Below are 143,634 nucleotides of genomic sequence, written 5' to 3'. Positions count from 1 at the left end.
ACTGGCATATTCAAAACTATTTTGATATGCTGGGTTACAGTGTATTAAAATTAATTTCACCCTTTATTTTTAATATGGCTAATAGAAGATTTGAAATTACATTATGTGGCTCACATATTTTTGTTGCATGGTACTGCTTTAACGTACACATCCACCCTCAACATCTCAGGATACCTTAACAGATTGTGCTACTTAATTACATATCTTCAAATGATGATGGTATTTCCATAGCTCTTTAAAGTATTTCAAAATGTTTTCATGGTAATACATGGCCAAGCTGACAGAATCAGAACTCCATTTGTATACGTGCAGAATGGATGCTTAGGAAGGCGTCAGTGACTTACATGCAATCAAACAATTGCTCAGTGGTGGAACCAGAAACTTAACATTCATACATTCTCTTGCCTAGTCAAATGAATATTTCTTTCATTGTATTAGCAGTTTGTAGTAAGAAATATAATTATATCTATTTACCACTCATAAAATTGCTATCAAGAAGTCTGTTTATAGAATTATTTTTAGAACATTTACCAAGAAAATTTTCAAGCATATCCTAGAGAGAATAGTATGAATTTCTGATTAAATAATTATGAACAGTCTTATTCTGTTTATATCCTATCAATTTCATATTTTTAAATATTCAGACATTTTATCCATAAATACTTACAAATGTATCTAAAAATAAAGTTTCTAACATGAGTTTATGTAAAATTATATATCAAAACCACCTTTGAACATCGCCACTTGGAGTGATAGATTTGGCGCTATTATTGGTTAATGCAGCAGGTTTCATTGAGTTACTAATGTTGGCTCTTTCTGTAAACTGCTTCATTTTATTCACACATATTGGATCAGCTTAGCCGTGTTCCTGCTGAGAAATTGACTTACTTTTAAATCATGTTAGAATTTTATCATAACTAGTGGCCGGGTGAATGGATTTGTGCACATTGAAAGGAAGTTAATTAGAAGAAATGTTTTAATATTGCTATTCACCCATTCTCTATAATCGAAGTATCAAAGATGAAAGAAAATTAGTAAAATATATATGAAAATAATATATAATTTTATTAATAAAATAACAGACATATAAAGACAAAAACATGATATAAAAACATTATAAAAAACGACTGATAAATTTATCAAACTTACTCTAATATCTCCCTGTATACCATATTAAGAGTAAGAACACTTCCCAGAGTGCTTGACTAATTTCCCTTATAATGAAGTATTTACAACTTTAATTTTAATGTCACATTTTGAGAAAACAACATATAACTGGCCATGTCCAAAATGGATTCAGGCAGGAATATTCCTACTCTGTCTAGAGTTTGTCTCTGTGATTTACTAATAGTCATTGCAAATGCTGGCATCACGGGAAACTGTCTTCGAATTAATTTAAATGGGAGGCCAGTGTCAGGTGGGACAAATCAATTCTTAGAGTCAGAACAACTACTTTTTCTGCAGATCCTGTTAATACTTCAGCTTCAATTATGTTAAGAGTCAATCTTTTGATAATCTAGTACCATTACAAAGACCCCATTTACTATTAAGATTTCTCAGTAGCATGCTGATTGCACCTACTTTCCATTTTAATTTATGACATGGCATTCTCTGAGTACTATTAAGAAATTCAATGGGAAAATTTTTGATTTTCAGCATCATCTGTTGAATCAATGAAATCATTGCTCAAAATAGGTGTGAAAATCTCCATTGAGTATATCCAAAATTTCATTTAATTTATGAACATGCTCATTTTTAGGACAAAAAAAATCACATGTTTAGATATTATCCATAGATATACTATTTCCAAAGGTAGTTTAAATAATAGATCATTACAAGTCATATTCAACAATATCCATTCCGAGAGTTTTATCTGTATTGTGCATGCACAAGTCAATGTTTATTTTTTAAATTGCCAATGCATGTCATATGTCCTGGCTGGTAGGAGGAACGTATGGCCAGTCACTTAGCCTTTTATATATAGAGATAAAAATCCCCCCAAAAAGTGAAATTGAAATGGTACTCATTTAAATGAAGGTCACTATAAATTTTTTGTAAAATGTTCCTTAGCCCCAGGTGGTACACTGGCAGATGACATGATGCGTACAGATGTCTGTGTGTTTGCAGCACAAGAAGACCTGGAGACCATGCAAGCATTTGCTCAGGTAGGTGAAACTTTACATAATAATTTTGGTTACCTACCATTTTCTATATGACTAATGTTTAAGGAAACATCTACTTTTAAGAGGTTGCAGTAGAAGATTGAAGGAATTTGAGTTGAAGGTTTAAAGTGAATGTTCTTGTAAAATATGAATTAGAAACTTCAAAATATGTTGAAGCAAACAAGGAAAAGATTGAATTAGCCCTTCTTTTCACTGTTTGTCCCTCTGAAATGAACTCATTTAAGTCAAAATGAAACGGAAAATTAGTTCCTGTCATAATTTCTATCATTGAGTCATTCTGCAAATGAGTTTTTAAAAAGTGAATGAGGCAGATTAGCTTAACAATAAAAATCTCATTTAAATGTTTAATACATAGTTACGCTTTCATTACTATAAGCCAAGAATTCAAGTGTATATAACAGATTTTGTTATCTCTGTCATTAGGGAAGAAGAACTAGTTAGTATATCTTATAAATAGGTAAATGACTTGTATGTGAGCAACAGTCTTTGCTTTAATATTTGGCAATAAAGATTTATTGTGGGGTGCTATTCAAGTGTTAACAGCATTGCATTGGAACATTGCAGTGTTTGGAAGTTGACAAATTCTTTGCAAGCAGGTTTAAACAGCTTGTAAACATACCTAGGGGAAGGTGCACTTCTTTGCTGTTCAGAGAAACTATCACAGAGATCTCAGGGCCCTGACCTAGATCTTTTTAGAAATCTGAAATCTGTATATACGAATTTATCATTGGACTTAATTTATTTTATTTCTTTACTATTTATTCTTCATAGGTTTTTAACAAGTTAATCAGGCGCTACAAATACCTGGAGAAAGGTTTTGAAGATGAAGTGAAAAAGGTATGAAGAGCAATTGTTTTGTAGGAAATAGAAGGTTGAGGTCAAAGAGGGGAGTGTTAAGTTTCAGATCATTTTAAATGTAACTGTCATTTGTACTTGTTAATTCCCCTTTTTCACCAGTCCCCATTCCATCTGGTGACCATCAGTTTGTTCTCCTTGAGTTTGTTTCTATTTTGTTTGTTCATTTATTTTTCTATATTTCCCCATATAAGTGAAATCATGGCATTTTCCTTTCTTTGTCTGAGTTATTTCATTTAGCATAATATTCTCTAGATTCATCCATAGTAAAGTTTCGTTCTTTTTCATGGTCAAGTATATATGCACCACAGTTTTTTGTTGTTAATCCTTACTCGAGGACATTTTTCCATTGATTTTTTTTTTTTTTAGAGGGGGAGTGAAAGGTAGGAGGGAGAGAGTCTGTACTGAGGTACATGCCCTTGACCAGATCGAACCTGACCATGAGCCAATGCTCTATCCACAGCTTTTTTTTGTTCACTTGTCTGTTGATGGGCACTTGGGTTGGTTCCATACCTTAGCTATTGTAAATAAATGCTGCAGTGAACATAAGAATGCATATATCTTTTTGAATTAGTGTTTTGGGTTTCTTAAGATAAATATCAGAAATGGGATTGCTGGATCGTATGTTCTGCATTTATTTTTTTTTTTGAAACCTCTATACTGTTTAGATTTGAAATCTTTTTAGATATTTAAATAGGTTGTTTCTGAAATGTAGTTTTGGGGTAATCATTTAGTTTAATTAGTGATACACTGTTCCTTAGCTCTGTGTCCAAATAAGTATCAGAAGACTAAAAATCAAAGTGGGTTTTGTTCAAAAGATAGACAATAGAGGATTAGAACTAAATCCATTGAGAAAGGGAAATTTTAGCTTACTTGCTGTCTGAGTCTTATATATACTATATGTGTAGGTGCACAGAATATATGGTAATGTTTTTGGTAACATTTACTAAGTATCTGGCACTATTCTAATTAAACTCATTTAATATTTACAAAAACCCTATGATCAAGTTTAATCCACATTTTACACATGAAGAAACTGAGACACAAACATTAATTTGCCTACGATCACTCGGCTAATCCTATATCCTATATAATCCTATATAATAAAAGCATAATATGTAAATTGACCGAAAGGTGGACCCTACACACTGACCACCAGGGGGACAGACCTCAACACAGGAGCTGCCCTCTGGTGGCCAGTGCGCTTGCACAGGGGCAATACCACTCAGCCAGAAGCTGGGCTCATGGTTGGTGAGTGTAGTAGCGATGGCAGGAGCTTCTCCCGCCTCCACTGCAGGTGGACAGTACCCAGACTGCAGGATGTGTGACTGCTGGCTTGTGGACATCCCCCAAGGGGTTCTGGACTGCAAGAAGGCCAAGCTGAGGGGAATAAACCCCAGCCACAATGCATGAATTTCGTGTACCGGGCCTCTAGTATATATTATATCTGGCACACAAACATGGATGGTACTCCAGAGACCATAGTTGTAACCAGTATAGTATGCTTTACTGCTTCTCTTTATATAGTTGCTCTTTTAACCTATAACTATTTATTTTTATAGCTGCTGCTGTTCTTAAAGGGTTTTTCGGAGTCGGAGAGGAACAAGCTGGCTATGTTGACTGGTGTTCTTCTGGCTAATGGAACACTTAATGCATCCATTCTTAATAGCCTTTATAATGAGAATTTGGTTAAAGAAGGTAATTTATCTTTAGTAAAGGTTAGTTTTTAGTTGGCTGAGGGTAGGGTAGATAAGAGCATGAAAGATGGACTGCTATAAAACTTAAGAGTTTATTTAGATTTGACTTTTGTAATTGTCTTTTTCACTATCCTTAAATTTAATAGGTTGATTCAGATTCATTAGACATTATTATATACTTTTGGCTTCCAGGGTTAATGGCTTAATTTAGGTATATAGCAAATATCCAGGGTCCAGATACAATGTGATTATAAAGTAAAAGGATTTTAATTCCATGGTAACCCATAAGGAGATTAATTCCAATTGGGAGACTTGGGATCATCTTTAAGAGAAAAATGCCATTGTCAAGCTGAAAAGGAAAATAAGCCCCTTATATTGATCTCCATAGGTAAATTATTCTTTAAGTAACAAAGCTAACTTTTTTCTTTAAGAGTGCTATTTTTTATTTTTTTATAATTTTAATTTTTACCCAAGTATGTTTTTATCAATTTCTAGGGAGAGATGGAGAGAAAGAAACATTAGTTGTTTGCCTTTCATATGTGCCCTGATGGGGACATAAACCCACACCTTTTAGTGAATGGGATGATGCTAAAACCAACTGAGCCACATTGGCAAGAGTACTCAGTACTTAACGTGCTTTATTTTAATTTTCACAGCAGCCCTGACAATTGTAAGAACTGTTCACCCTCATTTTACACATTAGAAAACAGTTTAACTTGAGTAAGAATACACAACCAGCAATGGTAGACTAGAGAAATGGGGGTTAAATGGTCAGTAGTAGCAGAGGGAATTTCAGGAGTAAGGGGGGTAAAATGAGTAGTCCTGTGTGGTTTAACTGTGGAGGGGGAAATGGGAAGATTGAGTCCAGAAAGGCGGTTCTGCTAACTGTGCTCTTTTCTACAGGGGTTTCAGCAGCTTTTGCTGTAAAGCTCTTTAAATCATGGATAAATGAAAAAGACATCAATGCAGTAGCTTCAAGTCTTCGGAGAGTCAGCATGGATAACAGACTGATGGTTTGTAGCTTCTTTATTGATTTTAAGAGAGGAAGGGAGAGGGATAAAAGCGTTCATGATGAGAATCATTAATCGGGTGCCTTCTGCTTACCTCCTACTGGGGATCAGGCTCACAACCAGGACATGTGTTGCTCACAACCAGGACAGGGATTAAACCATGATCTTCTGGTTCATAGGTTGATGCTCAACCACTGAATCACAACAGCTGGAGTACCTTCTTTCATTCTTTTTTGCCATTCTTGCCAGGAGAGTGTAATAAGGAATTTTGTCATTTGTAATCTGTTAAGCGTTTTCTTAACCTGATTTAAAGATAATCTAACTAGACTAACTTCTTTCAGGAACTTTTTCCTGCCAACAAACAAAGCGTTGAACACTTCACAAAGTATTTCACTGAGGCAGGCTTAAAAGAGCTTTCAGAATATGTTCGGAATCAGCAAACCATAGGAGCTCGGAAAGAACTCCAGAAAGAGCTTCAAGAGCAGATGTCCCGTGGTGATCCATTTAAGGATGTAAGATATTTTTTGTTTAAGCTGTCTTTACATGGCTGAAGTGTTTCACTGGAGTGGGCTTTAATTAATGGCTATAGAATATGAAGATTACGTCGGGGCTTTGCCTTGGTCTTTTTTATGTTTAGTGCCTTCTTGGGCCCAGAAATTACAACACTTGGGAGTGTATTATGGAGTATGTACATATATGTCATTTATACTGACTAAATTTGGATTCTTTTGCAGATAATTTTGTATGTGAAGGAGGAGATGAAAAAAAACAACATCCCAGAACCGGTTGTCGTTGGATTAATCTGGTCCAGTGTAATGAGCACTGTGGAATGGAACAAAAAAGAGGAGCTTGTAGCAGAGCAAGCCATCAAGCACTTGAAGGTATTAGATCTGTGCCCGGACAAAACATTCTGCTGTTAAATTTGGAACAGTGAACTGTTGCTGTGCTTTTCTAAGTTTGTCACATCTGGTTCGTGGGGATAATTCAGCCAGTAAATAGACAACTAACATATTAATTATTGATGTGACTTTTTTTTAAAGCCTGGCCTGGATTTTGTTTGGTTCACAGGTTAAAAACGAGTATATGTTTAAAAGTAGCTTATGCCTGCAATTTGGTGTTTGGTTTTTATGGAATTTTGGAAATTTTTTTCTTTTTCCTTTAAAATAGTAAACATTGTTATTGACAGTTACCTGGAATCCCTGATGCAGTATTTGAAATAGATAATTTCCACTAAATAGAATATAATTCACAGTGATTGTAAAAGATAGTTCTGTGTTTTAGAAATTTTTATAATGGATGGTTAGCACAATGAGTAACTGAATCTTTTCTCACTTCCCTTCAAAAGCAATACAGCCCTCTCCTTGCTGCCTTTACTACTCAAGGTCAGTCTGAGCTGACTCTGTTACTGAAGATTCAGGAGTATTGCTATGATAACATTCATTTCATGAAAGCCTTCCAGAAAATAGTGGTGCTTTTTTACAAAGGTAATTTAAAAATTTTCAAAATTTTTAGTTTGTTTTTAATAAAGAATGTGGCTCTGGCTGGGTAGCTAAGTCTTTTATTTTTAATTTGTTGAATGTTTTGAATACAGTCCTTTCCTTTTCTTCCCTTCCCTCCCTTTCTTCCCTTTCTTCTTTCTTTCACCTTAGGTAGGTTCTAATGCTGCAATAGAGACATGTTTGAAAACTCCCCAAATGTAATGATCGCTCTTCTTTATAGCTGAAGTCCTGAGTGAGGAACCCATTCTGAAGTGGTACAAAGATGCACATGTTGCAAAGGGGAAAAGTGTCTTCCTTGAACAAATGAAAAAGTTTGTGGAGTGGCTCAAAAATGCTGAAGAAGGTAAGTCTTTTGTGGTAGAAGCCTAAGAGCTGGTTAAGGGTGGCCATAGAATGTGTCAACATGCTGCCTCTCTCGTTCAGATACTGTTTTGTACCTAAAGTAGAGATTTCTGTTGATTTATTGACTCAAAAGCAGCTGAGGAAAACTAGACTTTAATTATTAAAATATTCTAATGACCCTAGTACTGCTGTCTTAGGAGGAAATTGAAAATTTTGAGAATATCTAATAAATATGAAATCTGAGATTTATAAATGAATACTTCTTAATATCCCTTATATAAAAGACTTCACAGTTATAAAAGGGAACTTTTTGCTTTCTGGTGTATAATGCTTTACTCCATTTCCCCCCTTTTCTAGAATCTGAGTCTGAAGCTGAAGAAGGTGACTGAATTTTGAAACTACATCCTCAGTAAAGCAAACAGGAGTTGTAGATAAAATGTCATGTCTCATGTGTCCTGGTTCTTACATCTTCCTACCTCCCTATATCAAGCATGATATAAGGGCTTTCATGGCAAATTTTATTTTAACTGTTTCTATGGTTACTGGAAATGTTGGGTTTAGTTTCTAAAACCATGTTTTAAGTAGCTGCAGGAGCTGTAGATTTGAATCTAATGTTGCATTAGTCTTTTCAGTTACCTTCTACCTCCTGTATTTTCTACTGTAATGATGTAATTTAAGGCCTTCCGCAATGAACAGTTCACTTTTTTCCTGGGTTTTCTATATAAACAGTTTTCAAGATATGATTTGGTTAAAAATAATTTGTTATAAAAATTCTGTTTGCAAATTAAACTGTAAAAGTATCCAAAGTCTCAAAAAGCAATGATTTGTGTGATAATTTGGTATACCCAAAGCCCTCCTCATCTATAAAAATCTCATGTCCAGTAATTGAATTCATTAACATGAATCTTGAGTATTTGGACCATTGCTTACATGTTAATATTTTCTTGAATTTTAGCTCCATATATGTTTGAGCCCAGTTGTTTGCTCTAATTTTCATTCCTTAGTGAAGCCCCGTGGAGAACAAGCTTGAAAGTGAGGTCTTTGGGAAACTTATATGGCAGAAGTGGTGGGAAGAAGAAAGATGAGCTTTTTCCCACTGAGAAACTTCTGCATTCAGTTTCTATCTTTTCAAGCAGAACATATGGGTATTATTGTCATACCATTTACAACTGTACCTTAGAAGAGTCTTGTCGTTTAATAAATTTAACACTTTGTCATTTACTTCGAATGTTAGGAAAGGACTCATGAAATAGTGTGAGTAATGAAGCAATTGTACTAAACCCAGTAAGTTGTTGAAAATAAGTGCCAGCGTGTTGGGACTATACTTTAACTCATTTCCTATTGGTTTAGAGTATTTTATGTAAAGAATGGAGTGTAATGTTAGGACCACCCTCATTCTCCTAATTAATATTCACGAATTAATGACTCAAGCATTTGGCTATTAATATACCCTAGTTGCCTTTTTATATTTTTTTAATTGCCATGAGCCAAACATCTTTTCTATCCAATTCACTTTCATTTTCATCTAATGCCACCCATCTACATATGTAATCAGTAGAAAACAAAATGTGACCACACTTTTTGGTTGGAAAGACTTCACCTTGAAAGTGAAGATTTTGGAAGTTTTGATTGTTGAAAGAAACTAGCTTGGAATAATGCCACCAGAGACTGAGTGGAAATTGCCCCTTTCAAAGGTGCCATTTTTATGAGCCAAGAATTTGGTGTTTAACAATTCATCTGGAGGGAATATGTAGTATAATTTGAAATGAAGGTGTATAGTTACCTTAAGAAGAACATTATTATTGATACCATTGTGAAAGGGGTGAAATTGTTAAATGAGTAACTTTAATAAAATTTTCGTGCACAGGCAAAATGTATTCACTAGGTTTCTACGTAGTGATTTGCTTTTGCTTTGTAATTTGTAGTCCTTAAGACTTTTTAAAAAAAATAAAGTCAATCCTTAACCTTAGGTTATATAGGTCAGTCTTTATTTTTTCTCTTTTGTAAGTTCCATGCTAATGTCCAGTGGTAACTGTATGTTATACCTTCAGGCATTTCTACTATGTAAGCATTAAATAATTGCTCTTTCGCCCTTAATAGCTCCCAAACTATAAACATCTACAAAGAATTGTGATGTAGCAGAAACTACATAACATTTCTATAACCAAATTATTGCATGTTACTACCGTTCAAAGTGTACCCTGTTCTATTATATACTGTGTATAGTGAATGTGTAGTCTTAAAGAACTACATTATGATCTTTGATCAGTTTTCTTTCTTCATAATGACAAAGTAGTGTTTACTTACAATATTATAGTAAATGGGTATCACCTATAACAGTATAAAAAAAGGGAATGCTTTCTGAAAAGACTGCAGATATTCTTTTAGAATTCTAAATGGTAATTTTGGAACTCAATTGCCAGTGCCAACCTATGGCCTCAAATATGTAATTCTTAATATAGATGTTAAAACTGTACTTGTATGATTGGATAAATGTTGATTTTGCTAACTTGGTTTCCATTTCAGAGGATAAGTCTCTTAGATGCCATAATTAAATGTGTTTAGAGCTGATCATAAGTTTTTAAATCTTAATTATTCTGGAGTATTGTCCTAGAGATATTTATTATGCTGTTCTTGTGAAAATTCCAAATGCCCAAAACACCAAGGATACTTTGACACAGCATAATGATGGTGATAAGAGAAAATGCATGTGACTGAGACACGACTTCTAATTCAGTGTTTCTCAAAGCTCATCACCCTCCTCCGGGAAGCCTTTTTAGAGTTTTCTTATAGCACCCCAATAAATTTTATTACAGATAAGCTTGTATGTGTATTGTACCTGCTTTATACATTAAAAGAATACAGGTTTGTTTTTTTCATACTATTTAGGAATGACATGGCCCTCAATGAGAATCTGTACCCAATACATCTTATTTTAAAGAGAGGACCTAGAGATAGACATTTGCATTGGCAGACATATCTTCATGCAGATTCATATCCTGAAGCAATATTTTTTTTTCTCAAGGGTTATTAGAAAATAGAGAAAATTTGATTCCTACCAGTCACCATTTTTTTTAACAGTAGCCCACCATAGATATAAGACAAGTCATTTCCCATTGGCTTTGGTGGTCTTAAGATATTCTTCCTTGATTGTAAATGTATGGGAGAGCTATTTGGGTTCCTTCTAAACTAGGGGTGTCGAACTCAATCAGAGAAGGGGCCAAAATCTAAAATCCAGCCTAAATCACGGGCCGAATGGTTTACTGAACAGTCATAAACTGTCATTGTGATGGAAACGCAGCGGAGTGCAGTGATGACAGCGGCGGGCCACATTGCAAGGCCTGGCGGGACGGATTTGGCCCCGCGGGCCTTGTGTTTGACACATGTGCTCTAAACCATAAAAATCAAAATTCTAGAGTGATTTTAAGTTGTTGGGCAAGACACTGGTTGGTGAGTGGTATTTAAATATTAACATATTTAACATGCATCTGTCACTGAGGCTGCTTACAGTAACTGGCACAACTAACTACTGAGCTTTAAATGTAACATTATCAGAGTGTTAGTGTACATTATTGTTTAGGCTACTAAATTGCCTTGGTACAAATTTCCCTAGGATGCTGTTTACAGGTGCCATATAAAATAAGTTAATAATTTCTGTGAGAATTATGCTAAATGCCTCGCCATGATTTTTTTTAATATATAAGCTATTAGTTCCCTAGTATATGTAAGTTAACCTATTCATCCTGCTGAGTCCTGAAGTTTAAAGATCTAGTTGTTCAATAGGCTTTAATCAGTACTTTTGACTTCAAAATAATTTATAATTGGCTTCTGTCGAGAAAACGAATTTCGGGGAATTTGTACCTGAACACAATCCTATGCATAATTATATGAAACTTGGTTGAATCAGAAAGGCTTCTAAACTCCCTTTCTCCCCGACCCCTCTTCCCATTTAACTGGGTAATTAGGAGTCATATCAAGTCCAGTCATCTTAATTTTCCAGTGCAATTACAATGAATTTTAAAAAGGACGAGGACAGTTTACCAATGCACTCAATCACTGTCAATTTAGTAACTCTAAGAACCTTAGTTGACCTGGCCAGTGTGACTCTGGCATCATCCAGACACCAAAAGGTTGCCGGTTCAATTCCCAATCTGGGTATGTGCCAGTATTGTAGGTTTGATCTCCTTAGGGGGCATGCAGAAGCAGCAGTTTGATGTTTTGCTCACAATGTTTTCCTCCCTCTCAAAATCAAAAAAAAAAAAAACTTTTAGGCCCTGGTCGGTTTGGCTCAGTGGGTAGTGTTGGCCTGTGGACTGAAGGGTCCCAGGTCCGATTCCAATCAAGGGCACACACTAGGGTTGTGGGCTTGATCCCCAAGGGGGCATGCAGGAGGCAGCCTATCAATGATTATCATTGATATTTCTCCTTTCTATGAAATAAAAGTATTTTTTTAAAAAAAATTTTAAGGCCTGAGCCATGTAGCTGGGTGGTTAAATGTAGACCTATAAGCCAGGTAATGACTCAATTCCAGGTCAGGGCCCATGCCTGGTTGTAGGCCTCCGCTCCAGTGCCAGAGTAGGGGTATACAGAGGCAACCATCAATGGATCAGTGATCTCTCATCATTGGTGTGTGTTTCTCCTCTGAAATAAAATAACTTGGGTGCTTGTGGTGCCTTCTTTAATGTTCTAGAGGAGACTGGTTAAAAAAAAACAAAAAACACCTAATGAACCCTTTGCTATGCAGACCAGTATCTCCGTGAATATTAGAATGTTTATTGTATTGGTGCAGCTTTGGAAGTTGTGCATCAAATGTATAGAATGAATTTGGGTGCTACAGAGTTCTCATAATTGAGCTGGTCCATTCCAGGGAATTTCCAGTCAGTATAACCATTTAAAAAGAAAATTGTTTTAAACCATTTTTTTATAAATTGAAATCCTAAGACTTTGTTAACTTACGAGGTAATAAGTAATCCCATTTATAGACTGAAACCTCTACTTCAAAAAGATGATCTACATTCTCTGGCATCTTAAGAATAAAATACATTCTCTGTAAATACCACCTCATTTTCATTCTAGTTAGGAGCACCCGGATATTGGCATGGCAAAGTCTGAAGAATGGAGGAAACTATAGCTGATAATCCAGGTAGTTCTTGGCATTCTGAACCACCTCAAGTAGGCAATCCAGCTAGTCATCATATTGCTATGTTTTAACTAAAATAGCTTTTTGTCTATGAGATTGAATAAAATCTCATGAGACTGTCCATGTAGAGAAGCAGTAACTTGCATTGGTGATAATTGTATGCTAGTAATCCTTAAGTGCTTGAGTTTGTTAAAGCTAAATCCTTGTAGTACCATCAAAGGGTCCAGACTTTTTTTCTCCAGACCAGTTTTGCTTGGTTGGCTCACATGTACTTCAAACATAACCAAACGTACATGTTCAGAAAATGCCAGCATTTCAGTTCATAAAATAGTAATGCCATCTATCCTCCAGAGAGCTTCAGGTCCCTTTTCTTTCATCTTTCACATTTAACAGGTCAAGTCCTGCCCATTCTAAACTCCAAAATAACCCCTCCAGTATCACTACCCTAATTCAGGCGACCAGCACAAGCTAGAGTACAGGGGTAAGGCATGCCAATCAGCATGTAATGAAACACCCTCTAGCCAAAAGCTTTTTAAAAAGATTTATTGCAACAAAAAATTTTTTTTCATTGACCCATCACCCAGTTTCAACTGTTACCTTATGGCCAATATTTGTCTATCCCTGTCACCTCTGCTCCCTCCCACCTCCTGGAGGCTTTTGAAGCAAAACCAAGATACCCTAACTTCTAGAACCCTATAACTGAAAGGCAATTTCCTATTGAAACAAGGGGCTGCAAGCAACCATTCTTGTCACCATGTGGAAACTACTAGGAATTTACTCTCATGCAAAACAAAATCTATAATCTGCAAAACCCTACATAATCTAGATCCTGGCTCTCTAACCTCATCTAACACCCATGCAACTTCAACCACACTGGTCTTGCTGTTGAATACTGACTTTTGCCTCAGGGACAGTTAACTGCTTCCTCTGCCTATGCAATCTTTCCTGGGTTTTCTATATGGATCTCTCCTTAAGAGCTCTGCTCCAAAAAAGTGATCCACCACATTATTTACTGAGTACCAGAGTTGCATAAAAATAAGTTCTTATAGAAAAAGATGCATATGCATAGGGTTGTCAAGAGGGATTGTGGCAATTTTAAGTACCGTATTTTTCGGACCATAAGACGCACTTTTTTCCCCCCAGAAGTGGGGGGGAAAAGTCCCTGCATCTTATGGTCCAAATATAGCCTACACATATACTTTAAAAAAAAAGTTTTTTTACTTGCCCGGCTCTGTGTGGTCTCTGTGTGCTTGCCCGGCTCTAAAATGGTTCTAAATGCTGCTGTTTACTTTACAGGGTTGATTACATGTGTTTATGACTGTGATGTTGGGTTTTAATGCACATAAAATATTTTAGGACACTATTTGTTTCAGAATCTTTCTTTCTTCATTTCCCTTCTCTAAAAACTGGTGCGTCTTATGGTCCGAAAAATACAGTAATTGTAGCCAGAGGCCTTGCTGAAATTAGCAAACACCTGAAGGAGAAAAGTGAGATGTGTATTATCAAATACAAAACATGCAATACCCTTAGATTAAAAAACTGACAGCCAACACAATAGCTGTCTGGTGTAAATGAATCAATTATATCCTTTTTTCAGATAAGCAAAAAATATTTTTAGGTGTATCACAAAGTAATTTCAGTTATCTAGACATATAAAAGTTCATCAAAAAACAACCAACCAGTCACTATGATGCGCATTGACCACCAGGGGGCAGATGCTCAACGCAGGAGCTGCCCCCTGATGCTCAGTGCACTCCCAGTGGGGGCACTGCTTGGCTGCTGCTGTTGTGGGAACAGCCACTGGCAGGCCCAGGGTGAGGCTGAGTCTCTACACCTATCAAATACCTGAGAATCCAGACCCTAGAAAGAGCACAGGGAGCTGGCATAGGCAGATGGCAAGAGGGGACTTGACTGAACTTCCCAAATCCCCCCTCCCGCCAAGGAGGCTGTCCTGCTGGCTGAGGATCCTGGAGAACGGCTGCCCTGAACATCCCCAATGGTGTCACCGACCTGGCATCACACAGCAAGGACATTCACCGAGTGGCTTTGGGTGCAAAGCTCTCCGCCAGGTTCCTCCAGGACACAGAACATGTCTTTACCCAAGACATTACCCCAAAATAGCAGCTCAAACCAACTTCCTCATTCAGCAGCCATTTGGCTATGCAGGATCAGTGGGGGCTCCCACAGCTGGTAATTCCCTCCAGGCCACACCATTTGTGCACCTATGCCTCTAAGTTTTTATGTCATGAGATGAAAAGGGCTGAAAACTGCTGACTTAAAATAATGGGCATTTAAAATCCAACTCTTCATAGCTGTATAGTTTTTATTGGTAAGAATCATTGATTGGCTGTTTCCTCTGCACACCCACTCTTACTGGGGATCCAGCCTGCAACCTGGGCATAGGTCAAAGCTCAACCAGAGGCACACCAGCCAGGCAGGTATTGCATGTTTTAAAAATTCTTGCCACATGCACACTGGTTGAAAAATGCTGCTTTAAGTGAAAGCCCATCTGAAAAGGCTATGTACTTTGTGATTCCAACTACATGACGTTTTGGAAAAGGCAAAACTGGACAATAGTAAAAAAAGATTAGTTACTAGAAGTTGAGAGTTAGAGGAGAAACAGCTTATTGAGCAGTAAACATGCTGTTTTCTATGATGACGCATTATTATACATTACATTTCCTTGAAACTTATCTACGAGAACTATCCAAGCAAATATAATGAACAGCAGCAAAAATAAGCCAAAAGGTAATCTATAGGCTTAAGGTGACTTTATCAACACAGATTCATCTATTACAGCAATAAACCCTCTGGTGATGGATGGTGATAATGATTACCCATGAGTGGTGGAGCAGGAGGTATATCAGAAACCTCTGCACCTTAATTTTGCTATGAATCTAAATACCGTCTTAAAACCATGGACAAAAATCTGACTTACTATAATGACTTGACAATTCAGACTTGGCTGTAAAAGATTTGGAAACTTCTGTTATGTCCTGAAGGAGCACAGGACCTTAAACCATTTGCAAAACCCCATTCAGGGGAGATAGGAAAGCAGCAATATTAAATCTGAACAGGAATATAAGGGAGAACATAATCTTCTTGTCTTTAGATCTTTATATCCTTTTTACTTTTTTATTAAACTTATTGGGATGATCTTGGTTAAGCAAACTGTACAGCATCTATATTATATAGTATGTTCAACACCCCATGTAACTTGATTTAGAAAAGGTGTTAAGTCCCAGTGCTGGCATTCACTAAAATAAAAACGAAGCTAAATATTTCCAAAACTGAAGGAAACCTCCCATAGAAGAAACGTCCATTCTTTAAAGTGACAAGAAGCAGAAAAATGGCGCTAAAAACAATTTGTCCAGATTTATATAAACTTCATAAACACAAAAAATTTTATTCTGAATCATTTTATACAGAAATCATTGAAAAAGATGTTCATTACTTAACTATGCACTTAACAAATTGAACTATCCAAACAAAATAAACAAGGCAATACAAAAGTTTAAGAAATTTACAAAAGCTGTACAAAATAACTTAATTAGACTGATACAGTCTATAAAATCTCTTCTTTCACTGTGCAATTAGAGATCTATGTAGTTTTTTTTAGGGGATAAAAGAAAGGATGTTTTAAGGCTTCTTTGAGAGTAATCCTTTTAGTTGGCTCATACTCCAACATTTTCTGAATGAGGTCAAAGAGAAGCTCATGTTCAGCATCCTGAGAAAGCATAAATTCCTGCAAGGAAAAGAAATAGTCAACAGCTTTTCCTACTACCACTTATACTTTAGTTCTCCACCATAAAAAGGGGAAACTCAAGATCACTTAAGCAATGACCCAGACTTACCTTTAGAGGTTTACAACGCCTTGAAACGTATCTGCCGGCAGAACTGTGTTCATCCCAGTCCAATCGATCATGATGGAAATATTTACGTTTCCTAAGAGTAAATCAATATCCATGTTTATATTGACAATGAAAGTTTAAACTTCTATAATAGTGATTTGTTTAGTCATTAATAATGCATTTATAGATTAGACTAGCATTTTCCGCAGATTCCAAAAAACAGCCTAGAGATCATTACTAGCTTCCCAGCAAAGTAATCATCAGCTACTTAAGTGAAAAAGCATTACTGTTTTATAGTTCTAATTAGGACAGGTGACCAACTGGTACTAAGGAAGGGATTTAACTCTTAAAACATACCTGGTTTTCTGTATCATATGTTTTGGTAAAGGTCCAAGAATCCTTTCCATCATTGCTAGGTGCTCCTTACTATCATGTGTCTAAAATAATAAATAAAACTTGTTAATTACCTGAACTTGCATATTCTCATTTAACATAGCTGCTACATTTCTAGTCCCTCCATGATTTAGACATAAGGAAGAACTGAATCACCAAAAAAGGCCTACTTTTAGCAAGTTACAACTGGAAGAAAATAATAAAAAAAAAGACTTACAGAACAAGATCAACAAAGATTCCCCTAATTCAGCAAGTTTAATAAATTAAAAAGTATTTTAGCCGAAACCGGTTTGGCTCAGTGGTAGAGCGTCGGTCTGCGGACTGAAAGGTCCCAGGTTCGATTCCGGTCAGGGGCATGTACGTTGGTTGCGGGCACATCCCTGGTAGGGGGGGGTGTGCAAGAGGCAGCTGGTCCGTGTTTCTCTCTCATCGACGTTTCTAGCTCTCTATCTCTCTCCCTTCCTCTCTGTAAAAAATCAAAATATATTTTTTTTTAAAAAAAGTATTTTAAATAAAATCATAAATTATAAAATGCCCAACAGAATCAGAATACCATGTATATTTCTTTATATTTATCTATAACTAATAGACTATAATGGGGAGGGGGGGTTAAACCTACGGAAACAAATATATAAGTTAGTGTTCATTCATGTAAATAGGCACTTTTCTTATAGAAAGCACTTACTGGAAATACCGTAAAGCCAAGGTAATATTCAATAAGAATACATCCTATACTCCAGACATCACATGGTTGGGACCATCCTAAGGCTGTAAGACAAAGCAAACTGTTAGGGAAAAATATCTTCAATGCTACTTAAAAACTTTTTAAATGTGCACAAGTTGATGTTTGAGGTAGAAAAGTTCCTAAAGCAATGACTTAATCCAAGATTAATATAATAGGATAGTATGTAAGAAGACTGGAGATACTATTAATAGTTTCAAGCCTTAATTCAGGCTCTTGGAACTAGTGATTGGGGAGAGGGGGAATTTTTGTTCTTTTTTTTCTGAGCATCAATTTCTTAACCTGTAAAATGGGCACACTATGCCATATAAAGTCTGACTGGACATACAAAGTATCTGGGACATAACAGGCATTAAATATGTTTTTAAACTAGATGTAAAATTTAAAATCAGTTTCAGTATGATAAAGGTTCCAAAGCACAATTAAATGCTTACCTAAAATGACTTCAGGAGCCCTATAATGTCTGGTAGACACCAATGTACTGTGATGTTCATCATCATATGTTGCACTTCCAAAGTCTACAACTTTAATATCTGGATTTATTAAAGTACGTTCATCACGTTTCTAAAAACCATAAATAATGGTTAAGAAGACATAATATTAATAAGGCATAAAACATTCATTTAGAACTATGAAGTTTTAATACATTAGAGACTTACCATTTTGGGATTATATGCCTCCGTGTAGTCAGACTGCACAAATAAAATGTTTTCAGGCTTTAAGTCGGTATGAGTCAACTTATTACTGTGCAAAACTGAGAATGAAACACAAAGAGCAGCTGTACTCTACAAATCAAAACACAAAGCCCCTACCAACACAGAACACACCTCTCTGATGTCTTTGTCACATCCTGAAGAAGTGGCAACATTCAATAATCTGCTAGGCCACCACCCGGGACTAAAACCCACTACCCTCCTTAAAAAATTAGGGTACTTACAATTCACAGACTTGCATATCTGATATGCCATCTTCCTGATATGATCCATTCGAAATGGCAGAAAACCATTTTCTTTAATAAAATCATAAGTACTAAGTCCTAGTAATTCAAATACAATGCAAATGTGACCACGATGCTCAAACCATTCCAACATCTGGACACAGCGGCTACAAACACATGAAAAATAACTTAGTTATAATCGTCTTAAAATCTACCCAGGGCCATTTTCTAAGTTATATATTGATACTTACAATGTACTGTTGGGATCTGTTGTATTTAAGTGTTCCAGCACTTGTATTTCTGAGCGGGCAGCTTCACAGTATCTATCCACATTTTTAACTATTTTTACCGCTACGTGTCTACCTCCCCTGTTAAAGAGAAAAATCCAAGTTATAAATAAAAATAATAAATACTTTACTGTACTTTTTATCACTAACTGTACACTTCTATTTTATCTTTTAATTATAACAATGTAAGCAACTAGAAAAAAAAGATGGCCATAGTAGTGTCTTGTAAGACAAGAAAATACTATTTTCCTTAAAATCAGTCCTCAACTTAAAAATGAAATTAGAGGCTGCATATACTATTAATTACTACTAAAAAATAAAAACAGCCCTAGCTGGTTTGGCTCAGTGCATAAGAGCGTCAGCCTTCGGACTGAAAGGTCTCAGGTCAAGGGCACATGCCCAGGGTGTGGGCTCCATCCCAGAAGGCAGCCGATTGAAGATTCTCTGTCATCATTGATGTTTCTATCTCTCTCTCTCCCCTCCTTCCTCTCTGAAATCAATAAATATTTTAAAATATATAAAAATGAAAACAGCTACTATCTTTTACTGGGAGTTTCCTACAGACAAGTAGAAAACCCAAGGTAAAGAAAGGGTAAAGATCTATCTAACTCATATTATATATTCTCAAAATATATATTCTAAAACTATATATATTTTCTATATAACTCAAAATATATATTCTAAAGCTATATATATTTTCTTTTAAAAGACAAGTTGATTTTTTTTTCTTTCTTTTTTCGAGACACTTCATTCAGCTGCTTCCTCCATGCCCCCTACTGGGGACTGAACCCAAAACTTGGGCATGTGCCCTGACTGGGAACTGAATCCATGACCTCTTGATACATGGGCCAATGCTCAACCAACTGAGCAACACTGGCCAAGGCTAAATATATTTTCTATTCCATCGATTACTCCAAGTACAATCCAAGGATGGGAAACTTACACTTTATGATCAATGCACTCCACAACTTTTCCAAAAGCTCCTTCACCTAAAGTGTCAACAATTTCATCTAAAAGAGAAAAATAAATCTGTCACACCAAGAAGTGAAAACATTTTGCTTATCATAATAAATGCTATAAATGCAGATTATTCTAGTTGATGCTACACATTCCCTTATTACTATTTTATTGGTCAACACTGTCAAAAAACATGTAACTATTTTTAGGTCTAATTTCAGTCTTAAAGCTAATTTCATTTAACTTGATTTACTGTTTTGGAAGTTCTACATAACAAACATTAAATTTCTAAAGAAAGGAAAAATGCAATTCCCTCCCCCACCACCAAAAGAAATGGGAAAAAAAACAAACAAAACAAAACAAAAAACAGAAAGAGAGAAAAAAGATTTCCAAATCCCTGAAATCTTAATCTATATATAGATATGTTATCTGAAAAGTTAATAAGTGTTGAAAAATATTCTATACATCTTGCACTTAGTACGTCTCCACTCTGACAGATCAGGTGACCCTCCTCATCATCCTCTACACTCCTGGATCTTTTCCTTCGGTGACTCTTCTGGAAACGTCAAGTGGGCGGCACCAAGATCATCCAGCCAATCAATATACCCGAGTGAATTCAGGGCAGAATACGAAATTCATTCAGCGGGGAGATATTCAGGCATTCAGATACACGCCAGGCCACAAACGGTTGGCAGGAGCAATTTCAAATTCAGTCCCCAGAAATTCACAGGGCACATAGTTTATGTTAACAGGAGAAAAACATGGCAAGGAACAGATTTTCAGATAAGATACTCAAAGTGGCAAGGCAACAAAACATAACACAATTGTTTTCTTTAAAAAAAAATGCTTAGTTGTAGCATTCACTGAAACATAATTTTAAGTTTCTATAGTGTCCCAATTTACTGTTGCAAAATCGTAGAATGTAATTTTTACTTTTTAAAGTAGACTGTGGCCAAAATAAGAATTCTTTACTAATCTAAGAAAACAAACCATTAAGATAGAAAATAAAATTAAAAGTTCTAATTGTGGGGGGGAAAATTTTTTTTGGTATACAAGAATAACACCATGACACTTTAAACGCCATCTGAGCTGATCTCCAAATTAATACACATTCCATAATGTTCACATCTGTTAAATGGTGGGCTTAGTGAGGGGGGAAAAAATTAGAGAATGCTTTGCTAGAACAGTTACATCTAATTCTCATCAGACAAAAATAAAAAGCCTAGTCTACTTCTGTGGTAAGGCTTCAATTTATTAAAAATAAGATTTCTTGAAGTACCATGAAAAATCTGTCAGACTATCTATTGCAATCATTGAAATAAACTAACCTAAATTAAATCCCCTCCACTATTCTCAAAAATGACAGTTGCCAACTAGTTAACAAAACCTATTATGTAACTAAATATACACTGTACTTGGGGCATTTCCTATCCAATGCACAAATAGAAAGGATCCTGTAAGTTAAAAATTGAGATAACTTCATCTTAAACAGAACTTTCTCAAATGATCAAACACAAATTAAAGTTTTCTTGTTCCAAGGGGAAATAAAACTTCCAAACGTTTTAAAAAGCGCTCCTACCCCATGTGAACGGTGGCGTGTGGTGCTGTGGTGAATCCCGTGTTTGCTTTTATAGCTACTTCGTCCACTCCTACCAGAGGACTTGCTACTATGGTTCTGGTATCTGCTTTCATAGTCCCTATGGCGATGTCCAGATTCACATCCTTGACTGTAGTCATTTCTATATTCATCAATGTAGCGCCGACTGTAATAATCTCTCTCATTTATGGTCCTGCTTTCCAAATAATGACTGGAAAAATAAAAATAAGCACTTTTTTTTTCAATGCTTCAGGCTAATACCGAATATCCTCAAGTTCTCAGTAAATCCCTTAAGACAGTAAGATTTTGTTTGCTCCCACCAACCAAAGCATACCCTCACACATAATTTTATAAGCATTACAAGCCATCGGGGCAAACAGGAAATGGTAAGCATGATTATTACTTATTGAAGTGACACGGGCTCTAACTATGGAAATGTGTTTTCATCCTCGGGCACACACTCCGCCTTACCTATCCGAGGTTTTAGCGTGATCGTACTTGCAGCGCTTGCTCTCGCGGGCGCTGCTGTGGGACCGCCTCGCCCTCTTGCGGCTGTTGCTGCGGCTCCTCCATTTCGCACACTCCCAGTCTTTCTCCTCCCAATCCGGACAATAGCTCCTCTTCGAGTGCCTCATCTGCGTAAAGCACAGGTCCCCCCCGGTTTTTATAGGACACCGCAGGTCAACAGTGAACAACAGCTCAGTAAGCTTCTCCTCGGCACACTCACTCTAGCTGTGACCCTGTGTATCGATTTTGGCAAAATCGCACCCCCTTTCCTGCCAGCAGAAACGTCACCCATGTTCACGTTATGTAATTCTCCCCACAGACTAGCCCCAGCTCACCAGCAACCATACATGTTCTCGAAACAGAATCATTGATTATTGAAAACTTCTGTAAAGGAGGTAAAACTCGCCCAAACTAGGGAAAGGCCCAAGTCAACGACGGCACCGCAAAGCAAAAGGACAAAACCCCGTCTTCTGAGCGTCACTCCCCACAAAGCCATCTTACACCATCGCTTTTCTTACACAATCCGGTTCGGAGTGCGGGGAAGCCATCTTCCCTTCACAAATGTTTCCAATGAAAACCCCTCACTGGACTCCACCACGTCTCCGCCCTCCAAATGCTCCCAGCGGGGCGCAGAAACTCCCCACACAAAATGCCGGACCACACTCGCCCTCAAACCCTGGATTCGTTCTCCCTACTCGGGTTCCCCGACCACACTGAGGGGGCACCCCAGTCCCGTGAACAGCGACTGGACGTCAAAGGACATGGCCTCATCCCAGGCCGCCGCCCTCCGTCTTTGTCAGCACAGCTCCGCACAGAAGCATCGCTGACTTAGATCCAAGGTAAACGCCCGCCGCGACGGGCGCCCGCCGCCAGCCGCCGCCATCTTACAGCGCAGGAGGCGGCGGCCGCTGCAGACAAGATGGCGCCCGCGGTGTCAGGGCGCGGCCCGCCCTACCCCCGCCTGGCACACACGGTCACTATCCTCCGCCAGGGTCCGGGGCGTCGAGGTTACAGCAGACACTCGCGGCGACAGGCTGGACCGAGCCGGACGGGGCGAGGGGGAAAAGGCTCGCCGTGGAGGAGACCGCGGGCGGCGGCCTAGGGGCGCGGGTGGGACGGCATCGCCAGGCGCTCGCGGGGCACAGAACCAGGGCCCCGACGCCCAGCCCACTTCCCCCAGCGCTTACCGTCCCGGCCAGAGTCGACGCCGAAGGAGACAAAGCTTGTAACGCGACAGCGGAGAAGGCCCTGCGGACTGGACGGGCTCCGACAACAAAATGGAGCTGACAGCCGCCGCGTCAGGACTCTTCTGAAAAACACAGGTGACGCAACAGCGTGACCCGCCCCCACCGCCGGGCGGGGCGTGCGCGGGGGTGGGGCGCATGCGCAGGAGGGGAGGCGGGGGGGCGCACGCGGCCCCGTGTGCGCAGGCGCGAGAGGCGCTGCTGCAGGTGACGGGGGAGCTGTGGTGCCGGGGAAGCTGCGACGGCGGCCATGTTGGCCAGGGTCCTCTTCGGACAATGGAGGAGCACTGAAAGAATTAGTGAGAAGAGACTCGTCTGTGCTCACTAAAAATGGTATTTGTGAACGCTGGAGACGAGGAAAAGTGTGTTTAGTGCACATTATGTGTGGACTGAGTGGGGAGTGTGTTCCCAATTAATCATTTTCAGTCAGTCCTCACTATCTCAGAATGTGACTGTAAGTAGGACCTTGACAGAGGCAGTTAAGGTTCAGTGAGGTCCCTAGGGTGGGACCTAATCCAATAGGACTGTTGTGGGGTCGAACCCTGGGTTCAAAATAAGAGCACCGGAGGCTGATAATTTATTTAAAAAAAAACAAAAAAAAAAGCCAAGGATTTATTGAGCTGGCCAGGGCAGTTGCAAAAGTACCACACGCAGGGGCAGGTAGTTATTTTTAAAAGTTCTGAGAAGGAAAACTCCCATTCTTTAACAAACTGTTGTTTGGAATTTTCTGCTGTTCTTCCTAGATAAAATGTTGCTTTCTAGTTTGCTTTAGCCCGTTTGAAGAATGATGAAGATTAACTTAGCTGTCTGACCTTGCAGGCCAGAGACCAGATATACCCACAGTCTCAATACCATGCCAGGTGCATTTTTTTAATTGGATAGAACAGCATTGTTTTCGAGGCCGGCATCGAGATAATCACTAAGTGTACATAGGGCTGGCTCTGTAATGAAAAAGAAAGTTCTGCCTGTAACCTTGCCCAGAATTTGAACTCATCCTCCCTAAGCCCATTGCACGATGAATAAAGCAAGTAAGTGAAGGTCGAAGTCAGAATAGTAGGGTTAAAATTCAAACAGTAGTTTTTACCCAAGTATGATTGCTACTATATTTCAAGGACGGTTTCTTTCCTTATGGAGATTAGGACACAGGCACACAGGGAAGGCCACGTGAAGACAGATGGTTGCCTACAAGCCATAGGCCTCCCTGACAGCCTGGCACACACCCGGATCTCTCCATCCTGATGGTCTAGTCGAGGCTCTGGCCGATTTCCGAAAGGGCCAGCTGTGGTCTCTGTCACTACCAATCGGTATTGCTGTTGTAGCACAAACCATGCAGGATGGGACTGCTTCCAAGAACGCATTATTTGCAACAGAAGGGAAGTCTGTTTCACCAACCTCTGGTTTAGATGGGGAATCATATTCCTCTTCTTTTAAAGAAAATTTTGGTTGGTCAGCAATATGATAGTCGTCTTTGTAGTGCAACACATCCATCACCCAAACGCTAACGTGATCCGTGTGAAACAGAATCCAGTGGGAGTTGACAGAAATCCTTACTCTGGATCTTGCCCTCAAGGTGGAAGGTCAGGATACCAAACCTCCCTACCTAGGAGATCCTTTTGGTTATCACTGAGCTGACGTTATAAGAATGAGCCCAAAAGTGACCACACTGGCACTACTTTAAAAATTGGCAAAGTTTAAAATAAAAAATTGGCCCTAACCATTTTGGCTCAGTGGATAGAGCATCAGCCTGCAGACTGAAGGGTCCCAAGTTCGATTCCGGTAGGGGGTATGCAGGAGGCAGCTGATTGAAGTTTCTAACACACTATCCTTCTCCCTTCCTCTCTGTAAAATCAATAAAATATATACTTAAAAATAAATAAATGAGGGAATGCCATCCAATACCAAAACATCCTGACAGTAAAAGCATCTTAAAAGTGATGACAAAAATTCAATGACATATTTGAAGAATGAGATCAGGTATAAGAAGCGTAAAACAAACTCTGGCCAAAAAGGGCCTTTCATACTAATTTCAGAAACCGAAATGGTAAAAAAGCTGAAACAGGATGTGAGAACATTAGTATAGCTAGCACCTCACTTTAGTGGAAGGTATAGATGGTTCTAGAGGGCACCTACAAGCTTAATTCCCAAACTGTAATTAGAAAGAACCAAAACATTTCATCAATCATCTGCAAAAATATGCTTAGTTTTAGGAATACCCAAAATATAATCAAGGCAGTAAGTGGAAAACATTCTTGATAAAATCAACAGCAGAGTCTGATAAATGGCCTGATTAGGTAAGTGTGCTCTGGTGGAGATAAATAAAACAGCTTCCATTACGTAATACAGAACCTGACATGCCAGGAGCTTTACACATATAATTTCTTTTAATCCTCACCACTGTTTATGAGAGAATATTTATGAATGAGAAAACTAAAGCTTGGGAAGTTAATTTGCCTAGTTACTAGTAGGGAACCAAGCTGTGATTCAAATGCAGACAGGACTCTACAGCTGGTGTTCTTAACCAACTAATTGCATTTTTCAAATGGATCAGCTGTAGAACTTTATCATGCCATATTTTAAAAGATTTTTTTTTAAATGTCCCATGGGCAAATCAGTTGGGAAATTTTGAGTTTTTACTAGACTCTAGATATCTCTAAGCCCCTATTATAAATTTAAAGACCAAAGAAAAAAACAAATGTATTGACTGGCCTTCTTATACTACATCCTTATCTTTTTTCTTTTTAATGAAATTTTTTTTATATATATTTTATTGATTTTTTTACAGAGAGGAAGAGAGAGAGATAGCTAGAAACGTCAATAAGAGAGAAACATCGACCAGCTGCCTCTTGCACACCCCCTACCGGGGATGTGCCCGCAACCAATGTACATGCCCTTGACCGGAATCGAACCCGGGACCTTTCAGTTCGCAGACCGACGCTCTACTACTGAGCCAAACCGATTTCGGCTACATCCTTATCTTGTCTTTCTTCTTTGTAACCTCACAAAGGGAACAATTAATGGAAAATAATACTTCCAGGTTGTGGACTAGATATAGTAGAAGTTTATAATTAGGCTGCTCAAAAATGACTGATTTGAAACTCAGCATTTAAAAATAAATGTTTTTATGTAACAAAAGGTAAACAATTTTTAAAATTAAACTTAAATACATTTGATATGGTTATAGTAAAGAATATGCTCAATCATAGGAGTAAAAGTTATTTGGTTCCCCTTGGTACCATGGACTCAGAAATCTTAGTTGTAAACAAGCAGGATGATGCAATCTGTTGACATAATTAAAGCTGGGTAAACCAGAGTAAGTATGTTCCTCAAATAGTTTGCCAAGTATTTGTCCACCCCTATTATAACTATTGAGCAAATGGGTTGGCATGAATAGTTATATCCTTAATGTGTACATCATTAAGAGGTCGGTATGTCTTCTCATTTACTGGTAACTTCTCCAATTCATCTAGAGTCTCCAGACCATCTATTACCCTGAAAGAGAAATAATATAATGGATAAAAATTTTCTGATTAAAACAAAATATCCATATATGTATAGCAATCGTAGTATCATTAAGAGAAAAGGACCAGCCCAGTCCATCTTGTTTAAGCCACTGTTTTCTCAATGAAAAGACACATTACTGTTAATTTGCATAATGGGCCAGAAAAAAGTATTAGCCTGTCTGAGAAAATAAGGAAATAGACTCAGAGAGGTTATAATTTCCCAAGGTCACAGGGCAGGTAAGTGGTGGACTTACATTTCAGATACATTTAGCTCTTAGACTGCACTTTCCATATTAGTTACACTACTATCACAGCCACTCATATGTATCCTTTCAATAAAATTCCAAAGAAGAAAACCATGACCAGGATACTCACTTTCCAAACACTGTGTATTTCATGTCCAAATGTGGCTGCTTGCCATAGGTGATGAAAAACTGAGATCCATTGGTATTTGGGCCATTATTAGCCATAGATACAACACCTCTAACATTGTGCTGAAAAAGATAGACCAAAATATTAATTTATCTATGTTTTTAAATAAATATTAGGTCTAGTAATAATTAATGTCGTTTTCTAATACTTTTTTAAATCGAATTTATTTAAACAATACAACAAAATTTAATCAACAATATAGTTGCCGTTGTTTCCTACTACTTGTGCCCAACGCTCAGGAAGCATTTTAATCCCTCTGTTGTAAAATTCTTGTGATTTTGATGCAAAAAATTAGGTCAATGCATTTTTGAGGCATTCTTCATTATTAAATTTTTTTCCAAGAAGAAAGTTTTGCAAAGAATGAAACAAATGGTAATCGGAAGGGGCAATATCAGGAGAATATGCAGGTTGAGGGAGAACTTCCCATTCCAACTGGTGCAGTTTTTCAGCAGTGATTCTTGCAGTATGCGGTCATGTGTTATCGTGGTGAAGAATTACGCCCTTCCGATTAATCAGCGCGAGTTCTTTTTCTCTTAAAGCTTGGGCTAACCTTTCCAATTGGGCACTATACACTGCACTTGTAATGGTTTGGTTAGATGGTAAAAGTTCATAATGAAGAATTCCTTTAAAATTCCACCAAACACACAACATCACTTTTTTCACATGCAAGTCAGGTTTTGGCGTGGGCTGCAGAGCCTCATTTTTGTCCAACCATTGAGGCTGCCTTTTCAAATTAACATACAACACCCATTGTTCATCTCTGGTAACAATTTGCTCTAAAAATGGCAAACGGTTTTGACGAGAGAGGAGCGAACTGCAAATTGTGACTCTTTGATTACGGTTGTGGTTGTTGTCAGTCAACTCATGAGGAACCCATTTTCCAAACTTTTGGACTTTGCCAAGTGCACGCAATTGATTGGAAATTGTTTTTTGTGAACAATTTAAAGTTGTCGCAAGCTCTTGTTGGGTAATTTGAGGATTTTGCACCAAAAGAGCTTGAAGAGCTTCTTGATCAAAATTGGACACACGGCCTCGACCACTCTTGTCATCTAACGAAAAATTTCCCTCGCGAAATTTCTCAAACCAACGCTGGCATTTTCTGGCCTAACTGCATCTTGACCAAGAGCACTACAGATGTTTTTTGCAGCCTCACTTGCTTTTCTTCCTAATTGGAAGTCGTAAAGCATGCAGTGCCGAATATGCTCTTCATCCGCCATCTTCTTAGCCCTAGTTTTGCAACAAAAACCAAACCAAACACAAACTTTTTCAAGCAAAACTTGTTAATTGCACTTCACACGTTCTGTAGATACCACGTGTTTGAAGGTTATGTCAATACAAGTCAACGCCAAGCAAGATTTTAAACGAATGTTTAAAAACGACATTAATTATTACTAGACCCGATATTCCAAATACAGGACTAAAACAAGACATGTACTCTTTAACCTCCCAATATTTAAGGAACCAAGAAAACATTTAATCAGCTTCTACTTGGGCAAACTCAAATATTCAGTTGCTGTATTATCTGTATCTGTGAAAACTTACATTAAATTGTTTATATATCAAATCATATACCCCAACCACAAACACTTTATGTACTACCAATGTATAATAGAAATAATCCTTACATTTATGTTATGCTGAAATAAAATGATCGGGCAGACAATAAAACCAAAATCCCCATAATCTCTTTACACATACACTGGACTCTGGCTACTTTATCTGTAAAACAAGGGAGTTTGGACTAGTTCTGGGTTTATTCATAATTCAAATGCTCACAAAGGTCAGCAGATAGTAAGCTGATGCGTGGGCAGAATGTAAACATTAGGGAGTGGAGGAATCTGGCTAAAGGAGTAGTATCTCTTGCCTAATGTCTTTAAAGGTTTTTTTAAACCAGTGGCTATAGAGAATGCATCTATGGGTCTTCACCCATTGGCAGCCAGTTCATAACTCCAGGACTAGGTGATGCAGGCTATTGTAGGAATTAGCAGGGAACCTTAAAATATAATCAAGGTCCTGACCAGTACTACTGATGATTTTTCTCTATATTTGAGGGGGGGAGGTAAGATCATACTTTTTTTTTTTTTAATGTATTTTTATTGATTTCAGAGAGGAAGGAAGAGGGAGAGAGATAACATCAATGACGAGAATCATTGATACGCTGCCTCCTGCACGCCCCCTACTGGGGATTAAGCCAGCAACCCAGGCATGTGCCCTTGAACAGAATCAAACCAGGACCCTTCAGTCCGCAGGCCAATGCTTTATCCATGAACAAAACCAACTAGGGCTACTTTTTTTATATTTTTAAAAACTTCCACTGGTGAGTCTGTAACAGCAGCCAAGATTGAAAAACACTGGTTTAGGATTACAGGTCAGTCTTTTAAAAACTGCCATTAATTAATGTCTAAAAGATTGTTTTGTTTCTAATTCAGGAAAAGGATGATTTTTAAAATAATGTATCACCTCCTAACCTCAACTCCTATAACTAGGGTAGTATTTCTTTTTTTTTCTTTTTTTATGATTTGTTGATTTTTTACAGAGAAGGGAGATAGAGAAACATCGATCAGCTGCCTCCTGCACACCCCCCACGGGATGTGCCCGCAACCAAGGCACATGCCCTTGACAGGAATCGAACCTGGGACCCCCTCAGTCCGCAGGCTGGCACTCTATCCACTGAGCCAAACCAATTAGGGCAAGGGTAGTATTTCTTTATGATAGAAAAGCAAAAAGATAAAATAAATTACTCCTAGTCTTACTATCCAGAGGTAAATACTGCAATTATTTTTTCCCCAGAAAATCCATGATATATTTTAATGTAACTGAAATAGAATATACTAAATTACATATCCTGATTGAGGGGAATTTGTCTCTCTTTTTTGTTTGTTTATTTCTCTCTTTTAAATTACGAAGTTATCATTCTGTGCAGATACAAAGTTTAAAAGACCACATAATAAACTGTTGATGTCATTTCTGGGAAGTGGTTTTATTATTATTATTATTTATTTTTAGAGAGAAAGGGAGAGGAAGGGAAACAAACATCAATTGGCTGTTTCCCACATACACCCCGATGGGAGATTACAGCCTACCAGCTAGGCAGGTGCCTTGACCAGGAATCAAGCTAGTGACCTTTCAGTGTAAGGGTTAACACTCAACCAACCGAGCCACACGGCCAGGGCTGATTTTGTAAAATAGGTATGTATCAGTTTTTTAATTTTAGAAAAAAAAAATTCTTTAGAAAGTTTTAGAAATAATATAAGGCAAATTAATATCCCTAATTTTACATGCTAAAGATATATTTCATGCACTTCTCTTTAACCTTGATGAAATCTACCTCCGGCATTAAGTAACGTTAACATAGGAATACTTAAACATCTAACAGATGATAAAAGTTGGATTTGATAATGGCAATATTGCAACCAGGAAGTCTCCCCACTCTCAAAAAAGGCCAATGGTTTGTGTCATTCAACATGAATTTTATAGTGAGACATGTAAGCCCCTTTGGTGTAATACTGATTAAACATTTCAGGCTGGACCCAAAGACGAGCTCACTTAATATCAACATCCATGTGATGGTGAGATTCCAGTATATATTTTACGCTAGAACTGCCATTTATATTTTCCCCCTGATATCATTTACCAAGTGTGCAGAAACTACAAAAAAGTGTGTATATATGTTCACTTGTGATGTTAACTTGTGTTACTAGAACATATGTATCAAAGTTTCCAAGTGTATACATGGCATGAAAAAATTTTTTTTGAAGTTTGGGGACATACCTTAAGATATTCACTGTATTCATCCTCAAATTTCTTGCCCCAGATACTGTTTCCTCCTCTTCCGGTACCTATATTACAAGACAAATAAAAGAACTATCTAATTAGAGAAAGGGTTTATTTTCTAAAATTTAAGGGCTATTTGTAACTCTTTAAGTACAAATAAAATTTGATATGTCCTCTGTTACTTTCCAAAATTTCACCTTATAAACCAAAAAAAAATAAAATATCTCTACAAAAACAAAAACTCTCCTTATAATATTCATCTTTTAGAGCTTGGTGCTAGTAGCTTCAGCTTAAAAACTGCTTGCTATTGTAAGGTAGCCCAATTATAAACACTCCACATGCTTTTATTTTTCTATTCTTTGTCTACCCCCTTCATACTAGATACACAATTCTCTAGATATTAATGGAATAACTTACCTGAGGGGTCTCCTGTTTGAACCATGAAACCCTTGATATTTCTATGAAATATACAGCCATTGTAGTAATTACTGGCACAAAGAGCCAAGAAATTCTGAAGAAAGTAAAAATAATGATTGAGAAATCATGTAGCAGAAACATTTAAGATAAAGAACTAAGTGTACTTACTAAAAACACTATAAGAGCATATTTAAACTATGTCTTTCAGGCATTACTTGGGATGTTGTTGCTTCCCTGCCTAAAGCACTTCATGGCTTCCTACGGGTTTTGGAATAAGATACAAACTTCTAAGCGGGGCCTACCTCTCCATCTCATGGTAATGACCTCTCCTGTCCTGTGACTCACTCTGTTAACCCCATCAGCCTTCTGAAAATTCACCCCACAGAGGCAGGCTTTCCTACCTTCATTCAGGCCTTGGTACCTACCATCTCTACACCTGGAATGTTCTTTTTATATATCTTTTCACGGAGATGCGACATTACCTTTCACACTCAGTTTAAGTATCCCTTTCTTGGCTGGGCCTGCCCTCACCTTCTTTTAAATAATTCCTTCCCCCATTATTCTCTCTCTCAACATCTTATTTCCTTCAAGACATTATCACTCTCTAGAATTAATGTTTTTCTAGAATAAATTCCCTCCTCCCTAACTATCTCCACACCTAGAATTTTAGCTCCAAAAGGTCAAGAAATGTGTCCTGTTCATCACTGTATTTCCAAATTGTCAAGATAGCGTTTCATGAGTAACTATTGAATGAATAAATACGCACAGCTGATTTTCCTTCCTTCTATCCTTGTCATTGAAACAAGTGAAATAATGGAACACACAGCTCTCTGACCTGATATCTAATGATTACTATTTGCTAAGAAAAATGAGCCAAAAGGAAAAGATGCCAGCCACCCTACCTCTACGTGGAAATTAGGCCAGACATGACGATGGCGGGCTTTTCCTGACAGTGGTTTCATACAAAAGTGTTTTGGGTTTTTTGGGACATTGTTGGCTTTCTAGATCAGTCATTTTCAAAATGGTTATCCTGATGCATTAACTCAATTTTTGTTTGTTTATAACGATACTCACTTCACATGCTTTGGGCGTCCTCTCGCAGAAGATTTCTATTTTAATATCACCTACATCTGTATGCAGTGTCACCGACTGAAAAGGAGACAGAACGTGAGAACAAATGAGATTTCTTCAGGTGAACTTTATGCACTGTATGACTTCTCTAACTAGATAATATAGATATTAAAGACAATGTAAATAAAAACAGAAATACTGTTTCAGAGATGACCTGTCCACATAGCAGCTGTAAGAGAAGTTTTAATCCTTCAGTATTTACTTAAGCAGTAGAAAAAAGCTCCAGGAGGTAAATATATGTTAGTGTAAAATGGTATCTATGCTAAAAGTTGCAGAGCAAGTATTTTGATTGAAATAATTATTTTAAGTTTGAATTTTTCATCAATAAAAACAAAAACCATTGTAATGTTAGAATTACTTAAATGGCATTCACCATTGTTAATATTCATTGAAAAAGAATATGAGGATGACTTTCAAAACATAGTTTCCACCCTTTCCCTTATGTATTGTAATTTAATTATGAGGGACAAAGTTAAAAATTCCTTTCTCGACCAAAGGCAGGACATAAGAAACATCAGTGTTTCTAGAATCTAATTGTGCAGAGGTAACCACAGTCCTTTTTTTTCATAGTACTCTTTATTTTTGTTTTTTGTTTTATCTGTTGCTTTGGTAGCTTGAATACTCCTTTTGTTATCCCATTCCCAAAAGAAGGAAAATGATTATTCTGGGGCTTTCTTGTTCATTCCTCTCCGTTTTAGGTTCGTATCTAGCAGTCAGAGAGTACAGCCAGGTTGAAGATAGAAAGCAGGAGTGTGTGTGTTGGGGAGAGGGGTGTGGGTCATTACTCACTGTTGTTTTTCTACTTCAAGTTCTAATTGCTACCCTTAAATACAGAGCAAAATATCCCAATTAAAATTATAATAACACGACTCCTCCTACTCTCATCTCGGTCTTGTAATCAATCTCTTTCTATAAAAGGTAAATTCTCTGAAAACATAAGTAATTTTGCTTATCTCTGGTTTTGTTTACAACCATTTTTCACTGCCTGGCCATCGATATTTCCATGCAGTTTTCTTTCCCTAACTGAATTTCTAAAAATTACTTACTTTGAAAAACATTCATAAGAATTCTACAAAACTTACGTACCATTTTTCTTCTTGACGGTTATTGTTACTTAATTTCTCTGTCTTATCCAGAAAAGTTCAAAAACGAATCTCCATTCCCAAAAGAAAAAAAAAATTAAGTTCATTTTTTTTCTCTCTTCTCACATGCTTATGTTTTCTGCATATTTAAAAGAAAAAGTCTCGAAGAACTTTTTAACTATTCAGAGATGACCTGTCCACATAGCAGCTGTAAGAGAAGTTTTAATTCCCCAGTAATAAAAATGCGGTGCCAGAGGGATGAAGAGATCCGACCCGGCTTAAAAGCCCAACCTCCTGGGGGCCCCGCTCCCTCTGCCCGCTCCTCCAGGGTCTGGGCCCCGGTTCCCTCCGCGCGGCACGTCGCACTGCCCCCTACAGGCCTGTCCCTCCCCTCCAGGCTCTGCTCAAAACTCTCCTCAAACATGCCTTCACCCCAGTGCCGCCTCTGTCTCCTTTCCCACAGCGCTTACCCTAATGTACCCTGTGCTTTCTTTTTCTTTTAGTTATTTTTCTTTCTTTTATATATATACTTTATTGAGAGGGATAGAGAGCTAGAAACATCGATGAGAGAGAATCATCGACCAGCTGCCTCCTGCACACCACCTACCGGGGATGTGCCTGCAACCAATGTACATGCCGGAATCGAACCTGGGACCTTTCAGTCCGCAGACCGACGCTCTATCCACTGAGCCAAACCGGTTTCGGCTACCCTGTGCTTTCTTAATGTATTAAACATGTTTCAACAACCACCTCTGCACCTGGAATGCTCACTCGAAGCGGCCCAACAACTAAAACACAGCGCCCCGCGAGTATCTGAGGAAGTCAGTGAAAAATGAGCCGTTCCCCATACTTTACCACTTCAGTGAGCTCAGCTGTGGCTAAGTCAGAAAAGATGCGGTGGCAGGCGCCGCCCCAAGTCTGCAGATTTGACATTAGTTTCTTAGGCCACCGGAAGCCGAGCACCGGACCCATTGGAGAGAACGACCCTCGCGGGCTCGCTTCCTCCGCCCCCCCCCCATCTCAACCCAAAACAACTAGAACTAGGGAGACACTGTAATTATGCCCACCTGGAACGCTTTTGACAGTGAAAGGGGACTCTTTTCATTAAATAGAACAAGAATCCTAGCCCGGAACTATTCTGGACAGTCTCTGGAAGCGCCTGGCACTCAGCGGTAGAATGGGAGGGACCACTTCCGCCCGGCGCCTGCCCCAGCCAGTTCCCACGCCGCGAGATCCCGCCCGGGACCGGAAGTGACGCGCGAGGAGCGCTGCCTGGACTGCTGCGTCTCGGGCCATTTAAATTACGGCGGACGGAGCTGCAGACTTCGGGTTTGTGCAGTTTTCTTTCCCTTTGCGGTGCAGGCTGCGGCCGTTACCGAGGGCTGCTGCAAAAGGAGGCGGAAGAGGAGGTAGGGACAGAAGCCGGCCTGGCACGGGAGAGCTGGGGGCTCCCCTTGGAGCTGGCCACCCGGCTCTTCCTTATGCTGGCAGTGGCCTGGAGGTATAATAGATGAGGGAATCTAAGAAGGTCCAGTTTTGCAGGACCTACTAATGTTACTTAATAACAAACACGTGCCTTCTCGAGGTCAGGTATTGTCACCAGCTTTACGTTTCAGTATTGCGACAAACTATGAGCTGGGCACTTGTTTCTTCAGAGTTGGAAATCACAGCGGCTAAGGAATTGGGGCTCTGGGAGTGGAAGAGTCAATATGGTGTTAAGAGACTTTGTTCTTGCGGAAACCGGTTTGGCTCAGTGGTAGAGCGTCGGTCTGCGGACTGAAAGAGACTGTTCTTGTCCAGCATGCTCTGCTGCTCCCATCGTGAATTCTGGCCCCAAGCTAGGCAGCCTTGCTGTTGCCTGATCTGTGAAATGAGGGTATTCGTTATTCCCAAAGGCAATTTCAAATGTAACAGTAGGTAACTCAAATAGGGGTGGCCCAGAGAGCTTCACTGTCCCGCTTGCCAGATTTAGAGGAACCTGGAGAGTGGAGTGCTGTCAGGACGTGGACTCTGGAGGTGGAAGAGATATAAGGACATTAGAAGATCTTCCAGAACAGTAGGCTGGAGTGGTTAACAGAGGCTCCTAATCAGTTCAAGTCATATATTGAATAAGTACTCAATTCTCATCTATATATATAAAAGCCTAATATGCAAAGTATCCCCACAGGAGTTCGTTAGCTCACAGTGACATGCACTGACCACCAGAGGGTGGCATGGAGCAAAGGGAGCCCCTCCACCCCACCGCTGCATCAGCACTGCTAGGGACCCTACCTGTGCATGAATTTTGTGCACTGGGCCTCTAGTATTAAATATTTTTGCTGTAGAAATGTCTTAAAAATTTCTTTTCAAATCATTGGGTTGTGAATATTTTAATTAAATTTACAATTGGCTGTGCTTTCTTGTTAATTGTTGTGTGGACTATGAAATGCTTTTCTCCAACAGTTTAAAAATGAAGAAACAATATCCTTTTTTGTATTGGATATAGCTGTGTAGAACAGCGATTTTTATTTTTATTATTTTTTTAAAATCAATCTTTATTGTTCATATTATTACAAAGGTTCCTCATTTCTTCCCCCCTCCACCAGGTTCCCACCCCTCCCCATCCCCCATTGTCCTCATCCATAGGTGCACAGTTTATGTTCAGTCTCTTCCTCCCTCCCTTTCCCCGATAGTAAATGCCTTTTCAGATAGTAAATCAGTTACTTAGCATTTTCTCATATCAATAATACCACCACATGCCCAATGATACACTTCACACAAAAGACATTTCCAAATAGGTCAACCAGCCTCATCCAGGCCCCACCCAAGGCACTCACAGATCAACACCCCAGCGCTATACTAACTCAACACATCCAGATCTAAGCCTTCATCACTTGATTCAGCAGACCCTCAAGTTCCCGCAAAAGTTTCCAACCATGTCTGAGAGGCAGCCGTGGGGCAGGGGCAGGCGAGGAGTGAGCTGTTCCGGGCCTGGCCCCTGTTGCTCTGGTTCGTTCCACAACCAGCTGCTCCAGGTCTGGTCACTGCCGCTCCCAACCTAGTTGCTCTGGACTTGGCTGCTGTTGCCCTGGGCCTGGCCGCACCCAACCCAGCTGCTCTGGGCCCGGCTGCTCTGGGCCCGGCCGCTCCGGGCAGGCCGCTCCCAGCCTGGCAGCTGCTGCTCCGGGCCTGGCCGAGAACAGCGATTTTTAATTGGTGAGCCACAAGAGTTTTTAAAACATGATCTCTTTTTCCCTTAGATTGTCAAATAAAAAACAGCCAGCACAGCAAATAGCTGTCGATGTGAATGAGTCAACATTATACAGTACCTGTTTTTTGTCAGATCGGCAAAAAATATTTTTGGGTGTGCCACAGAATTTTGTAATTACTTTATGTGTGCCATGAGATGAAACAGCTTGAAAATTGCTGCTCCATTAGGCTCACAGGCTCTGGGCACGCTCCCACCCGTTGAGCCTCGCCTTCCTGGAGCAGATGTGGGCGCAGGGGCAGCAGCGCTGCTTTTTCCTGTCTTGACCCTGCTCATTTGGGGTGACTCCTCTGTGCATCTTGTAAAGTACTTAACTTTATGTATATATTGTTGTAATTTTTTTTTTAACAAAAAGAAAATACCACCTTAATTCCAAACTCTGCTGAGATGGGGTGAGGGACAGTGTTTAGTGCTGGCCTGTGTTGGTGATACTGAGATATGTAAAAGATAATTCCTGTTTTCCAGTGGCGTTAGCATACTGGGAAGACAGACATACAGGAATCTAATATTATGAGAATACTAGGGCAGAATGGGGCGGGGTAGGAGAGAGACACTGAAAAGAAAGATTTGTCGCCGGCACCGGTTTGGCTCAGTGGATAGAGCGTCAGCCTGGGAACTGAGGGGTCCCGGGTTCGATTCCGGTCAAGGGCACGTACCTTGGTTGCGGGTGCATCCCCAGTAGCGGGTGTGCAGGAGGCAGCTGATCGATGATTCTCTCTCATCGATGTTTCTAACTCTCTATCCCTCTCTCTTCCTCTCTGTGAAAAATCAATAAAAAAAATTTTTTTTTTTTAAAGAAAGATTTGTCAAGGAAAGCTTTTATTTTAGGAAGTTGAAGGAGACTTGGAAGAAAGTAATAGAGAAATGGAGAAGGCAGGAGGGGTCGGAGCAGGGATGGGGAGAACAAGAGCAAGGGTGAGGTACTCTGGGGATAAGGGGTGACCATCTGTGTTATGTGCCAGGTGACTTACATAAGTGAATCCACTTGCCCCTCTCGATGGCCTGTGAGGTAGGCTGTGGTGTTTCTGTTTTATAGATGGGGAACCACGCTCAAAAAGTTTCAATAACTTCCTAAGGAAATGCTGGTGAGTGGCAGGGGCAGTGCCTGAACCCAGGTCTGTGTGACTGCAGCTCCTTGGCTCCTATTTTGCAAAGGCAAAGGCCTAACGTGTCCCATTTTTTTTGTGTTTTGGCTTCAGCTATTCAGTTTTTCCCGGTGTCTGTATGTTGTCATCTCACATACGCCTGGTCCCTGCAAGAGTCCGGCTTGTCCATTCCCTGGTCCGCACTCCTTCCTGCTCCTTCATGGATCTGAAGGCTCTCCTTTCCTCCTTGAACGACTTTGCATCCCTCTCCTTTGCCGAGAGCTGGGACAATGTTGGATTACTGGTGGAACCCAGCCCGCCACACACGGTGAACACACTCTTCCTGACCAACGATCTGACCGAAGCAGTGATGGAGGAGGCGCTGCAGAAGAAGGCTGACTGCATTCTCTCCTACCACCCGCCCATCTTCCGGCCCATGAAGCGCGTCACGTGGAAAACCTGGAAGGAGCGCCTGGTGATCCGGGCTCTGGAGAACCGAGTGGCCATTTACTCTCCTCACACAGCCTACGACGCCGCACCCCAGGGGGTCAACGCCTGGCTGGCGAAAGGGCTCGGTGAGGCCCTCTTGTTCTCTCACGTTTCGTATTTTCCCTATAAATGTTTTGACATTTTAGGGCACATGTGTCAAACACAAGGCCCGCGGGCCAAATCCGTCCCGCCAGGCCTTGCAATGTGGCCCGCACCGCGCTGTCATCACTGCACTCCGCTGCGTTTCCATCACAATGACAGTTTATGACTGTTCAGTAAACCATTCGGCCCGCGATTTAGGCTGGATTTTAGATTTTGGCCCCTTCTCTGATTGAGTTTGACACCCCTATTTTAGGGTGTCTTTTCAATAGTGTTTTCATTGCTTTAGGGTGGGATCATTATTGTGTATGCAAAGTATGTTTTAAAATAATGTTGCTGGCCGAAACCCGTTTGGCTCAGCGGTAGAGTGTCGGTCTGCGGACTGAAGGGTCCCAGGTTCGATTCCGGTCAAGGGCATGTATGTTGGTTGTAGGCACATCCCCTGTAGCAGGTGTGTAGGAGGCAGCTGGTCGATCTCATTGACGTTTCTAGCTCTCTATCTCTCTCCTTTCCTCTCTGTAAAAAAAAAAAAAAAAAAAATCAATAAAATATATTAAAAAAATAAAATAAAGTAAAATAAAATAATGTTGCTGAAACCTGGCAACCAAATTACGTTTGGAAAATAACATTTTTATTGTTAATGAATAAGGCGAGCCTGGGAAACCTTCACGCTAATTACATTATGATTCCTCACACAGGTGGCATGGTGCCTGGCAGCCAGGCACTCAGAAACACTTGTTAAATTGAATTGAAAGTTTGGGCCTCTTCAGGACAAACTTAATATGTCACCCAGGTAGACAAGGGGTTTTTTCTTGTTGTTGTTTTTTATATATATTTTATTGATTTTTTACAGAGAGGAAGGGAGAGAGAGAGTTAGAAACATCGATGGGAGAGAAACATTGATCAGCTGCCTCCTGCACACCTCCTACTGGGGATGTGCCCGAAACCAAAGTACATGCCCTTTACCGGAATCAAACCTGGGACCTTCCAGTCTGCAGACCGACGGTCTACCACTGAGCCAAACTGGTTTTGGCTAGACCAGAGTTTTAATGAGGGAATTCAGCACATGTGTTTTAGCTTTACTTTTAGTAAGTCCTTTTAGTTTACTTACTCGTTTTGGGCTGAAGCGTTTGAGGATATAAGCTGGATTGATGTGGTTGAGTAGACATGAGCATTTACACCCTGAGTCATGTAGTACATGGGTAAATTTAATAAGCAGCACAATTGTATGTATTATCTAAAGCACATGCAGCAGTCTTTCTTGTCCAAATTTTTGTGGTATTTAATAATACTGGAAAATAATTCTAAAAATAAATTTTATTTTGTATGTCTGTATTAAATCCCTCATTGTTGGGTAACGTTGGTTGTATAGGAAAAGGATATATGTATATGTGTATAGTGATAAGCATCTGAGAATGAACTTAAAAAATACGAATGTCTTGTAAGTTTTGGCCATAATAGTTTATCTTTTTAATTAGAAAAAAAACAAAACACAAAAACTCCATTTTCCTACCATTTTTTTCTAGGCGTTTGCACCTCCAGGCCTATACATCCTTCCAAAGCACCCAGCTGCCCAACAGAGGGAACACACAGAGTAGAATTTAATGTTAACCACACTCACGACCTGGACAAAATCATGTCTACAGTGAAAGGAATTTCGGATGTTTCTGTCACTTCCTTCTCTGCTAGGTACAGTATATTTCTCTCTTTTCTTGGTGGGTACTTATTTGTGAAGATCTTCCTTACAAATTCTATAATTCTGACATTTAGGTTTGAAACATTGTTTTCCCCAGGAAGTATTTACAAAACAGCCTGCTTCTCATTTGGGTCCTCAAAGGAGGAGAACCATGGGAACTTTTCAAAACAATAAAGGTGACAAGGAACGCTATTTCCTCTGTGGAAGGGACTAGACAGTACATTTTATATGCCGTATTCCTCATCCTCCTGGTAATGGTAAAGGTAGTTGTTTTACTTTAGGGCACAGGTGTCCCTGTGGGTTTGGTTTCAGACAAGCATAATAAAGCAAGTCTAGTTAAAGCGAGTTGTAATCTTTTTACTGGTGGAGGGTCTTGTCTTCAGTTTATAAAGAAAGACAATACTCGTGTAGTTCAGTAAAATGAGGTATGTCTGCTACTCATTCCCAGTATCTTCAATTCAAGTTGTCTTTTTCCTTCCTTTCAGAGAAGTGAGTGTCTTTCCAAACACATACAGACATGAAGAAATGTGTAGTTTTATTTGTTGTTCTCTTAATTAAGTGGTATGGTGTATTTGCCATTTTACTAACAAGATGTCTTAGAGATCTTCCCATGTAGGTATATAAGATCTCTTTCTTTCTATCTTTTTTTTTTAATATATCTTTATTGATTTCAGAGAGGAAGGGAGAGGGAGGGAGAGAGAAACATGATGAAAGAGAATCATTGACCAGCTGCCTCCTGCACGCCCTCCGCTGGGGACCGAGCCCGAAACCCGGGCATGTGCCCTTGGCTGGAATCGAACCTGGGACCCTTCATTCCACAGGCTGACACACTGTCCACTGAGCCAAACCAGCCAGGGCAAGATCTCTTTCTTTTATTGATTTTGTACAGAGGAGAAGGGAGAGTGAGAGAGTTAGAAACATCGATGAGAGAGAGTCATCAATCAGCTGCCTCTTGCACACCCCCTACTGGGGATGTGCCCGCAACCAAGGTACATGCCCTTGACCGGAATCGAACCCGGGTCCCTTCAGTCCCCAAGCCGACGCTCTATCCATTGAGCCAAACTGGTTTCGGCAAGATCTCTTTCTTTTTAACTGCTGCATAATGTTTCTTATTATGGATGTACTGTAGATCTTTTTTCTTTTTTCTTTTTGTTTGTTTATTGTACTATAGATTCTTTAAACATTCCTCTTCCTAACTGATGATTCCTCCCTTCTTTGTAAACTGATGCAGATTTAGTCTGGTTCTAGTTTTACTACATCACAGTTAATGTCTGGGTTTGACCAATAGTCAGGGCCAACCTATTGTTTTTGCTTTTTGTTTTCAAAGCTCTGCAGATTATTCCAATATTGACAACAACACTTCCAGATTATATTTCAAGGTGCCTTTTGTTTCAAGCATTCTATAATTAGAGTTTATGGCTAAATGCAAAACTTCCTTGATGCCAGTATTTTTAGAGACTCTAAGGGCATTGCTTTTCAAAGGGCGATAAGGACTCTCTGCCCTTATGAATGGAGTCCTTATGAAAAAATGCAGATTGTTGGCTTCATCCTAGATTGTGTAATTAGGATGGGCTTTGCCTGAGAATCTGTCCAGAAATTCTTGTATGCAGTGTTGTTTGAAAATTAACTTCTCTAGGGCTTTAAAAAGAATTCAGTTTGCCCCAGCCCATTCACAGATGCTGTTTCACCGGATCTGTAAAAGGTTCAGCAGCTGTCATTTTAGGAAGCGAGGCACAACTGGATTAAGAGCCCTTAGAACTTGCAGGAGACGGCTGATTGATGTATCTCTCTCATCGATGTTTCTAACTCTCTATTCCTCTCCCTTCCTTTCTGTAAAAAATCAATAATATATATATATATATATATATATATATATATATATATATATATATATATATATATAAAACACTGTTGTAGGAAATAATTTGGTTTGGGATTGAATCCTCAATGTCATAAAATCTAATCTTTTACTCTTTTTCCAGGACTGAGGAGGAGGAGCAGACGCGGGTCAGTCTGAACTGTGGTCAGCAGGCTTTGATGCAGGTGGTGGCTCTCCTTTCCCAGCACAGACAGCTCTATCAGAAGACTGAAATCCTGTCGCTGGAGAAGGTAATAAAAATGTCTTCTGTTGCCGAGCGTTGGGTGGCAAATTCATTTGTAAATTGTTAGGTCAGAAAGTAGGCCTTCCCAGGAGTCTGAGCTCCTCCAAGCCAGAGAGTGTTTTCGTCAGATTTGTGTCCCCTGGACACAAGCGTTAGCCTGGAGCCGGCTGTAGTGAGCTCACAGCGTGCACGTTATATTGCTCTCAGCATTTGCTCTTTGTTCTAGGATTGTTTTCTAGGACTGTTTCTCTAACTTCTGTTTTTCAGCCTCTGCTTCTGCACACTGGAATGGGACGGTTATGCACCCTGGATGACTCTGTCTCCTTGGCAACCTTGATTGAGCGAATCAAAAGGCACCTAAAACTATCTCATGTTCGCCTTGCTCTTGGGGTGGGGAGGACCTTAGGTAAATATGTCTCCTTTATTCGGCCAGCATGCCTACCGTTAACATGGGCAAAAGTTGAAACTCTTCCTTGTATTGTAAGTGAAAGAAAACGTGTTAGTAGTTACGGGAGATGCCTGACTGGTTTACGCTATCGATCAGGGTGGTCTAGGTTGTGCTGTGGTAAACATCTCGTTGACTTCCACAAGATTTATTTCTCCACAGTCTGTGCATCTCAAATCGGCCGGGAAGTACCTAGGTGGTCGCTGTTGCAAAGGCAGAGTCTTAAGCCACCAGTTAAACATTCTAGCCTAGAAATGAACTTCGGTTTAACTCATAGCTCAGAGTCAGTCACCTTCCCGACCCAACCCACGTTGGGCATGAAGTACCATCCTGCCCCGTGTTGGAAGAGGGCTGGGAAGTGGCTTCTCCAGCTTCCGTGCAGATCTCGGTGTCTTCCAATACTGGTGACGTTTTATAGCGAGGTGCTGCTACGTGAGCGACCACCGCAGCTTCTGAGTCCTGTAGCCACTGTCTTCTCTATCGGCTCTTCCCGCTACTCGGAAAAAGGACCCCTCAGGGTGTTTGTTGACCCCTGCAATTTGCCTAGCAGTGTCATGAGTAAGTTAAGAATGTGAGTTCCCACTGCAAAGCCGCCTAGAGGTTGTGAGCAAGGATTCCGAGTGTCTTGGGTAAAATTCATCTGTCCTATTGGCTGCATGACTTTGACAATAATTTAACCCCTTGAGTCCCGATAGCCACATCTGTGAAAACCATGGTGGTAATAAAACCTGACTCATCAAAATAGATGTGCACAGGGACTGGTACCCAGTGAGTGCAGGCTCTGAGCTCTGTGGCAGGTGTCAGTGTTCCCCTTGTGTCGGTGAGACACTGAGGTTCAGAGATACTTATCCGGAGGTCTACAGTTGGATCAAATAACTCATGGGTGTTAATTTCCAAACCAGCCGAAACCGGTTTGGCTTAGTGGATAGAGCGTCGGCCTGCAGACTGAAAGGTTCGATTCCTTGACCTTGGTTGCGGGCACACACCAGTGGGGGGGCCGTGCAAGAGGCAGCTGGTCGATGTTTCTCTCTCATCAACGTTTCTAACTCTCTATCCCTTTCAATTCCTCTCTATGTAAAATCAATAAAATATATTTTTTTTAATTAAAAAATAATTTCCAAACAAAATGGATAGCAGAGGTGGGATTTGACTTCCAATCCAACTCCAGAGCCCCTGTTTTAAAGTAGCGCTATTGTGTGACTACTAATGACGTTTTTATTCTCGAAACCTACGTGCTAAATACTTGTTGGATTTGGGCCTGGAAGTTTCTGTTAGTTCACTCTTCAGAGGTTGCTCTTTATTTATTTATTTTTAATCCTCACTCGAGGATGATCTCCATTGGTTTTTAGAGAGATGGGAGAGGGGGAGGGAGAGAAATGCTGTTGTGAGAGAGACACACTGGTTGCCTCCCACAAGGGCCCAACCAAGGCTGGGGATCTGGGATCCTTCAGTCCGTGGTCCACACTCTGTCCACCGCACCACACCAGCTAAGGGCCAGCGGATGCTCTTTTAAAGTAAACAGGTATTTAGAAATGTGTCAGATCCATTTGTAGCATTCCTCTAACTAGCCCTGTTAGTTCCTCTGCTTCCTCACCTGAGAACAGATAGTACCTGCCTAACTCTCCCTGTTGCCTGGGGACCCAGGTAGGTTACTTCCCCTGATAGCGCTGCAGTAAAGCCGAGAGCTATACTGTTAACATTATTCAGCGGTGCCTTACACGGGCTTGTGCAGCCTTGTATGTCTAAAGGAATAGTAACCTTGCCTTGGTTAGTTATGCTATGCACTATCAAAGAATAATCTGTCTGCCTATATGAGGACGTTTTGTGTGTGTGTGTGTGTTTAATATATTTTATTGATTTTGTACAGAGAGGAAGGGAGAGAGACAGAGAGTTAGAAACATCGATGAGAGAGAGTCATCGATCAGCCGCCTCTTGCATACCCCCCACTGGGGATATGCCCGCAACCAAGGTACATGCCCTTGACCGGAATCGAATCCGCACCCTTCAGTCCGTAGGCCGATGCTCTATCCACTGAGCCAAACCGGTTTCGACTGTGAGGACATGTTTTATTTTTTAAAGTTCAAAAAGCAAAATTTATATGCTTGTCATTAGGGCAAGCATGAAATTTATATTATATTTAGGATGTTGGGTGCAAATTGTAATATGAAACTGAAGGGGAATTGTAAAGTACCGGTCTCATGCTTCCCTTCTCTTGCAGAGTCCCAAGTCAAAGTGGTGGCTCTATGTGCTGGCTCTGGGAGCAGTGTTCTGCAGGGGGCCGAGGCCGACCTCTACCTCACAGGTAGGGCAGCCGTTGGATTTCTCTTCTCCCCTTTTTGTGTCCTTTCCTAACCGTGGTTTATTTTTTACAAATTTAAAAAGCAAATTTTAGGACCGCCCCTGACATATAGATGGAGCTAATAAATGTTTTTTGAACCTGAACTAAATAAGAACTACACCAAAATTAGGGACATACCTTATTCTTTGTGGAGAGAAGAAAAACCATTTAACAGTTTATTATCAGACTGTTTAAAAATACTAATGTCTAGCACTTATTTAACTTGTCTTCTTCCTCAACATGATTTCTCTCAGATTTCATGTCACTTTCTACATCTTGCCTTAGCTAAAAGATAGTTCTTCTAACTCAGCCCTAAAATCAACCATCAGTTCTGCCTATGGTCTTGATCCGGCATCTAGAAGGGTTCAGGAACCTGAAGAAGGCGTTGTGCGTAAATTAATCAAGAGTTCAGAGGCTAAACATAATTTTGAAAGGCATTATGGGGAGTTAGAGGAGCTTGAATAGGTGCTTGAATAAAACATATTTCTTATAATGAAATGACACATATGAGAGGTAGAAGGGTAACTTTTTCTTTTCTTTTTTTTAATATATTTTATTGATTTTTCACAGAGAGGAAGAGAGAGGGATAGAGAGTTAGAAACATCGATGAGAGAGAATCATCGATCAGCTGCCTCTTGCACACCCCCTACTGGGGATGTGCCCGCAACCAAGGTACATGCCCTTGACCGGAATCGAACCCGGGACCTTTTAGTCCGCAGGCCGACGCTCTATCCACTGAGCCAAACCGGTCCAGGCTAGAAGGGTAACTTTTTCTAAGAACTTTTTCCCCCCTTATATTTTATGCCTTTATATTCCTATATACATCTCAAAATTATACTTTTTGTGAACAGGCTGAATTGTGCACAAAATCTTTTTGCTCTTAAATTAGAAGTCATCAGGTTCACCAATGGTGTTCTTAAAAATTAAAAACATTTTGAGTTTTCCAGAAATTATTTCACAAAGGATGAGTCCTCTCTCCACAGTAACAATTTCTAGGAATTTTGCCTAAGTCAAAGGAAAATACTGTTTTTTAATTTAGAAATAACATGAAACTCATTTCATTTTTATGAATGAGACTAGGGTTGATGCTAAAAACGTTGAGGCTCACAAAGCATAAAGGAGTCTACTGGGAAGTATACGTAAGGTTTTCTTGAAACATTTAATACTAACGTAAGGAACGTTCTGAAAGCCCCATTTTACTGAGCAGGTTGTTTTATTTTATCATGGAAACAATTGAATGGGTGGCCTTACAGCTCTGGCTCTGGCAGTATTAAGAAACTGTTGGGTATGTAATTTTGGATCCTTGTCCTGGGCCTGCCAAGGAGAATTTAGAATTCTCAGTAGGATGGTTTCTGAATTTTTAAATTGGAGGACATGTAAGAGCCTATACATAACTGCCTAGATTTATCTGTGGAATTCTGTTACGCTTGCTTCGTACAGAATGCACAAGTAGTCTTTCTGCTGTTGTGGTTCAGCATTACAGACTGTGTCTAATGTTTAGGTATGTGCTCTTTCCTTTGCCGGCAGGCGAGATGTCCCATCATGATGTTTTAGATGCTGCTTCGCAAGGAATAAATGTCATCCTCTGTGAACATAGCAACACTGAGCGAGGCTTTCTTTCCGACCTTCGAGATGCGCTGAGTGTTCACTTGGAGAATAAGATTAATATTATCCTGTCGGAAGCAGACAGGGACCCTCTTCAGGTGGTGTAATGCATGCGGCGTAGAATGACATCTACTTTACAAACCGTTTCCCTCCTCTCGAACGCACATGATCAGTGGCGTCCGTATCCGTAATATTTAGAACGTACATTGTCATTTCTGGTTTGTTTATCTGCTTCACCATATGTTCTATAGTTTTTAGGGTAAACACTGTAATGTAACTATTATTAAAAAACAGATATTTAGCCCTGGCTGGGTAGCTCAGTTTTGAGGAACTTCAATGTTTTTACTGAAAACAAATAAAAAACAAATTAAAAAAACTATAAATAAAAGTGATTCTATTCAAATTGGAATTTTATTAATAATAAAGACTATTGACACTTCTTGCAAATAGTATAGGCACAAAAATTATAAAAATAAACTAGTGGATATTTAAGGGCAAATGTAAAGTTTACACATTAGATCATTAAAGATTTTGTATACTTTTTATACTGCAAGTTATAAACTAGATATGTTAAGAAAGAAAAAAAAGTGCAAACCAGTAAGAATATGCTATCCTGTTTTTAAAAGGAAAACATACAGGCAAAAACCCTTATATGTGCATAGACCTCCTTTGGAAGGTTATCAGTGGTTGCCTAAGGAACTGGATCAAGGAATAGGAAAAAACTGCTTTTCGTTGAATAGCCTTTGGTACAATTAAAAAAAGTTTTAGAGTCAGTAATGTACAGATTCTTTAATATTTTAATAGTAATTATCTTTTAGATTAAACCCTTAATTCATGAATTTAATATAAAACTGATTAATTATATGCCACAAAGAAATGATTTTAAAAATTCCGAGAATTTTGGGAAATATTTTCATGGAAGGCATTTACAAAATAAATGAGTAAAAAAATGCTGATGTGATATATACTTTATTACAGTGATATTAATGAAGGTTTTCATTTCCAAGTATGAAATATTTCAGGGAATATGTGAAAACTGTAGGCTGCTGAGTACAGTGGCCAAGGTTAGCCTTTTTTCTTAGGAAAAGGGCTCATGTAAATATTTAGGAGGCTGGAAATTGTGACTAAGAAAAAAACTGAAATGCCTGTGAGTTTTAGACTTACTTGATAGAGAAAGCAATTAATTTAAGGCCAGCCCAGCCCGTGTGGCTCTTGTTGAGCATCAACCTATGAACCAGAAGGTCCTGGTTCAATTCCCAGTCGGGGCACATGCCTGGGTTGTGGGCTCGATCCAGGGCATGTGGGAGGCAGCCAGTCAATGATTCTCTCACATTACTGATATTTCTATTTCTCCCTCTCCTTCCCTCTCTGAAACCAATAAAAAATATTTAAAATTTAAACCCAGCTATTAATTTGCTACTTACATGCATGTTATTCAAGAAAAGAAATAGGTCAATATACAAGAATACTTAAATGTTTATTTTCTATTGTCTTGAAAATAAAGACCAAAAAACTTAGAAGTGAATTTCTCTAGCCTGGCTTCTCAATTGTATCGTGAAGATGATGGCACAAACATTAATTGTTTCATATTTTTCATGTGCTTTCTAGCCTGGGTATAACCTATATACTTGTTATGCTTTTCCCACTCTCCCAACTGGAAAGTGTCATGCTCCCCCGCCTCCACCCAGTATGTAATTTAAATACTAAAGGAGAAAGCTCGATCACCTAGTTTTCCCCAGTTTTATACCTTTCGTTAAGCCAGTTCAGAAACAGGTCTTCTCCATTTCACTTACCAGCTCTGACACTCAGAGCAGCCAGCCAAGCAGACCTGTGTGATGCCAGTGTCTTTGCACTTCTGCACGCTGGAACGAGCAGCCCAGGAGCGGTAAAAGGCCCTAAAGAATCAGGAGTACCACCTCTAATATAAAGGAATTAAAAACATCTAGTTCCAAATAGTCCCTGAGCACACTGTTCACTCCAGCAAGAATCTCCAGAGAGGTAATGAATGAAAGGCACATTTTCTCCAACTTGAAAGACCACTGAATAGCACAGTACTAGAGATGGAAATAATTAGCCAGGCTAATCAAGGTTCTAATTCATGACATTCCCCTTCCAGTTTTAAATCTTGGAAAGAGTCTGGTGTTGGATGTAAACACAGTTGAGACTGGAGGCGAGGTAGCCGGAGTACAACCTTCCATAGAACAGTCAGGAGCAAAGGAGAGCTTCACGACTCCTCTTCCTCCTTTTCCAGGAACTCCGACAACGTCCCATTGTCAATAGGAATGAATAAATATTCTACTCCATCAGTTCCCTAAAAGATATAAGAAGAACCGATGTTAATCATTTGTAAGATTTATTTGAATCCTATCGGTTAAAAAATGGATTTAATATTTTATATAAATTTAGAAGTATAACAGTTATGAGAAAAGGTCAACCATATATATATATATATATATATATGTGTGTGTGTGTGTGTGTGTGTGTATGTGTGTGTGTGTGTGTGTATGTATATATATTTTAAATATATATATACATATATATATATATTTAAATGCACTGAGTTCTTAGGCCACTTTAGGGTGGGAAAGAAGTCTAGCAAGTGAGTGGATATTTACTTTCTTCATCCTCCTTTATGGAATCTTGTACTATTGATTTTTCTGTTAATTTCCATTTTACTTGGATCCAGTCCATTGGTTTTAAAATACATTTAGTATCTCCCATTATTAAGTAACCTCATTCTATTCCATCTATCCCCCTGCATCTGCACCTTTTCAGAGAGTTGTCTAAATGGTAGTCTCCATTTCCTCACTTCTCACTCAACCCAGTTCAATGGAGCTACTGCCACTATTACGTCACCAAAAGAGCTTTTGTTTAGATCGGTGACTTTCAACCCTTTTCATCTCAGGGCACATATAAACTCCAATTCTGTGACACACCCAAAAACTTTTTTTTTTGCCAATCTGACAAAAATAGGTATAATTTTGATTCATTCATTGGATAGGTATTGTGTTGGCTGTTGTCATTTATTTATTTATTTATTTTTTAGAGAGAGAAGGCCTTTTTCCTCATTAACTGCCACACCCTTGGATAGTAAGGTGTCTATTTTTATTTTATTAATTTTTTACAGAGAGGAAGGGAGAGGGAGAGAGAGTTAGAAACGTTGATGAGAGAGAAACATCCACCAGCTGCCTCTTGCACACCCCCTACCAGGGATGTGCCCACAACCAATGTACATGCCCTTGACCGGAATCGAACCTGGGACCTTTCAGTACGCAGACCGACGCTCTATCCACTGAGCCAAACCCGTTTTGGCGGCAGTTGTCATTTTTATTTACTTGACAATCTAAGGGAAAGGAGGTCAGTGCCCTGACTAAATAGTCAGGCATTACATGTTTTAAACCTTGTGGCACCCAGTGTGCCATGGCATGCCGGTTGAAAATTGCTTAGACCAAGGGATTCCATGTTCTAGACCCAATCATCTTTTAGTCCTCCACTGGCAGCTCAGCAGCACCTCACTGTACACTTCCACACTCTGAACAAGCATATTTGCAAACAATCAGCTCCAGGAGCGTTAAAAGGCCCATTCTGAAGACCATTCTTTTTTTCTTAAAAAATGCTTTTCTTAGTTTCTGTAACATCAAGTCCTGGCTTTCTTCCTGACTGGCTGTTTCTCTCGCCTTGTAGGCTCATCTTTTACTTTGCCATTAACTGTCACCCTTCTAGGCTTAGTTCCTGGCCCTCGAACCTTACTACCTTACCTCTCTACAGAGTTCAAATGGCCCCCTGCCTAAATAGACCCCACCATGGACCCTCAGCTCCACAATGAGATCTCGGTCAGAGGCACCCTTGGCCTTAAGTGAACAAGCAGTGCTATTCTTGGAATAGAAAGCTGTAACAGCCAAGTCTCACCTTCTTGGTTCTTATAAGCTTGTGGTCCCTAAATTCCGTTAACTGGGCCCGAAGTGTCAGATCACTATTGACAAGGAATGCCTCCCGACACTGCTGGTAAAAATCTTGAAAAGAAAGTCCTGGAGAGTTCAAAAGGAGATGTGAACATAAATCAGCATTTCACACAGAACCCCATATAGGATACCCATACCAAAGAGCACAGAGATAAAGTGCTGTGGCCACAGTATTTCAAAGCAGTCGTTAAGTGTTGACTTAAAAACAAGGTAAGTGCTTCTGGAAGAAGCAAAACTAGAGAATACTGTGGCTTATATTTTTTAAACAAAAATAATTGGTTGAAAATAGGCAACTGTGACCAAGTGTTGCGTACTCTACAGGCAGTTTTAAATAGTGTGAATAAAGTTGACTATTAAAGAGGGAACTAACAAGTAAGTCATGAGAGCTGAACGATTATTAAAATGTTTAATACATTATTTTTACTCAAAGAAGAAAATCTAAGATGCCCAATGTATGAAATGTATGTAATTAGTAGACACACATGCACAGTTAGCACATGAAATTTGAAAAGCAAGCTGGGTGGCCTTTTATAGGGTTGTGAGGATATTTGCTATGAGGCAGACACCAAGATCACAGAGCAAACCATCTATTCACTGCACTGCTGTGAAAAACTGGATGCTATTAGATTCCAGAAAAAGGAATTTATGGGGTGAAACAAAAGTGATACAATTTAGTATCATAAAGATTGAATACCTAGGTAAGAAGGGTTATCCTGGTTATCCAGCTGATACTTTATTAGTAGTCTGAAAATCCCCCTAGGGAGAAAAACACACAGGAGTTCAAATCCAAAATTTAACATCAAAAGAAAACAGCTAGTAGTAAAACACATGAAGGGAATGTGGAATACTTGGCTTGTCTGTTAGCTTCTGTTCCTTCTCCAAGAAACATTACATACTGTCCTCATTATTGATGTTTCTATCTCTGTCCCTTCCTCTCTGAACTCAATAAAAATAAAAACAATTAAAAAGACCTAAGTTCTAGCCACAGATCCATCACTAACTATCTATGTGAACAGATATAAGAAACTAGTTTTTATTCTTACCTTGCATTAGGGGTAAGGCTTCGTGAGACATGAGTTAGGGAACTAAGTGGTAGTGATCCAGACTGTTTAACGAGAAGAGAATTCTCATAGGAGGTTTCTTCAGTATAAGGACTATATGTAGTCGTTTCATACCAGAGCCAGTTATAAAGACTCTGCTTTACATGATCCCACACTAGAGCACAAAATCAAAGAAATACAAACAATTACTAATTATCCTTATATTGTCCTGTTACTAAATTCTACTCCAGGAAAGAATGAGAAAACATTAAATAAAAAAATGAATCCTATAAACTTGTTTTTGCCATTTCCCCATACAAATCTAATTTTATGATCAATCAACATTTGAACCTTCATTGGTACCTTAAATACAAGTTAAAATACATTAGTGCTACCAAGGCATTCTTTTAAAAAGTTTGAATAACATTTTGTTCAATAAGATTATCACAGTCTCAAAATTACACTGCATAAAATAAATGTAATATCTCAGAGAAGAAAAAGACCAAAATATCAGTTGGGTCTCCTCTATTTCAAGGAGCTTTAGGTGTAAAACACTTAATTTAGAAGCTGAATTTTTATTTCCAATAATTATATTCTAAATCAGATGGAGGACACCAAGATTCTTGGCTACCTGTGTCTTTAAAAATGCAACAAAAATAAAACTGTACTAAAAAAATAAATATGCTGCAGCAACATTAAGAAAATTAATTTTGGCTCAGTGGATAGAGCGTCAGCCTGCAGACTGAAGAGTCCCAGATTCAATTTCAGTCAAGGGCATGTACTTTGGTTACAGGCACATCCACAGTAGGGAGTGTGCAGGACGCAGTTGATTGATATTTCTCTCTCATCAATGTTTCTATCTCTCTCCCTTCCACTTTGTAAAAAAAAACACAATGAAATATATATATATATTTTTTTTAAATAAAATTTTGTAAGACTGATATTTCAAGAAAAAGTTATATTTAACTTACTGAGAGGTGCATTGAGGTGATCAATAGATGCTATAAGATATATGTTACGTAAAGATGACAACTGTGCAATAATTTGCTGGCTTTTGTCTCCTCTCAACATTTGGCTATCCAAATTGTGGATAAGAAGGAAGAGTTCTAAAGAAGAATCTAAAAAAAAAAAATAATTCAATTATTATTTGCAATGAGTATTTGTGAAATCCCCATCACATACAATATGAATTAAAGAATATATTAAAGGACAAAATAACTATTGCTTAGGGATATACAATTTATTTGAGACTATGTCAGTCATTCATAAAATAGGCAAGACATTATTAAACTCTTCTAAAAATAAAATTAATTGAAAATCAATAGGGACTAGAGTAATTAGACTTAACTGGAATGGTTAGCACTTGAATCAGACCATAAAGAAAGCCATTCTAATAAGGTATAGGTAATCAGGCAAGATGCATATTAGATTGGGGTGAATCTGTGCGTATTGAATGGTAAGGTGGGAGTGGAGGGGAAACATACACACAAGAAGACGAGAGAGAGTTCTTGTTAAGCATTAAGATTTAATATAGAAAAGCACTATTATCACAACATCCAAAGGAGACAATAAAAGAGAGGGGGAGGCTTAGGATATTATTGCTCAAGAAATCAGGAAAGTGAGAGAAGTAAAATATCATAGGTCAATGAAGGAAGAACTTGGAGAATGACGCTGTGAACACCATCAAATACTGCAGATCAAGATAAAGGATGAGCCCAGGCCAATGCTTAGTAAGAAGAAAATGACAGGTGACCTTCAAGTATACAGTTTAAGTAACACAGAAGAAATTAAGAAGGAAAGAGATAAAGAGCAGAGGCAGATGTGTATTCAAAAACTCTAAATCATATTGAAATAGGAAAATAAAATAGCATAGAAGGATAGTAGAATCAGGTTAATTATCTCCTAGGATTTCTGGAAGAAGTCCTATATATATTTTTAAAAGTTATTTGTAAGTCTCTCAGGAGTTGATAAGAAATGGGCATTTGGCAGTATGATGGAAGCTGAGCCCTTCAGAGAGATGAATACATTTTCTTGCCCTGGGGATAAAGGGACAAGAGAGACATTATAATGACAAAAATCCTGAGATGACACATTTCCAAAGTCTAAGGTTCCTTGAATACAAGCAGCCACCAGTCAACAGTATTTAAATTATATATAAACAAACATAAATTACAAATAAATAACATATGCTATATTTACAATTGTAATTGCATATAATTATATAACAAATATATATCACATACAACGTATTACGTATACAATACGTTTCTAGAACATATATATAATATATATATGAAACAACTTGGGCAGCTATTTTAATGAGCGTAAAAACGATATCAAAATTACCCATCAAATCAGTTAAGCATAACAAACTACTCCTTTTAATTCTTAAGCAAGAATTGACTGACAATTGTTAGAGCCTAAATAATTTTATTTCTAATTTTCTGAAATGCTCACATAAACAAAGTTCACACCAAAAGAATAAAATAAGTTTTTTCCCCATTCCATATTTTAGTATATGAAATTACTGAAATGCAATATTTATTCAGAATAAATAAGAACTTTTTATAAAAATATTAAATATAAAAGTATCACACAAAGTATACCAATCAACTGGAGGCGCTTTACAATCACAAATGAAATCTGAAAATTATTCTGAAATAAGAGGCTTTGGCTATACAGAATCAAGGTAGTAGGAGTAATTTTTTCCTGTTAGGAAATCAGTGAAGTTCGTAGAAAAAGAAAACACAACTATTTTAGAGTGATCTATATCAGCAGTGAGAAAAGTAAAAATAATCCTCATTTTTGTATGAATACATGAATAATACAAATATATGCTTATCTTCCCCCTAAAACTAGAGCATCTACTTCATGTTACCTTCTTTAAATTTGTTTATTATCCAGTCTAGTTGATCCAGTATGTTTCGGAAAGTACCCATATGATCGAGGACTTCTTCTGTTATAGAATTCAGGATCTGTATCATAGAAGTGCAAGAGGTACATCAATTATAACTTATTCTGCATATAAGATAAACACAATTAACAAATTAACCCTTTTTTATAAATTAAAAATGAATATAGATTTCCCTCCAAGTATTAAAAAAATTACTTTTAAAAAAATTCTACCTGGCCCTGGCCAGTGTTTCTCTGGTTAGAGCATTGGCCCTCAAAGGTTTGATTCCTGGTCAAGGGCATGTACCTAGATTGCAGGTTCCATCCCTGGCCTTGGTTGGAGAGACAACCAATCGATGTGTCTCTCTCAAATCAATGTTTCTCTCTCTACTTTCTATCTCCTTCCCCCTTTCCTTTTACTCTCTCTGAAAATCAGGTGAGGATTAGCAAAACAAAAAAGTTTCCCGTACTTAAATATACCTATCTTCGTGTGTGTGTGTGTGTGTGTGTGTGTGTGTGTGTTTATTTATTTAAAATTTTTTTCGCATAAGTTATAGCTAAAAGAAAGAAAACGGAATAGCAAAGATGTAAAGATAATATAAGAGGAATGCAACAACCCCTCCCCCCCAAAATACCCCCAACAATATGAAAAACATTAGAAAACTACTGATTTATTAAACAGAGCAGAAACATTGACATTTTTAGAAAGGCATACTACATTAGTTAATATCCAGCACCCAAAAGGTTTATATTAATTTTCAAGTGATACAGAAATATGAGCAGCCGAAACCGGTTTGGCTCAGTGGATAGAGCCTCAGTCTGCAGACTGAAAGGTCCCGGGTTAGATTCCGATCAAGGGCATGTACCTTGGTTGTGGGCAGGCACATCCCCAGTTGGGGGTGTGCAAGAAGCAGCTGATCGATGTTTCTCTCTCATTGATGTTTCTAACTCTCTATCCCTCTCTCTTCCTCTCTTTGTGAAAAATCAATAAAATATATTTTTTATATAAAAAAAGAAAGAAATATGAGCATTTGGAGTAAAAATTATCTATAAATTATAAAACTACAAAGTATTACTTATATAAAATTTTAAATATATTTTATTGATTTTTTACAGAGAGGAAGAGAGAGGGATAGAGAGTTAGAAACGTCGATGAGAGAGAATCATCGATCGGCTGCCTCTTGCACACCCCCAACTGGGGATGTGCCTGCCCGCAACTAAGGTACATGCCCTTTGACTGGAATCGAACCCGGGACCTTTCAGTCTGCAGGCTGATGCTCTATCCACTGAGCCACACTGGTTTCGGCAAAGTATTACTTATATTTTTATTAGAGTACCAAAGTGACATAAAAGCCTAATAAAATTGAGGTCCCACATAATCCTATTCTTCAGAGAAGTATTATTAGTATTTGGTACAGTACACAAAGCTAACTTTCCTCTAAGATTTAATACCTTATCAGTTTCAAAGTAGGAGACTCAAGGTTAAACCTTTTGAGTCTAAGATTATCATCTTAATTAAGCAGTATGCAATCTTAGTAGTAGGAAGTCTAAAAACAAAAACTGAATACACCAGAATGAGAAGTAGCAACCTCATTAACACGGGGGTATAGACTGGCAGGAGATATGATGTTGTACCTTTTAACATTTTTTTTTGAAACTTACAGATTTCACACTGATTCCAGGAAAGAAACCATTGATGACAATATGAATGGAATCTTGCAGCATGGTGGCTCGAAACCTTTCTAGTAAATCTCTCTTAGAACCCAAACCATAAAGCACAATGTTGAACCCCAGGCTGTTAGGAAAGATAGCATTTATGAAATTAAAGTTCAGTACCTCTTAATGCCAATTTTGTAATCAATTAGTTTCCTTATTTAAAGCTTATAAAAGAATACAAGAACTGGGATGACTAAATAACTATAATGATTCCCAAAGTGTACACAGTAAAAGCACAATTTTATTATTTGTACAACAAATGTAGAGTCCCAATTTTAATAGCTTTCTCTCCAGCTAATTCTATTTTCAATCTAAAGAAGCTGAGAAGTAAAGGACAACATGGGAGATGCAGGCACTAAAACGTTCCACAGGCTGAAGCAGACTTTTAATTGATAGATTAAACTGGAAAGGTAAGCAGGGGCTAGGTCACAAAGGTCTTGGTAAGTCAACTGACATTAATTAGATTTTATTCTCAGGACTATGAGCATTTACTGGGAACTAGTCAGTTGGTAACTGAAAGGTTTTGAGCAGGAAAGTAACATGATCTTTTTAGAAAGATCACACTGGCTAATGGGAGGAATAGAAGAGGAGGGACATACTAGAAGAAAGAATAAGGAGGTTTGGGGAATGAGATCAGAGTGAAGAACTTCTTTATAAAATTTTAATGACAGATCATAAAGAGTTACTGAGAGGAGCTGAGGGCCTACCAGGAAAGATAATCATTCTCTTCTTACTAGCATAACCCTTTAACCTGTTACTGGCAAATTAAATTAAATTTAGAAAAGACAAACTTCTTGAAAACTAGAATTTCTGAGAAGAGCCATACAATAATGAAAATTCCACACTTGCATCATAAAATTGAAAAAAACACCTATTTATTCAAATTTTTATATATTACTAAAAAATATGTCAAGTTTGTTGCAAAAAGAAAATCACTTAAATTATTTTGATTACAAAGACAATAAATATACATTATTCTTTATTTTATAAGGGTTTGCAATGATGATAGTACTTACTGTAACTGCAACATCCATTTATGAAACAATTGTTCATATTGTTGATTTAGTTGTTTAAGTTCAGCAGAAAAGGAAGGAGAAACCTTGCTCAATAAGTTACGCAAAGTTTGCTAAAAAAACAAAAAAGGAAGAGAGGGAAGAAAATCACTTTCAAACCACATACATGAAATTAATCCAAACTAAAAATATTTTCTACAGATAGAGGTTAGGAGACATTAATTTGGTAATGAGTGCATAAACTGAGTATACATAGTATTTCGGATATGATTTAAATATTTGTTTATAATGTTCTTTTTGGTAATATGTGATAGCAGTAAATAATTTGCTAAGTTTCCCCCCGGAACCACTTACATGATTATAAGCAGGTGTTAATACCATCTCTTCCTTGGAACAATTTGGCCATGCCTTCCCCTGATCTCCGAGTCACCTCCCGCCACTGAAGGCTCCCTTACTGTGAGAGGGAGCAGGCTGGGCTGAGGGACCCTCCTGTGCATGAATTTTCATCCACCAGGCCTCTAGTCTATATATAATATATAAGCCTAAACGACTGTCCAATCATTTGACTGTTTGCTATGATGTGCACTGACCACCAGGAGGCAGATGCTCAATGAATAGGCATGGAAACATGGAACAGACTGATGAATCTCAAGAGGGAAGGGGGAGATGGGAGGGTGGGAAGAGATTAACCAAAGATTTTATATACATACTAGTGGCCTGCGGGTATTGAGCTGAAACCATGCACCTGGGCTCCAACATCCCCCAAGGGATCCTAGATTGTTAGAGGGTGCACCAGGCCTCAAATTTACTATATAATAAAATATGTAAGAGTTACATCGCATTAATTTGTGTTTCATTTGATCTGGAAAATAATTCTGCTTATCTACATTTAACTCTTCAAATCAGCTTACAACAGGAAAAATTTTGAAGTAACATTCTCTGTAACATACCTGATCCAGTTTAGCTTTCTTTAGTTTCTGGAGTGTTCTATCAGAGGTTAAAACTTTTGAACTGCTGTGAGCTTCAAAATATTCTTCTACTAAGTCACTCTGAAAACACAAAGTCATTTCTTAGTTTTAGATATTTGTTTTATATCAGAACAAGACTGTAATAAGTAGTGTAAAATAGGATATGTGAAATTCTTTATTTGGCATTCAGTATATTCTATTCAAAGAAACAACATAGATTTTGGACCAAGCAAATTTAACTGCAGTGATAACACTGAGTAACTTTTAGGACCATAAGAGTTAAAGCCATGATTAGACTGAAGTAGTCTATTCCCCAAATTTATTCTTAAGTCCCAACATATAACTTCCACTTAAACTTTAAAAAGGAGGGTTTACAGCTGAAGCTGGTTTGGCTCAGCGGTAGAGCGTCGTCTGCGGACTGAACGGTCCCAGGTTCAACTCCAGTCAGGGGCATGTGCCTTGATTGCGGGCACGTCCCCAGTGGGGGGTGTGCGGGAGGCAGCTGGTTGATGTTTCTCTCTCGTCGTCGTTTCTGGCTCTCTGTCTCTCTCCCTTTCTCTCTGTTGGAAATCAATAGAATATATATATTTTTAAAAATAAAAAGGAGGGTTTACATATCAGAACTTTTGTCTTGCCTCACACAGACTGAGCAAATCCTTTAATATCACTGCAGTTGAAGCACTGTGAAAATGAGGAAGATGTCAACAGCAAGGTAAAAAGACTTGCCTATTATTATTACAGTTAAGTGGAATAGTACTTGTCCTACTGATTTAGGGTAGGGCTAATCTCTATGGTGGATATGGAATGAGAGGCCATGAAGCAGTAGAATTCCTGATTGCCCTGAATCTTTAAACAAAATACCAGGTTAATTAGCCTTTGCTCATGCCATGATGTCTATGGTTTTCTTCCCAACAGCTCAGCCTGGATCCATAGCCACATTACTTATTACTTATATTTATTTGAATACATCAAAAATGTTACAAAAATTAAACTATATGAGGTATACATTGAGAAATCTTGCCCCCAATTATCAAATCTATATTTTTAATTAAAAGCCCATTTTTATACAACTGACTTGAGATGTCACTTTCAGCATACATTACAATATCTATAAAAATAAAAGTGTAATATGCTAATTAGACCAGACATCCTCCTGGACAAAGCTGGAGCTGCAAGGTAAGCCTGGTTCCCGGGTGCCAGAGGGAAGCCGGTGCCAGCAGCCAAGGGAAGGAAGGCCTACTCTTGCACGAATCTTGTGCATCGGGCCTCTAGTTATTAGAGAAACAGGGATACAGACAGAAAGTCCAGAAATAGCTAAAAATACATGGGAATTTATGTGAAAGGCTGACAAAATATAGAGAATTGAAGAAAAAGTATGATTTCCCCATTTGGATCTCTTCTCTTAAGGTAGCATATCTTTGCAAAATTACACAATTTTTCTTGAAGGTTTAAGTCTCTCTCTTCACTTACTGTTTTATCTCTTTTCATTTTCTTAGAAGGTGTTGCTTTGTAAACAGGAGCTGAAACTACTCTATTCTGAGCCTGAGTCTTCGGGCTCAATATGGCTTTATTAGTGTCCTCTTCAAATTCTTGTGCAACCTCTTCATCGTCCTCTGAGTTGGAAGCAGAATATTCACTTTCGCTGTCAGAATGATTCCTTGGGGCTGTGGGGGGGAAAGCAATTGGGAAAATTTGACAGTTTGACAAGAGATATTGTGGGGTAACAGGAAAAATGTGGGCTTTGAAGAGAATCTGACTTCTGGTTTTATTTGCTAGTGATTTCACCAGAACTAGTTATATTAAGTTTTTGGAGCACCAGTTTCCTCAATTATCAAGTGAGACTAATAGTGCCTAATTTAATAGAAAATTGTGAAGATTGCAGTGAAATATATGTAAAGCAACTGACAATGCCTGACACATAGAATCTGTGGCAGAAACTGTCAGTCATACCTACTACCATTCTCTTTTTTCTTTATAAAAACTCAGTGGGGAAAATAAAATACAGCCCTAGACGGTTTGGCTCAGTAGATAGAGCATTGGCCTGCGAACTGAAGGGTCCCTGGTTTGATTCTGGTCAAGGGCCCATACTGGGTTACAGGCTTCATCCCCACTAGGGGGCATGCAGGAGGCTGCTGATCAATGATTTTCTCTTATCATTGATGTTTCTATCTCTCCCTCGCCCTTCCTCTAAGAAATCAATAAAAATATACATTAAAAAAAAAGAAATACATACCTATTAATCTTTTCCTTAGAACACGAGTTGTTGATATAAATTCACTTTTATCATTGTTCTGTTTAAAAATAAAAAATAATATAGTTTAAATAGTCAAATAATAATGATGACATGGGAATTAATGATGGATCTGAATTAAAGAGGCTAGAAAAGAAAAATATTTTGTTTTCACTAGACTAATTGGAACTAAAGGAACCTAGTTCCTAGAACCAGAAGACAATGACAAATGATTTTTGTTGGGAGAGCGTTTGGGGGTGGAGGGGGGAAACACAACACAAATTATACAACAAATTCCAGATTCCTAGAGTGATTCTATCAGTTGTATTCTAGATATCTGTAAAGTATGTACTTTTTTATTATTATATAAAGAAAAAACATAAGTATATCAGCTTTTTGAGATATTTTTCACCCATCAGTTTAGAAGAATTTTGTTAAAAGATAGCCCTAACCCAGTGGTCGGTAAATTGCGGCTCACGAACCACACATGGTTCTTTGGCCCCTTGCGTTTTTAGCAAAGGCCAGCTTAGGAGTACCTAATTAAGTTAATAACAATGTACCTACTATATAGTCTAAGTTTTAAAAATTTGGCTCTCAAAAGAAATTTCAATCGTTGTACTATTGATATTTCATTCTGTTGACTAATGAATTTGCCAACCACTGCCCTAACAGATTTGGCTCAGTGGATAGCGCATCAGCCTGCATACTCATGGGTCCCAGGTTCAATTCCGGTCAAGGGCATGTACCTTGGCAGCGGGCACATACCCAGTAGGGAGTGTGCAGGAGGCAGCTGATGAATTTTCTTTCTCATCAATGTTCCTAACTCTCTATCCCATTTCCTTCCTCTCTGTAAAAAAAATCAATAAAATATATATATTTTTAAAAAGATATGTATGTCCATTGATGATGACTAAACAAGGAAATAGGCATTATTACACATAGCAATGGGACTTTTATTATTTTTTATAGTATTTTTAAAATTTTTTATTTATTTTATTTTTTAATATATTTTTTATTATTAATAGTATTACAGATGTCTCCCATTTTCTCTCCATTTACCCTTTTTCCTTTTTTTTTTTTTTTTTAAATACCCTCCCCTTTATCTTTCTGTGTGTGTGTGTGTGTGTGTGTGTGTGTGTGTGTGTGTTTGTTGATGTTCTTAATCCTCACTGGAGGATAGTTTTCCATTGATTTTTAGACCAAGTGGAAGGAAGGGGAGAGACACAGAGAGAATAACATCAATGTCAGAGGGACACACTGATTAGTTGCTTCCTGCATGCATCTGAACCAGGGCCAGGGCCAGAGATCGAGCCTGAAACCAAGGTACATGCCCTGGGATCCTGAACCTAGGAGCCTTCAGTTTGCAGGCCAAAGCTCTATCCACTGAGCCAAACTGGCTAACCCCCCACCCCCACCCTTTATCTTTTAATATGTGGAAATTTACTGGTGTTAAAGTACCACATTTTGTGAAGAGGAGAAAAACAGAAATTTATATTTTTTATTTCTGTATTTTTAAGTGTTTAAACATTTTACAAAGTAAAAAGTTTGTTTTTCTTTTACTCACAAAATATACTTTTATCATTACATTTCTAGCACATTAAAATGCCCACAATTGTTTACATGTTAATTTTTAACTATACTGATAAAAACATAAAGTGCCTTTGCTTTTGGGTAATATGAAACTACTAGAGGCCCAGTGCACGAAATTTGTGCCTTAGCCCGGCCTGCACCCGCTCCAATCTGGGACCCCTCGGGGGATGTTCAACTGCCGGTTTAGGCCCCATTGCTCAGGAATGGGCCTAAACCAGCAGTCGGACAACCCTCTCACAATCCGGGACTGCTGGCTCCTAACCACTTGACTGTCTACCAGCTTGATTGCCGCCTAACTGCTCCCCTTGGAAATACCAAAGATAATTCTAACACAAAGGCATGCAGTAGGGTCCAAAAGACCTGCCTTCATTTCCCAACTTTCCTCCTCCTTATCTAGGTGAACTTAGACAAATCACTTCACTTCTCTGAACCTCATTTTCTTCATTTATAAATTAGGTATTTAATTGGTAAATACCACTCAATTATAAAGCACTATACAGATCAAGAGATGAAATCTCTATTTTTCAACTTATTTTACTTAGTAACACTAAGATTTTTGCCAGTTTTTTAGTCAATTACTTACCTTCAACTGAACTTCATCTGAAGGTGAATGCCCTAAAGAATGAAACAAAAAGCCATTACTTACTATAAATGCTTCACTTTTCATCACAGACTAGTTTTATTAAAAACAAAGTTGCAGTTTCTACCCAGAAGCCATCACATATTACTGTATTCTCAATTAACTGCATCTCCACTAGAGGCTGAATTATTATTATTACTTACAATATTATTCTAACTAGCGACAGCTGTGTCCTGCACTTCTGTAGCATTCATATAATAAGAAAAAATGGAGTCCTTTTCATTGTTCATTATTGTAAAAGGGCAGCAAATCTTCTGTGAACAGCTGGCTACCGAAAGCAGAGGACAACAGAATTTTTTTTTTAACAACAGGATTTTATGACTGTTTCTAGTTGGCCCTATCAATCTGCACAACTTCAACCAGCACGGATCTTTATTGATAGCTAAACATGGGTATATTATTAAAGGCACACGGCTTGTTAAATGAATTTTCAGAATAGAAAATAAAATATGTAAATATGTACTCATGACAAGGAAAAAAAGTAACATACAATAACTTGAAGTAACTATGAAAACCCTCTTCAAATAACTGAGGTAAAATCTTACCTTTGCTACATTGAGGAATGTCTGTCATAATTTCAGGATCATTCTTCAAACTGTATGACACATTTTTTCTTGGTGTTTTTGCTAGTTCTGAAGCTATAAACAGAAGAAAGATATAAAATATCTTTTAACAGACAATATCAGAAGAGAGGAAATAGCTTTATTTCACTTATATAAAAATCTTAAAAAAAAGAAAAAAAGAAACCTGCCTGCTATTACCTTTCGCTTTAAAAAAAAAAAAAGTGGGGGTTGGTGGGGGAGGACAACTTGAGTTTGTGCAAATTAAAGCCACTTTACTGATTCAAACTCTTTCTAACCAATTTCATACAGTCTTGAAACTGACCCAAGATACTCATGAGAGTCCTCACAAATGCACTGGTTTCTTTTTCTTAACGTCCTTGGTTCTCTGTATCATTCATTAGAGAATTTCATCTTTTTGGAAATTATTATTTTATTTGGGTTCAATAATATTATCCTGGTCCCCTGGCTACTCTTTTTCAATGTTCTCATCCTCCCCAACAGTCTACCTATACGTTTGCCTAAGGTTCAGACGATGACCTTCTCATTCACCTGAACAATAAGCCATCCTTTATAATAAAGAGCTAATATGCAAATGATCGTCAGGCCCTCACCTAGTCAAGCCGTGTAACAGCTCAGACACTCAAGACTGGGAAGAAAGGAATGGGGACCAGCCAGGCTGCAGCCCAGTAGAGGGACAAGCCACCTGCCCATGTCCGGGGTGCCTATGGCTGCAGCCCAGGCAAAGCCATCTACCCATGTTCCCCTATGGCTGTGGCCGGCCCAGATCCTGGGTGCCTGCAGCCAGCCAGAGGGAGGGAAGCCCAGGCCCCAGGTACCTGTGACCAGCTGGAGGAAGGAATCTAGATTACAGGTGTGAGGTGAGGCAGAGGCAGTTAGAGGCCATCAGACCAGCAGGGGAGCAGTTAGGAGAGATGAGGCATGCAGGCAAAGGTAGTTAGGGGTTATCAGGTAGGTAGAGGGGTTAGGGGCAATCAGGTAGGCAGGCAGCTGAGCAGTTAGGAGTCCTGGATTTTGAGAGGCCGTCAGACATCCCCTGAGGGGTCCCAGATTGGAGAGGGTGCAGGCTGGGCTGAGAGACAAATGTGCACAAATTTCATGCACCAGGCCTCTAGTTTTGCATAAAAACTGCTGATCAACAGGATATGGAAAAAAACTTCACAATAAAAAGCCATATATAAAGTAACTTAGCTGACTGAGATCATTTTGGTTTTACATTGAAACAAAATTATTCTATGTGCTTTTAAATAATTAAACTACAAAAGGATCAAGGGAGGAAAAGGAAGCATTGAAAAGGAAAAAGAATAAGAGTCATCTATGTATGGTTATTTACTCTAACAATAAAAAAATTAGAAAAGGTGAATAGTGATTACAAAAATCAACATACCTAATTTAGCCATCTTTTCAGGGTGTTTCCTATTCTGAAAAGAATAAACTTTATTCCCACCAACAGTAGCAGAGCCATTTTTCAAAGATTCTGAAAGAAAACAGGTGTGTTTAGAAAAAATTGTATTTAATTAACAGGAAAAAAAAAAAGATAAAATTTTAACTAACAATTAAATTTGTACCCATCACTGCCTTACATAAAGGTTTAACAATAAACATAAAATATTTTAAAATAAAAAAAGACAACAGTATCTGATACTGTTTATATAAATTTTATTTTTTTAATTTTACTATTTTAATACGTTTTTATTGATTTCAGAGTGGAAGGGAGAGGGACAGAGAAATAGAAACATCAATGATGAAAGAATCATTGGCCCTAACTGGTTTGGCTCAGTAGATAGAGCATCGGCCTACGGAATAAAGGGTCTCAGGTTTGATTCTGGTCAAGGGCATGTACCTTGGTTGCGGGCACATCCCCAGAAGGGGGGTGCAAGAGGCAGCTGATTGATGTTTCTTTCTCATCAATGTTCTAACTCTCTCTCTCTCTCTCCCCTTTCATCTCTGTAAAAAAATCAATGAAATACATTAAAAATAAAAGAAAGAAAGAAAAGAGAATCATTGGTCGACAGCCAAACCTGCAATTTGGGCATGTGCACTGCCTGATTGGGAATTCAAAACTGACCTCCTAGTTCATAGGTCAACACTCAACCATTAAGCCATATCAGTTGGGCATCATTGATTTTTAGAGTGGAAGGAAGGGAGGGAGGAAGAGAGGGAGAGAAACATGGATGTGAGAGAGACATAATTGGCTGCCTTCTGCACACACCCTGCAAACCAAGTATGTGCCCTTAACTAGGAATCAAACCCACAATCCTTCAATCCCTAGTTGGGGCGTGTGTGGGAGGCAACTGACTGACGTTTCTCTTTCTCTCTAACCCATTCCTCTCTCTAAAATTCAATTAAAAAAAAAAACTGTAGAGAAAAAAACCTATAGTAGAAACTCAGTACTTCCCACCTTTTCATCTACAGAGAAAAAAACCTGAAGTAATGCATTTCTAATGAGAAATATTAGGTCTAGTAATAATTAATGTCGTTTTCTAATACTTTTTTAAATCAAATTTATTTAAACAATACAACAAAATTTAATCAACAATATAGTTGCCGTTGTTTTCTACTACTTGTGCCCAATGCTCAGGAAGCATTTTAATCCCTCTGTTGTAAAATTCTTGTGATTTTGATGCAAAAAATTCGGTCAATGCATTTTTGAGGCACTCTTCATTATTAAATTTTTTTCCAAGAAGAAAGTTTTGCAAAGAACGAAACAAATGGTAATCAGAAGGGGCAATATCAGGAGAATATGCAGGTTGAGGGAGAACTTCCCATTCCAACTGGCGCAGTTTTTCAGCAGTGATTCTTGCAGTATGCGGTAATGCGTTATCGTGGTGAAGAATTACGCCCTTCAGATTAATAAGCGCGGGTTCTTTTTCTCTTAAAGCTTGGGCTAACCTTTCCAATTGGGCACTATACACTGCACTTGTAATGGTTTGGTTAGATGGTAAAAGTTCATAATGAAGAATTCCTTTAAAATTCCACCAAACACACAACATCACTTTTTTCGCATGCAAGTCAGGTTTTGGCGTGGGCTGCGGAGCCTCATTTTTGTCCAACCATTGAGGCCGCCTTTTCAAATTAACATACAGCACCCATTCTTTATCTCCGGTAACAATTTGCTCTAAAAATGGCAAACGGTTTTGACGAGAGGAGCGAACTGCAAATTGTGACTCTTTGATTACGGTTGTTGTTGGTCAAACTCATGAGGAACCCATTTTCCAAACTTTTGGACTTTGCCAAGTGCATGCAATTGATTGGAAATTGTTTTTTGTGAACAATTTAAAGTTGTCGCAAGCTCTTGTTGGGTAATTTGAGGATTTTGCACCAAAAGAGCTTGAAGAGCTTCTTGATCAAAATTGGACACACGGCCTCGACCACTCTTGTCATCTAACGAAAAATTTCCCTCGCGAAATTTCTCAAACCAAAGCTGGCATTTTCTGGCGCTAACTGCATCTTGACCAAGAGCACTACAGATGTTTTTTGCAGCCTCACTTGCTTTTCTTCCTAATTGGAACTCGTAAAGCATGCAGTGCCGAATATGCTCTTCATCCGCCATCTTCTTAGCCCTAGTTTTGCAACAAAAACCAAACCAAACACAAACTTTTTCAAGCAAAACTTGTTAATTGCACTTCACACGTTCTGTAGATACCACGTGTTTGAAGGTTATGTTAATACAAGTCAACGCCAAGCAAGATTTTAAACGAATGTTTAAAAACGACATTAATTATTACTAGACCCAATATATTAATATAGCATCCACTATGAAAAGAGTTCTGGAGATGGATGGTGATGATTGTAGCACAACATTTTGAATGTATTTAATACAACTGAAATGTACTCTTAAAAATGGTACAGATGAGCCGATACCGGTTTGGCTCAGTGGTAGAGTGTTGGTCTGCGGACTGAAAGGTCCCAGGTTCGATTCCGCTCAGGGGCATGTATGTTGGTTGCGGGCACATCCCCGGTAGGGGGTGTGCAAGAGGCAGCTGGTTGATGTTTCTCTCTCATCGACATTTCTAGCTCTCTATCCCTCTCCCTTCGTCTCTGTAAAAAATCAATAAAATATATATTATATATATTTTTAAATGGTACAGATGATAAATTTCATGTTATGTGTATTTATAGTAAAAGAAAAATTTTTGGAAAAAATAAAATGGCACACCATTGCCTAACCTCCAAACTACTTTATTGTATCCTACAAAGGAATTTTGGCTATTTATAAATATATATTCCCCATCTCTCCCCAAGTACCTTGAACATCTCGTCCTAAAACTTCCACATAGTTCTTATCTTTTAAGACTTCAATGCCATCTTCCTTCAAATCATATTCCGGCTTCTTTATTATTTTTTTTGTATTGACCAAAAGTTGAGGTCGTTCCTTTTTAAATTTAGCTCCTATAAGAACACCCAAATAATTAGAACATGACAGGTATAAATTCTTTCTAAACATTACATTTAAGTAAGTAAAATAATTATACTACTTATATTGTCATTACTAAAAGGATGAGAAAAAATTCAGTATTTTTCTCTTTAAAGATGATCAAGGTAATAGTGAAGTGACTTGTGCTTTATGAAATTACTTCAAATTAGTTTATAATCTGACCACTCTTCCACTTATATAACTAAGTTTAAAAAAAAATAAAACCTTGAAAATGTATTATCACCACTATTGATTATTTTATACTAGAGGCCTGGTACATGAAAATTCATGCACTGGAGAGGGGTGGTCCCTCACTGGCCCTGGGCAGCTGCCATATGAGGCTTGCCTGTGCCTCAGGCCGGCCCTGGGCGGCTGAGGGACTCCAGAGGGAGGCACGCAGCAAGGCCAGGCTACAGGGCTGAGGGGACTGGGCGGTGCCATCTTGTGGCTGTGGGTGCAGCCATCTTCGAGGGCAGGGCAGTCAATTAGCATATTCCCTTCTTATTGGCTGTGGGTGTTGTCATCTTTGAGGGCAGCAGTCAATTAGCATATTCCCTCTTTATTAGACAGGATTAGATACAACTTATTTTTAATTTTCAATAAAGTTTGAAAGGAATAAACTAAAAAGTAGTTTTTTACAATCTTACTAGATAAAATACTTTGCTATATTTTAAAAATAGAGGGCTATATTTTAAAAAGTGAAATAATTTATAACCATTACTTATTACCTCCTTCTCTATCAAGAATGTGATTAAGAACATCATCATCTCCCACAAACCGAACCTCCAGCACTTTGTCTTCGTTTAACTCCAATTTATTCATCATTGCCAATCTAAACAAAAGCAATAAAGCACTCAAAAGAGATGAAAAATTCTTATCAACAGCCAAAGAAATTAAACACTAACATTATGAGTACATTATATTATAACACTTTAAGTCTTTAAGTATGAAAAATATAACATGCATTATTGCATTAATATTATGTTTTTGATAATAGGTAATTAAATGCCTTATCTGAAAAATGAAAGAGGAAGTGGCACCTGGGATTTGAAAACACTAAATCCAATTAACTAAAATGAAGTAGCAAGAAAACAATTCTGCCTACAAAAAAAGATCTAATCAACATACAGAATAACATTACCAGAAAAGGAATGGTTACCACATGAGTTTAGAAAATGTGCAGCCTAAGAATAGGGATTTAATCTCTGCTCTCTAGGAATTAATACAGTCCATTGAGAAATCTGTATATTTCACTGGTGTGCCAAGCCTGGTTCAAATAATCCTCAAGACCTCCCTTGAACGACGCCTTGCCATAATAGCAGTCAGCAGCTGTGTATCACTGCAGATTGTCCAGGACCAATCCAGAGAGGGTCGGACCTGCATTACCACCATCTGTCCACCATCCAGAACTGAAATATCATTGCTGACATATACACAAAAGGAACTGTTTGACATTGAAATTGGGTCTCGAACCGTTGGCCCAGAAAGAAACTCACTACAGACTAATTCATATGCCTTTCAGCATACCATTATTGCTTGTCTCATTTTGGATTCTTATAAGTATATTTCCAGTAGAATATGATCTCACTCATCTGGGGGAAATGGTGAACAACATAGACTGATGAGCCAAGACTGGTTTGGCTCAATGGATAAAGCGTCGGCTTGGGGACTGAAGGGTCCCGGGTTCGATTCCGGTCAAGGGCATGTACCTTGGTTGCGGGCATATCTCCAGTAGGAGGTGTACAGGAGGCAGCTGATCGATGACTCTCTCTCATCGATGTTTCTAACTCTCTATCTCTCTCTCCCTTCCTCTCTGTACAAAATCAATAAATATATTAAAAAAAACAAAAAAAAAAAACAAAAAAAAAAAAACATAGACTGATGAACAAGAACAGACCCAGAGATAAGGAGCCATGGGTCAGACTATTGGACCTCAAAGGGAGGGTGGGGATAAAAGGGAGAGATCAATCAAAGAACTTATGTGCACACACATGAACCTAACCAGTGGTAAAGGACAATAGGGAGGTGGGGGCATGAGTGGGGAAGGGTGAGGGTTTGGAATGGTGGGTTGAGGACAAATATGTGATACCTTAATCAATAAATTTAAAAAAAAAGACCTCCCTTTATTATTACTGCATGCTTTCCAAACAACTTTACAAATATAAATATGGCTTCCTAGATATCTTGGTAACTAAATAGTAAACATAAAACTTTCTAATATTTTACAGTCAGTTCTTCATTGAGCAAACATGAGTTTGGCAGACAAAAGATCAATCAACTCTACCTACTCTGACAAACTAGCTTCATAACTTATAAGACCAACAGCCTGATATTAATTAATGATTCCAATTAACTGCAAGCTAATCATTTTACCCTAAAAATGACTGTTTCCCCTCTCTTACAAATACTACTTTTACCTTTTCTCCTGACAAGAGGGACTACTGACTGTAGTTCCCCTCATGAGTCAGTTATTTGCATGGACACAGACAACTTACTAAATGTTGTAACTAGCCCTCAAAAGACTTGCCTTAATTTTCATTTACCTTTAAAGGTACTACACATTCTGCAGGTGGAAAATTCAGGTGCAGTCACCTGTAATTGAAACAAGAACTCAGCCAGAGGCAGCTAAGAGGAAAACAAAAGCAACCAAAGGCCGCGATGGGTTTTAACAAACAAGGTAAATAGATAAATGCAGTTCTTACAAAGTCAACGTTATTATGATAGCAGAATACAGGGTAAAATAACCATTACCATTTTGGCCAGGAAACCTTAGTAACTGAGACCTGGATGGGGGTGGATACAGGGAAGAGCCAAATTTTGAGCACATACTGTGCTAGACACGGTTCTGAATATTCTCCATGTATTCTCATTTAACCCTCACAACCATTCAATTAGGTTTATGCTTTGTGTGTAAAGACAATACTTCATCTATAATTTAGTGAACATTGCCTTTTGGACCATCTTTCTACTTGCGATATTGCTTATGATGAGAACACAGGTGTACAGAGAGAAGTTTAAGGCATCTACATGACATCTGTATGAAATAAACTTACGATTTCTTTATATCTGCAAAAAGTATTTTTGAGGGACTATTTGCCAGGCACTGTTTTAGGCACTTTTATGTATACTAGACTAGGTCATTAAATCCACTGAGATTTAAAAAAAAAAAAATGTATATAATTAGCCCTCTTATTCAGAGATGAGTAAACTGAGTTAAATAAATGTTAAGCACCAGTTTTAATATCAGAGACAACTGGGTTCTGATCTTAACTCCACACTGACTAGTAGTTAACCGTGTGGCTTTGGACCAAGTTGGGATTATTAAATGAAGTCGTGTGCTTGGTGTATGAAAATGCTAATTGAATGTTCCCTTGTGTGTGAATGTTTACTCTAAACTTCCATTTGACCATGCAGATCTCTTGGACTTTTCTACATCCCCTCTAGCAGCTGATGGAAAAAGTGCTGAATCAGCGAGGACTGGGCCTCCCCACGGAGCTGCGGGGCCTCCCGACGGAGCTGCGGGGCCCCGCTCTCCCTTCAGACCGCAGCGGGGAAGGCCCTGATGGTTCTATTAGGATCTCAGCTGTGAAACCACACGGAAAGCATGCACATCCTTCTCCTGCAGAAGCTCTACCGAAGGAGCCGGGCTCATCCGCACTGCTCGGCCCGCGCTTGCCGGCCAGCTCCGTTCCGTGCCTCCAGGCGGGGACACACCAAGGGGGTCGCTCCAGGCTGGGGTGGCTCTGGGACCAAACCTCTTCTCCCCCCGGCCTCCCGGCCCCCGCTCCTCCGCCGGGACGCCACTGGGGTCACGACCGATACAACTACGTTCAGTCAGTTCTCCCTTTACAGCCTCGGGCACGAGGGTAACCGGCGGCCCTTGCACAGAAGGCCGATCACCGCTGGACGAACGGTCTCTCAGATGGAGCCTGTCGCCCCAACAAGAGTTTACGGGCTGAGCCTCGCGCCGCCGACCAGTTGGCTGCGCTCCGCCAGCGGGGGGTCCTGGGGGCGCGGGCTGGGACGGCCTGGGACACGGGGGAGACGCAGCCACCCCGGCGCGGGTGCCAAGGGGAAGCCCGGGACCCGCGCCCCGGGTCCGCCGCCTCAGGACTCACCTCAGCAGCCGGGAGCGGAGCGGGAGGAAGGCGGGCTGCGCGGCGCCCACGACGCACCGCAGTCTCCGCCGGCGCGGCTCGGCCGCCTCGCGCCTGCCGGACGCTACCCCGCCGCCGCGGCGCGGCAGGGAAGGCGGCTTCGGCGCGAGGGGAAGGGAGAATTCTGGCGCGAGAAACAGCCGGTGGGTCGCAGGTTTCAGGACCAAACACACCCCGGACGCCGGCGGGGGAGGGAGCGCCTCTGGGGCACACCGAATCTCCCGCCCTGCTCCGGGGACGGGGCTCCGGGGAACCAATGGGAAGCGGGGCCGGCCGAGAGCGACGGCTGTGCTGGCCAATCGGACGCCGACCTGAGGGCCCCGCCCACCTGAAAACATGAGGGAAACTAATGGGAAAGCGCTGTGTTGAGGCCTTTCCTCCCTTCTTCCGTTTCCGGTGAGGGAGAGGGGGCGTGGGCTAGATCCCTAGAAGTTCGCGGAGATGTAGCGGGTTAGCAAGGTTTCTCTGTTCAGAGAGAATCATAAAAGTGTTCATGGGCTTCTCTAGATACGGTGTTGTTGTTTTTTAAGGAAAAATATAGCAAGAATGAAGTCCCGTTTTTTAAAAATTAATGTTTTTGTTTCTCTTGTGTGGTTTTCTGTGTGTGCTTTTTTGCTGTTAATCCTCACCCGAGGGTAGTTTTTTCTTCACCATTGATTTTCAGAAAGTGGGAGGAAGGGAAGGAGAGGAGAGAAATGCATGGATCTGTTGCCCCATACACACCCCAACCCCTACAGAATGGAACCTGCAATCCTTATGTGCACTGGTTGACGCTCCCACCAAGCAATGGCCAGGGTTATTCACTATCTATATTAATAATCTATACTAATAAAAGGGTAATATGCTAACCAGACAAAGCCGCAGCGGCTGCAAGTGCCGAAGCTCAGGCAGCAGTCTGTGGCTGGGAAGGGCTGAGCTCAGGCTGGCAGTGGTAGCAGCAGCCGGGTAATGGGGCTGTCCCCTTCTCCGATCGCCAGGTCATCTCCTGCAGAGGGAGGCCAGATTGGGGACTGAGGCAGAGGCAGTTAGGGGCGATCAGGCTGGCAGAGGGACAAGTTAGAGGCAATCAGGTGGGTAGGGAGGCAAGTTAGGGTTGATCAACTGGCAGTGGGGCAAGGAAGGGGTGATCAGGCTGGCAGGCAGAGGGGTTAGGAGCAATCAGGCAGACAGGCAAGCTGTTAGGAGCCAGCGGTCCTGGATTGTTAAAGAGATGTTCAACCGCCAGTTTAGGCTGGATCCCTGTGGACAGTGGGACATCCCTGGGGGTCCCAGATTGAAGAGGGTGCAGGCCAGGCTGAGGAACCACCCCCTCTGTGCACAAATTTCCTACACTGGGCCTCTAGTCTATATAAATAAAAGCCTAAATGACCTTTCAACTGTTCAACTGGTAGCTATGACCTGCACTGACCACCAGGGGGCAGACGTTCAATGCATAGGCATGGAAACATGGAACAGACTGATGAATCTCAGAGGGAAAGGGGAATGGGGAGGATAGGAAGAGATTAAAGATCTTTTAAGTATACCAGAGGCCCCATGCACAGATTCATGCACTGATAGGATCCCTCGGCTTGGCCTGTGGTGATTGGGCCAAAACTGACAGTCCAACACCTACTGGGGGATCCCAGATTTCAAGAGGGTGCAGGCCAGGCTGAGGACCGCACCGGGACATGAATCGGTGCACCAGGCCTCTAGTGTAATTATATTTTAAATGTTTCTTTTGTACTTTATATTTCCTAAGATCTTCAAGCAAGTATAACAGCTACACTAATAAAAGAGGAAAATGCTAATTGACCGTACCTTCGCTATGCCCACAGCCAGAGTATGAAAATTAACCCAACAAAGATGGCAGTTAATTTGCATACACGGAGGGAGGAGTGAAGACTGAAGACAGCATAGAAGGAAGAGGGAGGGAAAGTGGAAAGCAAGTCGAGGCACACAGTGACGGCGTGAGGCTGCAGGGCAGCGGTGGCAGAGGGCAGAGGCGGCAGCCGCAGTGGCTTCGCTGCCGCGGGAGAGATGGGGCGGGAGAGATGGCGGTAGCAGGAGGGAGCTTGCCAGAATTCTTGCAGGAATATTCCTGCAACGAGTCCCTAGTTTTGAATAAAAGGAAACTGAAATGGTCAGTGACACTCCTCTTTCCTATCTAAATGCAGAGCCAAGCGGAGGAGAAAGGAAAACTCAAGGCTGGGTGAGTTGCATTATACCTTCCTCTTCTGGAACTGCTAGCCGGCCCATAAGTGGTTTTAGATTAAGGCATAATAAATAAGATATAAAAAAAATCATGTATTTTGTATTGTTGCATCTGAAAAAAATAGAAAACAGAACCTTGGTCTAATAAGTAAGGACTAATAGCCACAGGGCGGAAAGCACAGAAGAAGTTTTTCTAGGAAGTGGAGGAAAGGGAAAAGGAAGAGGGCCTGGACACAACTCTTCATTAAATCCCCTTTCCAAGCGACGGCAAAAGCATACATTAGAAAACACAAGGCGGAGAAGATGAAGTTTAATAACTAGAGAAAACCAACTGCTGGTGTGGGAGGAAATGCACTTACAAAATCCACCACTGAAGGGAGTGTAAATGATCCTATATAATAAAAGCCTAATATGCTAAGTGTCCAGTCATCTGTTCAACCAATCGAAGTGCTAATGATATGCTAAGGCTGCTCAACTGCTCACTATAATGTGCACTGACCACCAGGGGGCAGACATTTCAACTGGTGGGTTAACTTGCTGCTAGGGTCCAGTCAATCGGGCCTGAGCGAGATGGGCCAGGGCCCTCCCGCGGTTCCTTCCCAGCTGGCCAACCTCCCACGTATCTCCCTGGCCCCAAATGTGCACCGGTGGGGTTCCTCAGCCTGGCCTGTGCCTTCTTGCAACCTGGGACCCCTCAGGGCATGACACGGTGCTGGTTTTAGCCCAATCCCGCAGGCCAGGCTGAGGGACCCCACTGGTGCATAAATTTGTGCACTAAATCTTTAGTACTAAAATAATGGCTCTTTATAAGGACCCACAAAAGAAAACTTTCTGACACTTCGCTACTAGAAACAGTTGTGCTTCACCTGAGAAACTGATTTGTTTTAAGGGTACTGAAAATCACATAATCAATCTTCTTTCTGCTCAGAAATAAACTTGCATCTCAACAATAACATACATGTGTTAATTTTACTTCTGCCTTCATGTTCATTCTTATTTTATGGTGCTCTATGTAGTTTTATATATTGCCTTAATTTCATAAACTGCCTTAATTTAATAGGGTTTCATATAAATAAAAGGTTCAAGCATACATTAATAAAATAATGTAATAAAAATGCAATGAAAGATCATTTTAAGGTATGAAATTTAGGTAAGATATAAAATTAACTCAGAGAAATCCAGTCAAAAGCCAAATAAAGCTGTATTTTTATATTGTACAAAAGAAAATTTACATTCTTAATGTAACTAGATACAACTAGGGAAAAATTACACATCTCTTAAGAAACACAATATTTAACATCTTACATATTTTTCTGCATTGCAGACTAATAATGAATTTTATACATCTTTATTTACAATACCTTAAAATATTTTTTTCATCTCTGGCAGATATATTTACAGGTCAACAGTGTCTACATTTCACATTTCAACAATCAACAATATTAACCGGTTCAGTAAGACAGGTAAGTTAATGGCTTACATGCACCAATAAATATGATCTTAAATGTGCAGGTTTTTTTCTTCAGCTCTGAAAAAAAAATGAAGGTTTTGCTAGTCCTAGGTTAAAAGAATATCAGTCAATAGAGATCATATTTTCTTCATTCATGCCTATCCTATTTAAATTTTCACCAGCACTATTTATTCTCTGGATACTTGGGAAGTTTATACCAAGCCATAGGTTGATGCTGGGTTAAAAAAAGAAAGGGGGAGTAGGGAGGAGAGCAGATATAAATGTACATTCCATAATCTTTTAAGAAGCACACATGTTAAAGTGGGATATTTTATTTTTACTTGTCCATTTTGACAGAGATCAGTCTACATAATGCTCAAGTAGGAAAAACTTCAGAAACTGTAGCTCAGGAGAGCCAATTATGGGGAAAATCATCTTTGCCATAAATACCTCTTCACTTAACCACTTAAATTGACTGTAAAGCCAGCCTAATTTTTAGAATAAAAAAGATTCACTGGAAAGCAGTTGATATACTTATTAAAAATATTTTAAAACACATGGAACATTGAGCATTACCTCTCAATTCAGTCTGTATGATAAAACACAAACCTATATTAATAATTGTTAGAAAGCCAATTTTCTTTCCCAGATAGCTGGGAAAGAGTAATACATTCATTACTTTTAACTACCACCTGGTATTAAAAGTTATAATACATAGAACCTGTTTGGAACATCAGTTAATATAAAATTACACTTCATATTTTCCACAAAAAGATCACTAATGGTTTAAGTAAATCTTTTAGATATTGATCTATACATTAAAAAAAGAGTATTTTAGCTTTTCATCACCCAATCATGTTTTTCTGCAGAGAAAATATACCCAGTGATCATGAACATAAATTATGTAAACATACCAATTTAGCCCATATCATACTTACTAAAAATAATTCCCATTGCCCATTTGAAAAGTGCATTTCCATTATTTTCCCCTCAATTTTATTTTTTAAGTCATAATATCATACAATATACTAGTTTTAAGAACTTGCCCCCTTTTTTATTCAATACTGATGAACATTAGGAAGTATAAAATAAAAAAAATGTTAAAAGATATTGCTGTAACTATATAACACAGGTAATACTAAAATGTATGTCTTACATTAATAATTTGCGTTGAGACATGAAAATGCGCCACAGGATTATTTGGACTTAACCTGTAACTGGTACTTCTGCTGCAAGTGTAAATGTTGACATTTTACTAACAATAAGAAAACCTCAAATAGAATCTTGTAGCTACTACTATATATCTATGTTTCAGATAAAAGAATAATTTAATATCTATTTCTCCCAGGGCTAGAAAGCAGTCCTTCACGTTAAAGTAGCCTCATTCCTTAACAGTTAGGTACTTCAACAATTATATTTGGCTGATATGTTTTCTTTGGTAAATTTTGTAACCAATGAAGACATAAAAAATTTAATCTCATATAATTAACACTAAGCTGTGGATACTTAAATACAACAAACCAGATTGATATCAATTATAAAGATGGGAATGGACTACCCAATTAAATTTATTTTGCTTTTAAAATAATGTTTAAATAATTAACTTACTTCCAGATACACAATTATTTTTAAAAGATTTATTTATACTTCAAGCCACAATTCTAATTATTTGGGTAAAATCTGTATTAAATGTAATACCAGACATCAGAATGTGCCTTAATTTGTAAACATTTTCTCAAAATTCAAAAGGAAAACATAGAACTTACATTTCTGTACTGTGCTGCCAGGTTATTTCACATTATTCCTAGCTTTCTGCGAACATCTGTGTCCTGAACCGTCTGCTCTTAGATATATAAATTTGTCATATGACCAATGGCTAAGACTACACAAATTCTGGAGATTGAAGTTAGCAAAATTGTGTTGTTTTATGATCAGATTTCGAAGAAATGTGCCTACAAGGCAGGGTAAGTTTTGGTGATGATTACTCCTTTAATTCTCATGGCTTAGGATCACCACACAAATTTCTGGCACCATCAAAAAGCTAGTGTAGTTTTAAGTACACGCTGGATAATTCAGGAACAGGATTTTCTAAGAATGTTCAGTGCCAATATGATATACCCATGAGGTATATAACACAGGTAACACTAAAATGTATGTCTCACATTAATAAACATAAACACCTTGGCAAAGGGAAAGTGGATCAACCTAGGAACTCATGGTTTTACTTGCCCTGTTTACATCCCATCTTCTTATAATCTGGCAAATATGCTAATATTTAGAGTTTCCGTTATTAATCTAGTTTTTTAAACAACTTATTTCTAAAAAGCACTTTAGAAAAATTAAATTATTACAAATAAGGGTTGCAACCAACTTGGTGGTTTAAAACATGACAATAATCATTCAACTTGAAAGATAAAAAGTACCATGTTCAGACTATTTAACATAGCCATAGTATAGAAAAGCTGCTCTAAAATTTTTATAGGTTTTCCAACTACTGGCATGACCTATTCAACATTTTTAAACTGAAAAATAAATACCTATGTGAAATACTGATTAAAAAAAAATAAAACAAAATTTACCTTGCAATCCAAAATCAGAAATGGAGGGATCTCCTTGCCAGTGTTTGTACAAATAGTGTGCTATCCCCTAAAGACACATACTAATTTTAATTTACAAATGAACATGCAGAGAATTAAATGAGACAACTGATTGTCAACAACTAAAGTACTCAAAAATGGAACAATAACACACCTCACAACGTGAGGTAGGAAATATACCCCACTTCATTAAAATATTCACAAATATAGTGCAAACTAACCAGTCTGAAAGAAGTTATTTTCAGTATTCTGGTGTCTAATAAATAATTATAATTCCTTTAAAGCTACTAAGTGGAATGTTGGAATATAAGTTGAAAATATTGAGCTTATATAGCTTAGACTATCACATTTAAAACACTGTACACTGGATATATTTTTAATAACATGATGGTCACCATTCCATTATATATAATAGAATACAAACCTTTTTTAGTCACATAAAGGAATGTTGCTTTTATCTATCTGCTCTAAGCACAAGGAAGGTTCAATCTCTGTTGACATTAGAAATTAACGGAATTGAATTTAATCTCTACTTTGCAATCCTCCATTGTGCAAAACAATTAACCTGCTACCCAGGTAACTGTGAAAGCTGACTGATTCAAAAATTACTTTAAAATAGCTAGAAACACTGATCGAAGCCATTTCATTGGGTTTATTTTTGCATTTAAATAAATCCCCAGCAATATAATCAACTATAAAATGGCAGCATATACTGTTATGTGGCAGAAAATAGTAAGGCATAAATTAGAATAAGAAAAATGTATCTATCTTTACACCTGTGGCATAAACACCTACATTTCCAACACTTTCCCATCTATATTTATTACTCTGTACTTTTCTGGATTTAATATTTTTCTTAATGTGCTGTATTCACCAACTACTAGTCCAAAACTGGACAGGAACTACAGAAATGGAGTGTGTTACATAACACGTTTACCATGGTATATATGAGTAAAGGGTGGCAGTAGGGCATTTGATGGGAGACAGTTTTTTTTATTCTGGCTCTGCTTCTTGGTTATGTGACCTTAATTATGTCACAATCTTTTGGGGCCGCAGTTTCTTGAGAATGGATGGGGAAGGGGAGTGTTGTTAGGAGACCAGCAAGATTATCTCTAGGGTCTCTGCTAGTATAAAATTCTGTAATAAATAGGCACAGAAGAGTACTAGGAGTAGGGGGTCAGGATTTCAAATTACAACCAACCCTCCAGCCAGCTTCTAAAATGTATATTTAAAAATCTTACTTCTGCCGAAACCGGTTTGGCTCAGTGGTAGAGCATCAGTCTGCGGACTGAAAGGTCCCAGGTTCGATTCCGGTCAAGAGCATGTACATTGGTTGCGGGCACATCCCTGGTAGGGGGTGTGCAAGAGGCAGCTGGTCGATGTTTCTCTCTCATCAACGTTTCTAGCTCTCTATCTCTCTCCCTTCCTCTCTGTAAAAAATCAATAAAATATATATTTTTTTAAAATCTTACTTCTGAGTTAGCTTTTCACTTTACATTTTAGTTTGCTTTCTAGTTAACATGATTTTAATTACTGTCATAGAGAAGAGTTCCCCAATCCTTCAGCGTTTTTTTAAAATTAAATTATTATCTTTGTATATATACCATTCCCCCCCCCCCCTTCAGAGTTTTCTTAATCCAGCCTGGTATAGATGACATCAAATTGTTTTATTATAGAAAACAAGTATTTCCTCCCTAACTAGCTGTTCCACAGATAAAAGGACTTTTCCTTTTAAATGAACATTAGGAAGCATAAAATAAAAGGATGTTAAAGGATATTGCTGGCATATATTTTATCAACTATTGTATGTCCGAGACATATTTTTAATTCAATCCAATAAATAATGTAGATGAATATGAAAAACCTCTTACAAAATTTGACTTATGGTTTGTTAAACTAACTCATTCCATTTAAACTATACCTTGCACAGAACATAAATCCTGAATGCAAAGTTTGAACTAAATGAAATGTTTTTTTCATTAGGGCCAAATCACATCACTTAAAGAAACTTAAATGTTATGGCTTATGCAACATTAAAGGGTTAGGTATACATACAAAATATATACATAGACATACACATAAATGAAATCCTCTAAGTTCAAAGTTTTCAAAACCAACTTTTCAGGTATAAGATTTTTAATAAACCAAAGGGAGATCTTATATTTATTTGAGGTTTTGCTGTAATTTGATATTATTTGGTATTTTTTGTGTGCTTTAAGTAAAATCATACTAGAGTTAGGTGCCAATAAATGTACAATTTGCTGCATTAAATACAGCCTCCTAAGTCAAGTGGATATTTCTGCCATAAAAGTAACTGACCTCCAGCAATGGCTAAGATCTCTCGCCCTGGTTAAGTATAATGCTCTTTTCCTTTTATACCTAAACTTTGCTTTCCTTACTATTGTATGTTACAAATCTTTACACTTCATTTATTTTGGCTAGTTTTTAATTCATTTATCTGACATCTCTTAGTTAAATTAGAAGGGATACCTAAAATATTGTCTTTGTGATATATACATATACACACCTTATATACACACATACGTACACACACACACACACACACACACAAATCAATACATCTCTATCAACTTTTAGCTTTATCCTGGACTTTGGCAATTTCGTAGATACTAGTTCAGATTCTAGTTTTCCATTTTAATATGTGATGAAAAATGTTACAGACCACCAAATTCAAATAAGCATCTAATTGTCTTTATATAGATTACAACAGAAAATCCATTTAAGAACAAACAAAACAAACAAACAAAAAACCTCTTATAATTAAAAAAAAAAAGGAGGGGAAGAATTATAGGTATGAAAAGAATAAGAGGCATTTTTCCAGTTATTTTATTTATCAAAATCTATTATAATTTTAATTGGTAGAGGTAAATTTTAAACTTCGTTAATTATGAGAATACTTGCTTTCTATAAATTCAGTATATTTTTTCTTTCACAAAAATAAAATTAAAATGTCTAAATATACAAAGCACTAATAGTTCTGATGTATTTTGTGGAAAGATAACACATAGCAGTTCAAGTCACAATATACTGATTTTCAAAAACCAACATATTCTCTTCTATTTAATTAAGCATTAGAGCCTGAGACCCAGAAGAGGTCATAATGAAATTTTAACCAACCAAATCAGATTTTTTAAACCAATAATGCGTTTTTGTAGCATATTTACCAAATGCTACTTTACATACATTCAACATTTAGCTTACTGGCATGATTTCAAAATTTCATAAAAATGAGAAACTTTTGCAGCTATATGATTAGAAGGTACACAAATTGCATTACATCAAACACAAAGGCAGTGTGGTCCTTGTAGGAGAAATCAAGTCAGTACCCCTTCGTAGAAATGTTCTATAAAAATGTGTCACATTGAAGTGTCAGTGTTTTCAGCCAATTATCTGTCCCTGATGTATTTCCTTGGAGTATATGATATATCAGGACTTCAGGTTTCTAAATCCAAAATATCTGACTGAATTTAGGTACATCTAGAAAGCAGCTGAAAGGGTTTCTCCAAGAGTCGGACATCACAGGAAGTACTTGAGAAATCCCTCTCTTTACCTGAAGATGTACTTGTTCTACTTCAGTCATCAGCTCACAAAGAAGAAAACCAATCGAAGCTTCCCCTCACACATAAAACCCCATAAAAGCTAAACAAAGACCATCCCTCCCTCCACAAAACCCCAGCACCAAAGTGTCAGTCATTCCTGGGAAAAAGAACATGCCCCTTGGATTCTCTGATTTGTTAGTTGTTCAAACCTGAAGGACAGAAATATCCTTATGTCCTTGTGGGGAGGAGGGAAGACATGTTAATAATGACTATTGAGCCATTGAGAAAGTGCATTATCAATTATTACACAATCAACTGCCCTCTAATGGAAGTGGTCACACTTGATTCAAATGCCTCAATAACTAAACATTCGTATTCTCGAGATAAAGGAGATGGGAGAAAAAGAGACACTCATTTTAATAAAAAAGTGCAGAGTCTACACTTTTCCCCATGCTTCTCAAGAAAATGATTGCACAGACTCAGAGAAGTCCAAAGTCATAGCAGAATCTCTGAGGCACTCCTGGTTAAGAGAGAGAAAAAAAATATGACCCAGTATTCATAGTTTATAGATTATGAGAACAAACCCGTTTTTTTGTGTGTGTGTTTTTAAAAGAAAGCCAAAGAGTCATTTCATAGGGATCATATACACCATTTCCTCTAGCATATCCTCAGTCTCACAGTGTTGAAATGGGACCGATCAGCCTACGACGGATTGCACATCACCCAAGGAGAAAGGAGGGCATGGAAAATGCAAACATTTTATACTGCTTCACAAACACATTCACAAGGAATAGGTGAAGAGAAGATATAGGAAGGAGAAAGAAAACATTATTGCTGTTTCCATACAAAATACAGTATGAACATACCTAAACTAAATCAACTCTGATTACGATGACCAATATTTTCACAACGTGGGACGAAGTTGCTTCTTGCACAATGAAATGTTCAGTTTAAAAGGTAAGCAGAAAGATGGAGAGAGGATGTCAAATCTACACCTGGGATATTAGCTGCATATTGAAACTTGGGGATCGAGACTGCTTGGTTAAGGGGGCGCCAGGGCTGAGCAGCTCTTTACCTTCTCCAGCTTGACCTAGCCGGTCTTCCTGCAGACTGATAGTCGAGTATCGATTAGCATTGCTAGTTGCTAAATTAGTAACTCCCTCAGCGCCAACCCCAAAGCTGGTACTTGCTTGACTCCCGTTTACATAGTCAAATGATTTACTTGAGGAAGCACTGGCTGTCCGGATTAGACTTATGCTATTGGTTTTTGGCACCACCTGGCCAGCAGGCAGACTCAGGTGTTTCTTCATCGGTGTCAGCTCAATCGAATCTGCACTAAGATCAGGAGGTTGCTGTACATACTGCCTGCGAACTACTGAATCTCGGGGGCTTTCACTGGATTTGATGGGAGAAGTGGTTTCTTTTTCCTTGACTGAACGCCCAGTTGCTACTTTCCTTAAGCTTCCCCTCTGAGAGGAGGAGGATGGTTTGGTCCCAACTGGCTGATTGCTGAGGGAAGCCCCTGATGAAAATCCTTCATCTGCATCATTTAGGTTTACCGACTCTTCTTCTCCGTTTACCCCCTCAGCGCCTAAAAAACAAATCAGAAAGACTCAGCAATAGCCAAATTAAATAAGAAGTAGCTATGAATAACAACTGGACTGACTTTATCTCTTGGGTAATGTTTGATACAGGTTGGCAATGGTTTTGTTATCAACACTTCCCCTAAATAATTTAAGGGAAGAAACCTTAATCTACACAGAATTCTAATGTTATTCAGTTTATTTAGCTTTAATAGTCCAACTTTTGTAAAATTATCCACAAATTAACTTAGTATACTATCAGAATTTAGGATTATAAAACAATTTTAGGTAAAATACAACATTTTGTTATCATAAGTCTTTATTATACATCCTTATCAACTTGAGGTGATCATATCTATTTAAATAAATAAAATTTTTCCTATCTTCCTTAACCCACCATAAATAGACCCCTTTCTAATTCTAGTCAACCAGAATAATGCCAAAAATATTTATCTGTAAAAAGCCAAACCCTTTTTAGCTACAATAAAAATGTATATTTCTTCAACAGTTCACTGCTTCTAAATTGCTTAGCCTTTATGATGGAAGTAGTAAATTTTCTAATTCTAAGAAAAACTTTACATTGCTCCAATTGTATTCCTTACGTATTTTGTCTTATGGACACATTTAATCACTGGTTTCCATATTATCTTGATCAATTAATGTGAAGAAAATACTTGATTATCAGAGGGCAAGCTAGGGAACCAGCAGGAATATTTTAAAAGGATTTTTATTTCCTATATTATGTATTTCTGTACAATTTTAAATTTTTAGTTTGAGACATATATGTTCGTAATCACAAAATACTATAATGCCCGATTGTGTTTCATGCAGAAACTGCGGTTAACAAAAGAATCCTTTTCTTTGGATTTTGTAAGAAGGGAAGAAACATATAAATTTAGCTTGGGGTTTCCAGAAAGCCCACTGTCTTACTAAAAGTATGAAAAACATTCTCTTAGAAAATAATACACTTGCTTCTTTAAAAATTGATAATGGCTTGCTACATCATTAAGTATGTTTACCAGATTTTGAGAACTTTAACCTGAATCTACATGCAGATAGCAACATTATCGTTAAGGTAAAATGTTAGGAAGGAAATCTAGACCAATATTACTTTGTGATAGGGTTACCTAAGTAAACTATATATGAAGCATTTAAACACAATCTTTATTTAACATAGCACCTGAAAAAATATTTTCTTAGTTATATTTTCTCATAGGGATTAGTTATTTCCTTCCTTCAAAAGAAGAATGAAATAAGCTTTCCTTAAAGCATAAAGCACCTTGTTGTTTTTATCCAGCAGTTTAATAATCTTTAATCATCATGCAAAGCCATATGAAAATGCAGCTGACACCACTTCTCTCAACCCCTTGTTCAAAAGAATAGAATATAATGTAGTACCTCAAATAAAAAACTTTAAATTATATGCCCATGATATCATCTTAGCAATTTCCTTCAGTTAGTATAAACAATTCCAAAATGCCCAAGAAGGATTACTGGTTTAGAATTGATATCAGTAATATAAAACAGGAATGAACAGAAATGTATTATTGGAGATATATATATACACACATACACATATATATATATATAAAACTAGGAAAGGAGATTGAGAGACTTAGTTCTAGCTTCTGAATCTTGCCACATGCAGATCTGGTGCCCAAGCAATATGGCCATAAAAGAGATGAAGATAATGTAAAAGCCACCATGCAAGAGAACCTACTGATGTTTTATATACTAAAAATACTGTTTCAGTATAGTGGAACAATGACTATGCTTTAATCACAGGCATCCTCAATTTAGTAATAATTTTAAATCCAGCTTTAAAAATCACAAAACATTACCTGACAATCAGAATAAAGGTAAGTAATGGGCTCACAGTCTCAATTTCAACATACAATAAATACAGTTTTAATTGTAAAACTATTTAAAACCACATACCAAAAAGAAGTTGTTTTTTTGTTTTTGTTTTTTAAAGGTCAATTACCAATGTTTATCCAAAAGCTCCAGCAGACTTCAGGATTACCAGAATTTTACATAGGTTCTGGTAATTTCCTTCCTTCAGTTTTAAAAAAATCTGGAACAAAAGGTTAACTGTGTGGTGCTCTCCCTCTCCTGGGCTCGCCTGCATCTTTCCATTCCCTCTTCTTTGTCCCCAGTCCCATTACCTTTACCCTTCTCTCTCCTAAGCTCCTAGGGCCTTTTCTTCCACCTTTGTAGCTTATTTCCTGAGCCCATTTCTTCTACTGCTCATTTCTTCCACCTCTGTGATTCTCTAAATAATGTTACTTACATATATAAAGTAACTATGCCTTAGAACATATTTCCTTTCTAATATTCTCCCTGGGTGATAACAAAACTATTGATGATCCAAAGAAGAAACAAGCAAAAAAGAATTTTTTAACCAAAAAGGATTTTTAACAAACTTTTCCATTATGTCTGCCTTTCCTTATAAATTTAGCTTCTACTAATACTGATTTAAAACTACAATTTAATCTAGATTAAAAGACAAAATAACTTTTGAGAAATTTCAAACACACTGAAATTTCAGACTCAATGAGAATGGCTATACTCCAGCCTCACAAACTGAAATTTTCTACTAGTGATACTATTTTTGGTTCCTTTTTCGAAGTGTCTGATCAATTAGAAAAAATGTTTCAACCTTATCCCACACTTTCTAGAATATTATCAAGTGTTCACATAGTCCAACTACATTTAGCACAAATACTCCAACCCTCTAACAATGGTAGGAGCTGCACACCAAGTGGCTCCTTTAGTCATCTAAAATGTTAAGAAACACCTGACACCTATATAATGTTAATAACCAATGTCATCCCAATAAACTCAATTAAAAAAGGAAAACAAAAAGGAATGTTAAGAAATAGGATGTTGTCCCAGTTAAATCAACTTTGGATTCAACATCTATTCACATATTTATTATTATGCCTTTATTCAAGGATAAAAGACTCAGAAAAAAGGAAAAGGGAAGGCTGCATTTCTCACAGGATCTCTGTAAAACAGCACCAATTCTTTAGGTCCCTAGATCATGCACATGCAACACCAGTCAAGAAAGTAAGGTTAATCTGGGCAAATGGACAGAGGGTAGATTTAAATTCTTACTGAGCATGCTCAAATTTTTAATGCACCAAAGAGCAAGAGACTTCCTTAAGGTGGAAATAACTGCTTCATGTATGTTTGGTCTTTAAAATAAGTAAAAATATGTAACCTATTTTAAAACTACTTGCTACATTTCATAAATTAAATCAATGTAAAGGCACCACAGTAGCAATTCATTAAATAATGAAAAAATGATTAGGCTAACAGTTCCCTCACTCACAAAGCCAACTCCTATGGCATCACAGGAAAGCAGCAAATAAACACTTTCCTCTCAGGGGAAAGTGTTCTTTCCCAGGTGGTGGTGGTGGTGGTGGTGGTGGTGGTGGTGGTGGTGGTGGTGCTGGGGCAATGGGGATTTTTGGAAGATGGGGGATGATTCTCATTTTGAGATACCTACATTGTAGAAACAACATCTACAGGATACCTGACCTCTAAATAATACATTTTAACTCTATTTTAGCGGTACATAAGATAATCATTATTTACAACAAATGATAAAATGTAGCATGCACCAGGGAAGGACATTAATAGAGGAAAGATGTCAGTAGTTCACTGGTTAGACCCAGGCAACTTGACCTGAAGATTATAAAAAGCCAATCAATACCAGTTTACTCTATTAAAGATCTAAAAAATTTGTATTAATTGGCTACCCTGGGATTAGAGATAAAATTGCCGGCTCCACTTTAGTCCAATTTCTTAAAGATAATATATTAATGTTTTAAAATTCTCCACACATATTCTTTAAAAAATAAATTATTATATGAATTAAATAAACTCACATTGACTAATAAGGTTCATGTCCATTGTGTGCATTTTCCCTCTCCTAATGTTAGAATAAACATGCTCAGTAATGAGAAATTCCAAGCATTTGCAGACCTTTGAAAATAGGTCTCTGCCTTGTTAGTAGCCATGCCAAGCTGTTCTTGGATTACACAGGGATGCAGATTCCAGGCCAGCACAAATGGTAACTAAAGATTATACTTGACCTAAAACTAGGCATATAGGGGTTTTGTTTTGCAAGGAGGAGCTAATATACTCTAAGGTAGTGGAAACACATACTAGAATGGAAAAATGTTCTGCTTGGGGTTAGAGAGCCAGGATCCTTCTCCAGAAACTGCCTCACTGACTTCTGTCTCCTCATCTCTGTCCTACCCTCTGTTGTGGCAGCTGCTGAGTTGGGCTCCGGTGAGCCGTGCTCAGGGGTCCTGCGTACCAGCACCTCCCCCTCTTGCACACGTTTGATCCCTACGTCAGTGGAGCCGTGTTGGATCGGGGAGCCAGGAATACTCGAGTCAGCCTCGTTTGAGAAGTCAAAGCCATCTGGGATTCAACATATAACATTTTAGTGCTTTTTGTGCTCCTCTATTCTTTCTGAGCATTTTGACCCAGGCAGATAAGAGAATGTATAAATGGATATGATATAAACACAAACACTATTTATATAGTTACATGTGTGTGCACAGCATACACACACATAAGGCAGCAGATGAACAATGTGAGGTTTGCAAATGAATAGGATAGAAAAATAGGAATCATTAAAATGGCAGTTTATTTCTCTTAGACAAGACATCTTGACTATTCAAGTATCATATGACTATAAAATACTGCTGTATTCAGCACTTATTAAAAAGGAAAAGCAGTTAAAAGTCTAAAAAACAATAATCATTCCTTTTATGGATAGCTTGCATTACACCATTAGTTTGGCCAGTTATAATTTCCTCCCACAATGCTCATACATGCACCTTCCCCCCCCAATTTGGTAAGAAGCTTAAAGAAACTATTTCCTATTGTTATTACTAGTTCAAAAAAAGATAAAAATTAACTTGATCTTATTTTCTTTTTCAACATTCATAAGGAATTCTAAACAACATCTATTTTATTAAAATAAATACATTTAAGTATGTAAACCATTTTAGTACTACTTTTAGAAACTAAACCATTTTACTTTAATTATAGAGTACTATAATATCATGTGCTAATATAGTCTATTGAAACAGTGATAGATTTAACTGAATCCATGAGTGAGCTATAGGGATTTTGTCCTCACCTTCTCTCCTCCATCTATGGCGACGAATGGAAGCTGTGGTAATTGCAGTCCGAGAAATCCTCGGCACTGTTGGAGTGACTTCCACTTTAAGTACTTTCTGGCCTTCTTGTGAAGAATCAGGAGCATCGAATGGTAATGAATTTTTCATTGCATTAGCAACCTAAAATGATAATGTAAGTCTAGACATATTTACAACCTATATACAATTTATACTTAGTCTACACTTACTCATTTCCATAATTTCTGAATATGTATTTAAAATGCATACTATAAAATAAAGGAAAATTGTTTAGTATTTAAATCCTGACATAAGAAAAATTAGAGTAAGTTTCTGATCTTTGAAGTAGTAAATAACATGCAAAATTAATCTCTGATTAAAATAATTAGCCTTTTCTCCACTCCTCTGTTTCATAAGAAATTTTCCCAACATGTTTGATATTTTGCCCCAACATTTTTTTTAATGTATTTTATTGATTTTTTACAGAGCAGAAGGGAGGGATATAGAGTGTTAGAAACATTGATGAGAGAAAAACATCTATCAGCTGCTTCTTGCACACCCCCTACTAGGGATGTACTTGCAACCAAGGTACATGCCCTTGATCGGAATCCAACCTGAGACTTTTCAATCTACAGGCTGACACTATCCACTGAACCAAACTGTTTTTGGCTGTCCCAACGCTTTCTGCCCTCCATAGAGGAGAGTAAAATATATGGCTCAAGAGTAATTGCCATTGATGGATGTTTCTTTTAGAGAGCCAGGATTCTTCTCCTGCAACAGCCTCACTGACTTCTTTTGATTTATATTGACTTTTTTTTTTTTTTGGGGGGGGGGGGTCTGTTTTCATTAATTTTTAGAGAGAGAGACTGGGAATCAAACCTGAAACCTTTTGGTGTACGGGACGATGCTCCAAACAACTGAGCCACCCAGCCAGGGTGAATGTTTACATTTGTCTTTAGGTTAATCATTTACCTTTTGGAGATATATTTATTTCGTGGCAAAGTATAAAATCTTTTCACATAAACAAAATATTAAATGGCTTTCTTGTTCTGCTTGTTGAAAATACTTCCTTTTCACTTTGTGCAAAGCATATTAATTTTGTTTTTCAGATACTTATAGTTTAGCAATTTTGTTTTTTAAAATATGTTTTTTCAGAAAGAAGGGAGAGGAAGAGATAGAAACATCAATGATGAGAGAAAATCATTGATTGGCTATCTCCTGCACTCTCCCATTACTGGGGATTGAGCCTGACCAGGAATCAAACCAGGACCTTCTGTTCATGGGTTGATGCTCAACCACTAAGCCACACCAGCTGGAAGACACTGATGGTTTAGAATTTAGATGTTTAGGTGGTCAAAAAAATCATCAACTATTTTTTAGTGATTTGTCATATCATTTAAGTTTAGAAAGTCCTTCCTGCAGAAATTTGAGTATTTATAATCTTTCCCTCTCTCTTTTCTTAAAGGGCTTCAAAATATTTCAATTCTTTAAACTTTATTTGAATTGTATTTTGATACAAGGTAGGAGAAGAAGGTCTAAACAAATTTTGTTTTCTTTCCAAGTTAACCATCTGCTATTATGGAATAAATCCTTTTCCTCAATGATTTGGAATGCATCAGATTTTGCATACTAATTTCTTATATCCTCGACAAGTACAGGTATGTTTAATAAAAAGTAAATATTTTCACTTACCAATAATGGTTGAGAAAAGAGTTCTAGCTGAGCTCTATAAATAATGTCATCAAGAACTTCCTGGCCAAGGTCCCACTGTCCATTATACCTAAGGAGAAGCAGATAGTTTACTATCTTTAGCAAATATCTTTAATATTCAACCACAACCTTTTTATTGTTCCAAGTCCTACTATTTTGATTCTTCAACAAGATTTTCACATCAATTTTTTCATTGTTCCATTTCTAAACGATCCCACTTTTGGTTACAAGAACAAAATAAAGATTTCAGATATTAAAGTTTAGAATTGTTTATAGATGTCTCTTCACATAAATTGTTTTTTATCATGTATTGATATTTAGGTTAACCTATTTAATGCATTCATGAAAGCCTGTGTTATAAACTATATGAAGAAACAGTTTTCCATTATGTTCATAGCAGTGTTATTTATAATAGAAATCTAGAAACTCATTGCTAATACTGATGAGGTAAAAGGATTGTACTGCCTATAGTTTCTTCTAGGAGTTTTATGGTTTTAGGAAACATATTCAACTCTTTAATCCATTTTAAGTTGACATTTGTGTAAGGCATAAGAAAGTGGTTCAGTTTCATCCTTTCGCATCTGGCTGTTCAGTTTTCCCAGCACCATTTACTGAAGAGACTATTCTTTCCCTATTATCTAATTGAACATTGGTAATAGTATAAGTCTTAAAAGTTCTCATCTAAAGAAGAAAATTTGTAACTATGTATGGTAATGAATGTTAAGTAAACGTACTGTGGTAGTCATTTCATAATATAAAATGTCTAATTATTATACTGTAGACCTAAAACTAAAACCTTATTTGTGAATTATATATCAATAAAAATTGAATTCAATAATTATATTGTTTTCAAGTTTAAAATGTAAATTAATTTTAAAAAGTACTAAGAAGAGTTCATATTAAAAAAACAAGATAATTGGTCCATCATGAAACAAAAGATTTAGTGTTGTGGATAAAGAAAAAAAAAAGAGAAAATTTCATTTCCCAAACATTGGGAAAAATTCACCCAATTTCAGACCATCTACTTACATGGCATAATAAACGCCGGTGAGAAGTTGCACCATAAATTCGGGATCCAATACTATTCGACCACAGAGTTCTTTCCAGTGTTTTTCATGTTGCCGTGGAAACCCACTCACACAAACCCTAAAAAATACAGTATTTATCAAGAGTGGTTTCTGGTTTCATTGAATCAAATATTTTGCTTTTACAAATTCATTTATTCAGTTATTTGTTGCTCAAACACTTATTAAATACAGTCACTACTTACCAGTCACTGTCCTGAGCATACGTATATAGTTGTGAACAGGTAAAAATAAAAATAAAACCTGTGCCATCATAAAACATACAACCTAGTGGACTATATTGATAAAAAGCAACTTTACTCAAATAGCCAGGTCTTTCAAATTCATCCTTCTCTCTCTTTACAAAATAAATGCATAACTTTCTCATATTCCAAATTTTATCAGGATGAATTAGTGAGAGATACAGAAATCTCAAAGCAAATAAGGGACATTTCAAACCACTGATGTCTGCAAGACCATTTTTAATCAAAATATCATAAACGATCCTCTACCTTCCATCTCCTTTGAAGATGCTTCCAGAAAATGATGCTTAATAATTGTAAAAAATTATAATGTACCGCCCTAACAGGTTTGGCTCTGTGGATAGAGAATCGGCCTGTGGACTGAAAGGTCCCAGGTTTGATTCCAGTCAAGGGCATGTACCCAGTGGGAGGCGTGCAGGAGGCAGTTGATCGATGTTTCTCTCTCATCAATGTTTCTAACTCTCTATCCCTCTCCCTTCCTCTCTGTAAAAAAAAAATCAAAAAAATATATATACATTTTAGAAAAATTAAAAAAATGTAATGTACCTATTTTCTTTTAATGAATTAATTTATTGAATAACTATCATGGTGAATTAAGAGAAATATTTTCATTTTTAGTATATCACAGTATCAGGAAATTTTTTCAAATTTTAGTTTACATATACATATTTTTGTAGCAGAGACATATAATTAGGTGATCAATAATACACTTTAAAATATAAAATAGCATTATATTAGTAAAAAGTATATGGGTAAAATATAATGAAATTCAATTTTACAAAGAAAAATGAAAAATACAGGTTGGGGCAAAAGTAGGTTTACAGTTGCTTCTATGGAAAATAATAATCTTATCTAATAAAGAGGAAATATGTTAATTGATTCTCATACCGTTGCAAAGATGATGGCACCCACAGCCAATGAGGGAATATGCTAATTTACTGCCATACCCTCAAACATGGCAGAGTTCACAGCCACAAGATGGCGCCACCCAGTCCCCTCAGCCCCACCAGGGCACCTGCCTCCAGAGTCCCCCAGTCCCCTCAGCCCCCCAGCTGCCCAGAGCCAGTCCAATGCACAGGCAAGCTTCAGATGGCAGCTACCCAGCCACCCAGGACTGGCCTGAGGCACAGGTAAGCCTCGGATAGCAGCTGCCCAGTCGCTCAGAGACACCCGAGGCTCTGGTAACCAGGGCTGCCCAAGGCTTACACTGCCGGCAGTGGCAGCCGCAGAGGTGTGATGGGGCATTGAACTTCCCCTGATCATGAGGTCACCTCCTGCCCCTGAGGGCTCCTGGATTATGAGAAGGGACAGGCCGGGCTAAGGGACCCCCCCCCCCGCCCCCTCCAGTGCATGAATTTTCATGTTAATAAATAATAGTACAAGAATAAACTATATTTCACAAACTCACAACTGTAAACTACTTTTGCCTCACCCTGCATAATGTCAAACTATTAAAGAAAAGCTTGTTCATTTATTCCTCAAATGGGTGATGGTGGGTATCAGATCACTGCATTATTTACATTATATATATTTAAAACACTGACTAGCCTATGAACCATAGATTTTCAGTTTTAAAAGATGGCTTAGCCCTGGCCATTTGGCTCAGTGGATAGAACGTTGGCCTGTGGACTCAAGGGACTAGGTTCAATTCCAGTCAAGGACATGTACCTTGGTTTGTGGGCACATACCCAGTAGGGAGTGAGCAAGAGGCAGCTGATCAATGTTTCTCTCTCATCGATGTTTCTAACTCTTTCTCCCTCTCCCTTCCTCTCTGTAAAAAATCAATAATATATATATATATATTTTTTTTAAAAAGATGGCTCAGTAGTTGAGCATCAACCTACGAACCAGAGATCATCGTTCAATCCAGGTCAGGCGCATGCCTGAATTGTGGACTCAATCCCTAGTAGGCAACTTGCAGGAGGCAGCCAATCAATAATTCTCATCATTGATGTTTCTATCTCTCTCTCCCTTTTTCTTCCTCTTGAAATCAATAAAAATATATTTTTTAAAAATTGATCCAACATTTATTTGTCTTATTATGTCAATATGGGTGAGACCTGTGATCTGTTACTAAAAATAATATCATTTGCTATTATTTAAGATAGAATGAAAAATTATAAATATTAACTTTAAAAAAAACAAAAGTCATTTATAAGTAAACTAGAGGCTCAGTGCATGAAATTCATATACGGGTAGGGTCCTTAGTGACTGCTGGCTGCCAGCTGTGGTCTCCCTTCTCCCCAGATCGCCCCCTGGTGGTCATTGCACATCTAACTCCCAGCCAAACTCCTGCCCATGGGGACAATTTGCATATTAGCCTTTTATTATATAGTACATATAGGATTTTTATCTGTAGATAGGCAATAAGTGTTTAAACAGTGTATTCTCTTGACAACAGTATCTAGGTTAGAGACAAGAACTTTGTTAGTCATTAATTATGTTATTACAGGTAAATGAAAATAACAAACTTATTTTAAGATCATCTATTAAATCAGACTTACAACTAATCTAGATTGGTCTCCCTCTTTTTGAGTGTGGGTGAGACCTGTGATCTGTTTCTAATCAACAGAAAGTGGCAAAGGTAATGGGATTTCCATGATTGTGTTGTTTAGAATGTAGTGCAGGTCTCCTTTCACTCTTCTCCTTTGAAGAAGTAAGCTGTCATGTTAAAGGCAGACTATGTTGAGAGGCCCACAGGGCAAGGAACTAAGACTGGTCCTTGGCAAGGAACTAACAAGAAACTGAAGCCCTCAGTCCTACAACTACAGACACTAAATTCTGCCAACAAAAGTATATAACTCCTCATCCGAGCTTCAGATAAGACTGCAAATCCAGACAACATCTTAACTGCAGCTTAGTAAGACCCTAAGCAAAGGACCCAGCTATGTCATGCCTAGACTCCTGACACACTGAAACTACACAATAAACGTGTGCTGTTTTCAGTGCTAAGTTTGTGGTAATTTGTTATTAGGCAACAGAAAACTAATATAGCATTTAACCCCTTTGGGAGACTCAGTTTCCTCAAGTAAAAATCAGTTGAGCCATGGCTGGGTATCTCAGATGGTTAGAATGTCGTCCCAATACACCAAGGTTGTAGGTTCAATCTCCGGTCAGATAACAGACAAGAAACAACTAATGAATGCATAAATAAGTAGAACAATAATTAGATCTTTCTCTCTTTCCCCTCCTCCCTCCCTCGACACCCCACTCTTTTTATAAAAATAAATAAATAAATAAATAAATAAATAAATAAATAAATAAGAAAAAAATCATTGAACAGGATGAACTCCTGGTTCCCTCTCTAGCTGAAATTCTGTGACTCTAAATGCCCTCCATCTCCAAACTGATTTATATTACTTAAATTTTCTTCCTATAGTAAATATTTAAATTTCAGCCCAGGTGTGTCCAAATTATTAGAAATTCTGATTTAGTAAAGATTAAAGAACACAAATATAAGTGAGGCACATAATTGATACTATTGCTAATTTTCTTATACAAAGCAGAGATAATTTGTGAAACATATAAAGAAAAGGGTTCACATTCCTTAAGACTTTCTTCACCTATGGGACTATTTATTCAAAGCTCTCAAAGTGATTAGGTCTACCAATAAACCACCCTAAAATTAAGACATCTTTGGTTTACTTGATGTTCGGATAAAAAATATTTTTTTGATGCTGAAATATTTCAAGAAGTCAAGATGCTTGAGAGATAAGGATTCCTACAAGAATATAAGTCCATGAGTTTTATTTACTGTTTATCTTAAGTTAAAATAGTACCTACCATAAAGAATATGCTCAGTAAATATTTGTCAAATATGAAGGTTAATAATAATTATTATTCTCACCTGGAGCCCATCCGACAAAGAGATTGATAAGATGAAGCAGGCATATACACAATAGCAGAATTATAACACAACATAAGAAAACTCAGGACTTCAAACCTACAAAAAAACAAAAAGGAGTGAAAGGATTATAAGCAATCACTTCTACTAGACCCTGTGGTAACGATTTCTTCATTAGATGGTTATAACAATGTCTTAACATTACTTGCGTGATTTCTCAATCAGATTACTATACTCTCTTCATCAATGTTCTCCATGTCCATTCTTAATATAGATGACTCCCCTATCTACATTAACCCACTGCTCCTACTGACTGTGTGATAAAACCCAAACTCATCATGGCACACAAGGTCCTTTAAAATCCACCCTCACCCGTCCTCTCTACCCTTACCCTACCTCCACTGCCTACCACATACACTACACTACAATCAATATTCTCACCACTCCCTGAATATGCCATAACCTTTCATATCAACTTGCTTTTATACATACTGATCTTTCTTACTAGAATATCCTTAGAAAACTCGTGCTAAAGATTCAAGTCCCAGCTCAAATTTTTACCTCAGACATAAAGCTGGTCTTAATTCTCCCAACTGAAGGAAACTGTTCCCTTATCTGTGTAGCTCTAATATAGCCTTTATCCCACTGAATCATCATTCTCCATCTTTTCTCTATTTTACCCATTTGGTAATAACTTTAGACCCTGATATATTCATCTCTACCTCTAGTATCCAACACATTGATATATAATAAATATTTATTAAAGGGATAAAGAATGCTTTCCTAATCTTTACAATGTCAAAGATAGTGGCTCCTAAACCTGGAGCAGATTATAGTTATTTAAGGACCTTTTGAAAAAATGTATTTCTTTTTTTTTTTTTTTAAAGGTGAAAGGTTTGGGCAACACTCTTTCTTTCTTTCTTTTAAAATATATTTTATTGAATTTTTACAGAGAAGAAGAGAGAGGGATAGAGAGTTAGAAACATTGATGCGAGAGAATCATCGACCAGCTGCCTCTTGCACACTCCCTACTGGGGATGTGTCCGCAACCAAGGTACATGCCCTTGACCAGAATCGAACCCGGGACCTTTGAGTCCGCAGGCCGACGCTCTATCCACTGAGCCAAACTGGTCTCGGCTGAAAAAATGTATTTCTGAATGTCAACCTAGATAGCCAACAAGTCTCTGGGGCTGGATCCAAAGGAATTTGTACTTCTAAAAAGCTTCCTATAGATGGTGAAATTCTTTGTACCATTTTACAACATTTTTTGTAAGTCTGAAATTATTTCAAAATGAAAAGCTAAAAATTGAGTTGTAAGTCTGACTCGGAAGCAGTCAAACGTTCAGATCTTTTCTTCTCTATGTTGATTAGTTTATTGAAGATTTCTTTTCTGAAATTTAAGACTGCTTTCCTCCAGAAAAAGGATATTTCTACCAAGGAACCACCAGGCACAACTGTGGTTTAGGGTGGGGATTGGAGGGGGAAGACACCATACTGAACACAGGAATATTAAGTGAAACAAACCTTACTGGAAATCAAGACTTCAAGCTCTTCTTCCCCACTTGACCACCAGAATGCTAGCAGCCAGCCCTCTATTTACAGATTAGATTTTTCTCTAGGGAACCTGATCCTAAGAAGAAAGATTTAAAGATATGAACTTAGAAAATTTCCCAACTGAATAGCTCAGTGAGAAGTTGTGAAGTTCATGGTCACAACTTGAAGTTTGTGGTTAAAGCTTCTCAATTTTTTATTCTCCTACTCTTAAATATATGAGAGAGAGAAGACATTTGAGGTATATCACTAACAAAAAATGAGACCAAAATAAAAAACAGAAAAGCACAATTTAAAAGAAACAGAAGCCGAAACCGGTTTGGCTCAGTGGATAGAGAGTCGGTCTGTGGACTGAAAGGTCCCAGGTTCGATTCCGGTCAAGGGCATGTACCTTGGTTGCGGGCATATCCCCAGTAGGGGGTGTGCAAGAGGCAGCTGATCGATGACTCTCTCTCATCGATGTTTCTAACACTCTATCTCTCTCCCTTCCTCTCTGTACAAAACCAATAAAATATATTTTAAAATAAATAAATAAAAATAAAAGCCGAAACCGGTTTGGCTCAGTGGATAGAGCGTCGGTCTGCGGACTGAAAGGTCCCAGGTTCAATTCCAGTCAAGGGCATGTACATTGGTTGCGGGCACATCCCTGATTGGGGGTGTGCAGGAGGCAGCTGGTCGATGTATCTATCTCATCGATGTTTCCAACTCTCTATCCCTCTCCCTTCCTCTCTGTGAAAAATCAATAAAATATTAAAAAAATAATAATAATAAAAATAAAAAATAAAAGAAAATAAAAAATAAAAGAAACAGAAAATACAAAAAGGGAAAAAAAAGCAACAACTCTGAATAAGGCAAATTATCATTAATATTCTCAAAAATATAAAAGATGTTTCAAAAAATCTCCAAACGCCTTAACCGTTTTGGCTCAGTGGATAGAGTGTCAGCCTGTGGACTGAAAGGTCCCAGGTTTGATTCCAGTCAAGGGCATGTACCTTGGTTGCGGGCACATCCCCAGTAGGGGGTGTGCAGGAGGCAGCTGATCAATGTTTCTCTCTCATCGATGTTTCTAAGTCTCTATCCCTCTCTCTCTTCCTCTCTATAAAAAAATATCAATAAAACATATATTTTTTTAAAATCTCCAAACACACCAATTAAACAAAATCAGTATTTTAAAGACCATTCAGAAAGCAAGAAAAACTTTTAGATATACAAAATATAACTGCAAAAATTAAAAACTAAAAAAAAAAAAAAAAAAGACTGACAAATGAAGCTAAGGATATAAGTAAAAGAAAGAAAAGCAAAAGAAAAGAGATATGACCAACAAGAGAGAAAGACCACTCCAGGACAATTATTGCTGTCCACAGTTTTTACCATTACCGGTTTTGTGCAGTGAATGTTTCCCTCTGAGGATGAAGATCACTATAAACAACCCTGATGAGGTCATGCTGACACAATGCTCCTTCAGTCAAAGCCATGGATCCAATTGTTGAGGGCTAAAAATATAAAGAAAGTATGAGTGTGTTTCTAAAATGAAGTAAAAAATCTGTATCACATGAAGACATTTGTTTCAAAAAAGGACAGTTTCAAACCATTTCTTCTCTTTCAAAACCCATTCCATTTTTCAATGATATATATTCTATGGCTCTTTTTGAAAATTATATATATAAAAAAATAAAAAAAGTTGCTGAAAAGACTAAACATTATAAATATGTACATTTCAATTTATACTCTACAACATGAGCAGTTTTGGGGACTGTACATTCATACTGTGAATTTTTTCTATAACTTCAGGTAGGTAAGTATTCTCATTAATCCCATTCTACAATGGAGACAATAGGTATAGAGCACTATAATTATAAAACACAAATAATATTGAAGGCTATGATCAAATGTCTCTTTAGCCGAAACCAGATTGGCTCAGTGGATAGAGCGTCGTCAGCCTGCGGACTAAAAGGTCCCAGATTCAATTCGGGTCAAGGGCATGTACCTTAGTTGTGGGCACATCCCCAGTAGGGGGTGTGCAAGAGACAGCTGATAAATGATTCTCTCTCATCGGTGTTTCTCTCTATCCATCTCTCTTCCTCTTTGTAAAAAAATCAATAAAATGTATAAAAAAATGTCTCTTTAATAGTGAGATAATTGACTTCATGTTTCTATAGTTAGAACCATCCATTCATAAATGGTTCACTATCCTCCATTTCATAATGATTCACAGAACTTAATTAAAATTAAGTTACTCAGAAATATTCTATGCTCAAATGAGTCCTGGGCTAAATAGCAGGCATTCTATTTCCAACACAAAACAAAGTCCCAGAGGATATCATTAAGTGGGGGGAAAAAGAGCTATGAGACAACAGGATACTGAGTGTTGATTAAAAAAAAAAAATGGAATATAATTTTTAGACTACTGGTAAAGCTTCTTTAAATGTTTTCCTCATGACTTTATGCACTAAAAGCCACCTGAGGTCAGAAACTTGATTCAGAACACATATCCTTAAAGGGAGGAGGCAGAAGGAATTCAGCTCAATAAAAGCATTGTTCTCACATTGTCCAACCAAATAAATATATGTAAAAATCAGAAGTGGAATGTTAGTGAACAGCTGGAATGCATCAACTAGAATTTTTTGAATGGAAATATAATCATTACAGCAGTAAGATTCTTTTAAGTAGCCATTTTCCTAAAAAATAATACTCCCCCCAAAATAAATAAATAAAAACAAAACCCAATCAAATATAGATGATTTCTAATTACTATTGAAGATTTTAAAAATTTAAAGACTAAGGTATATCAACTTTAATTGAAAAATAAAAATGATTTAAAGAATATTTTTTAAAACTCATAAAACACTAATAAAAAAGATTAAAAATGATACTGGTGAAGAATACTGGTGAAAAAAGAAAGAAACAAGAACTAGAGGAAAATTACCCATTAATTACTTTCTGCCTCTCTTGACAACAGCTCAACTTTATATCACTAACTAGAGGCCTGGTTTCATGCACCCATGGGGTCCTTCACCTGGCCTGCGGGGATCGAGCCGAAACCAGCTCTCCGAAATCCCCCAAGGGGTCCTGGATTGCGAGAAGGCAGTTCTCGGGTGATGCACCCTGCAATCGGGCTCCCTCCTCTCTGCACCCAAGAACCACCGCTGCCAACTCACCACAGCTTGGCAGCTCCTACATTGAGCATCTGCCCCTTGGGGGTCAGTGTGCATCACTGCTACCAGTCAGACAGTCTCTTAGCCTTTAAATGTATAGATAACAAACATCTACTTTTAATAAGTAAATCAATAAAGATGTGTTAGGAATATTTACCTCTGGTAAGAAGCTGACTTTTTATCTTTATTCAGTATACTTTTAAATAATCATACCTTTCCAATCTTACTTACCTCATGGTATATTGAAGGCTTAGATAAAGAAGGGATAGTAAAAGACAGAACTTTATTGTTTCCATCTTTATCAGCAATTTCCTAGTTAAAAAACAAACAAAAATAATGAAATAATCCAAGGATTACTAGAAATAATAATTACTTTCTTAATTTACCAAACATATCATTGGTAACTGAGGAAGATGTTTAGAAATAGTAATATAAATTAAAAAATTGCCCGGCTGGCATGGCTTAGTGGTTGAGTGGCCATCTATGAACCAAGAGGTCATGGTTTGATTCCTGGTCAGGGCACATGCCCAGGTTGCGGGCTCGATCCCAGTAGGGGGTGTGCAGGAAGCAGCCATTAATGATTCTCTCTCATCACTGATGTTTCTCTCTCTTTCCCTCTCCCTTCCTCTCTGAAATCAATAAAAATAAAAACAAAAATAATAAAAAATGAAATAAATTACTACCCTAATTTATTTTTGCTAAATTAGCAAATTTGTACACTTTGGTGGTTGAATTATCCTTTGAGAGATTTTAGTGCAATACTAAGTAAATCAAATACAACATAACAGCAAAGACATGAAGGAAGCAGGCACACAAATCAATTTTCATGTTCAATTTACGCACAGGGCAGGGAGATTACAAGTGGTTAGATCTTTAAGTAGAAACATTAAATGTTTGAGTCAAACAAATTAAATTCAAGGCTCCGTACTTATTAAAATAAGAAAAACACACTACTTTAATATAGAATGAATCTTGACTAAAAGAAACTCATACAATTCTTCAGCAATAAGCTAATGACTTCAAATAAGCTACATATTAATGTAATTATTAGTCCAAGTAATTAAAAATAAGTTCATATTTAGATCATTTTTACAGAACTGTAAGAAAATTCTTGTGAATTTTTAAAGCATTTTATCTTTCAATGAAAAGGACAATGTATCCATCATTTTTACATCCAATGTTCTGCAGGTATCAATCAAAATCTGCCTACAGATGCCAGGGGTGAAATGCCCCTCCTGCATCACTCCCTTTCCCTACTGCCTCATTTGTCTGTTTCTTTTACACTTCACATTAGTATACGTAACAGGCATAATCATAGAGAAGACTGACCTTATTAGACCTGGGAAGGTGGTCAAATATGTTCTCCCATACAGTGGGTTCCCTTTTCATTTTAATGAGTTCTTTTGCTGTACAGGAGCTTTTTATTTGATGTAGTCCTATTTGCTTATTTTCTTAGTTTCCTTTGTCCTAGGAGATGTATTGGCAAAAATTCCAATACTGCCTATTTTCTCCTAAGATTTTTATGGTTTTGTGCCTTACATTTAAGTCTTTTATCCATTTTGAGTTTATTCTTGTGTATGGTCTAAGTTGGTGGTCTAGTTTTACCTTTTTGCATGTCTCTCCAGTTCTACCAACACCATTTCTTGAAGACTGTCTTTACTCCTCTGTATGATCTTGCCTCCTTGGCCAAATATTGACCATAATGGTATGGGTCAATTTCTGGGGTCTCTGTTACGATCCATTGGTCTATATGCCTAGTCTTCTGCTAATACCAGGTTGATTTGCTGATAATGACTTAGTAACATAGTTTGATATCCAACTTTGTTCTTCTTTCTCAAGATTATGCAGCTATTTGGGTTCTTTTATGGTTCCATATAAATTTTTGGAGTATTTTTTTCCCCTAGTTATGTGAAGTATGCCATTGGTATTTAATAGGGATTGTGATGAATTTATAGATTTGGGTAGTATAGACATTTTAATAATATTAATTCTTCCAATCCAAGAACATGGTATACATTTCCATTAGTTTGTATCTTCCTCTATTTCTTTTTCAATGTCCTATAGTTTTCCTAATCTAGGTCTTTTACCTCCTTGGTTAAGTTTATTCCTAGGTATCTTTTTGTTGTTATTGTTGCAATGGTAAATGGGATTTTTTTTTAAGTTTCTCTTGTGCTCAATTTAATTAACTCAAATTTTTCAACAGACATTTCAATTTTTCTAAATATTCTTTAAGTATAATTTCAGAGAACTTTAAAAAATACTTAAATTTTCCCAAACTATCAATTTCAACTTACCAAATTATAAATTCCTAACAGAAGTGCTTCAATGCAACCATTACTCTGTCTGTCTCGGCTAACTGTAAGCCGTAAATAAACCCACATCAATTCTGGCAAGAACTGCAGCGTGAACCTCTTAAGTCGAACTTCAGAGCTACGATAGAGCTCAAACAGCTGGTGGCAGACAGGTTCCAGGAGCTAAAAGTAAAACAAAGTGCATTAATTATTTCCATTATTTTGGATATAACTGTATTTTTAAAGGCACATATACTTATATTTCTAAACTAAATTCTCAACATAATTCTTGCATATTTTGAATCAGTGCAACCAAATCTTATTAATCTCTATGTAGTGAGATTACATATTAAACTGACCAATATACTAACTATAAGAAGTACTTTGTGGCCATATAATGTCAACATAACTTTTAATACACTATACTACTTAATTTACAATAGTTCTTTAATTAATGTATCAACTTATATTTAATAAGTTTCCTTTTCTGTTCTTAGCAACCCTTAGTATCTTCCATTTTAAAAAAGTTTCTATTGAAAGAAAATAATATCAAATGATCTTGTTGAAAGTTAAATATCAATTTAAGATTATGATTTAAATAAATTATATACCACTCAGTAGAGAAAGGGATTTTGCAATATGTAATATTTGGACATCCAAAATGCTAATATTTTAAATTAATGCTAGCTAACAAGAGACTGATAAATTCTGCTAATTATATTTATTTGAAATATTTTGAAAAGGAGGAAATTCTTCAGATATAGGTTTTCAAATGTTTAATTGGATAATTCTTCATAAGATATCACACAATATGATTTACAAGGAACTTCATGACCATGAAAACTAAAGAAAATGATTGGTTTAAATAAATCTTCCCCTTTTCCCTAAGCAGATACTGCTGATTTAGAATTTTTCTTTGGAATATTTGGAGACTAAACAAAACTATGATTTCAAAATGCAGACAAACACTGACAGGAAACTATAATGTTTAAAATGTAACACTAGTTTAATAAAACATTTTAGAATAAAGCCACTTTTTTCACAATGTAAACTAAAAGTCAACTTATCCTATTGCACACATAACATATTTAGACATGTTAAACTTAGTTCTTAAGGAACAACTAAAGCTAAAAAAAAATTATACAAACCAATTTTAGTTTAGTAACTACTAACCCCTTATGTGAAATCACTATTATTATATTCAAAATCTTAAAAAACATTTTATCTTTCTCCTTATACTGAAGTCTAGATCAAACAACTTGCCAAAGACAGAGAGTTTAGTGATGTAGGAAGATAACTAGAATTCAGGTCTTCGGACACCAGGTTGATATTCCCACTATACCACATTTCTTATATTACAGCAAAGATGGAATAGGAGGTGAGAGTTCTTTAATTACAATATTCCACATAGTGCCAATAAGAAATATACTTTTGAAAATAGTCAATTGCTGGCATCTTTTTTAAATGCTGACAATAATATTCAGGTCTTTCAGGAAATTAAAGATTGTTGCTCTTATAAATTTATTACACACACACACACACACACACACACACACACACGGTTTTTATTTTATACGTTTATTTGAACCAAACTGATGACATATGCTGGGGAGCAAGATCTTAAATACTCCCCAAAAATAAATAAATAAATAAATAAATAAATAAATAAATAAATAAATAAATATTTTTTTTAATCTACTTTCCTCTTTAGTAAAAGATGCTAAAATTACTTTCTCTAATTTTTTTTTACCTTCTCTAAATGTTAATGTCCATGGAACAATATTATTTGTTTATTTTAGAAAGATCTTAACTTCCTTCCTCAGTAGCAAAAACTACATGTAGGAGACTATATTTTAATTAAGCATTCAAAGAAATACAGACTGAGGAAAATTATTATTCTGCCTTTTTTTTAAAGTCAGAGGAAGAGTGGCTGGAAATTCAGGAACATTTCATCAGATACCACTGCAAAATAAGACTGTTAAAAACTTGCCAGACCTACAATAGAAGTCCTGGAATTAAAGATCTGTTAAAAATCTTTAATTCCAAGCGTAAGTATTTGGCCACTGTGTTCTTAGTTTCTCAGTATTATACACGACTCTAACCTCCCCTAAATGAAACTATCACCCACAGCAAAAGGTGTTAAAGGTCATTTTCCTCTGGTTAAAAGAAAATAAAGCTTAAGAATAACTGACACATTCCCCAAATTTAGCAAACAGTTTGATAAAATAATTACTAAGATACATGCTCTCTGATGAACACACTGAGACAATCTGGCTGGAATACTGGACACTGAAGCCCAATTTAGGTTAAAGAGAATGTGAGGTGAGGAAAAGAGGTCAAACAGAAAGAAGTTATAGATAAGCAATACTTTATATAGTTCATATGTGAAAAGAGACAACCAAATGGGATAGATATAAAACAGCAAATCAAATAAGACTTTAAAAAAATAGAATATGGTTCTTTGCCATACTGCACTCATTAGGAAAGGGAGGGAAATCAATCATGGAGGAAAGAGAGGAGATAATTAAAGGAACAATCTTTGAGATGACTAGGGAAGATGGGATCCAGGCCCAAGTGAAAGAGATGGCCTTTGATAAACTAGGATACTTTATCTACTCTACAGCAGGAAAGGCAGGAGAGGATGGGTAGAGATGATGGTATATTTGAATGGGAAAATAAGAGAGCTCCCAACTACTTTCTTATTCTTTTTTAATGAGCTAAAAATAAGGAGAAGAATATGAGAAAAGAGGTGTAAAATGAAGTTAAACAGTACCAAAGAAGTAAGACTGTAAGAGATTTTTAGTTTTGCATTTAAAGTGCAGAAAGTTGGAGGTCTCCTTGAAGTGGAAGAACCGCTAGAGTGACTAAGGTATCTGGAAGGAGGGAAATGAGAAAAGTGAAGCAATATGTTGGTGCAGAGACTAATGTTCTATATATTAATGATTCTACAGAGCTTAATGTTCTGTTTTTCTTAAGTATGAACACAGTTAGAACCTATGACCTGACAGGAGAAAAGAATGGATAGACCTGCTCTGTCAACTGGCTGATTATGCTGACTGCTGGGCCTTGACCTTGAATCTCTATAAAGTTATAAATTTTCCATTTCTAGCCATGACAAAGTTTGACACATTGTGTGAAGTATTACAATATAAAACAATATAAATAACTTTTTAAAATGTCACAGTTTCCACGTATAACTGAATCAAGGAAACGGATACTTTTTTCTTTTTAATCCTTACCTGAGGATATGATTTTATCGATTTTGTTTTAGAGAGAGAGAAGAAGAGGGAGGAAGAGAGGGAGTTGGGAGAGGGGTGTAGGGGGAGAGAGAGAGAGAAAGAAGAGAAGAGAAGAGAAGAGAAGAGAAGAGAAGAGAAGAGAAGAGAAGAGAAGAGAAGAGAAGAGAAGAGAAGAGAAGAGAACAGAAGAGAAGAGAAGAGAAGAGAACAGAAGAGAGAGAGAGAGAAAGAAACACTGACCGGTTACCTCCCATCTGAGCCCCTACCAGGAATCAAACCCAAAGCCTAAGCATGTGCCCTGACCAGGAACCAAGCCCGCCACCTATTTGGTATAGGGGATAGTGCTCTAACCAGGGAATGTGAGTCCCAATAAAAATGACAGCATTTTAGAATCTCATTTTGTATTTCACTATTCTTCCAATAAATATTTATTAAGTGTTCATTATGTAGATGGCAGAATATTAGATTCTATGAAGTAACAAATATAGAATATATGACTACTGCCCATGAAGAGCTTACAATCTAAAGAGAAAGCATAAAACAAATTTTAATAAGCAAAGCTTAAATGTTAGGACAGTGCAAAACAGAGGGTGGGGAATACACACATTCGGTATCCAAACAGAATTTTGAAAATGCCTGACCAAGAATATGCATACTATATGTACATTACCACATTTGAAGTTATAAAACATTCATAAATACACAGCAAGAGAAAAAGAAGCAAATGAATCCTGTAATTGCCGCTACACAAGGTAACAGATGCAAGTCTGAGAGCCAATCCAAGTTTAGGAGATAGGAAAGAAAGAGGTCAATAAGCAAGCTTTAGTGACTGGACAAAAATGAAGATGCACTTTAAGTTAGGCTGCTGGTTACGAGATGATTACCTGAACTTCTTCAAACTCACTCCAGTACACAGCAGAGGCTCGCGTGGAGGCTGTATCTGGGAAGATAAGAAGCTACTTTCCTGTGTGTTCCTTTCATTTTCACTTTAAAGCATACATGAGTCCAGTGGTGATAAAAATGTCATAACTATTGTGTTAATGAAAAGATAATGTGTGTATTTTGCATAAATTAGCAAATAGATTCAATAACTGGACTTTTTTCCCTTTATGACAAACTGAATAAAAGAAAACTCTAATATTAAGTTCATTAATCTTGACTAGGCTAAAATATGCTTTCTCTGATAATTTTGAAGCTAAATTACTAGCAGTATCATTTTATGTTACCAGTCTAAGTTCGTTGATTAGGGTGATTATACATAGTTCTATATTGTCAATAAAATAACTGCAAAGAATGCTTAAAATAAAATAAATAAATCTCAATCAGTGTATGGTTAAAATTTGGCTCCCAGAAAAAGAAATATTCCAGAAAAGGAAACAAAGGAGAGTTTTGAATTAAACAAATAATCTACTAAAATAATGGTCACTCAGATGAAGAATTAAATATACTGTCCTCAGCAGGAACCAATTTGATCAAAACATTTAAAAATATGGAGAGAGAGCATGAGGAAAGCCAAAGCAACTATCAGAATGAAAAATAGCAGAAAACATTTTCCAGTCCCTTAAGAAGAATTAAAAAAAAAAAAAAAGAGTAGGAAAAACTATAAAACTTAAATATATGTGCTATAGTACACATATTTCATTTTATTATGTTGAAATTATTTTTCTTATAAACTCTCCTACCTCATTATTTGAATCTTGAATAACTTTGTAGAGGGCTGGTACCAATGTTTTTTTCCGGTGTAAAGTTGCTGCATAATTAGTGATCTGAGTGTCAGGTAATGCCTAAAAAAAAAAAATTTTAAAGAAAACAAAAGTGAACTTAATATTTGGGAAGTCAGAAACTTTATTTTAAAGAGTTTCTCTTGAAAATATTTATAGGAGTCAATTACGAAAAAAACTGAGCCCTGGCCAGTTTGGCTCAATGGATAGAGCATCTGGGGACAGAAGGGTCCTGGGTTCAATTTTGGTCAAGGACACGTCCCAGGTTGTGGGCTCAATCCTCAGTGGGGGGCATGCAGGAGGCAACCGTTCCATGATTTTCTCTATGTTATTCTCTCTCTCCCTTCCTCTCTGAAATCAATAAAAATATATTTATTTTTAAAATTAATATAAGAAATAACCATGAATGTTAATAAAACAAATAGTTACAGTATACAGGGTGAGGCAAAAGAAGGTTTACAACTGTGAGTACTCGAAACACAGTTTATTCTTGTATTATTATTAATTATTATATTATTTATTTTCATTACAACTGTAAAACTACTTTTGCCCCACCCTGTATAATCCTAACCATTAAACCATAAAAATGATTAGAAACACATATTAAAACCAAGATTTGCTGAAATGGGTCATCTTAAACTAATATAATCTAAAAAAGTAGGTAAGGATATATTTTAATATGTTCTTATTGATTGTTTAGAGCGAAAGGAAGGGAGGGAAGTAGAGAAATAGAAACATCTTTTTGGCTTCTTCCTGAATGCCCCTTACTGAAGATCAAGCTTGCAACCTAGACATGTGCCATGACAAGGAATCGAACCAGTGATCTCTTGGTTCCTGAGCCACATCGGCCAGGCAGTTTAGATATATTTTAATTCTTGTATTTTATGTTTATAAAACACTTTTTTCCATAATGTTAATAATTATAGTTTTCACTCAAATCAATGAATGATTTTAAATTACAGGAAATAAAATAAGGCAAAAATCCTATTTCTATGCCTTATTAAAAACTGAAGGTTTCCCTTCGTTGAATTGAATATTTTAAAATTTATATATCCTCATTAATCCTAACAAACTATTTTCATTTTTATATATTATCTTCTAGCCATTATTCACATCAGTGCCCTTTTAGAAAGTTGCAATTACAGAAATGTTATTTCAAATTTTGCCATTTCTACTTCATATCATAATATTTCGATTTCTCCCAAGAACACATATTTACTGTTTAAATTACTGACATATAGAATCATATGACACATTCTTATCCCTAATCCAACTTACCTTGAATTCTGATAACCATTCTTCCACAACACCACGTTCAGATCCCAGCATCTTCTTCTACCTTGTTACTCTTATCTCTGAAAGAAAAAAGCACTGAATTGAGGATAGCATTACTACTTTCAGAGACTACCAAAAGTAAATAACGAGTGCCTTTCACTAAAGGAGAAATTCATCTAGTATATATTTTAGATAAGAAGGCTTAGTTTAAACTTAATTAAACCAAAAATTTTTAAAGAAAGAAGTTTTATTTCTTTTAAATATATTTTTATGGCTTTCAGAAAGGATGGGAAAGAAAGAGATAGAAACATCAATGAGATAGAGAATTATTGATCGGGTGCCTCCTGGACACCACCTACTGGGGATCGAGCCTGAATCCCAGGAATTGAACTGTGACCACCTGGTTCATAAGTCAATGCTCAACCATTGAGCTACATTAGCCAGGCTACATCAGTGAGCAAGACTAACTATGATAACTGCTCTTAAGGTCTTCTGATGGACCAAATTTATTAAACAAAGCTACACAAGTATTAAGACAACATATGAGATAGTAAAAAATGAGTTTTGCTACAGCAAATTTTCAAGCTATTTAGATTAAGTGTGAAACTTAAGCACTTAAAATGTGCTGTTATTGTAAATACCAAGTTCCCTAAGGAAAAACCTAGAGCTATACTATCCAATACAGTAGCCACTAGCTATAAGTGGCTAATAATAACATAAAATAAAATTTAAAGATTCAATTCCTTAGTTGCACTAGCTATATTCAAGTACTTAGTAACGAAGTGTGGCTTGTGTCTCGCATATTGGACAGCACAGATATAGAACACAGACATTATCATGGAAATTCTTTTGGACAACACTGATCTAAATGTAGTTAAATGTCGATAATATAGTTATGCTAAGAAAATTTGATAAGTCAGTAACTGTAAAGGTTAGACAACAAAAAAGTTAAAAGACATAACTATTAAACAGAAAACACTTTTAAAAGTAGATTTCAAAGACATTAAGATGTGATTCTTTCAAGTCTCCTCGGTAGAATTGCCTAATAAATAGAAGCTATCCTCCAAGGATTATCAAAAGTCTAATACAGTGGTCAGCAAACTCATTAGTCAAGCTGTGGTTTGCCCCTCTATTGACTAATGAGTTTGCCGACCACTGGCCTAATATATATAAGTGTATGGGAAATTCACTCTTTATCCTTTAAAAAGTTAAATTACATAATTTTTACCTCTGTTCTAAGATCAGTTTTCTAAAGGAGGAGGTGGCACAGGAATGCAGCAAAGTTCAAGTGTGGAATTCATTTGTTGAGACTTAAATATTTTCCAACTCTATAAAAAATGAAAATAGAAAACTGTAAAATGTTGAGACATATTCTCAAGAATGTAATACAAAGAAGTAAGAACAATTTTGGTAAGACAGGTTTAATATAGTTTATCTAATTTAAGAAATAATTAGTAACTCAAAAATTTCTATAATAACTAACCTATACTTGTATACCATTACCAAACCTAATTTTTTTAAAAAAATTAGAAAGGAAGTCCTAGTTTTAGTTGCAAATATTCATTAATTATCAGCAAGACCTTGAGTAAGTTATTTAAATTTTCTGGAGCTGGAGCCTCACTTGAATAATTTATAAAATTAAGATTTTTATACAATAATTCTACTAATCCAATAGTACAGTGCAAACAATCATTAAAATTTTATTATGAAGTATAAAACCAAGCTTAAATAATAAGCATCAATGACTATAAAATCATTTTGGATGAGTTTTACAGAACTGAAAATTTTATCATTTTAAAAAAAGAACATAGAAAATGCTATTACTTGAATTTTTGTCACAAAAATATGTTAAAGGTTTTTAATCAGAGAAAATAATTTTCAAATTGCTAAAGTTATACTTTTCTCACAAATTGATAAATCTTTTCATATAGTTGCTTATCACATTATGTTCTATCTCTTTGATTCAAAACTGTATTACCATTTTAAATCTAAAACATGAAAAGAAAATTAGCACTTTAAAATATGTTAACAATATTATTTTAAATACAAAAAACACATCAATAAATATCTCTTGAAATTTAATTACATATCATTATAATTCAATGTTTTTCAAACTACAGATGTGTCACAAGCCCTCTCTACTCCAACCACAACAGCTGACTTCATCTCTTCTATGGGATTTTTACTTCATCAGTTGTTCAGCAGTGAGGGACAGTCTTGGAAAGGACTAAGAATATCTCCGGAAAGCTATACAAGAAACTCGTAACTAGTGCCCCTTTGTGAAGATGGAGACTCCATCTTTTAGTATCTTGGGAATTATGAACCCAGGCCACTCCCAGACTTTGAAGCAGTGCACAGATGGGGACTCTGTAGAGATGGGCTTCTGACAATCTTCAGGGCTAAGGATACAGATACCATCAGGCTCTCAATTTAAAAAGACAAAGCAAAAAAATCCAACATGGCAAATGATAGGAAAACTGAGTTTTATTAAACTTTAACACAGCTGCCCTAAATCTAACCGGTTTTGCTCAGTGGTTAGAGCGCCAGCCTTCGGACTCAAGGATCCCAGGTTCGATTCCGGTCAAGGGCATGTACCTGGGTTGTGGGCACATCCCTAGTAGGGGGTGTACAGGAGGCAGCTGATTGATATTTCTCTCTCATGAATGTTTCTAATTCTCTATCCCTCTCCTTTCCTCTCTGAAAAAAAATCAATAAAATATATTTTTAAAAAACAACAAACTTTACCACAGCTTTAAAATAGCTCAATCCCTGATTAATTGGAGGTAATTAGCCCCTTCACCCATTTGAGCCACAGAAAGAAATGGGAACCCTATTTGGAAGGTAACGTTGTCTCTGAATCTTTCATACAAAAAGTCTGGCACACAATAATAAAATGACTAAATATCCATAGAGACAAAAATATAACCAAAAATTAAAAGAAAATAAGAAAAAAACAGCATACACATTCCTCTGAAGTGCACAAAGTAGGCTATTTTCCGAGATAGACAATACGTAGGCTACAAATCAACACTCAACAGATTTAAGAAGATAGGTATTATACAGAGTATCTTCCATGAAGTCATGGGATGAAGATAGAAATCAAAAGGAAAAGTGGGAAAATTCGAAAGGTTGTGGAAATTAACACACAGGGAAATTAGAAAATACTTAGAGCCAAACAATAATAAAAACACAATGTTCCAAACCTATGGGATGCTGTGAAAGTGGTGTTAAGGGGGAAATGTATAGCTATTAATATAAATGCTTACATTAAAAAACAAGAAAACTCAAATAAACAACCTAACTTTACAACTTAAGGAACTAGAAAAAGAATAAGCTAAACCCAAGGCTAGCAGAAGGAAGAAAATAATAAAGATTAGAACAGAGATAAATGAAATAGAGAATAGAAAAAAATCTAAAACCCAAAAGAGGTTCTTTAAGAAAACACAAATTCCTAAAATCAGAAAGAGGGACATTACTACTGGTTCTACATAAATAGAAAGGGTTATAAAAGAGAGTATTGTGAAGGACTGTACACCAACAAATTGGATAATCAAATTCCTAGAAACACAAAACTTACCAAGATTAAACCAGGAAAAAATAGAAAATCTGCACCCCAATAAAATCAATAAAATAAAAAGAGGAGCCTAGCTGGTATGGCTCAGTGGTGGAGGACATAATTAGACTCTCAGTTAAGGCATATGCCTGGGTTTCAGGCTCAATCCCCCCCAATAAGGGGTATTCAGGAGGCAGCCAATCGATGTTTTCTCTCATCGATGTTTCTCTCTCTCTATCCCTCTCCTTTCCTCACTCTCTAAAAGTCGTTAAAAACATATTTTTTTTAAAAACCTCAATTTTTTATTTTTAATCTATGGTTCATTAGATTAGACGTGCTTTTCTTTAACTTTTTCTTTTAAATGTCTCAACAAGGAATCTTATTAAAAGAGAACTTAGCCAGGTGGATGAACCCATGAAATGCTTGGTGCAGAGTGGACTGAACGCAAAAGGAAGTCCCTTTCCCAGAGAAGAATCCAGAATGGGGGACAACAGAAAGGGGGCTCAGGAAGCATGGGTGGGTTCAGTGGTAAATTTGATTCTAATATTTCTTGGAGTTCAGTGTTTTACAAATAGACCAAAATAACTCTTTTGTAACTGATGCTTTGCCATTCAATAAATTGGTGCCATTTATCATATTTTATGACTACTTTTCTGGTAGTTATATTTCAAATCTAGAAAGAACTATCCTATATAAAAGCCTAATATACAAATTGTCCCCTAGACCGGGAGTTTGACCACTTGTTATGAGGTGCGCTGACCACCTGGAGGTGGCGTGGGACATGGCAGGCATTGGTGACATGGTGCTGGCAGCAGGCAGCGGTGGAGGCACTGCCAGCCCCAATGGGTCCTGATGAGTGGAACCACGGTGGGATGGTGGAGCAGGTAAGCGGGTGGCACCAGGCCAAGGTGGGTGTGAGCAGGGTCCGATAGCCCCACCGACTGTCCTGCAGACTGAGACCAGCAGCAGGGGAAGGGGGGCGGCACCAGGGCCACCATCCAGCTCCCAGGCGCTGGGGGAGTCAGGCGGGGGCTGATGACTCAAACGGAGGGGGATGGGTGGGGGTCTGGGGGCCCAGGTGCTGCCCAGGGCCCAGAGGTCAGCTGGGACCCGCCCTTCCACACCAGATGCTTGCACTTCAATAGCTGGCCAGGCCTAGAGACCACACCCACCAGTGCACAAATTTCGTGGACCGGGCCTCTAGTAATTCTCTAAATAATCCAAGTCACATATCTTAATATATTACATAATTGAGTTTTTACTCTTTTCTCCAAAATTAAAGCTGACTCATTTACTTTTTCTAATACTTGTCTTGATAGCAAATAGATACCAAAACAGCAAGTCTAAGAATTCATAAAGATAAACCAGGAATTTCTAAATAGGATCTGTGCCAAAATCAACAAATTCACAATTCCAAGTTTTACTATATATTATTGAGTGTTTACACAAAATCTAAATGTATATCATCTTTGTTTCATAGCAATATTGTAAAAGACCTTTAATTGAGAAAACTTCCAATTCTTATTTTCCAAGTGTAGTAGTTTGATTCTAGAATTGGATAGCGTCCAGATACATTGAGAGAACAAGATATAAGTAAATATCTGTGCAAATTAACACAGGTCTAAATCATGAAAGAAATTACCTTGGTTTGTGGAAAGCAGCTAATTGTCAAGTAAAAACTAATCCAAACCAAAATATTCAGCACAATTTTTATTTCTGGCAACTTCAGCTCCTGGCTAGAAAATCTATCCCAGCTAAGATATTAAATGGTGAAAATGCATTGAGCTATAAAGTTATTGGTAGATTTGATAGTCCTTTCTCTCAAGCAAAAACTATGATTACTGGTGCATATCACAAGTAAGAGAGCCTTGAATTAGATCAATGATTTGTAAGTGGAAGCCAGCAGTGAACCATATCTAGGGAATTTTTTTGTCTTCAAAATATGTATATCCACCTTCCTTCACATTCCCCTTACCGCTAAGATTCTGAAGGGAAGTTGAGATGATATAATAAATATGTATATTTCTTTTTTTTTTTTATATATATATTTTATTGATTTTTCACAGAGAGAAAGAGAGAGGGATAGAGAGTTAGAAACATCGATGAGAGTCATCGACCAGCTGCCTCTTGCACACCCCCCACCGGGGATGTGCCCGCAACCAAGGCACATGCCCCCGACCGGAATCGAACCCGGGACCTTTCAGTCCGCAAGCCGACGCTCTATCCACTGAGCCAAACCGGTGCCGGCATAAATATGTATATTTCTTGAGAAAAAAAAAAAGCCTCCTAGATTATTCTGTGTGTGTGTGTGTGTAAAACTCTTCACTTTCATGGAGATTTTCTGAATTAGGTCCGAGTCTATTTTTAACACTTTATCAATAGAAGGCAAACGGAGCAGAGCTATTTTGAATTGAAATAGCTCAAAGTGACAAGAACTCAGTGGAAGGCTATGCAGGTAAGGAAGGCTCTGCTCACACCAGCTGTAAGCAACTTCAGAGCTTTCTGTGCCAGCTCCCTCCAAAATCCACTGCATCACATTTTAGACAATGACAAATATTCAATTCATCATCCTGAGAAAAGAATTTCGTCTACTTACCAGGCAAAAATGTAAAAAGAAACTATTTGAACATCAAAGGAAACTAAGAAGTCACAGACACTGAAACAAAAAATTCCTCTGTTCTTGTATTAAAAGATAACAACAAAATATTATTTTGTGCAACTGATAACTTGTTTGGAGACTTTTTGCCCATATTTTATCATTTTATTTTTTTGTGTTTTGTTTTGTTTTTTATTTCAGAGATTAAGGAAGAAGAGAGATAGAAACATCAACGATGAGAGAGAATCATTGACCAACGCCTCCTGCACACCCCACACCGGGGATTGAGCCCGCAACCTGGGCATGTGTTCTGACTGGGAATCAAACTCAGGACCCTTCAGTCCACGGCTGACGCTCTAGCCAATAAGCCAAACCAGTTAGGACTGTGTGTTGTTGTTGTTGTCGTTTTTTATGTAGCATGGGTTTTTCTATTATAAAGCTCAGTCAAGCTGAAAATCTTAATCATTCTAGAACTTAGTAAACTACTATAAGGTGCCAAAACTGTGTATTAAAAACTAAATCTATTGCATGTGAAGATGGCTTGAGAGTTGGATTTGAAAACAAGCTTTCAAGCCAAAACCGGTTTGGCTCAGTGGATAGAGCGTCGGCCTGCGGACTGAAAGGTCCTGGGTTCGATTCCGGTCAAGGGCATGAACCTTGGCTGCAGGGCACATCCCCAGTAGGGGGTGTGCAAGAGGCAGCTGATAGATGATTCTCTCTCGTCGATGTTTCTAACTCTCTATCCCTCTCTCTTCCTCTCTGTAAAAAATCAATAAAATATATATTTTTAAAAAATAAATAAAATAAAAACAAGCTTTCAAGGTGCAATTTAGAGCAAATGATTATACTTCTTTACAGCCATTATTTCAAATTCCTTATAAACAGCTCCACTACAGAAATGTGTCAGAAAAGTGGACTTCTAATGATATTCAACTTTATTGTATTAATATTTTACAATGACACCTACTGGCCATTAAAAAATCATCCACTGACAGCTCCAGTAGGCTGATTACATAATAATACACACACACCACCCTACATAAAAGCAGATTTGTTCACAGAACTGCAACTAGAAGTAGATACATTCTTTGTGCCTGAGATAGTATTATTCATGCAAAAAGTAAAACTACAATGAAACGCCAAGTGTCAAAATTTTTATCTGAAAGCATTGATAAGTATCTCAGTACTCCACTTCAGAATTAACAAAATCTAATGAACTACCTCTCCTTACCAAGTGATGAATTTTTTATTTAGGTTCTGGGACATATTAATATAAATTAGTAATAGAAAAAGGGAAGCTATAGTACACTTGCTAATACTATATTAGTTCTTATCTTCTAAGATACAGGCAACATTTCAATCAGCTTACATTTTGGAAATTTATTATGCTTCTTTTAAAACTGTTTTCCAGTGAGCTACAAAACCAAGTGGTGTTTTTTTTTTAAATAAATGTACATATATTTTTAAAATTGATTTCAGAGAGGAAAGGAGAGGGAGAGATAGATCAATGATGAGAAAGAATCACTGACAGGCTGCCTCCTGCGCGCCCCCTACTGGGGATCAAGCCGCAACCCAGGCAAGTGCTCTGATCAGGAATCAATCAAGTGCTCTGACCTCCAGGTTCATAGGTTGAGGCTCAACCTTGGAGGCACAATGGCGAGCAAAATCAAGTTTTTAATGTAGTCTGTTCTTCCATAACATACGCTTAATGAAATTCCTGTATTAATTGTACATTTCATTGTGCAAGCATGTCAATTCAGTTATTTATATCTGCAAATACATTTTACCTCTGTCAGAGAGGTTCAAAAAGAATACTTTCTAAACCTAAGAAATAATCCATAACTAGATTTCTAGTCATTTTCCAATTTGCACTTACCTCGCACTATAGATTTTTGAGGCTCTCCACTTTCCTGAAGATTAGAAATAAAGAAGTATTTGCAATCAGCCTTGACCCTCAAAAACAAATAAGTTCCTAAACTGCAAACTAACGAATCTCTCAACCCAAATCCATATTTGGGATAAGGTCGTCGTGACTATCCTTCATGCTTGCACGCTTCCACAGCCTGCAGGGGTGAAAAGCACTCAAACCAACGAAGAAGAAAAAAAAGAGAACTATTCTGACACATCAATGGGTTACCAGACCTCCTCTTCCAAGAGGGGCAACCAGGTTGTTTGGGTACATAACAGCCACGGGTTACATAATATATACAGTTACAAAGAGTCCCAAGGATCTGACCGCCAGTGAATATCTGTCCTCTCCGCTCCCCCTTCCCACCCGGAGAAACAGCCCTTTCAGAAGAGCAATCCCTGGGATTCCTCCCCGGTGCCTGCAAAGCCGCGTCCTTCTCGCTGTCCGAGCTTCGTGCACGGAGCCCCTCCAGCCCTCACGACTCCGCCCGGCTCCGGCCCGTCCTCCCTGCAGGTGCCACCGCAGCCCTCACGCCCTAGGCCCCACGTCGCCGCTCCGGGCTCAGCCTCCACCCGCCTCGGCTGCCTGCTCCTCGCGACCTCCCGGCGGCTACCTGGGCTGCGAAAGGCTCCGGGGCCACCGACAGTGCGGCTGCCACCTGCCCAGACCGTCCTCGTCGGACCCCCTCGAGAGCTCCTGCAGCCGGAGATGGACACCCCTTCTCTGGAGCCCTCGCGCCCCCCAAAGACAGCGCGGCCGCTGGCTTACCTGTCACCCCGCTGCCTCCGGCTTCTTACCGCCACCGCCTCCCGCAGCCGCCTGCCAACTGCAGCGCAACAAGCAGCCCTCCCATTGGCCGGGTCCACGTTGAACAACAGCCTCTCTTATTGGCTGTAGGAGGTCCGCGGCCCGCCCCTCGGTGCAGCATCAATTCCGGTCTGCGAACAAGGAAAACATCGCCTCTGCCCCGACCTTCTGTCCTCCACCATGGCTCCGATCATCGTGAGACGACGGATATACAGGTGTACTGGGTGAGGTGGGGGAAATGTCGACTGTCAGCCTCCTTCGCGTCATCTCCACCTGGTTCATAAGTCTGTGACCCCGAACCGGAACGGCTTCTCGGCTTTCCTGCCGGAAGGACCTCCAGGTGGCAACTTCCGCTTCCGGTTGGCTCGGGCTGGAGGCTTGACTATTGAGTGTCCTCAGAGGTCAGATTGCTGTCAGGTAAATTAGAGAGCTGGTGGGCGATCGCTTGAGTGGAAATAGGAATGAGATATCCATTCTGGGGGGGTTCGAAAAGGAGAGACAAAATAAAGAAGGATGATGAGAGTGGGTGGCTCCAGAGGAAAGGCGATCGAAGAGCTAGCGGGGGAGACCTGTGAAGTTCTGGGGTGGTGGGGGTGGGTGTACAAGGATACAGTGGGAATGACGGGGCTTATTCAGTCCAGATGCCTTTTTCCTACTCTGCCACCAGCAGCATCCCCTGTCCCGTGTTGTTGTTTTTTGTTTGTTTACATTTGAGTTGCATAAAGGCAGAACAGCCTCCCCAAATAAAAAATGTGTGAAGGAGGACCCTAGCTGATTTGGCTCAGTGGGAAGACGGTCAGCCTGCGGACTGAAGGGTCCCAGGTTCAATTCCAGCCAAGGGCACATGCCTGGATTTTGGGATCAATCCCCAGTGTGGGGGTTGCAGGAGGCAACCACTCAATGATTCTCTTTCATCATTGATGTTTCATCATTGATCTCTCCTCCATTCCTCTCTGAAATCAATAAAAATATATTTTTTAAAAATTTTTGAAGGAGGAATAATTATAACGCCTGCCTCACAAATATGTATAGTTGTTTTTTTTAAAAATATATATATTTTATTCCCCCGACTGGAACCGAACCGGGACCCTTCAGTCCGCAGACTTATGCTCTACCCACTGAGCAAAACCGGCTAGGGTAAATATGTATAGTTTTAAGTGAGATTTTTTTTTTTCTTTTGTGAATGTTTTGGACACGATGTTAAAGTGAAAAAACAGGGTACAAAGTCGCATCCATTTTTAGAGCGATTTACTCCAAAATTTTTACTATTTTAAAATTGCATGTACATAGGTGCAGGGATTGGAAGGGACACAAAAAAATTCATTCGTCTTTTATTTACTAATGTTCTTATAATACCCCCAATTTTAAAAATGAGAGGAAATTGGGGTGTATGCTTGAAAGTCTTTGGTAAACCACAAAATTACATATGTTGTAAGTGGTATTACCGTGTTTTCCGGACAATAAGACGTCCTCCGAAAATAAGACCTAGCGCATGGAAAGATAAGACATCCCCTGAAAATAAGACCTAGCGCAACTTTGGGAGAAAAAATTAATATAAGACATTGTCTTATTTTCAGGGGAACAGGGTATCCTCTTATTGCCTTCTTAGGGATTCCATCCCCCTTTAGTGGAGGTTAATATTATAGGTTCACTCCAAACATAAGTAGATAGCTTTTTAAATTTTCATGACTACGTGGATTTTCTTTGTGGAAATAACTCCTTGCTATTCTTGTTGGAACAACTCTGAACTGGAAATAATCACCTGTTGTTGAGTCCTTAGCATACTTTGTCACTTTATCTAATTTCCTATTTTACTGTGAAGTATACATAATAGAAGGGTGTATAAAAGAGTACTTTTTAAAGAATTCTAATTAAGCAAACACTTGTGTACCCACCCTTCTGTTTAGGACATAAAGCATTGCCAATACCTTAGAACATGCATTCTCAACACAAGTGATTGGCCTTTGAGTATTTGAAAATTGGTTCTGAGAGATGGACAGTGTGTGAAAAAATCATAGATACTACTGAGGTGTGTGGCTCTCCAAAAAGCCATAGTATGTAAATATGATATAACATATCTGTAGTGTTGAAATTTCATTGGGGGAGGGGAATGAGAATGTGATAAGGAAAACAATTGTCCAAAAAACTCCTTTGGCATACAAGAATTAAGAATAGGTTGAAAAACACTGCTTTAGAAGCTCTGATTTTATGTCCTTCCCCAAGGGGTAACTGCTATCCTGACTTGTGATAAGCATTCACTTGTTTCAAGCATTCATTTTATTTTCTATCTATAATGCATTCCTAAAAAAATAAATTGTTAGGTTCTTCAATTTATATTGATGGGATCAAAGTATATGACTCACCCCTTTCTCATCATATTTGTAAGATTAATTCACACTGTTGCATGTTGTTTTTGTTGTCTAATATTCCATAAGTTTCTATTTCATAATCCATTGTTGGATATTTGGATTGTTTATAATTTGGGGCTAGAATCAATAATGTAGTTTAAAAGGTTTTTATAAAATATATCTATTGTTATATACATGCAAGAGTTTCTCTAAAGCAGTGTGCAGTCCAATGAAAACATAATGCAAGCCATATATGTCATTTAAAATTTCTTAGTAACCATATTAAAAAGATAAAAAGAACCATAACATTAATTTAACATAATCAGTGTTAAAATTATTAATGAAATATTTTGTTTTCTTCATACTGTCTTTAAGACTTATGTATTTTACATTTATAGAATGTTTTATGCTAAGTTTTCATAAACACTTGATCTATGTTTCTATTTTATCAAATTTACTGTTGATAAAGTAAATCTGTATACCCAAATTGTTTGAAATACACTCTAAATTTTCCAATAATTAATTTGAGAATCGATTTTGAAATTTAAATTAATTAAAATTAATAGGAAATCTAGTTCCCCATTTACACTAACCACATTCCAGTGCTAGTGGCTACCATATTGGACAATGCAGATCTAGAGTATATAAACTTAGGATTAGAATTGCTAGGTCATAAAGTATTCAGATGTTCCACTTTTCTAGATCATGCCAAACAGTTTTTCAGAGTGGTTGTGCTAAGTCACATTCTCTCCCCCTGGGTGTGAAAGTGGAAGGCACATCACGGTGAGCTGAAGTTTATTTTTATGTTATGTATAAAAATAATACTAGTAAAACTGAAGTCTTTATGTTACTATTGAGGGCATATTTTATTTAAGGAAACAAACTTACAAATTAAAAAGGGGTCCTTTTAAAAAATATATTTTTTTATTAATTTCAGGGAGGAAGAGAGAGAGAGAGAGAGAAACATCAATGATGAGACAGAATCATTCATTTACTGCCTCCTGCACACCCCCTACTGGAGACCGAGCCCACAACCTAGGCATGTGCCCTGAGCAGGAATCGAACCATGACTGCCTAGTTCATAGGTCAACACTCAACCACTAAGTCAAATAGATGATGATAGATAGATAGATAGATAGATAGATAGATAATAGATGATAGAGAAGGTCACATACTCAGGTTGCGATTCCATCCCCTGTGGGGTGCGTACGTGTGTCTCTGTCTTCCATCCTCCCCCTCACCCGCCTCGTCCCCTTTCTTTCTCCTTTTCTCTCTCTTTAAAAAATCAATTTAAAAGAACATGTTAAAATTCAACCCATTGCCTGTTTTGTGTACAGGCCATCAGTTAATAATGTTTTTTACAGACAATCATGTACAATCAGTTTGACATTAAGGGAAACTAAACTTTAAGCCCTAGTTAAACAAAACGTTATCCTCCCAAAAATGACATTTTCCTCATCAGTAGACCTATATTACAAAAAAATATATACTCCGTTATTATGTTTTGAATGTTATCAACAAAATATTTGTGGAAAGTTGTTTTCTCTTGCTTTATAAGTACCCACATAGTCTAAAATATTGACTATCTGGCTCCTTACAGAAAAAATTCATGCTATCATGTATACGTTTAAACACAATCATGCTATATTTTAATAGAATCATCTAAAGAAAGTAACAAATCAGTGTGTAAGGCATCTTCATTATGCATAATGAAAGCACTAAAAGAAAAGGAATAGTATTGCTTAGAAATTAGGAACAAGGGCTCTGAAACCAAACTGCAAGTTGTACCATTTATTATTTTTGTTACCTCCAGAAAGTTACCTTCATGCACCCTCATTGTCTTCATCTGTAAAATGAAAATAATCATTATAATTTAAGTTCAAATAGTTGCTTTGGAAGTAACAGTTAATATATGTAAAGTACTTTAGAGTATCTGGGACATTTATTGACAGACACTAAATGTCTACCATTATTTTAATGGAGAAAAGAATAAACAAAATAAATGGTCATCTCTGAGTGATGGTATTATTGATCATTTTTCTTTCTTTTTTTAAATTATATGTGTGTGTTTCCTAATTGTGAACATACACTGGTTATATAATAACATGCTGTATTATTAGTTCTCTCTTTAAAACATTAATTTTAAATGTTTTACCTTAAAACATTAGTAGTAAACTTGGTTATTCAATAGCTACAACATGCAATTTCTCTTTTACTTTAATCTTTTCCTATAGACATGGCCCATGGACATGAACATGAGCATGGGCATGGGCATGGTAAATTGGTACTTCCAGATTATAGAAAATGGAAGATAGAAGGGACACCCTTAGAAACTGTGCAGGAGAAGCTGGCGGCACGGGGGCTCAAGGATCCTTGGGGCCGGTAAGAATCTTTAAATAATTTAGATAGAATTTATCGTAGAGAATCGTTATTTGCTTCTTTTTTGTGTATTTCCCTTTAAAAAAAATAATTGAAGATGGCTTTTTACATTAAAGTTTTAAAATCCGTTTTATTAAGTATCATTCACATACAGTAAAATTCACCCATTTTGAGTGTCTAATTCCATGAGTTTTGGTAAATATATAGAATTATGTAACCACCACAGTCATGTCATAAACTATTTCTGTCATCCCAGAAGTTCTCTTGTGCCCTTTCACACTCAGTGTCATCCTGCCCTGCTCCAGGCAACCTTTGATCGGCTTTGTGTCTCCACCCTTTCCTCGCCACCTTCGCTCGGCATACTGCTTTGGAGACATAGGCTCCCTGTTAGCTGGTATCCCTCGTTTCTTCCTTATTGACTGCTGAGCAACATCCTCTGTGTGCATAGACCTCATTTTGTTTGCAGTTCACCAATTAATTGTCATTTGTGTTGTTTCCAGTTTTTAACCGTTATGAGTAAAGATGCTATAACCAATCTAATACAAGTCTGAGTGAACATGATGTTTTCATTTCTCTAAGAGTAGGGTTTCTGGATCATATCATAAGTGTGTGATTATTTTCATAGGAAACCTGCCAAACTGTTTTCCAAAGTAGCTGTACCATTTTGCATTCCCACCAGCAATGTATGAGAATTTCAGTTGTTCAATATCCTCCTCATCAATACTTGGCATTATTGGTCTTCTAATTTTAGCCATTTTTGTGAATGTTATGCCTCTTTGTTATTTTAATTTGAATTTCCATGGTTTTATGAAGACATGATCATAACATTCTTTTCCAGTGCTTATTTGTCATTAGTGCTTTCCCCCTGCTCCCCTTTGGTGCAGTGGCTATTCACATATTTTGCCTATTTATTTATCAGGGTGTTTATCTTCTTTCACTGAATTCCTAGAGGCCCAGTGCACTAAATTCATGCCTGAGTAGGGGGTCCCTTGTCATGGCCAGTGACCAGGGCCAGTCAGAACCTTCTGGCTGCTGGCCAGGACCTCCCTTCTCCGGCTGGCAGCAGCCAGGGCCTTACTTTATTTCACACCACCCCCTGGTGGTCAGCACATGTCATAATGAGCAATCGAACTCCTGGTCTCCCAGTCAAACTCTCAAGAGGACACTTTACATATTAGCCTTTTATCAGATATATATTTTACAAATGTTTTTTGTTTTATTTTTTAATATTTCTTTTTAAAATATTTTTTTTATTGATTTCAGAGAGAAAGGGATCAAAAGAGAGAGAGAAAGTAGGGGAGAAACATCAATGATGAGAGAGAATCATTGATTGATTGCCTCCTGCACAACTCTACTGGGGATCGAGCCTGAAACCCGGGTATATGCCTAGACCGGACCAGGAATCCAATCGTGACCTCCTGGTTCATAGATCAATGCTCAACAACTAAACCATTCTGGCTGGGCAACAAATGTTTTTTCCTAAGAGTTTGGCTTATTTTTTCATTTTTTAAATAATGTTTTTCAAAGAGTTTTAAATTTTGATGAAGTCCCAATTTGGCACTTTTCTATTATGGTTTGTGCTTTTTGCACCCTCAGTTTTCTCCTGTGGTTTCTCTTACAAGTTTTCATAGTGTTACTTTAATATACTGTGAGGTGAGGATGAAAGTATTTTTGCATTTGTTGTTCCAGCACCATTTGCTAAGACTGTCTTTCCCATATTGGTTTACCTTAAAGCCTTTGTAAAAAATCAATTGACAGTATCTGTGTGGTCTATTTTTGGATTCTATTCTGTTATCCAGAATAGAATGTCCACCCTTATGACAATACTACAATGTCTTCAAATCAGGTAGCATAAGAGCTCCATTTTTTAAAAAAGCTATTTTAGGTTCTTTGCATGTATATTTAAAATTTAGGTTGAGTGTTTCAGTTTCTACAAAAAGCTGCCTTGGATTTTAATTGGGATTTCACTGAATCTATAGCTCAATTGAGGATAATTGATATCTTTTTAAAAAAATATATTTTATTGATTTTTTTACAAAGAGGAAGAGCGAGGGATAGAGAGTTAGAAAGGTTGATGAGAGAGAATCATCGATCAGCTGCCTCTTGCACACCCCCTACTGGGGATGTGCCCTCAACCACTGTACATGCCCTTGACTGGAATCTAACCCGGGACTTTTCAGTCCACAGGCCGAAGCTCTATCCACTGAGCCAAACCAGTTTTGGCGATAATTGATATCTTAAAACTATAGAATCTCCTAGTCTGTGAACAATTTAGATCCTCTTTAATTTCTCAGCAGTGTTTTATATATAGACCTTGTAATATTTTATTAAACCTATCACGAGTTTTTCCATATTTTAATAGTATTGTAAATGGTATTTTAAACTTTAATTTCCAGTTTTTTGCTAATATATAAAAATATAATTGGGGTTTATATATTGACTTTGTATCATGTTCCCTTGCTAAATTCACTTTTTAGTTCCAACATTTTTTTTACAGATTGTTTAGCCTATACTTCATAAGTGATCATTTTATGTACACTTGTTTTATTTCTTCCTTTTCAATCTATAAACTTTTAATTTCTTTTTTTTTTTTCATTATTGTACTGGCTAACACTGCTAGTATAATTTTGAATAGAAGTGATGTAAATGGACATTCTTGCCTGTTCTGCATCTATTGAGATGTTCACATAATTCCTTTATTCTATTAATATGTGAATTACTCTTAATGATTTTTCAAAGATTAAATCAATCTTGAATTCCTAAGGTAAATTCTATTTCATCATGATATATTATCATATATATATATAGTTGGATTCAATTTTCTAAAATTTTGTTAAGAATATTTTCATCTAGCCCTAACTTATTTGGCTCAATGGATAGAGCATCGGCCTGCAGACTGAAGGGTCCCAGGTTCAATTCCGGTCAAGGGCATGTACCTTGGTTGTGAGTACAACCCTAGTAGGAGGTGTGCAGGAGGCAGCTGGTTGATGTTTCTCTCTCATCGATGTTTCTGACTCTTTATTCCCCTCCCTTCCTCTCTGTAAAAACCAATAAAATATATATATATTTTTTAAAAAAAAGAACATCTGCATCTAGCCTTGACTGGTTTGACTCAGTGGATAGAGTGTTGGCCTGCAGACTTAAGGGTTCCAGGTTCAATTTCAGTCAAGGGCATGTACCTTGGTTTGGGCACATCCCGGGGGGGAGGGGGGGGAGCGTTGCAGGAGGCAGCTGATTGATGTTTCTCTCTCATTGATGTTTCTAGCTCTCTATCCCTCTCCCTTCCTCTCTTATAAATGAAATATATATATTTTTAAAAGAATATTTGCATTTTAAATAAAAAACAATATTAGCATCTATGTTCATTAGGGATATTACTCTATAGTTTTCTTCTAATGTCTTTGTCTGACTTTGGTATCTAAATTGTATTTGATTAACTCCTATTTTCTAATAAGTCAGATCTTTAGTTAAGTGGTTTTTGTTCTTCATAACATGATTTTTCCCACTCACTTACCGCTGCCTGTGAGAGAAGACCTTTTTCAGAAGAGGTCTCTGAGTTCTGTTTACACCTCTGTTTAGTGTGCTCAGAAGAATGATTGCCAGAGCAGGAAATCAGTCTTCTAAACTTCAGGCTGCTGTGATAGAGAAATTTATTAGTAGTAAGAATAATGTCAAATGTTACATACTCTCTGTGCCAAAATATATCACACATCACCCTTTTTATTCTTTATAACAACATTATAAGATAAATAGTCATCACTGAGTAGGAGAGGAAGCAGGCTCTGACAGGTTAAGTAACCTGCCCATCCTAAGAGGTTGTGAATCTAGTGTAAGTGTCAGGGCAAAGGTTAATACTCTCCCTCCGTCCACGATGCTGTAATGACTAATATAGGCAAAGCCACACAGCTGATCTGTGATGGATAGAGCCAAAGAAAGTCTTACATTTGAGGATCTTGTAGAAATCCTGAGTATTATGACTGTGAATATGAAATCAAGTGTTTTTCTTCTACTTTACATGTGAAATGCAGGCATATGGACCTAATTATCCTATGTCACTGAAAGATACCTATTGTTGTCCATTAGATGGTCTTATATAAGGTTGCATTTACATCTGTTAAAAAGATGAAAGTTAAATGTATTTTACTCAGTGAACGTGCATGTATGTGATTATAACCTTAGCTCCTTTTTTTTTTTTTTTTTTTTCCTAGCAATGAAGCTTGGAGATACATGGGTGGCTTTGCAGACAATGTCACCTTTGTTGGTGCAATGCTAAAAGGATTCAAATGGGGGTTTGCTGCATTTGTGGTAGCTGTAGGGGTTGAATATTTCCTGGAGTCCCAGAATAAAGATAAGAAGCACCACTGAAGATAATACCTAGAAGTATCTTAGTGACTTCTTAACTCTGTTATTAAAATAAGGTTTCTTCACTGTAGCCTACTCATCTGTGTGTTTGTCCCTTAAAGAATACTACTAAGATTTAATAAAGAATACATGTTCCATGACCTCACTCATTTATGGATAATAAAGAACATTATAAACTGATGAATCAAAAGATAGATATAGAGACGGTAACAACAAACAGACTGTCAAATTACAGCAGGGAGGGGAGGGAGATATGGGGGAGATAGAAGGACTTGTATGCATGTATATAAGTATAACCAATGGATACAAAACTCTGGGGAGGGAGGGTATGTATGGGAGTGGCGGCGGAGGGGGGGCAATGGTAAGATATGTACACAGATAATTCAATAAAATTAAAAAAAATAAAACAAAATAAACTTTCTGGGGGGTGGGGAGAGATACATGTTCCAGTCTGGTTTTGTCATTCTTAAAAAAAGGTATTTCAAACCATATCAGATCTGCTATAGAACATGTGGTCATTGAGGTACACGGAGCAGTGCATTCTCTACATGGCAGCTAGCCAGCATATATTTCAACAAATAAGTATGTTTTAAATGGACAGAGTATAAAAAAATTTAAATAGTGGTAAAATTTTCCATCTTAGCCACTTTTTAGTGTACAGTTGCTGGTATTAAATACATTCATAATGTTGTACAACCATCACCATCATCCATCTCCATAACTCTTTTCATTTAAAATTAAAAGTCTATGCCCATCTATCATAATAAAAGGAAAAATATGCTAATTAGACCAGACATCCTCCCTGGGGATGGGGGGATGGCAGAGGGGTAGACAGAGGGAAGCTGATACTGGTAGCTGGGGCAAGGAAGGCCTACTCTTGCACAAATTTCGTGCATCAGGCCTCTCGTTAAACAATAATTCCCCATTCCCCCTTAAATCAACACCTGGCAACCACCATTCTACTTTCCATCTCCATGATTTTGACTTCCCTATAAAGCACCTCATGGAGGTGGAATTACACACTCTTTGTTACTGGCTTATCTCACTTAGCCTAATGACCGACCCAAGTTTCATCCATGTTGTAGCATATATCAAAATTTCCTTTTTAAAGCTGAATAATATTACTATGGTATGTATATGTAATAATTTGCTTATCCAGTCATTCATTGATGGACTCTTGGGTTACTTCCACATTTTAGCTATTATAAATAATGTGGCTGTGAACATGGGTGTATGAACAGGTTTGTAAATGGAGGTTGGCCTTGCTGCTTTTACTATCTCCTGCAGGTGACTAGAGAGACCTGTACAGTATTATACTATTAGATACTTCCTTCCCAGTTCTGATTGACTATGTATCATGTTCATTTTTTTCACTCTTGATTTAGTCCTCTTTCCCATGTTGTAAAAAGTGACATTTTTTTCTAACAATACACTAGACATTTCCCCCACATTGAGTTTAAAATTTTTTAATTTAATCTCTAAAGTTGAGACAACTCGGATTGTTAAAAAGGGACTTTTTTTTTCTTTCTTTAATAACAAAGCTAAGCCCTAGCCACTCTGGCTCAGTGAATAGAGTGTCAGCCTGTGTACTGAAGGGTCCCCGATTCAAGCCACATACCTGGGTTGCATGCTTCTCCCCTGCCCTCATCAGGACATGGGTAGGAGACAGCCAATTGATGTGTTTCTCTCACATTGATATTTCTCTCTGCCTTTACCTTTCTCTTCCACTCTAAAAATCAAGGAAAAATATCCTTGGGTGAGGATTAAACACACACACACACACTAAATAAAATGTGTGATTTTTTTTCTTTGTAAATTTTAATTTGTAAATATAAGCTTGAGAAATTAAACAAATGAGAGGAATTTCTAATAAGCTGATAGTAATAAATAGAATATGGTAGAATGGAATAAAAAAAAGACAAGAGTTTAACAAGGAATAAAGAGAAGGAACAAAAAAGCGATAGAACACGTAAAAATAAGGTGGTAGATTTAAACTTAATTATATTAAATATAGCAAATGGTCTAAAATTTAAACTCTAAAACATTCCAATTAAGAGACATTGTCTTGCCCTGTCCGTTGTTAGAGTGTTGTCCTGATACACCAAGGTTGGGGGTTCAGTCCCTGCTCAGTGCACATACAAGAATCAACCAATGAATGCTTACAGAAGTGGGACAACAAATCAATGTTTCTCCCTTTCTCCCTCTAATCAATTTTTTAAAAAATGTATGGAGTAACTGCCTGGATTCCAGAGGAGCTGCAAAACACACAGACCACTGTCATTTTAGCTGTTGCCATCACTTGGACTAGAGCCAACTAATGAGAGATTTGTTCTGAAGATGTATGACCATGGGAAAATGCTATTTATGTGTTTGCTAGTCTCGAAATAAGCACTGTGGATGATTATATGTAAAAGTATGGCCCCATTAACAAAGCCCAAGATGGCATAGCTGGTAAGTTCCAGAGTTAGATTTTGAATCCAGGGTTGACTCAACAGCCCATAGTAAACACTATACTATGCTAACATGTCATATGTGATACATACTATAAAATGCTATAAAATTATTCTTTGGATTTTTTAATTTTTTGGTATGGGAAAAGTTATATTTACAACTCTTCTTTGTATAAATAATCTGGTATGAGATAGTTATACAATACAGAATAGACCAATTGAACACATTTTACACAACAAACATTCATAAGGCTGAGTATGAAGATTATAGAAAAATGCTAAAGTCAAAAGAACAATGGTCATAAAACTGGTTAAATATAACATCTTTTATATCAATAAGTCAAAGAAAAAGCTACTCTATATCCATAATCCTTATGTGTGTCAAGGAAAGCAATAGAGTTTAAAGAAATGACTGAACTTCAGGAGTTATAGGTTCAATTCCCAGTTCTGTTGCTAACCCCAGGAATATTTCCTGATCTATTAAAGTGAATCTTTGTGGGTTCTTAGTGTGTTCTGGGGAAGATCAGAGGACCTCGATGTGTGCACCAGCTAGAACCTTACGAGTTCAAATACATTGCAACCTGAAGTAGTAGTATGAAATCTTTAAGGGATGAGTCCAGGTTTTCCTTAGTTCCTTTTCTACAAAATGATACAATTAGTTGTAACTAACCATTGTCCTTTGGATCTTTACTAATTATGCTTGGTGTAATCAATAAGTGTTTTAAAAAAAATCTAAGGTATGATATGTAATATTTCATAAAAAGAGGCAATCATGACTACAGTAATTTTACTGTACACATATAAGGGAACTGTGTTTTGACATACCTAATAGAACAGATACACACATTTTTAAAAATATATATTTTATTTTATTTTTTCAGAGAGGAAGGGAGAGGGATAGAGAGTTAGAAACATCAAAGAGAGAGAAACATTGATTCAACTGCCTCCTGCACACTCCCTACTGGGGATATGCCTGCAACCAAGGTACATGTCCTTGACCAGAATGGAATCTGGGACCCTTCAGTCTAAAGGCCAATGCTCTATCCACTGAGCTAAACTAGTTATGGCAGGTTGCACACATTTTTTTTATGGTGACATAAAAGATGTGTACAAAGCCAGGCTGGCATGGCTCAGTGGTTGAAAGTCGACCTATGAACCATGAAGGCACAGTCCGATTACCCGTCAGGGCACATGCCAGGGGTGCAGGCTTAAACCTTAGTGTGGAGTATGTGAGAGGCAGCCAATCCATGATTCTCATCATGGATGTTTCTATCTCTCTCCCTTCCTCTCTGAAATCAATAAAAATACATATTTTTAAAAATTGATTTCAGAGAGGAAGGATGACGGAGAGATAGAAACATCCATGATGAGAGAGAATCATGGATTGGCTGCCTCCTGCAAGTCTGCCACTGGGAATCGAGCCTACAATCGGGGCATGTGCCTTTGACCGGAATCGAACCTGGGACCTTTCAGTTCGCAGGCTGATGCTCTACCCACTGAACCAAACCAGCGAGGGAAATATCTACTATTTTTAACAAAACTAACCTTCTTGAAGTAGATAAGTAGCTTAAGAAGATTTTTACCAAGAAATGGCTGGTGAAGCTAATACTGCTAATGCAAGAATGAGCAAACGAGGAAAATAACAGCGGTGCACTCTTTGTCAAGAACATTATCAGACACATACAATGATCTAATCATGGAAAAGAAGTCAAGTAAAAATAATAACCACCACCACCATCATCATCATCATCATCATCATCAAGAAGACCAAAGTATGAGCTTGGGCTCACTATCAGTAGTAAAATGGAAGCATCCATATTATATAAAAACTGCTGTTTGAAATTTTAAGCCTGCTATTTTGGCTTCTGTAAATGCTTGCTTGCTTAAATAATAAGGAAAATAAGACTACTCTCATTCCAGAGAGGCCGTGGACTATGCCCCAGGCAGAGCTGTCAGTGCTGACACCAAGCCAGGCCTTGAGATAAGGTCTCATGGCCCCTTCCCAGCACACAGGCCTTCTTTCCCAGAAGACCTGGAAGTCTCAGTCCAAATTTGGGAGACAAAAGAGCTAGAAAAGATATAAATAGAAAAAGTTTCCTCCATATGGGGGGTCTCAGAATTTGAAAGGCACATTTTTCTCTGGCCCTGAGCATAATAAAATGTAACTCCCTTTCTATAAACGTGGCTTGGTTTTTCTCCATTCTTCTGTAACACAACGAACCTTGCCCTCAGAGAGTATTGATTTGATATATTAACTAATGATAGGATATAGTCATCATGTTTAGCAAAACATTTTTTAAAAATGTTTCACCTTTGTCTTCTCTAATTTCTATATTTGTTTATTCTTAGTGTACATAGATGATAATATTTACATTTATAGAATGTTAAGACAAAGGTTGGGGTTTAATGTGATTTCTCCTCACAGTATTCAGTGTCATTAAAAAATAGCATTTAAAGAATTCACAGATTTTTAAAGAGTTTTTTTTTTAATGTATAGTTTACTATATAAAACCCAGGTAGGTTATAAGGAAAATTGTTACTTTATTTATTTATTTATTTATTTATTTATTTATTTATTTATTTATTTTTTATTGTTTAAAGCAGTGTTTTTCAACCTTTTTTGGGCAAAGGCACACTTGTTTCATGAAAAAAATCATGAGGCACACCACCATTAGAAAATGTTAAAAAATTTAACTCTGTGCCTATATTGACTATATATAAAGTAATTCTCTTGAATAGGAATCAAATAAACACAAAGAAAGTATTTTATAATTACTTTATTATGAAATATTAAGTAAACAAAATAGTGAAAAATTATAAAATTCTTGTCTTGTCTGCACCTACGGCACACCAGGCAACATCTGTGCCGCGGAACAGCGGTTGAAAAACGCTGGTTTAAAGTATTACAAATAGTAGAGTCTTTTTTTTTTTACCCCCCTTGACTTCCCCCCAAAATTGTTATTTTATATGGCCTCTCACTCAATTGTCAACACGAGTTACAAAGTTTCATAATAAAATCCTCATGGGTTATTGGAATCTCTCGAGTTTCAAAATATTCAAATTCAAATAGACATGCTAATAAGAATGGAATCTTCCAGTAGACTCTTGGTTTACCTTCAGTATAAGTTTACAGAGGCGGGGAAGTAATGCAGAGGGTTGTTTTGAGGTTTTTTTTGCTTTTATTTTTGTTTTGGGTCAGAACATCGGCTTCAGAGACTCAGAGACTAAAAAACTCAATGGAAATTGCATTTACCTGCCAATAATTCTCTCAGAAAGAATTTACTGTAAAGAGGAGTTTTATTTAATTTTATATATTATGTTAAACAGAAAATATGTTCTGTATTTTATTTTATACAGTATTATGTTGTTACTGTTGTGGGGTCGAATCCTGGGTTCAAAATAAGACCACCGGGGGCTGATTAATTAATTTAAAAAAGCAGGCAAGGATTTATTGAACTGGCCAGGACAGCCACAAGAGCACCACACGCAGTTGGACTCCAAATGACTGCACTGTTTCAGGGTAGACAGTCCCTTTTAAAGGTTCAAACCACAGGAATTTTCCTTTGTTCTAAATTCTAAATCCTAAAGACTAAATTCTAACGACTAAATTCTAAAGACTGGGGACAGCCCACAGGGTTGGTTCCCAGTCACATCCTGCTGCACATTGGAATGTGGCCCTATCTTGCAATAGCGATAACACTGAAGCAGAGCTCAGAGGTTAGACTCTAAAGGTTATCTACAGTTTCTATCCCTGAAGCTACTGAGTCAGTGGGAATCAATCTCCTGTGGTCCTGGTCCCAGGCAAGGGAAAATTGCCTTAGCCTCCAGGTCTTCACCTGGAAGCTGAGGTAAGTACCCTGTGTTTTAATCAGATGCAGGGGGCAAACTAGAAGGGTTAAAATTCAAACAGCAGTTTTTACCAAAGTATGGTTGCCACTATATTTCAGTTACATATTATAAATATTATATATAAATTATTCAATTCTGCACTGAAACCTATATAATTTTGTTAAGCAGTGTAACCCCAATAAAAGTATAATAAAAAATAAAAACTATTCAAACTGCGAACTCATATAAAGATTAAATTTCATATTGTACTTTATTGAATTACCTTTGTTACATATAAACACTTTAAAACATGGCTTTATCTGCCGGAACCGGTTTGGCTCAATGGATAGAGCGTCAGCTTGGGGACTGAAGGGTCCCGGGTTCGATTCTGGTCAAGGGCACGTCCCCAGTAGGGGGTGTGCAAGAGGCAGCTGATCGATGACTCTCTTTCATCGATGTTTCTAACTCTGTATCTCTCTCCCTTCCTCTCTGTACAAAATCAATAAAATGTATTAAAAAAATTTAAAAATTAAAAATAAAACATGGCTTTATCCATTAGAAAATGATAAAATCTTTTGTCTCAAGGTCTGTACATTTTTCTGTTTAATTTCACATGCCAAAAGATGAAGTAACTTGAAATGTCATCACATATTACAAAACTAACTAGAAAGGATTTCAGTTATTGCCAAAGACGTATTTCTGAGCATTACAAAAATAAGAAAATTATCTATGTAAGTCAGAAGATTCTGTGGCATTTTGAAATGTCATATTTTACATTTTTTGTTTTAAACTGGAAAAGATAATTATTAATAATGTTTCAATGCTCTTTAAAGCACATTATAGTTAAAAAGAGAGATTTTGCTTTTAGATTTTTACCAATTATGTTATTTGTAAGTTATTAATTAAATCTCATTTATTTTTTAAAATAAATCTTTATTGTTCAGATTGTTACAGTAGTTCCTCCCCCCTCCCCCATAGGTCCCCTCCACCAGGTTCCCACCCCACCCTCTGCCCTTACCCTCTCCCCACTGTCCTTCTCCATAGGTGTATGATTTTGGTTCAGTCTCTTCCCACACCCACCACACCCTTTCGCCCTGATAATTGTCAGTCCACTCCCTTTCTATGCCCCTGATTCTATTATATTCATCAGTTTATTCTGTTCATCAGATTTTTTATTCACTTGATTTTTAAAATCACTTGTTGATAGATATGTTTTTATTGTTCATAATTTTTATCTTTACCCTTTTTCTTCTTCCTCTTCCTAAAGAATATCTTTCAGCATTTCATATAGTACTGGTTTGGCAGTGATAAACTCCTTCAGCTTTTTCTCCTTATCTGTGGAGCTCTTTATCTGACCTTCAATTCTGAAAGATAGCTTTGCTGGGTAATCTTGGTTGTAGGTTCTTGCTATCCATCACTTTGAATATTTCTTGCCTCTCCCTTCTGGTCTACGTGGTTTCCATTGAGAAATCAGCTGATAATTGTATGGGTGCTCCCTTATAGGAAATTAACTGTTTTTCTCTTGCTGCTTTTAATATTCTCTCTTTGTCTTTAGCCTTTGGCATTTTAATTATGATGTGTCTTGGTGTGATCCTCTTTGGATTCCTTTTGTTTATTGTTCTCTGCGCTTTCTGGACTTGTAAGTCTATTTCTTTCACCAGGTGGGGAAGTTTTCTGTCACTATTTTTTCAAATAGGTTTTCAATATCTTGCTCTCTTCTTCTGGCACCCCCATAATTCAGATGTTGGTACGCTTGAAGTTGTCCCAGAGGCTCCTTACACTATCTTCATATTTTTGGATTCTTTTTTTTCTTTTTCTTTTCCAGTTGAATGTTTTTTGCTTCTTTGTATTTCAAGCCTTTCACTTGACTCTTGTGATCCTCTAGTCTGCTGTTGGATCTCTGTATATTAATCTTTATTTCAGTCCATGTATGCTTAATTTCTAGTTGGTCCTTTTTTATATCCTTGAGGGTCCCACTAAATTTATTGGCCTTTTCTAGAAAATTCTTGAAAAATCTTATAACTGCGGTTTTGAACTCTATATCCTCCATTTCTTTCATTTGTGACCTGTTTCTTTGTCTCCACATTTTGGCTGCTTCACTGAGTTGATAGAGTGGCTTTGTGTGCTAGGTGTTCTGTAGGGCCTAGTGATTCAGCCTCCCCAATTACCTGAGGTGGACACTCTTGGTGCACCCCTTTGTGGGCTGTGTCCACAGTCTTGTTGAAGTTAAGCCTTGATTGTTGGTATCTCTGGGAGGAATTGACCTTCAGGCCAGTTGACTGTGAGGCTCAGCTGTGTCTATGATGGGAGAACTTCTGTGCTGGAGACACCCTTCAGTGGGGCTTTGTTGCTCACTGAGTCTACCCCTGAGTGTGTCCCTTATAGATCTGAAGAGCTGTAATCTGGATGGTCCCACTCTGACCACTGGGTATACTGGCTCTTGGATCTCCGAGCAGGTGCTAATTTAGCCTCTAGCTGAGGCCACCCAGCAGGAGCTATGGAGAGATCTGCAGATTTCTCTTCTTTGTTTCGGTTTTGGTGGTGCCCAGATGAGGCCCAGCTGTGAAGCAATGCAAGATGCTGTGGGGTGTTGGGCCTTCTTTTGGATATTCTGGTCTCTCTGTCTCAGCTGCAGTTTGTTAGGTAATTTTAAATTTCAAAGACCAGGGCATTCATATGCAAAAGCCTCTGCGCACAGCTTGGGTGGGGCGGAGTTTCAGGGTGGAGCAAACAGCAATGACTTCCCATCAGCCCTGCCCTAAGAGGCCCTGGGTCTCAGTGTCCCTTGGTAATTGCTGCAAGCATCTCTGAGAGAAAGCCACCACCCTCAAGTTCTGCCTGATGCCAGACAATCTAGTTCCTCCTTGTATGAGTCTGGGTCCCCAGAGTCTCGCCCAGAACTGGAGTTTAGAGCAGTTGGGAGCTTGTGTCTCCCTCCAGATTGAAAAAGACAACTGTGTGCTCAGCTGCCAGCCCTTTCCCCATGCACCTCCATACCTCTGCACTTTACTTCCACACCTCAGTGTACTTTTCTTTTTCCTTCTAGTTGTAGAATTTCCTCTCAGCCAGCCTTCCTGTGGTTCTGGATGGTGTCCATTTTGTCTTTTAGTTGTAGTTTTGAAATGGTTGTCCAAGGCAGCAATTTCAGGTGTTTACCTAAGCTGCCATCTTGGTTTCTCTACTCTAATTAAATCTCATTTAATAAAGCATTTAGTCTCGCCCTCTCCCCCCCTCCCCCGCAAATGTCCTGCTTACTCTAATTTGAATTATTCAATTCCTAAACTGAATTTGGAAATAACAACAGCATCCAACTTACATTTTTCTGCTGACTTGGTAGTTAACCAAACATCTTTGTAAATTTATTTATTTTAAATACATTAATCATTTTTACCTTGTAGAATAGCTAAGGTGTTTTAAAAATCGTTGCATTATACATTTTAAAAAATATATTTTATTGATTTTTTTTTTTTTTTTTTTTTTTTTTTTTTTTACAGAGAGAAAGGGAGAGGGATAGAGAGTTATAAACATTGATGAGAGTCAATCAGGTACATGCCCTTGACTGGAACTGAACCTGGGATCTTTCAATCCACAGGCCCATGCTCTATCCACTGAGCCAAACCAGTTAGGGCTGCATTATACATTTAAATGAAATTCACAATTAAGTGAATGTTTTGTGATTATAGCTTCTCTACTGCTATATGTATGAAGTATTTCATTTCATTTATTCTCTTGATACAAAATTGCCATGAGAAATACTAGCTGTTCAGGGACACAATACTGAAGGCCAATGCTCTGGCTCACGGTAACCATAGCAATAACTGTCCTAAAAATAAAGAGGGTTTGTGTCAGCACAGATGGGATCCTCTTACTGAGGAAGAATCAGGTTAAGCAGTGGTATCACCTGAACTTAGGAATCGCACTTGATAGTAACATAATATGAGAGCATGAGGGCTTAATACACATATAAAGGCATATATTTAGACCAGACTTCCTAATGAAACATAATTAAAAGCTAAAACTATACCTGTAGATGCTAGGTAGGTTCCAACAAGGAGACATGGCATGAACAATTAATATTTCTCATGTCAAAATTCATATGTTTAAGAACACAGAGGATTAAACTCAAGGCATTTATTTATTAATTCAGGACCCATAAATGCTTCCTCATATTTAATCTGGGTTTATCAGCAATTATGATTCTAATATATCAATTTATACATTTATAAGTAAATTAAAAAGTTTTACAGATGGAAGACCTACATACATTTCTATTATAGCATTTATCATAATGCATCTAATTATTTTTTTACTTGTTTGACTTCCTCATTAAACTATGGTCTCCTTGAAAACAGATCATGCCTGTGTATCTGTGTAACAGGTAAATACCTATTCAGGATGTCTCTGATGAATGAATTCATCATTAGAGATCTAAAATACAAGTGAGGTAAGAGATGATTTGTCACAGATTAACACCTATTCTATGAATCGATAAAGGTTTAGTGGGAATGGAGGATTGGAAAGACACATATTTTCCCACGTCTAAGAGGCTTCATGCATTCCAATTGCTTATTAGAAAACGGAGGCCATTTACAAAAGACCCATGATGGTGACCTAGAAATATATTCCAAGATTAGAAGGCACTCTCCTAGTTTCCAAGACAAGGATGTTAGAATTGAGCTAGGCCTAAGCTTTCTGACACATGCTCTGTAGCCTTCCCTACTTATGGATGAGTCAGTGATAAAAATACTAACCATCGAAGGTCCAAATCAACTTCTGCTAAAAGCAACCAATTATTCTATGATCATTGCATGCAATTAACATTTCTCCTTTAGCACAATAGTGATTTTTATGTTCTACTAGAGGCTCCGTGCACGAATTTCGTGCACAAAGGTGCGAAGGCAAGGAGGGGGGAGGTTGTCCCTCAGCCCAGCCTGCAGACGTCAGCATTCTTTACCCAGGCCTCTAGCTAGAGGTTCCTCCCCTCCTTCACACAGCCTCTGGGAAGATGTTTGTCCTGGGGCCTCCTCAGGGCCCTGGCCCAGGACATCCTGCAGCTCGGGTATTCAGGGGTTTGGCCTTTCAAGTCTGGCTTCCCTGTCTGGCTTGGTGCACATCAGCTGCCATGGGAGCCACAACTCAGGAGTTGCCCCCTTGGACCATGCTACTTGCGGGGGGGAAGAAGGGGGGGCGGACAGCCTCAGCAGCAGTGATTTGATGTCTGTAACATGCCCACCTGACATGCCTCTGGCACAGCACCATGCTGGTTGCCTCTGGACTGCCAGCAGGGGGCTTACAATCTGCCACTGGGGCTGCTGGGCTGTGACTGGGAGCTGCAGGTGGAGGACCCCAGCACCCATAGGGCTCTGTCAGCATCAGGAACTGGAAAGATCCATTTTTCTGATTCCTCTTCTCCCTCGGTGTGGCTAGGATGCAAACACTGGGCTCATGGCCCTGCAGACCCCTTCCCTCCCTCTGCACAGCCATGGCGTGAACTCTGCCATTTTTGTCGCAGAGTGACAGTTAATTTACATATTACTCTTTTATTAGATAGGATAATTCATTTTCCCTTTTTGCTATCTTTTAAGGTCAATTTATTATTCTTACTAATGATGATATAAAGCATAATAAAGTGTATAATTTAAAAAAAAAAGTGACAAAATCTAAACTAAGTGGCTTGCACATGCAAACTCTGAGGAGAAATATAGGAGTTTCTGTGGCTGCCTGGAATCATGAGAGGTGGCCTGAGTATGTTCATAAAAGAGTGAAGCTGACCTGACTGTGTACATTAACAGAATGCATTGTTCTCAGGATTCCAACAGTTTTCAAAGGCCACAGGAAATACTAAGACATCTTTTCACTAAACCACAAATCACATAGATTTAGCTTCAGTGCCATCAGAATTTCAAAGCTCAGCATCAGCAACTGGTAGAAGACCAGACTATTTTCCCTGATTTCCCATATTCTCTTTCTCGCCCTGTCTTACTTAGTGGAACTGAATTCCTGCCACAAATGTAATGAATTTTATCTCTTCAAGCCCTTAGCCTGATGCTTGTACTTAATTTATGATTTATCCCATTCAATTTTGCTTGACTCTTGTCTTACCTTTAGGTTATGAATTCTTTGAGATTAAAACTATTTTTAATTTTCTCACTCCTTCCCGGTTGCCCCACTGTGGGTCCAAATGCTCACCCATTTACACTAATAAAAAAGAAACATGCAAATTAACCATCACTCTGCAACACCCACAAGCCACACCCACCAACCAATCAGGAGCAAGTATGAAAATTAACTCAAACAAGATGGCGGCTTGCCAGGGAGTTGGAGCAAGGAGGAGGCTTGGGTTGCCCTGGTGATGGAAGAAGCCAAGTTTCCCACCGCCCTGGCTGGCCCTGACCTCTGCTCAAGGCTACAAAGATTCAATTACAGAAGATAAATAGCCCTAACCAGTTTGGTTCAGTGGATAGTGTGTTGGCCTGCAGACTCAAGGGTCTCAGGTTCGATTCTGGTCAAGGGCATGTAATTTGTTTGCAGGCACATACCCAGGAGGGAGTGTGCAGGAGGCAGCTGATTGATGTTTCTCTCTCATTGATGTTTCTAACTCTCTATCCCTCTCCCTTCCTCCTGTAAAAAATCAATAAAATATATTTTTAAAAAGAAGGTAAATAAATTCCAACAAAAATGGCAGCGGCCACAGAGCTGGAGCCAGCCAGAGCTTGGGTTGCCACAGGTGGTGGAAGAAGCCAAGATTCCCGCCCACTCTGGCCTGCCCTGGCTTCCTCCCAAGGCTACAGAGTATAGGACTAATTTCCCCCTACTACTCAGTGATCTATTTACTTTGTATTGAGAAAGGGCTCCTTACTGTGGAGCAACATCATGGAAGTAGGCATCACAAGTAAGGAAGAGCAGCGGTAAGACACAGGAATGCCACATCTGTACCTAGGTTTGTTCTCCATCTGTGTCAGCATTTCCCTGCAGGCCTGGAACATTGCTGAAACAGCTGGTGGCTTTTGAGCTCTGATGATGTTTCTCACCTTTGACCTTGACTATTCCTCTGTGTCACATTCTGTTCTCAACATACCTCTTTAGTACTTCATGAAGGTGGACAACAGATACACAGAACTCCAACAGACCCTGGGAGAAATCAGATGGACTAGAGACACACAGTAAAGAGATTTCTGACCACTGAAACAAGAAGATAATTAAATCCTAGTTGACCAAAAGAAGAGGTCAAGGAAGAACCAATAGTTAAGGGACAAGAAAACAAACAAACAAAAAACTAAATGAAAAAGGAGGTCTATAAAGAGCTGAGAAAAAAATAATCAGATCTATGGGAGGCAAAACTGAAGAGAGTTGGGTTCTAGAAACAAAAGAATGGGGCAGGCCAAGCGTGTCCACCTAAGATGTGGTGTACCTATAGAGTTAGGGAACCTCATCAATCATTTCCCACTCCACTTTGGGAGTTCTGGCAACCAGGTCCTTACTCTGCAGGTAGAAGATTAGAAGAGTCATCTCTGGTAAATCTGACCACGTTAAAAGTTTTGAAAATACTGACAATGGAAATTCCCCAAGTTAATAGCTTAGCTAGATCATCCACTAAGATGCTTGAGATGGATTAGGTCTATGTAGGAGCTCAGAGCTTCCAACTCACTTTTGTTTATCTGTTTATTTTAAAATCAGCTTTATCGCCAAAACTGGTTTGGCTCGTCGGTCTGTGTGGATTGAGAGATCCCGGGTTCGATTCCGGTCGGGAGCATGTGCCTTGGTTGCGGGCACGTCCCCAGTGGGGGGTGTGCAAGAGGCAGCTGATTGATGATTCTCTCTCATCGATGTTTCTGGCTCTCTATTCCTCTTTCTTCCTCTCTGTGAAAAATCAATAAAATATATTTTAAAAATAAATAAATAAAACCAGCTTTATCAATGTATAATTTGCATAATGTGCATAAATACACTCATTTTACTTGTAGAGTTCAGTGAGTTTGACAAATGTATGCTCCCATGTAACTATCATCCAATCAATATGGATAACTGACCGAGTCTAGGGTCAAATTACTTAAGAGAACTAAGCAAAACAAGACAATTATTAACTCTAGGGAAAGTCAAAAGTTGCGCAGGAAAAGACAGGTGACCATAGTTTGGTAAGGGCTTGGCTGTGACTGTTGTTTGCAGTAGTTACTTAGTAGTATAAGTAACAGATTAGATACTGAAGAATAAAAGATTAGTGTATCTGAAGACAGAGCAATACAAACTACCCAGGAAAAAAAAAGATGTTGTTTGCATGATTATAGTAATACTAGAGGCCCAGTGCATGAATTCGTGCACTGGTGGGGTCCCTTGGCCTGGTCAATGATAGGGGCAATTGGGGAGGGATCATGGGAGGTTGGCCAGCTATGGGAGTGAACTGACCATCAGGGGGCAGCTGCCCCTTGGTGGTCAGTGTGCATCATAGCTACAGGCCAACCAGTCACTTAGGCTTTTATAAATATAGATAAGTACTGAGATTGAGCTAATAAAAATCAGATAAGAACTACCAGGAAAGATAAAAAGGTTGGGGTGAACATAGAGTGAAGATTTGGGAAAAAGAGTGCTATAGTTTCATCTTGTATAATATGAAGTCAGTAGGAAACACCTAAACCTAAAATAATCAAGTAGTAACAATGTAGACATGTCATTTAGAAAAATAAATAAAATAATCATCTAAAAGAAGTGTTAGATAGAAAAAAAATTAAAATAAAATAAAAAATAAGCCCAGCCAGGGTGGCTTCATGGTTGAGTGTCAACCTATGACCCAGGCCATGGTTCAATTCCTGGTCAGGGCACATTTTTGGGCTTGATCCCCCAGATTTGGGAGAGTGCAGGAGGCAGCCGATCAATGGTTCATATATATAAAAGAATGAATAAAAGAAGTGATAGGTTGTCTCTGGGGAGGGGTTAATTAACTATGTGCAGAAAAAACACTTCATTAAATTCAGCATCATTCATGATTTTCTTCTTCCCTTCCCCAACCCTTCCTATTGTAATAATCCAGCCCGAAAGCCAATTTGTGGGGCAGGGCAAAATAGGCATCTAAGCAGATGGCTGTTTGGGGTGAGATATCTGGGCCTGAGCAGATCTTCTTGCTCCATATAGGCATTTACAGTTATAAATTTTCTTTTAAGCACTGCTTTAGTAGCACCCCATAAGACTGGATATGCTGCCCTGGATTTCCATTCATCTCAAAGTATTTTTAGGTTTTTCTTTTGACTTTTTTGTTTACTTAGGAGTATGCTCTTTAATTTTAACATATCTGTGAATTTTACCAAATTTTCCTGTTACTGACTTCTATTTCATTCCATCACCATAGTCAGAGAGCATATTTTATATTATTTCTACTCCTTTAAATTTATCGAGGTTTGTTTTATAACCTAGCAGGTGGTCTCTCCTTGAACGTATACTCATGTATATTGATAACATATTCTGTTGTGCGGAATGTTCTATGGCTGTGAGTTAAGTCTAATTGGTTTATGGTGTTGCTCAAAACTTCTGTTTCCTTGTTGATTGTCTGCTCAGTTGTTCTATCCATTGTTGAAGGTAGAATATCTAAGTTTCCCTTCCCCTCTAAATTCCTAATGTTATTCTTGTAGTTTGGGCAGGGCTTTCTTCCTATTTTCTGACCACAACCAGTGTGGGAACCATTCTAGAGTCGTTGGATAACCAAGGCAACTTAGAGTATGAATGCCTTTGTTGATAGTATGGCAGAAAGCTGAGGCCTCTCTGACTGTGGGAAACTTGATCAACATGTTCAAGGCTAAGATATCATAGGCAGGTGCAAGGTCAACAATTACAGCACACTGTCCACGCATGCCCTTTTATAACCCAAATGATGAATGTCACTCTTGGCAACTGGCCTCTTTTGTCTAAGTGGTATAATACACGTTACTAACCAGCTGGTGTATTGGAGAGGCGGTTATTATGCGAGGCTACAGGCAGGAGAGAGAGGAGGGAGGCCAGAGAGGCAACTGAGGCTATAGCTGTAAGGGAGAGCTCAGGTGCTGCTGGGAGGTAAGGGGAGAAAAGGCAGAGGCAGGAGAGAGACTGGGGAGAAAAGCAGGCTCAGAGGACGTGCTGAGAGTCTGGTGCTGCTGCGAAGTGCAGCGGGAAAGGCTCGGAGAGGCTGCTGTGCCCACTGAGGAGGAGAGCTCAGGTGCGGCCACTGTGAGGCGGTGAGTCTGGGGCAGTGTGCGGCGGCTTAGCTGGGAGTGCAGAGGCTACTGCTGCTTTGTAGGAAAACCGGTCTATCAGCCGGTGTGCAGCCACCCGTATAGGACTGCTGTGAAGGGCTGTTTTGTCTGATGGCCATATGGCCACTGGCTTCCACAGCAAAGGCTTTCTTATATACACCCACTACTTCTCAGGGCTTCCCCGTCTACCACCCGGCATCCAAGAAGGTCCAGCCCCTGGCAGAGGGGCTCGGCCCCGACAGTCAGTGCAATGGGCAGGATTGGAGAAGGAACCTGCCCTGACAGTTGGGGTAGTCATTAGCAGAATCCAGGAGAACATACGGACTTCGAGCAGCAGTGCCCTGTGCTGCTCTGCCGACCAGCTGCTAAGTTTCACAATTTGTTGGCTGATCGCTTAATGTTTTCAACTATGCCCTGATGTAAGTTGCTCTGCACATAAATCCGACCTAACACAGGCTCCTTTGAAGCAACCGTTTAGGAGCTCAGTGTTTAATATTTGTTCTTATTCCAGGGAGACTTCCCTCCGCTGTCTTGATTTCTGGTTTTCTCTTGAAAAAACTAGCCAATGTACAATTTAGCCAATTTACAAGTTAGCCCATGTTTTGAACCTCTTCCCATTGCTTATCACCACAACCTCCAGGTTT

The 143,634-nt window shown here is 37.8% G+C and overlaps 7 protein-coding genes across 35 annotated transcripts in view; 3 read left to right on the top strand and 4 right to left on the bottom strand.

The window, feature by feature from the left end:
• BZW1 (basic leucine zipper and W2 domains 1) overlaps window positions 1-10,406 on the top strand; it is a 14,290-nt gene extending 3,884 nt beyond the window's left edge. Inside the window, exons 4-12 of one of the 3 annotated variants that reach the window (XM_036421026.2) lie at window positions 2,071-2,165; window positions 2,955-3,020; window positions 4,601-4,736; window positions 5,639-5,748; window positions 6,087-6,257; window positions 6,480-6,626; window positions 7,091-7,229; window positions 7,465-7,587; window positions 7,944-10,406. In XM_036421026.2, the coding sequence (XP_036276919.1) occupies window positions 2,071-2,165; window positions 2,955-3,020; window positions 4,601-4,736; window positions 5,639-5,748; window positions 6,087-6,257; window positions 6,480-6,626; window positions 7,091-7,229; window positions 7,465-7,587; window positions 7,944-7,975 (1,019 nt within the window). In that variant the 3' untranslated portion in view covers window positions 7,976-10,406. The remainder of the gene's footprint in view (window positions 1-2,070; window positions 2,166-2,954; window positions 3,021-4,600; window positions 4,737-5,638; window positions 5,749-6,086; window positions 6,258-6,479; window positions 6,627-7,090; window positions 7,230-7,464; window positions 7,588-7,943) is intronic. The other 2 variants (XM_036421028.1, XM_036421027.2) reach the window with 2 other exon arrangements.
• A 5,701-nt stretch (window positions 10,407-16,107) lies between these two features.
• On the bottom strand, window positions 16,108-23,343 carry CLK1 (CDC like kinase 1). 5 transcript variants are annotated; one of them, XM_036421022.2, is made up of 13 exons: window positions 23,185-23,342; window positions 21,962-22,125; window positions 21,473-21,701; window positions 20,359-20,449; window positions 19,880-19,946; window positions 18,901-19,017; window positions 18,650-18,816; window positions 18,372-18,466; window positions 18,147-18,276; window positions 17,656-17,738; window positions 16,935-17,014; window positions 16,581-16,671; window positions 16,108-16,471 (listed from the first exon to the last, which is right to left on the bottom strand). In XM_036421022.2, exons 2-13 carry the CDS (start codon window positions 22,123-22,125, stop codon window positions 16,328-16,330), a joined length of 1,458 nt encoding a protein of 485 aa, XP_036276915.1. In that variant the 5' UTR covers window positions 23,185-23,342; the 3' UTR covers window positions 16,108-16,327. The 5 variants fall into 5 exon arrangements, with proteins under 5 accessions (XP_036276915.1, XP_045431587.1, XP_036276916.1 ...); XM_045575631.1 differs by lacking the exon at window positions 16,581-16,671 and having other exon boundaries at window positions 23,185-23,343; XM_036421023.2 differs by lacking the exon at window positions 18,901-19,017 and having other exon boundaries at window positions 23,185-23,343.
• A 3,000-nt stretch (window positions 23,344-26,343) lies between these two features.
• PPIL3 (peptidylprolyl isomerase like 3) lies at window positions 26,344-34,768 on the bottom strand. Of its 4 annotated transcripts, none has more exons than XM_045575632.1 (7): window positions 34,645-34,768; window positions 33,582-33,649; window positions 32,439-32,513; window positions 31,365-31,458; window positions 30,945-31,012; window positions 27,117-27,235; window positions 26,344-26,730 (listed from the first exon to the last, which is right to left on the bottom strand). In XM_045575632.1, the coding sequence occupies exons 2-7, from the start codon at window positions 33,582-33,584 to the stop codon at window positions 26,604-26,606; spliced, it is 486 nt and encodes a 161-aa protein (XP_045431588.1). In that variant the 5' UTR covers window positions 33,585-33,649; window positions 34,645-34,768; the 3' UTR covers window positions 26,344-26,603. The 4 variants fall into 4 exon arrangements, with proteins under 4 accessions (XP_045431588.1, XP_036276932.1, XP_045431589.1 ...); XM_036421039.2 differs by lacking the exon at window positions 34,645-34,768 and adding an exon at window positions 34,433-34,591; XM_045575633.1 differs by lacking the exon at window positions 34,645-34,768 and adding an exon at window positions 34,048-34,065.
• On the top strand, window positions 34,725-47,258 carry NIF3L1 (NGG1 interacting factor 3 like 1). 4 transcript variants are annotated; one of them, XM_036421029.2, is made up of 7 exons: window positions 34,725-34,856; window positions 38,023-38,484; window positions 40,024-40,186; window positions 42,176-42,302; window positions 42,563-42,701; window positions 44,959-45,042; window positions 46,606-47,258. In XM_036421029.2, the coding sequence occupies exons 2-7, from the start codon at window positions 38,049-38,051 to the stop codon at window positions 46,788-46,790; spliced, it is 1,134 nt and encodes a 377-aa protein (XP_036276922.1). In that variant the 5' UTR covers window positions 34,725-34,856; window positions 38,023-38,048; the 3' UTR covers window positions 46,791-47,258. The 4 variants fall into 4 exon arrangements, with proteins under 4 accessions (XP_036276922.1, XP_036276924.1, XP_036276923.1 ...); XM_036421031.2 differs by having other exon boundaries at window positions 34,777-34,906; window positions 38,024-38,484; XM_036421030.2 differs by lacking the exon at window positions 34,725-34,856 and adding an exon at window positions 34,865-34,986 and having other exon boundaries at window positions 38,024-38,484.
• Window positions 47,259-48,141: 883 nt separating this feature from the next.
• ORC2 (origin recognition complex subunit 2) lies at window positions 48,142-72,147 on the bottom strand. 9 transcript variants are annotated; one of them, XM_045575630.1, is made up of 18 exons: window positions 71,851-71,999; window positions 70,260-70,324; window positions 68,458-68,564; window positions 67,564-67,707; window positions 64,703-64,792; window positions 63,280-63,372; window positions 62,678-62,709; window positions 60,508-60,565; window positions 59,745-59,938; window positions 58,257-58,355; window positions 57,310-57,419; window positions 56,240-56,372; window positions 54,564-54,660; window positions 52,657-52,803; window positions 51,689-51,860; window positions 51,340-51,401; window positions 50,593-50,711; window positions 48,142-48,994 (listed from the first exon to the last, which is right to left on the bottom strand). In XM_045575630.1, the coding sequence occupies exons 3-18, from the start codon at window positions 68,555-68,557 to the stop codon at window positions 48,908-48,910; spliced, it is 1,737 nt and encodes a 578-aa protein (XP_045431586.1). In that variant the 5' UTR covers window positions 68,558-68,564; window positions 70,260-70,324; window positions 71,851-71,999; the 3' UTR covers window positions 48,142-48,907. The 9 variants fall into 9 exon arrangements, 8 of the variants coding, with proteins under 8 accessions (XP_045431586.1, XP_045431585.1, XP_036276896.1 ...); XM_045575629.1 differs by having other exon boundaries at window positions 70,276-70,324; XM_036421003.2 differs by having other exon boundaries at window positions 70,260-70,357; window positions 71,851-71,980.
• Window positions 72,148-82,281: 10,134 nt separating this feature from the next.
• On the bottom strand, window positions 82,282-117,506 carry FAM126B (family with sequence similarity 126 member B). Of its 9 annotated transcripts, XM_045575635.1 has the most exons (14): window positions 117,368-117,404; window positions 116,567-116,600; window positions 109,770-109,869; window positions 108,545-108,619; window positions 107,228-107,329; window positions 102,310-102,489; window positions 100,247-100,327; window positions 98,238-98,353; window positions 95,313-95,408; window positions 91,168-91,284; window positions 90,121-90,208; window positions 88,431-88,590; window positions 87,536-87,703; window positions 82,282-83,277 (listed from the first exon to the last, which is right to left on the bottom strand). In XM_045575635.1, exons 4-14 carry the CDS (start codon window positions 108,593-108,595, stop codon window positions 82,676-82,678), a joined length of 1,761 nt encoding a protein of 586 aa, XP_045431591.1. In that variant the 5' UTR covers window positions 108,596-108,619; window positions 109,770-109,869; window positions 116,567-116,600; window positions 117,368-117,404; the 3' UTR covers window positions 82,282-82,675. The 9 variants fall into 9 exon arrangements, with proteins under 9 accessions (XP_045431591.1, XP_045431590.1, XP_036276899.1 ...); XM_045575634.1 differs by lacking the exon at window positions 116,567-116,600 and having other exon boundaries at window positions 117,368-117,506; XM_036421006.2 differs by lacking the exon at window positions 116,567-116,600 and having other exon boundaries at window positions 108,545-108,623; window positions 109,777-109,869; window positions 117,368-117,506.
• Window positions 117,507-117,675: 169 nt separating this feature from the next.
• Window positions 117,676-126,632, top strand: NDUFB3 (NADH:ubiquinone oxidoreductase subunit B3). Its single transcript, XM_036421040.2, has 3 exons — window positions 117,676-117,823; window positions 121,989-122,136; window positions 126,342-126,632. Exons 2-3 carry the CDS (start codon window positions 121,991-121,993, stop codon window positions 126,496-126,498), a joined length of 303 nt encoding a protein of 100 aa, XP_036276933.1. The 5' UTR covers window positions 117,676-117,823; window positions 121,989-121,990; the 3' UTR covers window positions 126,499-126,632.
• Window positions 126,633-143,634: the final 17,002 nt, after the last annotated feature.

This window comes from Pipistrellus kuhlii, unplaced genomic scaffold, assembly GCF_014108245.1.
Source record: "Pipistrellus kuhlii isolate mPipKuh1 unplaced genomic scaffold, mPipKuh1.p scaffold_m20_p_7, whole genome shotgun sequence".
Taxonomy (NCBI): domain Eukaryota; kingdom Metazoa; phylum Chordata; class Mammalia; order Chiroptera; family Vespertilionidae; genus Pipistrellus; species Pipistrellus kuhlii.
This window is presented reverse-complemented; position numbering and strand designations above follow the sequence as displayed.

Bases quoted from the DNA above. Each gene is read 5' to 3' on its own strand.
- CLK1 (XM_036421022.2), bottom strand. From the start codon at position 22,125: ATGAGGCACTCGAAGAGGAGCTATTGTCCGGATTGGGAGGAGAAAGAC. The intron at 19,018-19,879 runs GTAAGTTTCCCA...TCTCTTTAACAG, and splicing joins GAGTGCATTGATCATAAAGT to GGGAGGTAGACACGTAGCGG. The intron at 17,739-18,146 runs GTAAGCATTTAA...TTTGTCTTACAG, and splicing joins GGCTCCTGAAGTCATTTTAG to CCTTAGGATGGTCCCAACCA.
- ORC2 (XM_045575628.1), bottom strand. From the start codon at position 68,557: ATGATGAATAAATTGGAGTTAAACGAAGACAAAGTGCTGGAGGTTCGG. The intron at 56,373-57,309 runs GTAAGTACTATC...CTTTCCTAACAG, and splicing joins AAATGGATGTTGCAGTTACA to CCTGGGGTTCAACATTGTGC. The intron at 51,861-52,656 runs GTAAGTTAAATA...TTTGTGCTCTAG, and splicing joins TCACCTCAATGCACCTCTCA to TGTGGGATCATGTAAAGCAG.
- FAM126B (XM_045575634.1), bottom strand. From the start codon at position 108,595: ATGCTGGGATCTGAACGTGGTGTTGTGGAAGAATGGTTATCAGAATTC. The intron at 107,330-108,544 runs GTAAGTTGGATT...TTTTTTTTTTAG, and splicing joins AATGGTTATCAGAATTCAAG to GCATTACCTGACACTCAGAT. The intron at 83,278-87,535 runs GTAGGACAGAGA...TTTGTTTTTTAG, and splicing joins AGCAGCTGCCACAACAGAGG to GCGCTGAGGGGGTAAACGGA.
- NDUFB3 (XM_036421040.2), top strand. From the start codon at position 121,991: ATGGCCCATGGACATGAACATGAGCATGGGCATGGGCATGGTAAATTG. The intron at 122,137-126,341 runs GTAAGAATCTTT...TTTTTTTCCTAG, and splicing joins CTCAAGGATCCTTGGGGCCG to CAATGAAGCTTGGAGATACA.
- NIF3L1 (XM_036421029.2), top strand. From the start codon at position 38,049: ATGTTGTCATCTCACATACGCCTGGTCCCTGCAAGAGTCCGGCTTGTC. The intron at 38,485-40,023 runs GTGAGGCCCTCT...ATTTTTTTCTAG, and splicing joins CTGGCTGGCGAAAGGGCTCG to GCGTTTGCACCTCCAGGCCT. The intron at 42,303-42,562 runs GTAATAAAAATG...TCTGTTTTTCAG, and splicing joins AAATCCTGTCGCTGGAGAAG to CCTCTGCTTCTGCACACTGG.
- PPIL3 (XM_045575632.1), bottom strand. The intron at 27,236-30,944 runs GTATGTCCCCAA...TATCTTTTTCAG, and splicing joins AATACAGTGAATATCTTAAG to CACAATGTTAGAGGTGTTGT. The intron at 26,731-27,116 runs GTGAGTATCCTG...TTTCTCTTTCAG, and splicing joins AAATACACAGTGTTTGGAAA to GGTAATAGATGGTCTGGAGA.